This window comes from Ranitomeya imitator, chromosome 5 (genome assembly GCF_032444005.1).
Source record: "Ranitomeya imitator isolate aRanImi1 chromosome 5, aRanImi1.pri, whole genome shotgun sequence".
In the NCBI taxonomy this organism is placed as follows: domain Eukaryota; kingdom Metazoa; phylum Chordata; class Amphibia; order Anura; family Dendrobatidae; genus Ranitomeya; species Ranitomeya imitator.
The window spans coordinates 231,290,704-231,434,882 of record NC_091286.1 but is presented as its reverse complement, the minus strand read 5'-3'; the positions used below and the strand labels follow the sequence as shown (position 1 = coordinate 231,434,882).

Below are 144,179 nucleotides of genomic sequence, written 5' to 3'. Positions count from 1 at the left end.
TACCCTGGAAGGGGCGTGACTATAACAGCTGCCTGGGTTTTCACTGGAGCCTCTGATGGTGAGGACAGGCTTGTGCAGCAGGCAGCTGCCAGGTGCTACTCCAGGGTGGTGTCTGGCTGTGGCTGCTGATCCCACTTGGGAGACAGGAACACCAGGATTGGTGCGGGCATTAGGCAGGACTGGCAGAAGAGCACGGCTGGAACACAGACGAGTAGGCTGGCACGGCTGTTATGAAAGGTAATTCAGTACCACAATGGACATAGAGGTCAGCGCACATACAGTGACCTGGCAATAACCCAAAAAACAAGAACGAGCTCTGAGATGTGGGAACTCTGTTGACCGCAATTCCTAATCCTCTCCAACCACACTAAAGGCAGCCGTGGATTGCGCCTGACGCTCCCTATGCAACTCGGCACAGCCTGAGAAACTAGCTAGCCTGAAGATAGAAAATAAGCCTACCTTGCCTCAGAGAAATACCCCAAAGGAAAAGGCAGCCCCCACATATAATGACTGTGAGTTAAGATGAAAAGACAAACGTAGAGATGAAATAGATTTAGCAAAGTGAGGCCTAACTTTCTGAACAGAGCGAGGATAGGAAAGTAACTTTGCGGTCAACAAAACCCTACAAAGACCACGCAAAGGGGGCAAAAAGACCCTCCGTACCGAACTAACGGCACGGAGGTACACCCTCTGCGTCCCAGAGCTTCCAGCAAGCAGAAAAAAAACAAATTGACAAGCTGGACAGAAAAAAAACAGCAAACAAATAGCAAAGAGGAACTTAGCTATGCAGAGCAGCAGGCCACAGGAACGATCCAGGAGGAAACAGGTCCAATACTAGAATATTGACTGGAGGCCAGGATCAAAGCACTAGGTGGAGTTAAATAGAGCAGCACCTAACGACTTCACCACTCACCTGAGGAAGGAAACTCAGAAGCCGCAGTACCACTTTCCTCCACCAACGGAAGCTCACAGAGAGAACCAGCCGAAGTACCACTTGTGACCACAGGAGGGAGCTCTGCCACAGAATTCACAACACACGGCTGAGACAGGGCTGGCAGAGACACGGCAGAGAACACAGGGCTGGCAGAGACACGGCAGGGAACAGGACTGGCTAGGACAGCAGGAACACAGGACTGGAAGGCAGGGCAGGAACAGCAGGACTGGCAGGAACACAGGATTGGGAGGCACGGCAGAGAACACAGGACTGGTTGATGTGGTATATGAAGGAACAGGTAAGGGCCTGTTCACACTGGATGTGCAGGTACAGATATGTAGTTTGGAACACAGGGCTGGCAGAGACACGGCAGAGAACACAGGGCTTGCTAGGACGGCAGGAGACACAGGACTGACTTAGGACGGCAGGAGACAGGACTGGCTAGGACGGCAGGAAACACAGGACTAGCTGATGAGATATTAGACTCAGGCTGCACTCAGATGACACCCGAGTGCAGTCCAATTGTGAGTGAGATGAAGGAACAGGTAGGGATATATAGTTTGGAGGAACACGTAGGGACCTGTTCACACACGAGAGGAGTGAAAGACTGCAGATAGGAATGGAAAAGCAGCAAGCGGTAGCGTAGCGACAAAAGCTGAGCAGAGCCACAAAGAATGTGGAGAGAAGCTGCAGCAAGAGATACTGCAGAAGCTAAGCAAAGTGGAACCGCAAGGATTGCGGAGAGGAACTGCAGCAAGAGGTTTCTGCAGCAACGGGAGCGGAGCAGAGTAAGACGGAGCAGAACCGCAGAAGTGCGGAGCAGCGGTAAAGCCACCAAGATGCAGAGCAGGCAGAGCCGCAAGAGTGCGGAGTGTAAGCAGACTGAGAACACAAGGAAAGACACAGCAGGGAAGGAAGCCACAGACAAGGAGACCGAGATAAGACTAAGTATAGTCAAGGCAATGGAACAAGACACAAGGACAAAGACACAGGGACAAAGACACAGGGACCAGGATATTCTGCCTCCTGGAGGGCAGACAAAGAACAAGGCAAAAGCACAGAGAAAAGCCTCCAGAGAGGGAGTAACATAGAGCTAGACCTGGCAAACTCAGAAGCAAAACACTAACTGAGCAAACACATTGCACAGGCCCAGACCACAGGGTGGAGCTGCCCTATATACAGGAGGCCTCTTGGCAATTGGCCAGAAGCACCTTAGGGAGGTGCACATAGTCTCAATAAGAATCCGGAGTGGCTGGCGCCGCCCCCCGATGCACACGGCCAGGAAGTGTACACAGAGCAGGCCGCCATGAAGCACATGGCATGGAACCAGCAGCAGACAGATCTTACAGCATGGCACTGGGTGAGTGAGTAGATGTAGCAGGCAGGTGGGGAATGGAAGGCCATGCAGTGATGCTGACAGGGTTGTTACAGTACCCCCTCCTTTACGCCCCCTCTTCTTCAAACCCGCTAAAGTGATCCATAGAAGAAGAAAGAAACCACTCACAGTCCAAGTCATAACATCTTTAGAGTAGGATAAGGCAAACGGGTCACCAGGAATCTCAGAAGACAAAGACTCTTTGTGCCCAACAGGGTTAGCTTCATCAAAGGACTGGACCATTTCCTCTGGGTAGACAAGAAGCAGGGACTTGGATGCTACTGGATTGATATCTTCACCAGCCGGCCAATTAGAAGCCGAAGGAACACACACAGGATACATCTTCTGCCCGATATCCAGAGACTAGAGTTGAGCGACCTTGACCTTTTTAGAGTCGAGCCGGGTTTCGCGAAACCCGACTATCTCAAAAGTCGGGTCGAGTGAAATCGGCCGATTATGACGTAAAGTCGGGATCGACCGAAACACGAAACCCAATGCAAGTCAATGGGGCAGCATAGTCGGCAGTGAGTGGGGGCCAGGAAAACACCTAGAGTGCCCATTTTAATGTCAAAACCATCCATTCTTCTTAATGAAGCTTGTCAAGCGTAATTTACCTTATAATAATTGGAAGGCATTTGAAATTGGGGTTCATTTGGCTAAAGTTGTGGTGGGTAGGGCTGGTTCAAGTAATTAGTGGGCCCAGGAAATCTGGACCACGTCACGGCAGTGGAGCAGGGAGAGGTAAGTATTTCAACTTTGCAAGTGCTGTGAACCTGAGCAAGCAGGGGGGGCCCACTCGTTGGCATTGGCACTGGCACAGGGCCCCTCAAAGTACAGCGGTGTGTTTGCACGGCGGGGGCGCCTCCCACCGGCAGCAACACTTTTGCGTACTATGAGAGGCCCTGTGCCAGTGACGTCGCCAACTAGTATTCCTCCCCCCACCTGATGAAGGAACCTGCACTTTCATCTGCACCTTCCTGTTTGTCCCCGTGTAAGGTGGTATGGTATGCGGGAAGGGGGACCTGACTTTCAGCAGGGTCACAATCTTGCAGTGTAGCGTGCACGGGAAATGTTGCGTTATGGGTCAATGTACCAGCAGACTCATCTATCACTGGCTGGGCAATGGGCAGGATGAGGAGGAAACACAGATATAGGCCCAAAGAATAAAGTGGGCTAAATGCAGTTCAAAATTGGTAACACAGGACTAACCAGGGGGCATTCCAGTGGAGGACAACTGGAATAAGAGGCTGACACAGAGAGTAGGCCCAAATCAGTAAGTAGTCGAAATGCAGTTCAAAATTGGCAACAGTAGTAAACAAGCGGCACAGCTTTGTTCAGTGGAGGAGAACAGCAAGGAGTGGCAGACACCGATAGTAGGCCCCAACCCATCTAGTAGGCCAAATGCAGTCTAACATTAACAACTACTTAACGAGCGCCTGAAAACGGAATTTCAGGACAGGAAACCAGCAGAACAGCAAGGAGTGGCAGACACCGATAGTAGGCCCCAAACCAACTAGTACGCCAAATGCAGTTGTTCCGTTTAACCACAATTTAATGAGAGCCTGAAGATAGAAGTTCAGGAAAGGCAACCTGGAGAACACCTTGGAGTGGAACACACCATCTCTCTACACCCCATACCCAATTTTTAGGTCTAATGCAGCGTAGTTTCCAACAACTACTAAACGAGAGCATGATGATCGAAGCATTGGTGAGGAAACCTGGGGAACACCTTGGAGTGGAACACACCATCTCTCTACACCCCATACCCAATTTGTAGGCCTAATGCAGCGTAGTTTCCAACAACTACTAAACGAGAGCCGGAAGATCGAAGCTCAGGAAAGGCAACCTGGGGAACACCTTGGAGTGGAACACACCATCTCTCTACACCCCATACCCAATTTGTAGGCCCAATGCAGCGTAGTTTCCAACAACTACTAAACGAGAGCATGATGATCGAAGCATTGGCGAGGAAACCTGGGGAACACCTTGGAGTGGAACACACCATCTCTCTACACCCCATACCCAATTTGTAGGCCTAATGCAGCGTAGTTTCCAACAACTACTAAACGAGAGCATGATGATCGAAGCATTGGCGAGGAAACCTGGGGAACACCTTGGAGTGGAACACACCATCTCTCTACACCCCATACCCAATTTGTAGGCCTAATGCAGCGTAGTTTCCAACAACTACTAAACGAGAGCATGATGATCGAAGCATTGGCGAGGAAACCTGGGGAACACCTTGGAGTGGAACACACCATCTCTCTACAGTGGAACACACCATCTCTCTACACCCCATACCCAATTTGTAGGCCTAATGCAGCGTAGTTTCCAACAACTACTAAACGAGAGCCGGAAGATCGAAGCTCAGGAAAGGCAACCTGGAGAACACCTTGGAGTGGAACACACCATCTCTCTACACCCCATACCCAATTTGTAGGCCTAATGCAGCGTAGTTTCCAACAACTACTAAACGAGAGCCGGAAGATCGAAGCTCAGGAAAGGCAACCTGGGGAACACCTTGGAGTGGAACACACCATCTCTCTACACCCCATACCCAATTTGTAGGCCCAATGCAGCGTAGTTTCCAACAACTACTAAACGAGAGCATGATGATCGAAGCATTGGCGAGGAAACCTGGGGAACACCTTGGAGTGGAACACACCATCTCTCTACACCCCATACCCAATTTGTAGGCCTAATGCAGCGTAGTTTCCAACAACTACTAAACGATAGCATGATGATCGAAGCATTGACGAGGAAACCTGGGGAACACCTTGGAGTGGAACACACCATCTCTCTACACCCCATACCCAATTTGTAGGCCTAATGCAGCGTAGTTTCCAACAACTACTAAACGAGAGCATGATGATCGAAGCATTGGCGAGGAAACCTGGAGAACACCTTGGAGTGGAACACACCATCTCTCTACAGTGGAACACACCATCTCTCTACACCCCATACCCAATTTGTAGGCCTAATGCAGCGTAGTTTCCAACAACTACTAAACGAGAGCCGGAAGATCGAAGCTCAGGAAAGGCAACCTGGAGAACACCTTGGAGTGGAACACACCATCTCTCTACACCCCATACCCAATTTGTAGGCCTAATGCAGCGTAGTTTCCAACAACTACTAAACGAGAGCCGGAAGATCGAAGCTCAGGAAAGGCAACCTGGGGAACACCTTGGAGTGGAACACACCATCTCTCTACACCCCATACCCAATTTGTAGGCCCAATGCAGCGTAGTTTCCAACAACTACTAAACGAGAGCATGATGATCGAAGCTCAGGAAAGGCAACCTGGGGAACACCTTGGAGTGTAACAAACCCTCTCTCTACACCACGGAAGGGCTGATTCTTAGGAAGGAAGGCTGTCGGAAAGAAGCAGGGCGCGTCCGAGGGTGATTATATTCTTATTAGGTATATACTCACCCTCGGACGCGCCCTGCTTCTTTATTTGTAATGAATGTTTATTTGCAATGTGGTTTTGACTTACTCTATTTTTTTGGTAAATAATGATTTTATTATTTTCATTGTTTTGCATCTTCTTGGCAATAATATAAAGAAGACGCGACAGGACAACACTCGGTGGATGCCATATCTGTGTTTAAAATTGAAAAAACCTTTCAGTTAACTACTTGCAGGAGAAAGTTATTGTAGCTGGTGGCCAATTTTAGTACTGTACCAGATTTTTGTTGTATGTGTTTGTTTTTAATGTTAAAATGTCTGCATTTGATATCTCTCCAGTATTTTCTTTTTTATAAGCAAAATACTTATTTTTATATTTTCTGATGTTGGTTCCAGGGGTACACGGGCAGCAGTGGTGTGGTCAGTGGAGGCCTAGTGGAAGGAGTGACCGCAGACAGGCATCGAAGGCCTAAAATAATAACACATGGCTGTAGGCAATTTTAAATTGGTTCCAGGGGTACACGGGCAGCAGTGGTGTGGTCAGTGGAGGCCTAGTGGAAGGAGTGACCGCAGACAGGCATCGAAGGCCTAAAATAATAACACATGGCTGTAGGCAATTTTAAATTGGTTCCAGGGGTACACGGGCAGCAGTGGTGTGGTCAGTGGAGGCCTAGTGGAAGGAGTGACCGCAGACAGGCATCGAAGGCCTAAAATAATAACACATGGCTGTAGGCAATTTTAAATTGGTTCCAGGGGTACACGGGCAGCAGTGGTGTGGTCAGTGGAGGCCTAGTGGAAGGAGTGACCGCAGACAGGCATCGAAGGCCTAAAATAATAACACATGGCTGTAGGCAATTTTAAATTGGTTACAGGGGTACACGGGCAGCAGTGGTGTGGTCAGTGGAGGCCTAGTGGAAGGAGTGACCACAGACAGGCATCGAAGGCCTAACATAACAAAAATGTCAATACAATGGTATTGTCAGTGGCAGGCATTGAAGGATGTCAGCGCATAGACTAAACATTGGTGGAGCTGTGAGATAATTTTGCAAGTGGTAGAGCACTGTTTGAGCTGGGAGGGGGGGGAACTGTCTTGTGGCCGGCGGTACAGGCCCAGGGCCCCTCATATTACAACGGTGTGTCTGACGTTGGGTGCGCACCACCACCGCCAGAGACACTTTATTGTACTAGGAGGGACCCAGTGGCAGTGCCGTCGACCAAAAGCGGGCACACCCACCTCTTCAGACAAACTGCACTCTCACGGGTGCTGTCGCCAAGTGTCGATACCACGGCCCCGTGTGGGGAGTTTGGCCATTTAGTGAGGTGTAAACATGTCGTATGCTGGACAATCAGGTGCAGAAAATTACGAGATTGGAAAAGGCATTCAGAATAGTCCACAGGCAAGACCTTTTCATAGGAAAGCTAGGTGTCAGCCGGGCAAGGTGGGGCAAAAGATTTCGAAATCCAGTTGTGGTTCATTTTAATGAAGGTTAGATCATCTACATTTTGGGTAGCCAGACGAGTCCTTTTTTCTGTTAGTATTGAACCTGCAGCACTGAATATTCTTTCTGATAGGACACTAGCTGCCGGGCAAGCAAGCTCCTGCAATGCATATTCTGCCAATTCTGGCCAGGTGTCTAATTTTGATGACCAGTAATCAAATGGGAATGACGGTTGAGGGAGAACATCGATAAGGGATGAAAAATAGTTTGTAACCATACTGGACAAATGTTGTCTCCTGTCACTTTGAATTGATGCTGCAGTACCTGTCCTGTCTGCGGTCATAGCAAAATCACTCCACAACCTGGTCAGAAAACCCCTCTGGCCAACGCCACTTCTGATTTCTCCCCCTCTAACTCCTCTGGTCTGCTGGCCCCTGCAGCTCGTGTGAGAACGATCACGGGCGCTGTGTGCAGGGAATGCCAGAAGCAAACGGTCAACAAGAGTTGATTGTTTGGTTGCTAATATTAGTTCCAAGTTCTCATGTGGCATTATATTTTGCAATTTGCCTTTATAGCGAGGATCAAGGAGGCAGGCCAACCAGTAATCGTCATCATTCATCATTTTAGTTATGCGTGTGTCCCTTTTGAGGATACGTAAGGCATAATCCGCCATGTGGGCCAAAGTTCCAGTTCTCAAATTTGCGGTTGTGCTTGGTTGAGGGGCAGCTTCAGGCAAATCCACGTCACTTGTGTCCCTCCAAAAACCAGAACCCGGCCTTGCCGCGCCACCAATTTCCAGTGGCCCCGGAAAAGCTTCCTCATTAAAAATATAATCATCCCCATCATCCTCCTCGTCCTCCTCTTCGCCCGCTAACTCGTCCTGTACACTGCCCTGGCCAGACAATGGCTGACTGTCATCAAGGCTTTCCTCTTCCTCAGCTGCAGACGCCTGATCCTTTATGTGCGTCAAACTTTGCATCAGCAGACGCATTAGGGGGATGCTCATGCTTATTATGGCGTTGTCTGCACTAACCAGCCGTGTGCATTCCTCAAAACACTGAAGGACTTGACACATGTCTTGAATCTTCGACCACTGCACACCTGACAACTCCATGTCTGCCATCCTACTGCCTGCCCGTGGATGTGTATCTTCCCACAAAAACATAACAGCCCGCCTCTGTTCGCACAGTCTCTGAAGCATGTGCAGTGTTGAGTTCCACCTTGTTGCAACGTCTATGATTAGGCGATGCTGGGGAAGGTTCAAAGAACGCTGATAGGTCTGCATACGGCTGGAGTGTACGGGCGAACGGCGGATATGTGAGCAAAGTCCACGCACTTTGAGGAGCAGGTCGGATAACCCCGGATAACTTTTCAGGAAGCACTGCGCCACCAGGTTTAAGGTGTGAGCCAGGCAAGGAATGTGTTTCAGTTGGGAAAGGGAGATGGCAGCCATGAAATTCCTTCCGTTATCACTCACTACCTTGCCTGCCTCAAGATCTACAGTGCCCAGCCACGACTGCGTTTCTTTCTGCAAGAACTCGGACAGAACTTCCGCGGTGTGTCTGTTGTCGCCCAAACACTTCATAGCCAATACAGCCTGCTGACGTTTGCCAGTAGCTGCCCCATAATGGGAGACCTGGTGTGCAACAGTGGCAGCTGCGGATGGAGTGGTTGTGCGACTGCGGTCTGTGGACGAGCTCTCGCTTCTGCAGGAGGACGAAGAGGAGGAGGAGGGGGTGCGAACGGCTACAGCCAATTGTTTCCTAGACCGTGGGCTAGGCAGAACTGTCCCAAACTTGCTGTCCCCTGTGGACCCTGCATCCACCACATTTACCCAGTGTGCCGTGATGGACACGTAACGTCCCTGGCCATGCCTACTGGTCCATGCATCTGTTGTCAGGTGCACCTTTGTGCTCACAGATTGCCTGAGTGCATGGACGATGCGCTCTTTAACATGCTGGTGGAGGGCTGGGATGGCTTTTCTGGAAAAAAAGTGTCGACTGGGTAGCTCGTAGCGTGGTACAGCGTAGTCCATCAGGGCTTTGAAAGCTTCGCTTTCAACTAACCGGTAGGGCATCATCTCTAACGAGATTAGTCTAGCTATGTGTGCGTTCAAACCCTGTGTACGCGGATGCGAGGCTAAGTACTTCCTTTTTCTAACCATAGTCTCATGTAGGGTGAGCTGGACTGGAGAGCTGGAGATCGTGGAACTAGCGGGGGTGCCGGTGGACATGGCAGACTGAGAGACGGTGGGAGATGGTATTGTTGCCGCCGGTGCCCTAGATGCAGTGTTTCCTACTACGAAACTGGTGATTCCCTGACCCTGACTGCTTTGGCCTGGCAAAGAAACCTGCACAGATACTGCAGGTGGTGCGGAAAATGGTGGCCCTACACTGCCGGAAGGGATGTTGCGTTGCTGACTAGCTTCATTGGCCGAGGGTGCTACAACCTTAAGGGACGTTTGGTAGTTAGTCCAGGCTTGCAAATGCATGGTGGTTAAATGTCTATGCATGCAACTTGTATTGAGACTTTTCAGATTCTGTCCTCTGCTTAAGGTAGTTGAACATTTTTGACAGATGACTTTGCGCTGATCAATTGGATGTTGTTTAAAAAAATGCCAGACTGCACTCTTTCTAGCATCGGATACCTTTTCAGGCATTGCAGACTGAGCTTTAACCGGATGGCCACGCTGTCCTCCAACAGGTTTTGGCTTTGCCACGCGTTTTGGGCAAGATACGGGCCCGGCAGATGGAACCTGTTGCGATGTTGATGCCTGCTGCGGCCCCTCCTCCTCCGCTTCAGAACTGCTGCCGCCTGCACCCTGTTCCCCCAATGGCTGCCAATCGGGGTCAAGAACTGGGTCATCTATTACCTCTTCTTGTAGCTCGTGTGCAAGTTCGTCTGTGTCACCGTGTCGGTCGGTGGTATAGCGTTCGTGATGGGGCAACATAGTCTCATCAGGGTCTGATTCTTGATCATTACCCTGCGAGGGCAATGTTGTGGTCTGAGTCAAAGGACCAGCATAGTAGTCTGGCTGTGGCTGTGCATCAGTGCACTCCATGTCAGATTCAACTTGTAATGGGCATGGACTGTTAACTGCTTCACTTTCTAAGCCAGGGACGGTATGTGTAAAGAGCTCCATGGAGTAACCCGTTGTGTCGCCTGCTGCATTCTTCTCTGTTGTTGTTTTTGCTGAAGAGGACAAGGAAGCGACTTGTCCCTGACCGTGAACATCCACTAACGACGCGCTGCTTTGACATTTACCAGTTTCACGAGAGGAGGCAAAAGAGCTAGAGGCTGAGTCAGCAAGATAAGCCAAAACTTGCTCTTGCTGCTCCGGCTTTAAAAGCGGTTTTAGTACTCCCAGAAAAGGGAGCGTTCGAGGCCTTGTGTAGCCTGACGACGAACCTGGCTCCACAGCTCCAGACTTAGGTGCAATATTTTTTTTCCCACGACCAGCTGATGCTCCACCACTACCACTACCCTCATTACCAGCTGACAATGAACGCCCCCGGCCACGACCTCTTCCACCATACTTCCTCATTGTTTTAAAAACGTAAACAAACTAACGGTATTTGTTGCTGTCACACAAATTACACGGTGAGCTATAACTTCAGTATGATTTAGCTACCCCTTTACAGGTGAGTGAGACCACAACGAAAATCAGGCACAATGTTACACACTCTGTTGTTGGTGGCAACAAATGAGAGAGATGCCACACACGCAGGACTGTCACTGAAGCACAAATGTAAATATTAATCTCCCACTGATTTGATTTTTTTTTTTTTGTCAGGGAGACTTTAGGAAAAAAAAATAATAGAATAAAATGATTTTTTCAGGAAGAATTTAGAAACCAAATAAAATAAAATGATTTTTTCAGGGAGAATTTAGAAAACAAAGAAAACAAAAAAAGGCTTTCTATGGCCCACTGAGTGAGAGATGACGCACACAGGAGTCAGGAGTGGCACACAAGCCCAGAGGCCAATATTTATCTCCCACCGATTGATGTAGTGATTTTTTCAGGTAGATTTTGGAACCCAAATCAAGCTAAAAAAATAATAGGCTTTCTATGGCCCACAATTGGAGAGAGAGAGAGAGATGGCACACCCAGGAGTCAAGACTGGCACACAAGCAGAAAGGGCAATATTAATCTCCCACTGATTTGATTTTTTTTTTTTTGTCAGGGAGACTTTAGGAAAAAAAAATAATAGAATAAAATGATTTTTTCAGGAAGAATTTAGAAGCCAAATAAAATAAAATGATTTTTTCAGGAAGAATTTAGAAACCAAATAAAATAAAATGATTTTTTCAGGGAGAATTTAGAAAACAAAGAAAACAAAAAAAGGCTTTCTATGGCCCACTGAGTGAGAGATGACGCACACAGGAGTCAGGAGTGGCACACAAGCCCAGAGGCCAATATTTATCTCCCACTGATTGATGTAGTGATTTTTTCAGGTAGATTTTGGAACCCAAATCAAGCTAAAAAAATAATAGGCTTTCTATGGCCCACTATCTGAGAGACAGAGAGAGATGGCACGCTTAGGACTGGCACACAAGCCCAAAGCCAATATTAATCTCCCTTTTTTTTTTAAGGGAGAATTTATAAAACCAAAAAAAAAAAAATAAATAGGCTTTCTATGGCCCACTATTTGTGAGAGAGATGGCACGCTCAGGACTGGCACACAAGCCCAGAGGCCAATATTAATCTCCCACTTTTTTTTTTTTGGTTCCAGGGAAAATTTATAAACCCAATAAAAAAATAAATAAATAGGCTTTCTATGGCCCACTATCAGAGAGAGAGATGGCACGCTTAGGACTGGCACACAAGCCCAAAGGCCAATATTAATCTCCCACTGATTGATTTATTGATTTTTTCAGGTAGAATTTAGAACCCAAATAAAGCAAAAAAATAAATAGGCTTTCTATGGCCCACTGACTGAGAGATGATGCACACAGGAGTCAGGAGTGGCACACAAGCCCTGAGGCCAATATTTTTCTCCCACTGATTGATGTAGTGATTTTTTCAGGTAGATTTTAGAACCCAAATCAAGCAAAAAATGGGTATTATTACCTACCGATAATTCGGTTTCCAGGAGTCCATCCTGACAGCACATTGGAGGACGTCCTCCTCCTCCTTGCAGGGACAGGAAACACAACACGAGAGGTTAAAAGGTCCCACTCCACCCCCTTTTCCTCAGTGTTTTGACAAGTACCACACCATGGATAGATATACTTTTGAAAACTTTATTTGACCAAACATATTACAGCATATGAACTGGCATGCATAGGGGGGGAAATAACGGTGCTGTCAGGATGGACTCCTGGAAACCGAATTATCGGTAGGTAATAATACCCATTTTCCAGGACGTCCCCCTGACAGCACATTGGAGAATACCAAAGAAAACTACGTTTAGGGTGGGACAACTGCTTGGAGAACTTTCCTCCCATAAGACGTCTGCTGAGCTGCTACTACGTCTAGCTTATAGTGCTTACAGAACGTGTTTACTCTGGCCCAAGTTGCTGCCTTGCAAATCTGATCTAGTGACGCTCCTGCTCGCTCAGCCCATGATGCTAAAACAGCCCTAGTAGAGTGAGCTTTAATCCCTGTTGGGCACGCTATCCCTTCTGATGCGTAGGCTTTTGAAATTATAGTAGTAATCCATCTAGCTATAGACGCCTTGGAAGCTTTTTTACCTTTATTCTTACCTCCAAATAGGATAAAAAGATTAGAATCCTTCCTCCAGGAGCTAGTGGCCTCTAGATAGTTTAATACTGCCTGCCTAACATCCAGGGAGTGTAAAGCCTGTTCTTTTTCATTAGAAGGGTTCTCACAAAAGGAAGGTAAAATTATTTCCTGATCTCGATTTTTTGCTGAAGCTATTTTTGGGATAAAAGCTGGGTCTAATTTTAGGATTATATGATCCTCTCTGACTTGAAGATATGGATCCTTAATTGATAGAGCCTGAATTTCCCCTACGCGTTTAGCTGTTGTAATCGCTACTAGGAAGGCCGTCTTCCAGGTACGAACTGAAATAGGCATGTCCTCCTCTAGAGAATAGGGATCTTTACATAGAGCCCTAAGGACTAAATTTAAGTCCCATGTGGGAGCTAGCTGTCTCAAGGTAGGCCGTAATCTTTGGATAGCCCTCACAAATCTGATTATCCAGGGGTGGGAAGCTAATGGATAATCCAGAAAAGTACTAAGGGCCGAGATCTGGACTTTAATTGTACCTGGCCTGAGCCCCAAGTCAAAGCCTGCCTGTAAGAATTTTAAGACTCTAGGAACATCTAAGACCCCCGGAATCACAGCTGACCCGCCACTTCCCATACAAAATTTTTTCCAGATTTTGTGGTAGATGGCTGAGGTGACAGGCTTCCTACTAGCCTGGATGGTTGTAATTACTTCATCTGAAAGACCTCTGGATTTCAAGATGTCCCTCTCAGGATCCATGCTGATAGATGCAGTCTCTCCGAGTTTTGGTGTAAAACAGGCCCTTGATGAATTATATCCTTCCATAACGGGAGTATGATAGGGTCTTCCGTTGCCATGGCCCCCAACAATGGGAACCAACTTCTCTTTGGCCAGAATGGTACAATCGTCAGCACTGTTGCCTGGTCTTCCTGAATCTTCCTGAGCACTACTGGAATTAGTGCTATTGGTGGAAATGCGTAAGACAGAGGTTCGCTCCATGCTTGACTTAAGGCGTCGACTGCTTCCGGCATGTCTAGAGGGTTGAGGGAATAAAATCTGGGAACCTTTGAATTTTTCCTTGTGGCGAATAAATCTATCCTGGGCGTTCCCCAACGGTGGCAAAGAATTTGGAACATTTCTTGACTTAGTTCCCATTCGGTTGGAGAAACTTTCTTTCTGCTTAGATAGTCGGCTAGTATGTTCTGTGACCCTTCTAGATGCACTGCTGTTATAGATAAGACAACGTCTTCTGCCCAGGCAAATATTCTCTGCGCTAGACCTTGAAGCGCTTTGTGTTTGGAACCTCCCTGATGCCTCAAAAAGGATACCGCTGTTACATTGTCGGATAGGATTTTTACATGTTTGTCCTTTAGCCGTGAACGGTTTCTTCTGAGAGCTTCCCAGACTGCGTATAATTCTCTGTAATTTGACGACATCTGACTGATCTCCTCGGGCCACTTGTCCTGAAAGAATTTTCCTTCCAGGTGCGCTCCCCATCCCCACTGACTTGCATCTGAGGTGATTATCACACAAGGGGTTGATATCCAAGGGATGCCCTTTTTTAGATTGTAGTCCTGGATCCACCATCGTAGTGATCTTCTTGTCTTCATTGATAGCTCTAGCCTCTTGTCTAATGTGGAACGACGTCGATCCCATACCATGAGTATCTGTTCTTGTAAAGGCCTTGAGTGAGCCTGAGCCCATCTGACACACGGAATGCATGCTGTCATCTTCCCCAAGACTTTCATAGCTGCTCTTATCGTCACTGGACTTCTTTGGAATTCTAAGATCATCTTTTTTAAAGAGGTTCGTTTGTCCCTTGGTAAGAAGGACTGCCTGGTTGTAGAATCCAAGAGTACTCCTAGAAATATCTTCTGGGATTCTGGCTTTAAATGTGACTTTTTCCTGTTGACCACCCATCCTATTTCCTCTAATACTGCTATGACCCGATCTCTGTGTTGTAGCAGAATGGCCCTTGATCGTGCCACAACCAGAAAATCGTCCAAGTATGGAATTATTGTTATTCCTTGGTTTCTTAAGAAAGCCACCACCTCTGCTACCAATTTGGTGAAAATTCTTGGGGCGGATGCTAGACCGAAAGGGAGGCATTGAAATTGGAAGTGGCAGGTCATGTCCGAGAGACTTACTGAGAATCTCAGAAGCTCCTGAGAAGAGAGATGTATCGGGACCTGATAATACGCACTCTTCAGATCGAGAGTGCACATTACCGAATCTTTGTTTATAAGATGAATGATGGACCTGATCGACTCCATTCTGAACCGTTTGTATTTGACGAAAACGTTCAGAGGTTTTAAATTTATTATTGTACGGGATTCCCCTGACGGTTTTGGAATAGAAAAAAGAGAGGAATAGTGACCTGCACCTATTTCTGGAGTAGGAACCCGAACTATAACCCCGGAGTCGAACAGATTTTGTAGGTCTAGAAACATAGGGGAATCTTTGGCTAACATTGTTGGTAAGATACACCTTTGAGGTACGCGGGATGTTAACTCTATTCTGTAACCTTCTGAGATTATCTTGAGGACATAATCGTTGTCTGAGATCTGACTCCATTGTTTGAGGAAGAAACTTAATCTCCCGCCTATCCCTATGGCGTCATTGTTTCCTTGGTCTATAGCCAGAACCGAACAAGGAATTCCTACCCTTTCTATTCTGAGCGTAGGAACTCCTAAAAGATCCTCTACCTGATCTCCATTGTTCTCTATACTCTGGAAATCTGCGGGGGGGAGGGGGAGGGGGAAGAGGCCTCCTCCGAAAAGGCTGAAACTTCTTGGGTTTATCCTCGGGAAACCCTCTTTTACTATCAGCTGCTGACTCTATGATGTCATCTAAAGCCTGACCAAATATTCTGGAACCTGAAAATGGAATGGCGCATAATTTATTTTTGGATGCATTATCCCCCGACCAAGATCTAAGCCAAATAGCCCTTCGTGTTGCATTGGACAAGGAGCTATTCCTAGCCGCAAATCTCACAGATTCAGCTGATGTATCTGCCATAAAGGCCGTGGCTGATTTAATGATAGGCAGAGAAGCAATTATATCCGCCCGTGAAGTCTTATTAATTAAATGTTCTTCCAGCTGTTCCATCCACAGGAACATGGATCTCGCTACAGAAGTAGCTGCGATGTTGGTTTTTATTAAAGCTGCTGAAGTCTCCCAGGCTCGACGTAAAAGGATATCCGCCTTGCGATCCATTGCATCCTTAAGACTAGATGAATCTTCGAAAGGTATGGATGTTTTCTTTGCCACCTTGGCTAAAGGGACATCTACCTTCGGAATCTCTTCCCATGTCTTGATCTCTTCTGAATCAAACGGAAGACGGTTTTTAAACTCTCTGGACATCACCAATCTTCGTTCCGCATCTTTCCATTCTTGCGAGATCATCTTACGTATGTGTTCACTCACCGGGAACACCGTCCGTTCCTGATATGTGAGCCCTCCGAACATCTGATCTTGTCTAGATCTCGGCTGTGGATCTTCTTTCACCTGCATAGTACGTCTGACCGCCTGGACCAGTTCTTCTGTTTCTTCAACTGGAAAGTAGTACCTCTTCCCTTCTTGTTCTTCTACTGGCAGTTCTCCTTCTTCTTGATCAGAACCTCTATATTCTGATTCCGCCTCCGACGAACCATCCTGAACCTCCTGTTCTGGATCTTTCCTTGGTCTTTTACGAGCCGGGCCCGGACTGTACACTTCCCGTTGTGACATTGAAGCTAAGGAATTCTGGACCTCCTCCCGGATTATATTCCTCATTTCGGACAACATTGATGGTTGTTCTTCTCTGACAATTTTCTTAATACAAGAGCTGCACAGATCCTTCTTGTATGTTTCTGACAGTTTTGTGTTACAAAGAGAGCACCTCTTAGATTTAGTCAATACCTTGCCAGACTTTTTAGACTGAGGGAGGGGAGCTTGACTGGCCTCTTTATCCTAAATGTAAGAATAAGGACAAGAACGGCTCAGTGTGTGCAGGCGTATATTTGAGTACTCTGCGCATTGCGCACTTACCCCTATCTCCTCATTCCTGTTCTCCATATCTTCTGTGGAGAAATACTACTATAAGTACATGATCTCATATGATCCCATATGTATAAAAGGGATATAGCAGCGTCTGCTGCACTCACCCTTGGTCTCCGGCATGTCTGCAGCAGACTGCTCGCACGTCTGTCCTGCAGCAAATATTCTCCAGGGATTCACTCCGGCGCTCTCCTACCACCAGAGGAAGCGCTGGATAACCATCTGCGAGTGCCCTGAGCCTTGCGCCCTTAAAGCTGCATACTTCCGCGTTCCACCAGGTGGAACGCACGCCGAGATGGCCCCGTCCCCGGATGTGACGTCACCTTACCTGCGCCTGACACCGGACGTACTGCACTCGGCCTAACAATCCTACTTCCGCGTTCCACTCAGTGGAACGCACGCTGCTGCCGCTGGCGCCGGACCTCTTGCGGCGCCTCTTCTCCTGACGCCCGAACCGAGAGCCCCCCACCGGGAGGAAGCGGTTCGACCCAGGAGCTCGTCCGCTCGACTGGTCTTTTGGCAGAGGGACTCCCCACCGGGAAGTTTCTGCCTGGGGCTTAATGATGCGGGGAAAGGATATTGGCGTTAGCCGCACGATCCCCCGAGCCCTCCGGACTGGTGAGTCTTCCCGCTTGTATAGCGCTGTATCCTCTCGTGTGTCCCTCCATGCAGGGACAGGAAAAACACTGAGGAAAAGGGGGTGGAGTGGGACCTTTTAACCTCTCGTGTTGTGTTTCCTGTCCCTGCAAGGAGGAGGAGGACGTCCTCCAATGTGCTGTCAGGGGGACGTCCTGGAAAAATAAATAGGCTTTCTATGGCCCACTGAGTGAGAGATGACACAGACAGGGATGGCACTCTAGCAGAAATGTCAATCTTAATCTCCCACAAAAAAACAAAAAAAAAACAGGGAGTGTCCTTCAATTACTATCTCCCTGCAGTAATCTCAGCCAGGTATGGCAGGCAGCAATAAGGAGTGGACTGATGCACAAATTAAATAAAAAGTGTGTACAAACAAAAAAGATAGCTGTGCAGAAAGGAAGGAACAAGAGGATTTGTGCTTTGAAAAAAGCAGTTGGTTTGCACAGCGGCGTACACACAGCAATGCAGCTATCAGGGAGCCTTCTAGGGCAGCCCAATGAGCTACAGCGCTGAGGGGAAAAAAAAAAAAATGTAGCTTCCACTGTCCCTGCACACTGAAGGTGGTGTTGGGCAGTGGAAATCGCTACAGCACAAGCGGTTTGGTGGTTAATGGACCCTGCCTAACGCTATCCCTGCTTCTGACGAAGCGGCAGCAACCTCTCCCTAAGCTCAGATCAGCAGCAGTAACATGGCGGTCGGCGGGAACTCCCCTTTATAGCCCCTGTGACGCCGCAGACAGCAAGCCAATCACTGCAATGCCCTTCTCTAAGATGGTGGGGACCAGGACCTATGTCATCACGCTGCCCACACTCTGCGTTTACCTTCATTGGCTGAGAAATGGCGCTTTTCGCGTCATTGAAACGCGACTTTGGCGCGAAAGTCGCGTACCGCATGGCCGACCCCGCACAGGGGTCGGATCGGGTTTCATGAAACCCGACTTTGCCAAAAGTCGTCGACTTTTGAAAATGAACGACCAGTTTCGCTCAACCCTACCAGAGACAAATTTACAGGTAGCAGAGATGTCTTGAAATCTTCACCAGCCGGCCACATGGAAGCCGAGGGAACACTCACAGGATACACCTTCTGCCCGATATCCAGAGACGAACTTTCAGGTAGCTGAAATGTTCCAGAGTACTGAACACAGGAAAATTCACTGGAGCAGAGGGTGGAGAATAATAACTCCACCGGATCAGGAAAAAACTGAGAGGAGAAAACTTCTGTTTTGGAATCTTCACCAACCGGCCATATGGACGATGAAGGCACCCACATAGGAACCATTTTTTGCCGATTATGCAGAAAAAAACATCCAAGAGGCGGAGGAATTTCCACGAACAGGTTACAGGTATAGTCATTAGAGTAGTGAGGAGAGATTGACACCACTTTCCAATCTTTGGTAACATCAGCACTCCTTGACTCGATGACTAACGGGTTCTTGGTATAGTCACTGGAGACGTGTGGAGAGATAATCACCGCTTCCCCATCTTGGGTGACATCAACACACCTTGACTCGACGACTAGCAGATTACTGGTATAGTCACAAGAGACGTGTGGAGAAATAGTCACCGCTTCCTCATCTTGGGTGACATCAACACACCTTGACTCGACGACTAGCAGACCAGCTGAAGAAGAAGACAACACAGTTGACTGTCCTTGATGCATGGGAACCAGACACCTCTCATGACTGGGTAAATTCAAACGAAGTATTTTGCAGGAACTCTTGACCAGAGCGGGTGGTAGAGTTCCAGGCTCAGAATGACCCATGGGCATAACAGACAGCATACGGTAGATAAACTTCTTCGTGTATAAGGCTCCAACCTGGAGCTGTAGTTGTCCTTGCAGGACTAGACTGCTCTTGAGTAGGGCTTGACCAACTTCAGACAACGCCCTTACCGGGTTCTGGAGCTGTATGACAGAGACCACACACCGACTCCGAATGGTTGGCGACTTTACCGCACCAAAGCTCCCGGAAAACAGAGACACAGTCTTTGATTTTAACGGAGAGGAGGTACTCTCACCTAGGGCAGCCTCTCCTGCTGGCCCAGGGTTTTGGAGTTTTAGATCTACAGGGCAGAGACCGTCTGGATGTTCCTTGCAACCGCAGCGATACCGCATTCCCTTCTTGCGGCTGGATTTGGGCTGCTGCTTTGCCAGCCCACTTTTATCAGCCTTCTGGGGTTTTGCTTGGGTAGCTGCTGGAACAGGTAGAGGAACAGGTGGGTCTTGGACGAACTCGGTCTGACGTGACGATTTCTTTGGGGGATTCGCTCGTCTAGACCGCCTCTGGGATCTGGTGAGGGAAGACTTTGCAGGAGCAGCAGGACGAGGCTTGTCAAAGACCCTACGGAAGGCCACCAGGAAGGCCCCAAGACTCATGACGATAGGATCCCCTGCTTCCCAGAGGGGAAAAATCCATAATGACGCATCTCCTGCTAGGTAGGACATGATGTAGGCCACCTTAATCTGGTCAGAGGGAAAACAAGCTGCATTCTGCAGGATGTAGCGCAAGCACTGTTCCAGGAAGCTTTGGCATTCTTCTGGATTCCCATAGAACCTAGGTGGGTCAGCTGGGTCGTGCTCCTCCTCATAGGCCCGAAGTTGATCGTAGAGAGCGTTAGAAATTATGATTGGGCCCGAGGCCTCCTCAATTGGAACGACACAGCGCGGAACAAATTCTTCAGCTTGCTCACACTGGTAGAAAGAAAGTTCATCATGCTCTGCGAGCGGTAGGACATGGGATACAGCGGAGGCCATGGCCTGTGCAAACTGTTACGCTCACGCCCTGACTGGTGGGCGTGAGCCCCGGGTTTTGTGGCCCCACTGTGCCACAAACCAGACTACCCTGGAAGGGGCGTGACTATAACAGCTGCCTGGGTTTTCACTGGAGCCTCTGATGGTGAGGACAGGCTTGTGCAGCAGGCAGCTGCCAGGTGCTACTCCAGGGTGGTGTCTGGCTGTGGCTGCTGATCCCACTTGGGAGACAGGAACACCAGGATTGGTGCGGGCATTAGGCAGGACTGGCAGAAGAGCACGGCTGGAACACAGACGAGTAGGCTGGCACGGCTGAGACAGGGCTGGCAGAGACACGGCAGAGAACACAGGGCTGGCAGAGACACGGCAGGGAACAGGACTGGCTAGGACAGCAGGAACACAGGACTGGAAGGCAGGGCAGGAACGGCAGGACTGGCAGGAACACAGGATTGGGAGGCACGGCAGAGAACACAGGACTGGTTGATGTGGTATATGAAGGAACAGGTAAGGGCCTGTTCACACTGGATGTGCAGGTACAGATATGTAGTTTGGAACACAGGGCTGGCAGAGACACGGCAGAGAACACAGGGCTTGCTAGGACGGCAGGAGACACAGGACTGACTTAGGACGGCAGGAGACAGGACTGGCTAGGACGGCAGGAAACACGGGACTAGCTGATGAGATATTAGAATCAGGCTGCACTCAGATGACACCCGAGTGCAGTCCAATTGTGAGTGAGATGAAGGAACAGGTAGGGATATATAGTTTGGAGGAACACGTAGGGACCTGTTCACACAGGAGAGGAGTGAAAGACTGCAGATAGGAATGGAAAAGCAGCAAGCGGTAGCGTAGCGACAAAAGCTGAGCAGAGCCACAAAGAATGTGGAGAGAAGCTGCAGCAAGAGATACTGCAGAAGCTAAGCAAAGTGGAACCGCAAGGATTGCGGAGAGGAACTGCAGCAAGAGGTTTCTGCAGCAACGGGAGCGGAGCAGAGTAAGACGGAGCAGAACCGCAGAAGTGCGGAGCAGCGGTAAAGCCACCAAGATGCAGAGCAGGCAGAGCCGCAAGAGTGCGGAGTGTAAGCAGACTGAGAACACAAGGAAAGACACAGCAGGGAAGGAAGCCACAGACAAGGAGACCGAGATAAGACTAAGTACAGACAAGGCAATGGAACAAGACACAAGGACAAAGACACAGGGACAAAGACACAGGGACCAGGATATTCTGCCTCCTGGAGGGCAGACAAAGAGCAAGGCAAAAGCACAGAGAAAAGCCTCTAGAGAGGGAGTAACATAGAGCTAGACCTGGCAAACTCAGAAGCAAAACACTAACTGAGCAAACACATTGCACAGGCCCAGACCACAGGGTGGAGCTGCCCTATATACAGGAGGCCTCTTGGCAATTGGCCAGAAGCACCTTAGGGAGGTGCACATAGTCTCAATAAGAATCCAGAGTGGCTGGCGCCGCCCCTCTATGCACACGGCCAGGAAGTGTACACAGAGCAGGCCGCCATGAAGCACATGGCATGGAACCAGCAGCAGACAGATCTTACAGCATGGCACTGGGTGAGTGAGTAGATGTAGCAGGCAGGTGGGGAATGGAAGGCCATGCAGTGATGCCGACAGGGTTGTTACACACACCAGGACAGTCCGAAGGCTCAACCTGCCCTGAAGAGAAACGAGGATGGAAACCAGAATTACAGAAAAAAGGCGAAACCAAAGTAGCCGAGCTGGCCCGATTATTAAGGGCGAACTCAGCCAAAGGCAAGAAGGACACCCAATCATCCTGATCAGCAGAAACAAAGCATCTCAGATATGTTTCCAAAGTCTGATTAGTTCGTTCGGTTTGGCCATTTGTCTGAGGATGGAAAGCCGAAGAAAAAGATAAATCAATGCCCATCTTAGCACAAAAGGACCGCCAAAACCTCAAAACAAACTGGGAACCTCTGTCCGAGACGATGTTCTCCGGAATGCCATGCAAACGAACCACATGCTGGAAAAACAATGGCACCAAATCAGAGGAGGAAGGCAATTTAGACAAGGGTACCAAATGGACCATCCTCGAGAAGCGATCACAAACCACCCAAATGACCGACATCCTTTGAGAGACAGGGAGATCTGAAATAAAATCCATGGAAATATGCGTCGAGGGCCTCTTCGGGACCGGCAAGGACAAAAGCAACCCACTGGCACGAGAACAGCAGGGCTTAGCCCGAGCACAAGTCCCACAGGACTGCATAAAAGAACGCACATCCCGTGACAAAGAAGGCCACCAAAAGGATCTAGCCACCAAATCTCTGGTACCAAAGATTCCAGAATGACCAGCCAACACCGAACAATGAACCTCAGAGATAACTCTACTAGTCCATCTATCAGGGACAGTTTCTCCGTTGGACAACGGTCAGGTCTATCAGCCTGAAACTTCTGCAGCACCCGCCGCAAATCAGGGGAGATGGCAGACAAAATTACCCCCTCTTTGAGAATACCCGCCGGCTCAGGAACACCCGGAGAGTCAGGCACAAAACTCCTTGACAGGGCATCAGCCTTCACATTCTTAGAGCCTGGAAGGTACGAAACCACAAAATGAAAACGGGAGAAAAACAGCAACCATCGAGCCTGTCTAGGATTCAACCGTTTGGCAGACTCGAGAGAAGTCAAATTCTTGTGATCCGTCAAGACCACCACGCGATGCTTGGCTCCTTCAAGCCAATGTCGCCACTCCTCGAATGCCCACTTCATGGCCAACAACTCTCGATTGCCAACATCATAATTGCGCTCAGCAGGCAAGAATTTTCTAGAAAAGAAGGCACATGGTTTCATCACCGAGCCATCAGAACTTCTTTGCGACAAAACAGCCCCTGCTCCAATCTCAGAAGCATCAACCTCGACCTGAAACGGGAGAGAAACATCTGGCTGGCACAACACAGGGGCAGAAGAAAAACGACGCTTCAACTCCTGAAAAGCCTCTACAGCCGCAGAGGACCAATTGACCACATCAGCACCTTTCTTGGTAAAATCAGTCAACGGTTTAGCAACACTAGAAAAATTAGCGATGAAGCGACGGTAAAAATTAGCAAAGCCCAGGAACTACTGCAGGCTCTTCACAGATATCGGCTGAGTCCAATCATAAATGGCCTGAACTTTAACAGGGTCCATCTCGATAGTAGAAGGGGAAAAAATGAACCCCAATAATGAAACCTTCTGAACCCCAAAGAGACATTTCGACCCCTTCACAAACAAGGAATTCGCACGAAGGACCTGGAACACCATTCTGACCTGCTTCACATGAGACTCCCAATCATCTGAAAAGACCAAAATATCATCCAAATATACAATCATGAATCTATCCAGGTACTCTCGGAAGTTGTCATGCATAAAGGACTGAAACACAGATGGAGCATTAGAAAGCCCGAATGGCATAACTAGGTACTCAAAATGGCCCTCGGGCGTATTAAATGCTGTTTTCCATTCATCGCCCTGTTTAATTCGCACCAGATTATACGCCCCTCGAAGATCTATCTTGGTGAACCAACTAGCCCCCTTAATCCGAGCAAACAAATCAGACAGCAGCGGCAAAGGGTACTGAAATTTGACTGTGATCTTATTAAGAAGGCGGTAATCAATACAAGGTCTCAAAGAGCCATCCTTCTTGGCCACAAAAAAGAACCCTGCTCCCAACGGTGATGACGACGGGCGAATATGACCCTTCTTCAAGGATTCCTTTATATAACTCCGCATAGCGGCGTGCTCTGGCACAGATAAATTAAACAGACGGCCCTTAGGAAACTTACTACCAGGAATCAAATTAATAGCACAATCGCAATCCCTATGAGGAGGTAAGGCACCGGATTTGGGCTCTTCAAATACATACCGGTAATCTGACAAAAACTCAGGGACTTCAGAAGGGGTGGAAGGCAAAATTGACAGCAAAGGAACATCACCATGTACCCCCTGAAAACCCCAGCCGGACACAGACATAGATTTCCAATCCAATACTGGATTATGGACCTGTAGCCATGGCAACCCCAAAACGACCACATCATGCAGATTATGCAACACCAAAAAGCGAATATCCTCCTGATGTGCAGGAGCCATGCACATGGTCAATAGAGTCCAGTACTGAGGCTTATTCTTGGCCAAAGGCGTAGCATCAATTCCTCCCAATGGAATAGGATACTGCAAGGGCTCCAAGAAAAAACCACAGCGCCTGGCAAACTCCAAGTCCATCAAATTCAGGGCAGCGCCTGAATCCACAAATGCCATAACAGAATAGGACGACAGAGAGCAAATCAGAGTAACGGACAAAAGAAATTTAGACTGTACCGTACCAATGGTAGCAGACCTAGCGAACCGCTTAGTGCACTTAGGACAATCGGAGATAGCATGAGTGGAATCACCACAGTAAAAACACAGCCCATTCCGACGTCTGTGTTCTTGCCGTTCAGCTCTGGTCAAAGTCCTATCACATTGCATAGGCTCAGGCCTATGCTCAGAGAATACCGCCAAATGGTGCACAGCTTTGCGCTCACGCAAGCGCCGATCGATCTGAATGGCCAAGAACATAGACTCATTCAGACCAGCAGGCGTGGGAAATCCCACCATGACATCCTTAAGGGCTTCAGAGAGACCCTTTCTGAAAATTGCTGCCAGGGCACACTCATTCCACTGAGTAAGCACAGACCACTTTCTAAACTTCTGACAGTACACCTCCGCTTCATCCTGACCCTGACACAAAGCCAGCAAGATTTTCTTTGCCTGATCCACTGAATTTGGTTCATCATAAAGCAATCCAAGCGCCAGAAAAAACGCATCTACATCACGCAATGCAGGATCTCCTGGCGCAAGGGAAAATGCCCAGTCCTGAGGGTCACCACGCAACAAAGAAATAATGATTTTTACTTGTTGAACGGGGTCACCAGAGGTGCGGGGTTTCAAAGCTAGAAACAGTTTACAATTATTTTTGAAATTCAGGAACTTAGATCTATCCCCAGAAAACAAATCAGGAATTGGAATTCTAGGCTCTAACATCGGATTCTGAACCACAAAACCTTGAATGTTTTGTACCCTTGCAGAGAGATGATCCACACAAGAGGACAGACCTTGAATGTCCATATCTACAACTGTGTCCTGAACCACCCAGAGATTAAGGGGAAAAGAAAGACAAAACACACTGCAAAGAAAAAAAAAATGGTCTCAGAACTTCTCTTATCCCTCTATTGAGATGCATTAATACTTTTGGCCAGCTGTACTGTTATGGACCTGGTAGTTAGGAGCACCCGGAACGACCTGCTGGTTAAACTCACACAGGACAAGCTCTGGGAAGTGGGAGCTCTGCTGACCGCAACCCCTAATCCTATCACACAACTAGAAATAGCCGTGGAGCGTACCTAACTCGACCTAGACGCCTCTTCACAGCCTAAGAGCTAACTAGCCCTAAAGATAGAAAATAAAGCCTACCTTGTCTCAGAGAAATTCCCCAAAGGAAAATGCAGCCCCCCACATATAGCCCCCCACATATATTGACTGTGAGTTAAGATGAAAGTCACAAACACAGAAATGAAACAGGTTTCAGCAAAGGGAGGCCAGACTTACTAAACAGACTGAGGATAGGAAAGGTATCTTTGCGGTAAGCACAAAAAACTAAAAAAAGACCATGCAGAGTGTGCAAAAAGACCTCCGCACCGACTGACGGTGCGGAGGTCCCACTCTGCATCCCAGAGCTTCCAGCTAGCAAGGCAAAATCATGATAACCAGCTGGACAAGGAAATAATGAACAAATAGTTAACTAGCAGGGACTTAGCTTCTGCTGGAGTAGACAGGTCACCAGAAAGATCCAAGAGCGAACTGAACCAGTACAAGAACATTGACAGCTGGCATGGAGTAACGATCTGAGTGGAGTTAAATAGAGCAGCCAGCTACAGAATAAACTACGTCACCTGTGGAAGGAACCTCAGAAGCAGCAGCACCACTTACAACCACCAGAGGGAGTCCATGGACAGAACTCGCCGAAGTATCATTCATGACCACAGGAGGGAGTTCGATAACAGAATTCACAACAGTAGATGTCATAATGGTTGCCATGGCGACGATGATGTCATAAAGGTTGCCTCGACCAATCAGCGACGAGCACAGTCTGCCGCAAATTCTGGAATCATCATTGTCCATATACTACGGGGACATGCATATTCTAGGATACCCGATGCGTTAGAATCGGGCCACAATCTAGTACGGTATAATGGCCGCACATGATGCTCCATACGGTATAATGGCCGCACATGATGCTCCATACTGTATAATGGCCGCACATGATGCTCCACACTGTATAATGGCCACACATGATGCTCCATACTGTATATTGACCGCACATGATGCTCTATACTGTATAATGACCGCACATGATGCTCCATACTGTATAATGGCCGCACATGATGCTTCATACTGTATAATGACCGCACATGATGGTCCATACTGTATAATGACTGCACATGATGCTCCACACTGTATAATGACCGCACATGATGCTCTATAATGTATAATGGCCGCACATGATGCTCCATACTGTATAATGACCGCACATGATGCTCCATACTGTATATTGGCCGCACATGATACTTCGTACCATATAATGGCCACACATAGCTACTCGTACACACGCGGCTGTGCTCTGTACACTTTGCACACACGGCTCCGATCCGTACACACGTGCTCCGCTCCATACACCTCGTACACATTCAGCTTTGCTCCGTACACTGTTATGAATAGGTAATTCAGAACCACAATGGACCTTGAAGTTCAGAGCACACAAAGTGACCTGACAATAACCAAAAACATAGGACGAGCTCTGAGACGTGGGAACTCTGCTGACCGCAATCCCTAATCCTATCACACCACACTAGAGGTAGCCGTGGATTGCGCCTAACGCTCCCTATGCAACTCGGCACAGCCTGAGAAACTAGCTAGGCCTGAAGATAGAAAAATAAGCCTACCTTGCCTCAGAGAAATTCCCCAAAGGAAAAGGCAGCCCCCCACATATAATGACTGTGAGTTAAGATGAAAATACAAACACAGATGAAACAGATTTAGCAAAGTGAGGCCCGACTAACTGAATAGACCGAGGATAGGAAAGATAGCTTTGCGGTCAACACAAAAACCTACAAACAACCACACAGAGGGGCAAAAAGACCCTCCGCACCGACTAACGGTACGGAGGTGCTCCCTCTGCGTCTCAGAGCTTCCAGCAAGCAAGAAAAACCAATATCGCAAGCTGGACAGAAAATAAAGCAAACAAAAGTAACACCAGCAGAACTTAGCTAAAGCTGGGCAGACAGGCCACAGGAACGATCCAGGAGGATGCAAGACCAATACTAGACCATTGACTGGAGGCCAGGATCAAAGCACTAGGTGGAGTTAAATAAAGTAGCACCTAATGACTTCACCTCATCACCTGAGGAAGGAAACTCAGAAGCCGCAGTACCACTTGTGACCACAGGAGGGAGCTCGACCACAGAATTCACAACAGTACCCCCCCCTTGAGGAGGGGTCACCGAACCCTCACCAAAGCCCCCAAGCCGACCAGGATGAGCCATATGAAAGGCACGAACAAGATCGGCAGCATGGACATCAGAGGCAAAGACCCAGGAATTATCTTCCTGACCATAACCCTTCCACTTAACCAGATACTGGAGTTTCCGTCTCGAAACACGAGAATCCAAAATCTTCTCCACTATATACTCCAACTCCCCCTCCACCAAAACCGGGGCAGGAGGATCAACAGATGGAACCATAGGTGCCACACATCTCCGCAACAACGACCTATGGAATACGTTATGGATGGAAAAAGAGTCTGGAAGGGTCAAACGAAAAGACACAGGATTAAGAACCTCAGAAATCCTATACGGACCAATGAAACGAGGCTTAAACTTAGGAGAGGAAACCTTCATAGGAATATAACGAGATGACAACCAAACCAAATCCCCAACACGAAGTCGGGGACCCACACAGCGTCTGCGATTAGCGAAACGTTGAGCCTTCTCCTGGGACAAGGTCAAATTGTCCACTACATGAGTCCAAATCCGCTGCAACCTGTCCACCACAGTATCCACACCAGGACAGTCCGAAGACTCAACCTGCCCTGAAGAGAAACGAGGATGGAACCCAGAATTGCAGAAAAACGGCGAAACCAAGGTAGCCGAGCTGGCCCGATTATTAAGGGCGAACTCAGCCAACGGCAAAAAGGACACCCAATCATCCTGATCAGCAGAAACAAAACATCTCAGATATGTTTCCAAGGTCTGATTGGTTCGTTCAGTCTGGCCATTTGTCTGAGGATGGAAAGCCGAGGAAAAAGACAAGTCAATGCCCATCCTAGCACAAAAGGCCCGCCAAAACCTCGAAACAAACTGGGAACCTCTGTCAGAAACGATGTTCTCTGGAATGCCATGTAAACGAACCACATGCTGGAAGAACAATGGCACCAAATCAGAGGAGGAAGGTAATTTAGACAAGGGTACCAAATGGATCATCTTAGAGAAGCGATCACAAACTACCCAAATGACCGACATTTTTTGAGAGACAGGGAGATCCGAAATAAAATCCATAGAGATATGTGTCCAAAGCCTCTTCGGGACCGGCAAGGGCAAAAGCAACCCACTGGCACGAGAACAGCAGGGCTTAGCCCGAGCACAAATCCCACAGGACTGCACAAAAGAACGCACATCCCGCAACAGAGACGGACACCAAAAGGATCTAGCCACTAAATCTCTGGTACCAAAGATTCCAGGATGACCAGCCAACACCGAACAATGAACCTCAGAGATAACTTTATTCGTCCACCTATCAGGGACAAACAGTTTCTCCGCTGGGCAACAATCAGGTTTATTAGCCTGAAATTTTTGCAGCACCCGCCGCAAATCAGGGGAGATGGCAGACACAATTACTCCCTCTTTGAGAATACCCGCCGGCTCAGGCAAACCCGGAGAGTCGGGCACAAAACTCCTAGACAGGGCATCCGCCTTCACATTTTTAGAGCCCGGAAGGTACGAAACCACAAAGTCAAAACGGGAGAAAAACAGCGACCAACGAGCCTGTCTAGGATTCAACCGTTTGGCAGACTCGAGATAAGTCAAGTTCTTGTGATCAGTCAAGACCACCACGCGATGCTTAGCTCCTTCAAGCCAATGACGCCACTCCTCGAATGCCCACTTCATGGCCAGCAACTCTCGATTGCCAACATCATAATTTCGCTCAGCAGGTGAAACTTCCTGGAAAAGAAGGCGCATGGCTTCATCACCGAGCAATCAGAACCTCTTTGCGACAAAACAGACCCCGCTCCAATTTCAGAAGCATCAACCTCGACCTGGAACGGAAGCGAAACATCTCGTTCACACAACACAGGGGCAGAAGAAAAACGACGCTTCAACTCTTGAAAAGCTTCCACAGCAGCAGAAGACCAATTGACCACATCAGCACCCTTCTTGGTCAAATCGGTCAATGGTTTAGCAATACTAGAAAAATTACAAATGAAGCGACGATAAAAATTAGCAAAGCCAAGGAACTTTTGCAGACTCTTCAGAGATGTCGGCTGAGTCCAATCATAAATGGCCTGGACCTTAACAGGGTCCATCTCGATAGTAGAAGGGGAAAAAATGAACCCCAAAAATGAAACCTTCTGAACACCAAAGAGACACTTTGATCCCTTCACAAACAAAGAATTAGCACGCAGGACCTGGAACACCATTCTGACCTGCTTCACATGAGACTCCCAATCATCCGAGAAGACCAAAATATCATCCAAATATACAATCAGGAATTTATCCAGGTACTCTCGGAAGATGTCATGCATAAAGGACTGAAATACTGATGGAGCATTGGCAAGTCCGAATGGCATAACTAGGTACTCAAAATGGCCCTCGGGCGTATTAAATGCAGTTTTCCATTCATCGCCCCGTTTAATACGCACAAGATTATATGCACCACCAAGATCTATCTTGGTGAACCAACTAGCCCCCTTAATCCGAGCAAACAAATCAGATAGCAGCAGCAAGGGGTACTGAAATTTGACCGTGATTTTATTTAGAAGGCGGTAATCAATACAAGGTCTCAGCGAACCATCCTTCTTGGCCACAAAAAAAAACCCTGCTCCCAATGGCGATGACGACGGGCGAATATGACCCTTCTCCAAGGATTCTTTTACGTAACTCCGCATAGCGGCGTGCTCAGGTACAGATAAATTAAACAGTCGACCCTTAGGAAACTTACTACCAGGAATCAACTCGATAGCACAATCACAATCCCTATGCGGAGGTAGGGCATTGGACTTGGGCTCATCGAATACATCCCGGTAATCAGACAAGAACTCTGGGACCTCAGAAGGGGTGGATGATGAGATAGACAGAAATGGAACATCACCATGTACCCCCTGACAACCCCAGCTAGACACAGACATTGATTTCCAATCTAATACTGGGTTATGGACTTGTAGCCATGGCAACCCCAACACGACCACATCATGCAGATTATGCAACACCAGAAAGCGAATATCCTCCTGGTGCGCAGGAGCCATGCACATGGTCAGCTGGGTCCAATACTGAGGCTTATTCTTGGCCAAAGGCGTAGCATCAATTCCTCTCAATGGAATAAGACACTGCAAGGGCTCCAAGACAAACCCACAGCGCCTAGCAAACTCTAAGTCCATCAAATTCAGGGCAGCGCCTGAATCCACAAATGCCATGACAGAATAGGAAGACAAAAGAAATTTCGACTGTACCGTACCAATGGTGGCAGACCTAGCGAACCGCTTAGTGCGCTTAGGACAATCAGAGATAGCATGAGTGGAATCACCACAGTAGAAACACAACCCATTCTGACGTCTGTGTTCTTGTCTTTCAGCTCTGGTCAAAGTCCTATCGCACTGCATAGGCTCAGGTTTATGCTCAGATAATACCGCCAAATGGTGCACAGATTTACGCTCACGCAAGCATCGACCGATCTGAATAGCCAAAGACATAGACTCATTCAGACCAGCAGGCATAGGAAATCCCACCATGACATCCTTAAGGGCTTCAGAGAGACCATTTCTGAAAATAGCTGCCAGCGCACATTCATTCCATTGAGTGAGCACGGACCACTTTCTAAACTTCTGACAATAAATCTCTATCTCATCCTGACCCTGACACAGAGCCAGCAAATTTTTCTCTGCCTGATCCACTGAATTAGGTTCATCGTACTGTAATCCGAGCGCCAGAAAAAACGCATCAATATTACATAATGCAGGATCTCCTGGCGCAAGGGAAAATGCCCAGTCTTGAGGGTCGCCACGTAATAACGAAATAATGATCTTAACTTGTTGAACTGGGTCACCAGATGAGCGAGGTTTCAACGCCAGAAACAGTTTGCAATTATTTTTGAAACTCAGAAATTTAGCTCTATCTCCAGAAAACAAATCAGGAATAGGAATTCTTGGTTCCAACATAGAATTCTGAGCCACAAAGTCTTGAATATTTTGTACTCTTGCAGTGGGATGATCCACACATGAAGACAGACCTTTAATGTCCATCACTACACCTGTGTCCTGAACCACCCAAATGTCTAGGGGAAAAAAAAAGGCAAAACACAGTGCAAAGAAAAAAAAATGGTCTCAGAACTTCTTTTTTCCCCTCTATTGAGAAGCATTAGTACTTTTGGCCTCCAGTACTGTTATGAATAGGTAATTCAGAACCACAATGGACCTTGAAGTTCAGAGCACACAAAGTGACCTGACAATAACCAAAAACATAGGACGAGCTCTGAGACGTGGGAACTCTGCTGACCGCAATCCCTAATCCTATCACACCACACTAGAGGTAGCCGTGGATTGCGCCTAACGCTCCCTATGCAACTCGGCACAGCCTGAGAAACTAGCTAGGCCTGAAGATAGAAAAATAAGCCTACCTTGCCTCAGAGAAATTCCCCAAAGGAAAAGGCAGCCCCCCACATATAATGCCTGTGAGTTAAGATGAAAATACAAACACAGAGATGAAACAGATTTAGCAAAGTGAGGCCCGACTAACTGAATAGACCGAGGATAGGAAAGATAGCTTTGCGGTCAACACAAAACCCTACAAAAAAACCACGCAAAGGGGGCAAAAAGACCCTCCGTACCGAACTAACGGCACGGAGGTAAACCCTCTGCGTCCCAGAGCTTCCAGCAAGCAAGAAAAACCAATATCGCAAGCTGGACAGAAAATAAAGCAAACAAAAGTAACACCAGCAGAACTTAGCTAAAGCTGGGCAGACAGGCCACAGGAACGATCCAGGAGGAAGCAAGACCAATACTAGAACATTGACTGGAGGCCAGGATCAAAGCACTAGGTGGAGTTAAATAGAGCAGCACCTAACGACTTAACCTCATCACCTGAGGAAGGAAACTCAGAAGCCGCAGTACCACTTGTGACCACAGGAGGGAGCTCGACCACAGAATTCACAACAGTACACCTCATACATTCAGCTCTGCTCCATACCCCTCGTACACATTCAGCTCCACTCCATACACATTCAGCTCCGCTCCATACACCTCGTACACATTCAGCTCCGCTCCATACACCTTGTACACATTCAGCTCTGCTGCATACACCACTTACACATTCAGCTCTGCTCCATACACCTCATACACACACGGCTCCGCTCTGTACACACACGGCTCAGATCCATACACCTCATACACATTTAGCTCCGCTCCATACACCTCATACACACACGGCTCTGCTCCGTACACCTCATACACATTCAGCTCCACTGCATACACCACTTACACATTCAGCTCCGCTCCATACACACACGGCTTTGCTTCGTACACCTCGTACACATTTAGCTCGGCTCCATACACCTCATATACACTCGGCTCCGCTCTGTACACCTCGTACACATTCAGCTCCGCTCCATAAACCTCGTACACATGGCTCTGCTCCATACACCTCGTACACACATGGCTCTGCTACATCCACACTGTAAACACCTCCTGACCCCACACAAGGCAGCTTACTTACCTCATCCAGCAGCACTATGGCAAGATGGCAACCAGCACAGCCGAGTCCTGCAATCCACGGAGGTCCCGATCTTGTGACCCCTGCTCCTCCCCTCCTGTGACATCATCACAGGTCCTGTGCGTGCGGAGCAGTCAATATGTGGTGTGCTGTGCTCAGGATGCTCTGCAGGTGCAGGGATGAGGCTGACCACCTGATATTGCAGCACACCTCCCAACCACTACGGGACAACTAATGTCCCGCCCGGGATCGCGGGGCTGACTGTCAAAATCGGGACAGTCCCGCTGGATCCGGGACGGTTGGGAGGTATGCATAACCACTGCACCCAGTAAACTAAGTGATACACACTGGAATTAGGTTCTCTGTCCCTAGATCATTCTGCTGTCAGATTGCATAGCAAGAAAGTGCTGACAGATTCCCTTTAAAAGGAACCTGTCGTGTCCCCAAACGCTACTAACCTGCAGATATGGGGATAATAGGGCTCTAAAGCTGCCTGACTACAGCATTAAAAACCCGGATAACTTTATTCCTCCTAACAACCTCTGGCTTTCAGTCATATGGGCGCGCTGGCACATTAGTCACTGCTCAGTATACAATGAGCGGCAACTGTAAGCATGCCCTGGCACATTGATTGACAGCTGTCAATACACTGATAAGGTCAGTGTAGACTGGGACAATATCCTCAGAAATAAGAATACAGATAATAAATGGAAAATGTTTAAGAACATCCTAAATAGGCACTGTAAGCGGTTTATACCTTGTGGGAATAAAAGGACTAGAAATAGGAAAAACCCAATGTGGCTAAACAAAGAAGTAAGACAGGCAATTAACAGTAAAAAGAAAGCATTTGCACTACTAAAGCAGGATGGCACCATTGAAGCTCTAAAAAACTATAGGGAGAAAAATACTTTATCTAAAAAACTAATTAAAGCTGCCAAAAAGGAAACAGAGAAGCACATTGCTAAGGAGAGTAAAACTAATCCCAAACTGTTCTTCAACTATATCAATAGTAAAAGAATAAAAACTGAAAATGTAGGCCCCTTAAAAAATAGTGAGGAAAGAATGGTTGTAGATGACGAGGAAAAAGCTAACATATTAAACACCTTCTTCTCCACGGTATTCACGGTGGAAAATGAAATGCTAGGTGAAATCTCAAGAAACAATGAAAACCCTATATTAAGGGTCACCAATCTAACCCAAGAAGAGGTAGAAACCGGCTAAATAAGATTAAAATAGATAAATCTCCGGGTCCGGATGGCATACACCCACGAGTACTAAGAGAACTAAGTAATGTAATAGATAAACCGTTATTTCTTATTTTTAGGGACTCTATAGCGACGGGGTCTGTTCCGCAGGACTGGCGCATAGCAAATGTGGTGCCAATATTCAAAAAGGGCTCTAAAAGTGAACCTGGAAATTATAGGCCAGTAAGTCTAACCTCTATTGTTGGTAAAATATTTGAAGGGTTTCTGAAGGATGTTATTCTGGATTATCTCAATGAGAATAACTGTTTAACTCCATATCAGCATGGGTTTATGAGAAATCGCTCCTGTCAAACCAATCTAATCAGTTTTTATGAAGAGGTAAGCTATAGGCTGGACCACGGTGAGTCATTGGACGTGGTATATCTCGATTTTTCCAAAGCGTTTGATACCGTGCCGCACAAGAGGTTGGTACACAAAATGAGAATGCTTGGTCTGGGGGAAAATGTGTGTAAATGGGTTAGTAACTGGCTTAGTGATAGAAAGCAGAGGGTGGTTATAAATGGTATAGTCTCTAACTGGGTCGCTGTGACCAGTGGGGTACCGCAGGGGTCAGTATTGGGACCTGTTCTCTTCAACATATTCATTAATGATCTGGTAGAAGGTTTACACAGTAAAATATCGATATTTGCAGATGATACAAAACTATGTAAAGCAGTTAATACAAGAGAAGATAGTATTCTGCTACAGATGGATCTGGATAAGTTGGAAACTTGGGCTGAAAGGTGGCAGATGAGGTTTAACAATGATAAATGTAAGGTTATACACATGGGAAGAAGGAATCAATATCACCATTACACACTGAATGGGAAACCACTGGGTAAATCTGACAGGGAGAAGGACTTGGGGATCCTAGTTAATGATAAACTTACCTGGAGCAGCCAGTGCCAGGCAGCAGCTGCCAAGGCAAACAGGATCATGGGGTGCATTAAAAGAGGTCTGGATACACATGATGAGAGCATTATACTGCCTCTGTACAAATCCCTAGTTAGACCGCACATGGAGTACTGTGTCCAGTTTTGGGCACCGGTGCTCAGGAAGGATATAATGGAACTAGAGAGAGTACAAAGGAGGGCAACAAAATTATTAAAGGGGATGGGAGAACTACAATACCCAGATAGATTAGCGAAATTAGGATTATTTAGTCTAGAAAAAAGACGACTGAGGGGCGATCTAATAACCATGTATAAGCATATAAGGGGACAATACAAATATCTCGCTGAGGATCTGTTTATACCAAGGAAGGTGACGGGCACAAGGGGGCATTCTTTGCGTCTAGAGGAGAGAAGGTTTTTCCACCAACATAGAAGAGGATTCTTTACTGTTAGGGCAGTGAGAATCTGGAATTGCTTGCCTGAGGAGGTGGTGATGGCAAACTCAGTCGAGGGGTTCAAGAGAGGCCTGGATGTCTTCCTGGAGCAGAGCAATATTGTATCATACAATTATTAGGTTCTGTAGAAGGACGTAGATCTGGGGATTTATTATGATGGAATATAGGCTGAACTGGATGGACAAATGTCTTTTTTCGGCCTTACTATGTTACTATGTTATGTCACATCACTCACTGTATACTGAGTGGTAACTGAAGCTGCGCGGCCCATGCCTGTATGATCGAAAGGTAAAGGCTCTCAGGAGAAATATTGTCCATTTCCTCCCAGTAAAAATTCTTTCAGTGCATGGAGGAGCTAATCAAACACCTGGTCCAAGTCCAGCAACAGTAAGCCCAATAGCAGCAGCTAGCACAACAGGATACAAATAAGCTGTTGGTGCAGCAGCTCCCACAACAGCAACAGGAGGTGCTTACGCAGCAGATGGAACTACTCGCAGAGGCTGTTCATGGGTAAGATGTGCCATACAAAAGATGACCTGGTCCCTGGATGATATTGCGATGTTTTTAATCGTATTAGAAAAGGTAGCAGTGTTAGAGAAGCTCGCGTCCAAACTGGTGAGCCTCAAAAGCTTATTATGACCTGGCTTTACAGGATCCACAGGAGTATGCCAAAATGAAAAACGAAATATTGGCACACTCAGCAGTGACTATGTCGGTCAGAGCACAAAGGGTCCACCACTGGGTGTTTTGGGGTGACAAACCCCCTCGCTCACAAATGTTCAATTTACAACTACTACAACCCATAAGACTGACATTTCCGAGTTGGGGATTTCTGGAGGGAAGTTTGAGACTGCTCAAATGAAGGACCTTACATTAAAAAAGGCAATTGATAATGTTACTGTCACAGGGTTACTGTAAGGCCGGGATCACACATGCGACCGTGTCTCGCATGTGAAATCCAAGCTCTGGCGCCGGCACTTCAGAGCGGAGCGTGCGGCTCCATGTATTGCTATGCGGCCGCACGCTCCGCTCCACAGTGGCGGCGCCAGAGCTTGGATTTCACATGCGAGACACGGACGTGTTTCTCGCATGTGTGATCCCAGCCTAACAGAGAGGAGCCAGAAGACCTCAGTGTCTGATTGCTCCTACTCATGCACTGAAAAGAAGCACTTGTTCTTTTGTGGTTTGGCAGAACAAGGATTGGAAACTCTGGGAGTATGAGCTCTCAGCTGAGCTCGGTTAGCCGATCCCATCCCCTTTATAATCTGGGCCCTAATTCAAGCCCATGTCAGAGCTAGCTTTTGCAGCATGGCAGAGTGGAGAGGTGTTTATATGAGGAGTTTTGGAGGAGTTATTTGTGACTGTTGCATCGTTTTTGAGTGTGATAATTCCCTTCACTCTTCCTACTTTAGTTATTCCCTTGTTCTCCACTTCCCAGTGCAGTCCTCTGTTATATGTGAGTGAATATTTGTATGCTTGGTATTTTAGTTTACCCTTGTGTTGCCTTGTTCCTTGGGTTGGTGTACTGCGGTGCTCAGTAACGTCCCTATTCCCTGTGTAGGGGAAGTGAACAGAGGGCTGATTCAGGAGATAAGACAAGGGTGGAAGCCAGGGCATCTTTACCTTCAGAAGTATCCCGGGGAATAGGGTGAGCAATGGTAAGGACAAAGAAGGAGTCCCTGGTCCAGGGTCACCCGACAACTGAGTCATGTCAGTTACTGTTCTAAATGGGGTTGTTCAAGAGCCTGGGGCTGACACAATGTCTCCATACTTTGCGGTAAATGAGGACTTGCTATATCGAGTTACTAAATTGAGGGGGAAGGTAATAGACTGTTAGCACCAGGGAACTATAGGCATAGGGTGTTAGACCTGGCCAATTCTCATGTCTTGGGTGGGCATCTGAGCGTAGACAAACCCAAGAGGGGAGACTTCAGAGGTTCTACTGGCCTGGATGTCACCGAGAGATTGTTACCTATTACCGGTCCTGTCCCACTTGCCAGATAACTGCTTCAGACTCTCACTTCTGTAGTCCCTTACCCATAATAGAGTGCCATTACCCATAATAGAGGTTCCATTTGACCACAATGCTATGGTTCTTGTAGAACCCCTGATTAAGTATGCCAGAGGGCACCGATATATCCTGGCGATCATGGAATACGCAACACGGTCGGAAGCAGTACCACTGAGAAAGTCCTCCGCCAAGAGTATAGCCTGAGAGCTAGTCCATATTTTTTCCTGGACGGGCCTGCCAAAGGAATATCCTGACACCAAAGAACTCCTTTTATGTCTAAAGTGATGTAGGAGTTGTGAAAGGTCCTCCAGATTATGCAACTCCATGATTAGTGTACTATCTGCAGTTGGACAGCCTGGTGGACAAGTTCAATAAAACCATTAAAGCTATTCTCAAGAAGGTCATGGAGGAGGATCGCCTTGACTGGAATTGCCTACGCCCGTATCTGCTGTTTTCCATTAGGGAATTTCCACAGGCCTCTATGGGGTTTTCACCATTCGAGTTGTATGGCTTGCACCCTCAGGGTCTTATAGATATTGCAAAGGAGACCTGGGAAGCGGAGGACACATCCCACCGGAGTGTCATTGAGCATGTAAGTCTAACCTCTATTGTTAGTAAAATATTTGAAGGGTTTCTGAGGGATGTTATTCTGGATTATCTCAATGAGAATAACTGTTTAACTCCAAATCAGCATGGGTTTATGAGAAATCGCTCCTGTCAAACCAATCTAAATCAGTTTTTATGAAGAGGTAAGCTATAGGCTGGACCACGGTGAGTCATTGGACGTGGTATATCTCGATTTTTCCAAAGCGTTTGATACTGTGCCGCACAAGAGGTTGGTACACAAAATGAGAATGCTTGGTCTGGGGGAAAATGTGTGTAAATGGGTTAGTAACTGGCTTAGTGATAGAAAGCAGAGGGTGGTTATAAATGGTATAGTCTCTGACTGGGTCGCTGTGACCAGTGGGGTACCGCAGGGGTCGGTATTGGGACCTGTTCTCTTCAACATATTCATTAAAGATCTGGTAGAAGGTTTACACAGTAAAATATCGATATTTGCAGATGATACAAAACTATGTAAAGCAGTTAATACAAGAGAAGATAGTATTCTGCTACAGATGGATCTGGATAAGTTGGAAACTTGGGCTGAAAGGTGGCAGATGAGGTTTAACAATGATAAATGTAAGGTTATACACATGGGAAGAAGGAATCAATATCACCATTACACACTGAATGGGAAACCACTGGGTAAATCTGACAGGGAGAAGGACTTGGTGATCCTAGTTAATGATAAACTTACCTGGAGCAGCCAGTGCCAGGCAGCAGCTGCCAAGGCAAACAGGATCATGGGGTGCTTTAAAAGAGGTCTGGATACACATGATGAGAGCATTATACTGCCTCTGTACAAATCCCTAGTTAGACAGCACATGGAGTACTGTGTCCAGTTTTGGCCACCGGTGCTCAGGAAGGATATAATGGAACTAGAGAGAGTACAAAGGAGGGCAACAAAATTAATAAAGGGGATGGGAGAACTACAATACCCAGATAGATTTGCGAAATTAGGATTATTTAGTCTAGAAAAAAGACGACTGAGGGGCGATCTAATAACCATATATAAGTATATAAGGGGACAATACAAATATTTCGCTGAGGATCCGTTTATACCAAGGAAGGTGACGGGCACAAGGGGGCATTCTTTGCGTCTGGAGGAGAGAAGGTTTTTCCACCAACATAGAAGAGGATTCTTTACTGTTAGGGCAGTGAGAATCTGGAATTGCTTGCCTGAGGAGGTGGTGATGGCAAACTCAGTCGAGGGGTTCAAGAGAGGCCTGGATGTCTTCCTGGAGCAGAACAACATTGTATCATACAATTATTAGGTTCTGTAGAAGGACGTAGATCTGGGGATTTATTATGATGGAATATAGGCTGAACTGGATGGACAAATGTCTTTTTTCGGCCTTACTAACTATGTTACTATGTGGCCTAGATTCAGGAAAGCATTGCAGAGGTGATTCTTCTTGTGAGAGTGAGCCTCCTTCAGACACAAGAGGCCAAGGCAAGACTGAGACAGTATAGCCCTGGAGTATAGTCAAGTGGCAGGGGCTATACAAAGTGGTCGAAAAGCTGGGTGACAACTACAAGGTCTACCAGCCAAGGACAAGAAAATAGAGACAAAACACACTGCAAAGAAGAAAAAAAAATGGTCTCAGAACTTCTCTTATCCCTCTATCGAGATGCATTAGTACTTTGGGCCACCTGTACTGTTATGACCTGGTGGTCAGGACAATAATGGACCTGGTGGTTAAGAGCACACGGAATGACCTGATAGTTACTGATAATAAGGACGAGCTCTGGGACGTGGGAACTCTGCTGACCGCAATCCCTAAACCTATCAAACACACTAGAAATAGCCGTGGATTGCGCCTAACGCTCCCTATGCAACTCGGCACAGCCTAAGAAACTAGCTAGCCCTGAAGAGAGAAAAATAAAGCCTACCTTGCCTCAGAGAAATTCCCCAAAGGAAAAGGCAGCCCCCCACATATAATGACGGTGAGTAAAGATGAAAATACAAACACAGAGATGAAATAGATTTAGCAAAGTGAGGCCCGACTTACTGAACAGACCGAGGATAGAAAAGGTTACTTTGCGGTCAGCACAAAAACCTACAAAAAGACCACGCAGAGGGCACAAAAAGACCCTCCGCACCGACTCACGGTGTGGAGGCACTCCCTCTGCGTCCCAGAGCTTCCAGCAAGCAAGACAACAAATAAATAGCAAGCTGGACAGAAAAATAGCAAACCCAAGAAATACAAGCTGGAACTTAGCTTCTGATGGGAAGACAGGTCACAAGAACGATCCAGGAGTGAACTAGACCAATACTGGAACATTGACAGGTGGCATGGAGCAAAGATCTAAGTGGAGTTAAATAGAGCAGCAGCTAACGAATTAACCTCGTCACCTGTGAAACTCAGAAACACCCACCAGAGGAAGTCCATGGACAGAACCAGCTGAAGTACCATTCATGACCACAGGAGGGAGCCCGACAACAGAATTCACAACAGGGCCAATCCCGAAGCCAAGGTCGAGGATGTCACGGTGGTAGAGACAGTATCACCAGCCCAGAAACAACAGTGCCGAGAACTGCTTCAGTGGAATCGAGACCTGTTTTCAAAATTGCCAGGATGTACGCAGATTGTCAAGCACAAAATTTTGAGGGAACTGCATGTGCAGATAGACCTAAAGCCTTATCGAATCCTCAAAGCCGGCCGTGAGATGATTTAGAAGGAAGTGAGGAGAATGTTAAACCTGGGCATCATTCAGAAGTTAAAGATTGGCTGGCCAGTCCCACTGTAATTGTGCCGAAGCCCGATAGAGAATGGCGGTTTTGTAACGATTAAAGAAAGCTGACTGAAGTGTCCGAATTCAATGCGTATCTGATGCAAGTGTCGATAAACTCATTGAGCGGATAGGGTCAGCCAGATACTTGACTACCTTTGACCTAACGAAAGGATATTGGCAAATTCCCATGTCCCAAAGTACCAAGGAAAAGAAGGCCTTCTCTACACCTGACAGTTGCTTCCAATACACTACAATGCTATTCGGGCTACAGGGAGCCCCAGCCACTTTCCACAGTGTCATGGGCCAGATCCCAGTCCTTCATAAGAATGCTGCAGGTTACCTGGACGATATTGTGATCTTCAGCCCGGATTGGGGAAGTTATCTGCAGAAGGTCTAGGCAGTACTGGATGTGCTGAGGAAGGTGGGGTTAACCATAAACCCAAAGAAGTATGTCATGGAAAAGGAAGAGGCAAAACACTTACTTAGGCTATATGGTTGGAAGGGGCAAAATAAAGCCACAAATGAACAAAGTGGAGTCAATCCAATATTGGCCTCACCCAGTCTCCAAGAAACATGTTAGGGCATTTCTGGGAAGTGTGGGATATTATAGCAGTTTATCCTGAATTTCACCATGATAGCTGCACCCCTGATCGACCTTCTCAAGGGCACAAAAACATCAATCGCCAAGAGGTCTTCTGAAGTGGAGATGGTGTTCCAAGAGTTGAAGCTCACACAGTGTAAATAGCTGGTCTTGGTCGCACCTGACTTCAATAAGGAATTTGTGGTTCAGACTAACGCTTCAGAAGTTTGGATTAGGAGCCATGCTGTTCCAGGAAATTAATGGCGAGGAACGTCCAATCCTATATCTAAGTAGGACACTCTCCTCCTGTGAAAGGAATTGTGCTATCGTTGAAAAAGAATGCTTGTCCATCAAATGGGCAATTGACAAAGTGAGGTACTTCCTGCTAGGCCGAAAGTTTAGGCTAGTGTCAGACCATGTGCCACTGAAGTTAATGAGGGAAAGGAAAGGGACGAATGCCCAGGTAACTAGGTGGTTTCTAGCGCTCCAGGACTTCAGCTTCCATGTGGAGCACATGCTCGGATAACATAGATGCCCTCTTTAGGCTTCCTTGTTTAGTGACTGAAGGTGCAAAAACCCCTAGCTTTGTGCAGAGGAGGGATCTGTGAGAAGATCACAGGTGAAATACCGGAGGGGAGATATGTGTCACTAAGGATGTTAGCCTCAGTGACATGAACCTAGAAAAATGCTATAGAACACTATGTGCGGAGAGGGGTTAATTATTGATTTTAAGGACGGGGTTTTTGTGGACAGTTGAAAAGTGGGTGGGAGGATGTTCACCAGATCTCCACCCCCAGGTTGTGGTCCAGAAGGTAAATGTGGAGCCTTTGGACTCATTCAGTATTTGTTGTCTGGAGATGAGATCGCCATAGCTGTGCTCATATTAAAGAGCGCTGAAGCTTGTTTTTTTCCTGAGCAAACGGATCCCCACAGCCAACCAGACTGTATTGTTTGCCATTTTGTTTTTCCTGATATGCCAGAAGGGCCGTGCTTACTACTGATGGGTGAGCATTAAAATGCTTGGGTGCTCGTTGCTCGAGTCGAGCAAATTGGAATACTCGGGTACTCAGCCAGAACAACGAGCCCAAGGTAAGTCTAAGGGAGACCCGAGTATTTTTACTGCAATTTCCCCCAAGGGTCCTTTTAAGGTCTAAAAACGTCTGAAAATGATGGAAACACTGCTCAAATGACACGGAAATCATGGGGATCGCCCCTGGAAGCATTCCTGACTCCTAGTTCACAGCTTTAATCAATTTTTTCCGAGATTTATGCCATTTTTCCCGGTGCCACAAAAAACACATTAAAACGAAACCAAAACGGATTTTGCTGGGAAATATATCAAGGTACATCCTTTGCAGGTTAATGACTTGCCTGTAAGGCCAAATATTTAACCCCAGACCAAAAATGTCCTCACCCACTAAGGCTTAGTTCAGACGCGTTTTTGAAGCGTTTATCAACTTTAACATTGCTTTCAACCACTACAAATGGGTTCACTGGTAAATGTCATTGTAACATTTAACAACCCTAGCTGGCCATGTGGTGTGTTTCACATAAGCAGACCCATCTTGTTTCATTTATGAAGGAGGGACTCTTAAAGTCACAGAGCCTATTTTTACTGGTGCATTAGGTGGCATTAATCTTCTTAAAAGGGCCATTATTAAACTTACCGTCTATAGCGCATGAAAGTAGCTCCTGTTCTTCCTCATCCTCCTCATTGCCTACCAATCCACATTGAGAAGACATGAGGCTGGGCTGAGTGTAATCCCCTGTATGTTTCCTTGCTCCATGTCCTCGTGCTTCGCCTGCAATGCATCCTCTTTGATTGTGAGCAGAAAGGTTTTCAGAATGCGGAGAAGCGGGATGGTGACGCTAATTATGGCATCATTGCCACTCACCATCTTGGTGCAGTCCTCAAAGTTTTGGAGGATGATACATATGTCTGACATCCATGTCCACTCCTAAGGTCTTATGTGTGGAGTCTGACCTGAAATTCAATGGCCTTGTTGATGTTGGTAGTCAGCAACAGTCCTCTTCTGCTCACAAATCCTTTCCAACATATGCAGCTTAGAGTTCCAACGCATGGGGACATCACACAACAGTCGGTGAGCTGGAAGCTGAAAATGCTGCTGAAGCACGGTAAGGGCGGCTGAAGCTGTAGCTGACTTTCTAAAATGGGCAGACAGATGGCGTACTTTCACTAGCAGATCAGCCAGCTCCGGGTAACTTTTCAGAAAGGTTACGAGGTTAAGCACATGGGCCAAGCAAGGTACGTGTGTGAGCTCACCTTGCCTCAGAGCCGCCACCAGGTTACGGCCATTGTCACACACGACCATGCCTGGCTGTAGGTTCAGCTGTGTCATCCAAACATCTGACTGCTCTTTCAGCACTGTCCACAACTTTTCTGCATTGTGCGGTTTGTCACCTATGCAGATTAGCTTTAGCACAGCCTGTTGACGCTTGGCTGAGGCAGTGCTTCCAGCTTCTGACTGATGTGTTGATTTCAGAGATGGAGGATGAAGAGGAGGAGGTGGTGCAGGAGCTGTATACTGTGGGGGCAACCCTGATTGACGTAGGGCCAGCAGTCCTCGGAGTGGGGGAGGATGTGTTCCATCCCTAAGTCCGACTGGGTCCCAGCTTCCACTATGTTAACCCAGTGTGCCGTCATTAAGATGTACCGTCCCTGCCCACAAGCACTTGTCCACGTGTCCATGGTTAGGTGGACTTTCCCTGTAACAGCATTGTTGAGGGCACGGGTAATGTTGTGGGACACATGCTGGTGTAATGCCGGCACGGCACACCGGGAGAAATAGTGGCGACTGGAGACCGAGTACCTTGGGACAGCCGCCGCAATCAGGTTGTGGAAAGCTTCCGTCTCAACAAGCCTAAAAGGCAGCATTTCTAGCGGCGCAAGCAGAAGAGAAATATTAGAATTGAGGACTGTGGCCTGTGGGGCGTTGGCTGGGTTCCAAAGACTGGGTTATAGACAACTGAACTCTGTGCTGGGACAAGGACATGGACGGGCTCGCTGATGGTGCTGCTTGACTGTGGGCCAAAACAGGTGCAGAGCTAGAGGCATCTTCACATGCACGGTGTACTGGGGATTGGCTTCTACGCAAAACAGTAGAAGCTGTGGTGTGACCAGTAGGCAGTGGTCCTGGAGACTGGGGTTCGGCCCACAAAGTCGAGTGCTTTGCTTGCATGTGCCTGATCATGCTGGTGGTGTTCAGGCTGGTTGTTTTGCTACCCCTGCTGTTGCGGGCATGGCAGGTGCTGCAAAAGGCCTGCTTGGGGTTATCGGTAGAGTCTTTAAAAAATAACCAGACTCGGGAAGATCTAACAGTTGAATGGCAACTTGCCTCATGTTGGTGTTACTGGGAACGGATGCACGCCTTCTGTCTGTGGCCACTACACTTCTTCCTGCCTGTTGGTGGGATATGCCTCCTTCCCCATTGGTGCTGCTGTCCTCTCTATGCATGTCCTCCTGCCAGGTTGGGTCAGTCACTATGTCATCCACCACCTCATCTTCCACATCCCCACCCTGCTCCTCCTCCTGACTTTCTGGCAATTGTGTCTCATCATCGTCCACCTCTTGTGTCACTTTCCCACCATCGCCTTCGTGTGACCTGGGCTGGTCAAAGCTTTGGGCAGCTCTACATGCGATCTCATCTTTCCCCACTTCAAGTTGACCGGCAGAGATTTCTAAATCTTGAAATGGAAAACTGAACAGCTCTTCAGAGTTTCTAAGTGTGGGATCAGTTGTCTCAGGGCACTCAGCATGGTGGGAGGAAGGAGGATCAAGGTCAGGAATATCCTGGTCACACTCACGGCTACTCAGACTTGACCGTGTGGAAGATAAGGTGGTGGTGGTGGCTAAGTGACTGGAAGCATTATCCGCTATCCAACCAACAACTGTTTCACACTGCTCTGGCTTCAATAGAGGTGTGCTACCTGTTATGATAAGGTAATTCAGTACCACAATGGACATAGAAGTCAGAGCACATACAGTGACCTGACTATAACCCAAAAACATAGAACGAGCTCTGAGACGTGGGAACTCTGCTGACCGCAATCCCTAATCCTCTCCAACCACACTAGAGGCAGCCGTGGATTGCGCCTAACGCTCCCTATGCAACTCGGCACAGCCTGAGAAACTAGCTAGCCTGAAGATAGAAAATAAGCCTACCTTGCCTCAGAGAAATACCCCAAAGGAAAAGGCAGCCCCCACATATAATGACTGTGAGTTAAGATGAAAAGACAAACGTAGAGATGAAATAGATTTAGCAAAGTGAGGCCCGACTTTCTGAACAGAGCGAGGATAGGAAAGGTAACTTTGCGGTCAACACAAAACCCTACAAACAACCACGCAAAGGGGGCAAAAAGACCCTCCGTACCGAACTAACGGCACGGAGGTACACCCTCTGCGTCCCAGAGCTTCCAGCAAGCAAAAAACAACAAATAAGCAAGCTGGACAGAAAAAAACAGCAAACAAAATAGCAAAGCAGAACTTAGCTATGCAGAGCAGCAGGCCACAGGAACGATCCAGGAGGAAACAGGTCCAATACTAGAACATTGACTGGAGGCCAGGATCAAAGCACTAGGTGGAGTTAAATAGAGCAGCACCTAACGACTTCACCACATCACCTGAGGAAGGAAACTCAGAAGCCGCAGTACCACTCTCCTCCACCAACGGAAGCTCACAGAGAGAATCAGCCGAAGTACCACTTGTGACCACAGGAGGGAGCTCTGCCACAGAATTCACAACAGTACCCCCCCTTGAGGAGGGGTCACCGAACCCTCACCAGAGCCCCCAGGACGACCAGGATGAGCCATATGAAAGGCACGAACAAGATCGGGAGCATGGACATCAGAGGCAAAGACCCAGGAATTATCTTCCTGAGCATAACCCTTCCACTTAACCAGATACTGAAGTTTCCGTCTTGAAACACGAGAATCCAAAATCTTCTCCACAATATACTCTAACTCCCCCTCCACCAAAACCGGGGCAGGAGGATCAACAGATGGAACCATAGGTGCCACGTATCTCCGCAACAATGACCTATGGAATACGTTATGTATGGAAAAAGAATCTGGAAGGGTCAGACGAAAAGACACAGGATTAAGAACCTCAGAAATCTTATACGGACCAATGAAACGAGGTTTAAACTTAGGAGAGGAAACCTTCATAGGAATATGACGAGAAGATAACCAAACTAAATCCCCAACACGAAGTCGGGGACCCACACAGCGTCTGCGATTAGCGAAACGTTGAGCCTTCTCCTGGGACAAGGTCAAATTGTCCACTACATGAGTCCAAATCTGCTGCAACCTGTCCACCACAGTATCCACACCAGGACAGTCCGAAGACTCAACCTGCCCTGAAGAGAAACGAGGATGGAACCCAGAGTTGCAGAAAAACGGCAAAACCAAGGTAGCCGAACTGGCCCGATTATTAAGGGCGAACTCAGCCAAAGGCAAAAAGGACACCCAGTCATCCTGATCAGCAGAAACAAAGCATCTCAGATATGTTTCCAAGGTCTGATTGGTTCGTTCGGTCTGGCCATTAGTCTGAGGATGGAAAGCCGAGGAAAAAGACAAGTCAATGCCCATCCTAGCACAAAAGGCTCGCCAAAACCTCGAAACAAACTGGGAACCTCTGTCAGAAATGATATTCTCCGGAATGCCATGTAAACGAACCACATGCTGGAAGAACAATGGCACCAAATCAGAGGAGGAAGGCAATTTAGACAAGGGTACCAAATGGACCATCTTAGAGAAGCGATCACAAACAACCCAAATGACTGACATTTTTTGAGAGACGGGAAGATCTGAAATAAAATCCATAGAGATATGTGTCCAAGGCCTCTTCGGGACCGGCAAGGGCAAAAGCAACCCACTGGCACGAGAACAGCAGGGCTTAGCCCGAGCACAAATCCCACAGGACTGCACAAAAGGACGCACATCCCGCGACAGAGATGGCCACCAAAAGGATCTAGCCACTAACTCTCTGGTACCAAAGATTCCAGGATGACCAGCCAACACCGAACAATGAACCTCAGAGATAACCTTATTCGTCCACCTATCAGGGACAAACAGTTTCTCCGCTGGGCAACGATCAGGTTTATTAGCCTGAAATGTTTGAAGCACCCGCCGCAAATCAGGGGAGATGGCAGACACAATTACTCCCTCTTTGAGAATACCCGCCGGCTCAGATAAACCCGGAGAGTCGGGCACAAAACTCCTAGACAGAGCATCCGCCTTCACATTTTTAGAGCCCGGAAGGTACGAAATCACAAAGTCAAAACGGGCAAAAAACAGCGACCAATGAGCCTCTCTAGGATTCAACCGCTTGGCAGACTCGAGATAAGTCAAGTTCTTATGGTCAGTCAAGACCACCACGCGATGCTTAGCTCCTTCAAGCCAATGACGCCACTCCTCGAATGCCCACTTCATGGCCAGCAACTCTCGATTGCCAACATCATAATTTCGCTCAGCAGGCGAAAACTTCCTGGAAAAGAAGGCGCATGGTTTCATCACCGAGCAATCAGAACTTCTCTGCGACAAAACAGCCCCTGCTCCAATCTCAGAAGCATCAACCTCGACCTGGAACGGAAGCGAAACATCTGGTTGACACAACACAGGGGCAGAAGAAAAACGACGCTTCAACTCTTGAAAAGCTTCCACAGCAGCAGAAGACCAATTGACCACATCAGCACCCTTCTTGGTCAAATCGGTCAATGGTTTAGCAATACTAGAAAAATTGCAGATGAAGCGACGATAAAAATTAGCAAAGCCCAGGAACTTTTGCAGACTTTTCAGAGATGTCGGCTGGGTCCAATCATGGATGGCTTGGACCTTAACAGGGTCCATCTCGATAGTAGAAGGGGAAAAGATGAACCCCAAAAATGAAACCTTCTGAACACCAAAGAGACACTTTGATCCCTTCACAAACAAAGAATTAGCACACAGGACCTGAAACACCGTTCTGACCTGCTTCACATGAGACTCCCAATCATCCGAGAAGATCAAAATGTCATCTAAGTACACAATCAGGAATTTATCCAGGTACTCTCGGAAGATGTCATGCATAAAGGACTGAAACACTGATGGAGCATTGGCAAGTCCGAATGGCATTACTAGATACTCAAAATGGCCCTCGGGCGTATTAGATGCAGTTTTCCATTCATCGCCTCGCTTAATACGCACAAGATTATATGCACCACGAAGATCTATCTTGGTGAACCAACTAGCCCCCTTAATCCGAGCAAACAAATCAGATAACAACGGCAAGGGGTACTGAAATTTAACCGTGATCTTATTTAGAAGGCGGTAATCTATACAAGGTCTCAGCGAACCATCCTTCTTGGCCACAAAAAAGAACCCTGCTCCTAATGGCGACGATGACGGGCGAATATGCCCCTTCTCCAAGGACTCCTTCACGTAACTCCGCATAGCGGCGTGCTCAGGCACAGATAAATTAAACAGTCGACCCTTTGGGAATTTACTACCAGGAATCAAATCGATAGCACAATCCCTATATGGAGGTAGGGTATCGGACTTGGGCTCATCAAATACATCCCGGTAATCAGACAAGAACTCTGGAACCTCAGAAGGGGTGGATGACGAAATAGACAGAAATGGGACATCACCATGTACCCCCTGACAACCCCAGCTGGACACCGACATGGATTTCCAATCTAATACTGGATTATGGACTTGTAGCCATGGCAACCCCAACACGACCACATCATGCAGATCATGCAACACCAGAAAGCGAATAACCTCCTGATGTGCAGGAGCCATGCACATGGTCAGCTGGGTCCAGTACTGAGGCTTATTCTTGGCCAAAGGCGTAGCATCAATTCCTCTCAATGGAATAGGACACTGCAAGGGCTCCAAGAAAAACCCACAACGCCTAGCATACTCCAAGTCCATCAAATTCAGGGCAGCGCCTGAATCCACAAATGCCATGACAGAATAAGATGACAAAGGGCAGATCAGGGTAACGGACAAAAGAAATTTTGACTGTACCGTACCAATGGTGGCAGACCTAGCGAACCGCTTAGTGCGCTTAGGACAATCAGAGATAGCATGAGTGGAATCACCACAGTAGAAACACAGCCCATTCAGACGTCTGTGTTCTTGCCGTTCAACTCTGGTCAAAGTCCTATCGCACTGCATAGGCTCAGGTTTATGCTCGGATAATACCGCCAAATGGTGCACAGATTTACGCTCACGCAAGCGTCGACCGATCTGAATGGCCAAAGACATAGACTCATTCAGACCAGCAGGCATAGGAAATCCCACCATGACATCCTTAAGGGCTTCAGAGAGACCCTTTCTGAAAATAGCTGCGAGCGCACCTTCATTCCATTGAGTACGGACCACTTTCTAAATTTCTGACAATATACCTCTATCTCATCCTGACCCTGACACAGAGCCAGCAAATTTTTCTCTGCCTGATCCACTGAATTAGGTTCATCGTACAGCAATCCGAGCGCCAGGAAAAACGCATCGATATTACTTAATGCAGGATCTCCTGACGCAAGAGAAAATGCCCAGTCCTGAGGGTCGCAACGTAAAAAAGAAATAATGATTCTAACTTGTTGAACTGGGTCACCAGAGGAGCGAGGTTTCAAAGCCAGAAATAGTTTACAATTATTTTTGAAACTCAGAAATTTAGTTCTATCTCCAAAAAACAAATCAGGAATAGGAATTCTTGGTTCTAACATAGAATTCTGAACCACAAAGTCTTGAATATTTTGTACTCTTGCCGTGAGCTGATCCACACATGAAGACAGACCTTTAATGTCCATCGCTACACCTGTGTCCTGAACCACCCAAATGTCTAGGGGAAAAAAAAGGCAAAACACAGTGCAGAGAAAAAAAATGGTCTCAGAACTTCTTTTTTCCCTCTATTGAGAATCATTAGTACTTCAGGCCTCCAGTACTGTTATGATAAGGTAATTCAGTACCACAATGGACATAGACGTCAGAGCACATACAGTGACCTGACTATAACCCAAAAACATAGAACGAGCTCTGAGACGTGGGAACTCTGCTGACCGCAATCCCTAATCCTCTCCAACCACACTAGAGGCAGCCGTGGATTGCGCCTAACGCTCCCTATGCAACTCGGCACAGCCTGAGAAACTAGCTAGCCTGAAGATAGAAAATAAGCCTACCTTGCCTCAGAGAAATACCCCAAAGGAAAAGGCAGCCCCCACATATAATGACTGTGAGTTAAGATGAAAAGACAAACGTAGAGATGAAATAGATTTAGCAAAGTGAGGCCCGACTTTCTGAACAGAGCGAGGATAGGAAAGGTAACTTTGCGGTCAACACAAAACCCTACAAAAAAACCACGCAAAGGGGGCAAAAAGACCCTCCGTACCGAACTAACGGCACGGAGGTAAACCCTCTGCGTCCCAGAGCTTCCAGCAAGCAAGAAAAACCAATATCGCAAGCTGGACAGAAAATAAAGCAAACAAAAGTAACACCAGCAGAACTTAGCTAAAGCTGGGCAGACAGGCCACAGGAACGATCCAGGAGGAAGCAAGACCAATACTAGAACATTGACTGGAGGCCAGGATCAAAGCACTAGGTGGAGTTAAATAGAGCAGCACCTAACGACTTCACCACTCACCTGAGGAAGGAAACTCAGAAGCCGCAGTACCACTCTCCTCCACCAACGGAAGCTCACAGAGAGAATCAGCCGAAGTACCACTTGTGACCACAGGAGGGAGCTCTGCCACAGAATTCACAACAGCTACCGTCCCCTAGAAACTGGGACAGGAAGGTCGAGCGAGAAGATGTGGGTCTTTGTTGTTGCCCACTTTCACCTTGGCCACGGCCTCGTCCTCTGGATGCACCATCAGCATCACGTCCACTTCCCAGTCCCTTGCCCTAGCCATTTTAAATGGACTACTGCACTATTTCAAATGCTCAACACAAATATCTTTATTAGTAGCAAAATAATATCTGATCAGTATGCCTGCAAATCTCCGATTTTTCAAACCCAAACAACAGGTAGGCCTCAGCCTGACCTAACAGACTGTATTCAAATTTTTTTTTTTGTGAAGTTAATTTATGCAAAATAGTGCTGTGTAGAATCTACTATATAATTGTCTAAGGGTCACTTCCGTCTGTCTGTCTGTCACAGATATTCATTGGTTGCGGCCTCTGTCTGTCATGGGATCCAAGTCGCTAATTGGTCTCGCCAGCTGCCTGTCATGGCTGCCGCGACCAATCAGCAATGGCCACAATCCGATTAGTCCCTCCCTACTCCCCTGCCGTCAGTGCCCGCTCCATACTCCCCGCAGTCACTGCTCACACAGGGTTAATGCCAGCGGTAACGGACCGCGTTATGCCACGGGTAACTCACTCCATTACCACCGCTATTAGCCCTGTGTGACCAAGTTTTTACTATTGATGCTGCCTATGCAGCGTCAATAGTAAAAAGATCCAATGTTAAAAATAATTTAAAAAAATAAAAAATCATCATATACTCACCCTCCGGCGCCTTTCCCGCTCCTCGCGACGCTCCGGTGCTAAAGATGGTATGCGACAAGGACCTTCCATGACGTCACGATTATGTGACCGCGACGTCATCACACGATGGGACTGGAAGCTGGCGAACAGGCGACAGAACTACAAGGGGCCCTCGGATCGGAAGGTGAGTATGTTTATTTTTTAACCTGTGACATACGTGGCTGGGCAATATACTACGTCACTGGGCAATATACTACGTGCCTGGGCAATATACTACGTGACTGGGCAATATACTACGTGACTGGGCAATATACTACGTCACTGGGCAATATACTACGTGGCTGGGCAATATACTACGTGACTGGGCAATATACTACGTGGCTGGGCAATATACTGCGTGGCTGGGAAATATACTACGTCACTGGGCAATATACTACGTGGCTGGGCAATATACTACGTGGCTGGGCAATATACTACGTGGCTGGGCAATATACTACATGGCTGGGCAATATACTGCGTGGCTGGGCAATATACTGCGTGGCTGGGAAATATACTACGTGGCTGGCAATATACTACGTGGCTGGGCAATATACTACGTGGCTGGGCAATATACTACGTGACTGGGCAATATACTACGTGGCTGGGCAATATACTACGTGGCTGGGCAATATACTACGTGGCTGGGCAATATACTGCGTGGCTGGGCAATATACTGCGTGGCTGGGAAATATACTACGTGGCTGGCAATATACTACGTGGCTGGGCAATATACTACGTGGCTGGGCAATATACTACGTGGCTGGGCAATATACTACGTGGCTGGCAATATACTACGTGGCTGGGCAATATACTACGTGGCTGGGCAATATACTACGTGGCTGGGCAATATACTACGTGGCTGGGCAATATACTACGTGGCTGGGCAATATACTACGTGGCTGGGCAATATACTACGTGGCTGGGCAATATACTACGTGACTGGGCAATATACTACGTGACTGGGCAATATACTACGTCACTGGGCAATATACTACGTGGCTGGGCAATATACTACATGGCTGGGCAATATACTACGTGGCTGGGCAATATACTGCGTGGCTGGGAAATATACTACGTGGCTGGCAATATACTACGTGGCTGGGCAATATACTACGTGGCTGGGCAATATACTACGTGGCTGGGCAATATACTACGTGGCTGGCAATATACTACGTGGCTGGGCAATATACTACGTGGCTGGGCAATATACTACGTGGCTGGGCAATATACTACGTGGCTGGGCAATATACTACGTGGCTGGGCAATATACTGCGTGGCTGGGAAATATAATACGTGGCTGGCAATATACTACGTGGCTGGGCAATATAATACGTGGCTGGGCAATATACTACGTGGCTGGGCAATATACTACGTGGCTGGCAATATACTACATGGCTGGGCAATATACTACGTGGCTGGGCAATATACTACGTGGCTGGGCAATATACTAAGTGGCTGGGCAATATACTACGTGGCTGGGCAATATACTACGTGGCTGGGCAATATACTACGTGGCTGGGCAATATACTACGTGGCTGGGCAATATACTACGTGGCTGGGCAATATACTGCGTGGCTGGGCAATATACTACGTGGCTGGGCAATATACTACGTGGCTGGGCAATATACTACGTGGCTGGGCAATATACTACGTGGCTGGGCAATATACTGCGTGGCTGGGCAATATACTGCGTGGCTGGGCAATATACTACGTGGCTGGGCAATATACTACGTGGCTGGGCAATATACTACGTGGCTGGGCAATATACTACGTGGCTGGGCAATATACTACGTGGCTGGGCAATATACTACGTGGCTGGGCAATATACTACGTGGCTGGGCAATATACTACGTGGCTGGGCAATATACTACGTGGCTGGGCAATATACTACGTGGCTGGGCAATATACTACGTGGCTGGGCAATATACTACGTGACTGGGCAATATACTACGTGGCTGGGCAATATACTAAGTGGCTGGGCAATATACTACGTGGCTGGGCAATATACTACGTGGCTGGGCAATATACTGCGTGGCTGGGAAATATACTACATGGCTGGGCAATATACTACGTCACTGGGCAATATACTACGTGGCTGGGCAATATACTACGTGGCTGGGCAATATACTACGTGGCTGGGCAATATACTACGTGGCTGGGCAATATACTACGTGGCTGGGCAATATACTACGTGGCTGGGCAATATACTACGTGGCTGGGCAATATACTACGTGGCTGGGCAATATACTACGTGGCTGGGCAATATACTACGTGGCTGGGCAATATACTACGTGGCTGGGCAATATACTACGTGGCTGGGCAATATACTACGTGGCTGGGCAATATACTACGTGGCTGGGCAATATACTACGTGGCTGGGCAATATACTACGTGGCTGGGCAATATACTACGTGGCTGGGCAATATACTGCGTGGCTGGGAAATATAATACGTGGCTGGCAATATACTACGTGGCTGGGCAATATAATACGTGGCTGGGCAATATACTACGTGGCTGGGCAATATACTACGTGGCTGGCAATATACTACATGGCTGGGCAATATACTACGTGGCTGGGCAATATACTACGTGGCTGGGCAATATACTAAGTGGCTGGGCAATATACTACGTGGCTGGGCAATATACTACGTGGCTGGGCAATATACTACGTGGCTGGGCAATATACTACGTGGCTGGGCAATATACTACGTGGCTGGGCAATATACTGCGTGGCTGGGCAATATACTACGTGGCTGGGCAATATACTACGTGGCTGGGCAATATACTACGTGGCTGGGCAATATACTACGTGGCTGGGCAATATACTGCGTGGCTGGGCAATATACTGCGTGGCTGGGCAATATACTACGTGGCTGGGCAATATACTACGTGGCTGGGCAATATACTACGTGGCTGGGCAATATACTACGTGGCTGGGCAATATACTACGTGGCTGGGCAATATACTACGTGGCTGGGCAATATACTACGTGGCTGGGCAATATACTACGTGGCTGGGCAATATACTACGTGGCTGGGCAATATACTACGTGGCTGGGCAATATACTACGTGGCTGGGCAATATACTACGTGACTGGGCAATATACTACGTGGCTGGGCAATATACTAAGTGGCTGGGCAATATACTACGTGGCTGGGCAATATACTACGTGGCTGGGCAATATACTGCGTGGCTGGGAAATATACTACGTGGCTGGGCAATATACTACGTCACTGGGCAATATACTACGTGGCTGGGCAATATACTACGTGGCTGGGCAATATACTACGTGGCTGGGCAATATACTACGTGGCTGGGCAATATACTACGTGGCTGGGCAATATACTACGTGGCTGGGCAATATACTACGTGGCTGGGCAATATACTACGTGGCTGGGCAATATACTACGTGGCTGGGCAATATACTACGTGGCTGGGCAATATACTACGTGGCTGGGCAATATACTACGTGGCTGGGCAATATACTACGTGGCTGGGCAATATACTACGTGGCTGGGCAATATACTACGTGGCTGGGCAATACACCATGTCACTGGGCAATGTACTACGGCTAAAGTCACTTCAAAAATACATCAAAAACATATTCTAATATGGTGGGGGCCATACAAGAAAGAAGAGATGAGAGATAAATACAATTAAAAAGTAATATTAATAAATAATTAAAATATGAATAGATATATGCAGACAACAAGGGGGGCACGGAACGTCCAAATACTGGGGGAGACTTACATTATATTAGAATATGTTTGTGAGTGCTGTATAACAGTGATCTACTGAGACATTTACCCATCATGCACCACCCAGCAGTGAGGCATCTGATTGGCTCAAAACTTATTCTGCAGCAGGAGAACCACCACAACTATACAGGCTGTTACACACATCTCCTCGCTCCAAGGACTGCGTGTTCTTCATCGCACTTGAGATAAAGGGGTTAAAGGGGTGGTCTACTGCTCGGACAAGCCCTTCTCAGTCTGTATGTTTGCCCCTAATAATAACGCTTATCTCCGCTGTTGCCATTGGTTTTCCCTGGGATTGCGTAACATTAGTATGTCACGCGATCCATGAGGCCAATCAGCGGCCACGTCCCTCTCCCAGCTTCGGACATATCACACACCTGGAGGAGGCAGGACAGCAGCGGTTCTCACTTCCTCCAGGTGTGTGATTTGTCTGAAAGTAGGGAGATGGAATTCAGCGCTGATTGGCCACAGAGATCAGGTGACGTAATAATGTTACAAGATCCTCAGGAAAGCTAACACCGACACCCCGGGAAGAGCAGGCGCCCCAGGATCTGCTACTTCCGGCCGCTGCAGCCACAGCTGTGCGTACAGTGCAAGCCCCACCCCTCATGCCGGTCACATGACACCCACTTGTGTACAGCGCTGCGGTTGCCATGGGGACGCTGTGTCCCTGGGAGACGTCTCACTACAGAACAGTGGATGAGTTGTCACCTACCTGAGGCCGAATCCGCCGAGCACAGGTGAGGCAGCCGGCGCCAGGGCACTAATCTGCTGAGGGAGAGGTCGGAGAGCGAGAAGTAGGGGCACTGCCAGGGCGAGACGGGCAGGGCGGTCTGTCACTCCATACAGGTGGCACTGCTTTATATATGCACGGCCGGCTCCAAATTAGCTGTATGCGACCTATGCACAGGCCACCCTATCTGTATGTACAGGCCTCCAGACAGCAGGGGGCGACAGCGAGTCTCCCTATCTGTATGTACAGGCCTCCAGACAGCAGGGGGCGACAGCGAGTCTACCTATCTGTATGTACAGGCCTCCAGACCGCAGGGGGCGACGGCGAGTCTCCCTATCTGTATGTACAGGCCTCCAGACCGCAGGGGGCGACAGCGAGTCTCCCTATCTGTATGTACAGGCCTCCAGACCGTAGGGGGCGACAGCGAGTCTCCCTATCTGTATGTACAGGCCTCCAGACCGTAGGGGGCGACAGCGAGTCTACTTATCTGTATGTACAGGCCTCCAGACCGCAGGGGGCGACAGCGAGTCTCCCTATCTGTAGGTACAGGCCTCCAGACAGCAGGGGGCGACAGCGAGTCTACTTATCTGTATGTACAGGCCTCCAGACCGCAGGGGGCGACAGCGAGTCTACTTATCTGTATGTACAGGCCTCCAGACCGCAGGGGGCGACAGCGAGTCTCCCTATCTGTATGTACAGGCCTCCAGACAGCAGGGGGCGACAGCGAGTCTCCCTATCTGTATGTACAGGCCTCCAGACCGCAGGGGGCGACAGCGAGTCTCCCTATCTGTATGTACAGGCCTCCAGACAGCAGGGGGCGACAGCGAGTCTCCCTATCTGTATGTACAGGCCTCCAGACAGCAGGGGGCGACAGCGAGTCTCCCTATCTGTATGTACAGGCCTCCAGACAGCAGGGGGCGACAGCGAGTCTCCCTATCTGTATGTACAGGCCTCCAGACCGCAGGGGGCGACAGCGAGTCTCCCTATCTGTATGTACAGGCCTCCAGACCGCAGGGGGCGACAGCGAGTCTACTTATCTGTATGTACAGGCCTCCAGACCGCAGGGGGCGACAGCGAGTCTCCCTATCTGTATGTACAGGGCTCCAGACCGCAGGGGGCGACAGCGAGTCTCCCTATATGTATGTACAGGCCACCAGACCGCAGGGGGCGACAGCGAGTCTCCCTATCTGTATGTACAGGCCTCCAGACAGCAGGGGGCGACAGCGAGTCTACTTATCTGTATGTACAGGCCTCCAGACCGCAGGGGGCGACAGCGAGTCTACTTATCTGTATGTACAGGCCTCCAGACCGCAGGGGGCGACAGCGAGTCTCCCTATCTGTATGTACAGGGCTCCAGACCGCAGGGGGCGACAGCGAGTCTCCCTATCTGTATGTACAGGCCTCCAGACCGCAGGGGGCGACAGCGAGTCTCCCTATCTGTATGTACAGGCCTCCAGACAGCAGGGGGCGACAGCGAGTCTCCCTATCTGTATGTACAGGCCTCCTGACCGCAGGGGGCGACAGCGAGTCTCCCTATCTGTATGTACAGGCCTCCAGACAGCAGGGGGCGACAGCGAGTCTCCCTATCTGTATGTACAGGCCTCCAGACCGCAGGGGGCGACAGCGAGTCTACTTATCTGTATGTACAGGTCACCAGACCGCAGGGGGCGACAGCGAGTCTCCCTATCTGTATGTACAGGCCTCCAGACCGCAGGGGGCGACAGCGAGTCTCCCTATCTGTATGTACAGGCCTCCTGACCGCAGGGGGCGACAGCGAGTCTCCCTATCTGTATGTACAGGCCTCCAGACAGCAGGGGGCGACAGCGAGTCTCCCTATCTGTATGTACAGGCCTCCAGACCGCAGGGGGCGACAGCGAGTCTACTTATCTGTATGTACAGGCCTCCAGACCGCAGGGGGCGACAGCGAGTCTCCCTATCTGTATGTACAGGCCTCCAGACCGCAGGGGGCGACAGCGAGTCTACTTATCTGTATGTACAGGCCTCCAGACCGCAGGGGGCGACAGCGAGTCTCCCTATCTGTATGTACAGGCCTCCAGACAGCAGGGGGCGACAGCGAGTCTCCCTATCTGTATGTACAGGCCTCCAGACCGCAGGGGGCGACAGCGAGTCTACTTATCTGTATGTACAGGCCTCCAGACCGCAGGGGGCGACAGCGAGTCTCCCTATCTGTATGTACAGGCCTCCAGACCGCAGGGGGCGACAGCGAGTCTACTTATCTGTATGTACAGGCCTCCAGACCGCAGGGGGCGACAGCGAGTCTCCCTATCTGTATGTACAGGCCTCCAGACAGCAGGGGGCGACAGCGAGTCTCCCTCTCTGTATGTACAGGCCTCCAGACCGCAGGGGGCGACAGCGAGTCTACCTATCTGTATGTACAGGCCTCCAGACAGCAGGGGGCGACAGCGAGTCTCCCTATCTGTATGTACAGGCCTCCAGACAGCAGGGGGCGACAGCGAGTCTCCCTATCTGTATGTACAGGCCTCCAGACCGCAGGGGGCGACAGCGAGTCTACCTATCTGTATGTACAGGCCTCCAGACAGCAGGGGGCGACAGCGAGTCTCCCTATCTGTATGTACAGGCCTCCAGACTGCAGGGGGCGACAGCGAGTCTCCCTATCTGTATGTACAGGCCTCCAGACAGCAGGGGGCGACAGCGAGTCTACCTATCTGTATGTACAGGCCTCCAGACTGCAGGGGGCGACAGCGAGTCTCCCTATCTGTATGTACAGGCCTCCAGACAGCAGGGGGCGACAGCGAGTCTCCCTATCTGTATGTACAGGCCTCCAGACCGCAGGGGGCGACAGCGAGTCTACCTATCTGTATGTACAGGCCTCCAGACAGCAGGGGGCGACAGCGAGTCTCCCTATCTGTATGTACAGGCCTCCAGACCGCAGGGGGCGACAGCGAGTCTCCCTATCTGTATGTACAGGCCTCCAGACCGCAGGGGGCGACAGCGAGTCTACTTATCTGTATGTACAGGCCTCCAGACCGCAGGGGGCGACAGCGAGTCTCCCTATCTGTATGTACAGGCCTCCAGACCGTAGGGGGCGACAGCGAGTCTACTTATCTGTATGTACAGGCCTCCAGACCGCAGGGGGCGACAGCGAGTCTCCCTATCTGTAGGTACAGGCCTCCAGACAGCAGGGGGCGACAGCGAGTCTACTTATCTGTATGTACAGGCCTCCAGACCGCAGGGGGCGACAGCGAGTCTACTTATCTGTATGTACAGGCCTCCAGACCGCAGGGGGCGACAGCGAGTCTCCCTATCTGTATGTACAGGCCTCCAGACAGCAGGGGGCGACAGCGAGTCTCCCTATCTGTATGTACAGGCCTCCAGACAGCAGGGGGCGACAGCGAGTCTCCCTATCTGTATGTACAGGCCTCCAGACCGCAGGGGGCGACAGCGAGTCTCCCTATCTGTATGTACAGGCCTCCAGACCGCAGGGGGCGACAGCGAGTCTACTTATCTGTATGTACAGGCCTCCAGACAGCAGGGGGCGACAGCGAGTCTACCTATCTGTATGTACAGGCCTCCAGACCGCAGGGGGCGACAGCGAGTCTACCTATCTGTATGTACAGGCCTCCAGACAGCAGGGGGCGACAGCAAGTCTCCCTATCTGTATGTACAGGCTTCCAGACAGCAGGGGGCGACAGCGAGTCTCCCTATCTGTATGTACAGGCCTCCAGACCGCAGGGGGCGACAGCGAGTCTACTTATCTGTATGTACAGGCCTCCAGACCGCAGGGGGCGACAGCGAGTCTACTTATCTGTATGTACAGGCCTCCAGACCGCAGGGGGCGACAGCGAGTCTCCCTATCTGTATGTACAGGCCTCCAGACCGTAGGGGGCGACAGCGAGTCTCCCTATCTGTATGTACAGGCCTCCAGACCGTAGGGGGCGACAGCGAGTCTACTTATCTGTATGTACAGGCCTCCAGACCGCAGGGGGCGACAGCGAGTCTCCCTATCTGTAGGTACAGGCCTCCAGACAGCAGGGGGCGACAGCGAGTCTACTTATCTGTATGTACAGGCCTCCAGACCGCAGGGGGCGACAGCGAGTCTACTTATCTGTATGTACAGGCCTCCAGACCGCAGGGGGCGACAGCGAGTCTCCCTATCTGTATGTACAGGCCTCCAGACAGCAGGGGGCGACAGCGAGTCTCCCTATCTGTATGTACAGGCCTCCAGACAGCAGGGGGCGACAGCGAGTCTCCCTATCTGTATGTACAGGCCTCCAGACAGCAGGGGGCGACAGCGAGTCTCCCTATCTGTATGTACAGGCCTCCAGACCGCAGGGGGCGACAGCGAGTCTCCCTATCTGTATGTACAGGCCTCCAGACCGCAGGGGGCGACAGCGAGTCTACTTATCTGTATGTACAGGCCTCCAGACCGCAGGGGGCGACAGCGAGTCTCCCTATCTGTATGTACAGGGCTCCAGACCGCAGGGGGCGACAGCGAGTCTCCCTATATGTATGTACAGGCCACCAGACCGCAGGGGGCGACAGCGAGTCTCCCTATCTGTATGTACAGGCCTCCAGACAGCAGGGGGCGACAGCGAGTCTACTTATCTGTATGTACAGGCCTCCAGACCGCAGGGGGCGACAGCGAGTCTACTTATCTGTATGTACAGGCCTCCAGACCGCAGGGGGCGACAGCGAGTCTCCCTATCTGTATGTACAGGGCTCCAGACCGCAGGGGGCGACAGCGAGTCTCCCTATCTGTATGTACAGGCCTCCAGACCGCAGGGGGCGACAGCGAGTCTCCCTATCTGTATGTACAGGCCTCCAGACAGCAGGGGGCGACAGCGAGTCTCCCTATCTGTATGTACAGGCCTCCTGACCGCAGGGGGCGACAGCGAGTCTCCCTATCTGTATGTACAGGCCTCCAGACAGCAGGGGGCGACAGCGAGTCTCCCTATCTGTATGTACAGGCCTCCAGACCGCAGGGGGCGACAGCGAGTCTACTTATCTGTATGTACAGGTCACCAGACCGCAGGGGGCGACAGCGAGTCTCCCTATCTGTATGTACAGGCCTCCAGACCGCAGGGGGCGACAGCGAGTCTCCCTATCTGTATGTACAGGCCTCCTGACCGCAGGGGGCGACAGCGAGTCTCCCTATCTGTATGTACAGGCCTCCAGACAGCAGGGGGCGACAGCGAGTCTCCCTATCTGTATGTACAGGCCTCCAGACCGCAGGGGGCGACAGCGAGTCTACTTATCTGTATGTACAGGCCTCCAGACCGCAGGGGGCGACAGCGAGTCTCCCTATCTGTATGTACAGGCCTCCAGACCGCAGGGGGCGACAGCGAGTCTACTTATCTGTATGTACAGGCCTCCAGACCGCAGGGGGCGACAGCGAGTCTCCCTATCTGTATGTACAGGCCTCCAGACAGCAGGGGGCGACAGCGAGTCTCCCTATCTGTATGTACAGGCCTCCAGACCGCAGGGGGCGACAGCGAGTCTACTTATCTGTATGTACAGGCCTCCAGACCGCAGGGGGCGACAGCGAGTCTCCCTATCTGTATGTACAGGCCTCCAGACCGCAGGGGGCGACAGCGAGTCTACTTATCTGTATGTACAGGCCTCCAGACCGCAGGGGGCGACAGCGAGTCTCCCTATCTGTATGTACAGGCCTCCAGACAGCAGGGGGCGACAGCGAGTCTCCCTCTCTGTATGTACAGGCCTCCAGACCGCAGGGGGCGACAGCGAGTCTACCTATCTGTATGTACAGGCCTCCAGACAGCAGGGGGCGACAGCGAGTCTCCCTATCTGTATGTACAGGCCTCCAGACAGCAGGGGGCGACAGCGAGTCTCCCTATCTGTATGTACAGGCCTCCAGACCGCAGGGGGCGACAGCGAGTCTACCTATCTGTATGTACAGGCCTCCAGACAGCAGGGGGCGACAGCGAGTCTCCCTATCTGTATGTACAGGCCTCCAGACTGCAGGGGGCGACAGCGAGTCTCCCTATCTGTATGTACAGGCCTCCAGACAGCAGGGGGCGACAGCGAGTCTACCTATCTGTATGTACAGGCCTCCAGACTGCAGGGGGCGACAGCGAGTCTCCCTATCTGTATGTACAGGCCTCCAGACAGCAGGGGGCGACAGCGAGTCTCCCTATCTGTATGTACAGGCCTCCAGACCGCAGGGGGCGACAGCGAGTCTACCTATCTGTATGTACAGGCCTCCAGACAGCAGGGGGCGACAGCGAGTCTCCCTATCTGTATGTACAGGCCTCCAGACCGCAGGGGGCGACAGCGAGTCTCCCTATCTGTATGTACAGGCCTCCAGACCGCAGGGGGCGACAGCGAGTCTACTTATCTGTATGTACAGGCCTCCAGACCGCAGGGGGCGACAGCGAGTCTCCCTATCTGTATGTACAGGCCTCCAGACCGTAGGGGGCGACAGCGAGTCTACTTATCTGTATGTACAGGCCTCCAGACCGCAGGGGGCGACAGCGAGTCTCCCTATCTGTAGGTACAGGCCTCCAGACAGCAGGGGGCGACAGCGAGTCTACTTATCTGTATGTACAGGCCTCCAGACCGCAGGGGGCGACAGCGAGTCTACTTATCTGTATGTACAGGCCTCCAGACCGCAGGGGGCGACAGCGAGTCTCCCTATCTGTATGTACAGGCCTCCAGACAGCAGGGGGCGACAGCGAGTCTCCCTATCTGTATGTACAGGCCTCCAGACAGCAGGGGGCGACAGCGAGTCTCCCTATCTGTATGTACAGGCCTCCAGACCGCAGGGGGCGACAGCGAGTCTCCCTATCTGTATGTACAGGCCTCCAGACCGCAGGGGGCGACAGCGAGTCTACTTATCTGTATGTACAGGCCTCCAGACAGCAGGGGGCGACAGCGAGTCTACCTATCTGTATGTACAGGCCTCCAGACCGCAGGGGGCGACAGCGAGTCTACCTATCTGTATGTACAGGCCTCCAGACAGCAGGGGGCGACAGCAAGTCTCCCTATCTGTATGTACAGGCTTCCAGACAGCAGGGGGCGACAGCGAGTCTCCCTATCTGTATGTACAGGCCTCCAGACCGCAGGGGGCGACAGCGAGTCTACTTATCTGTATGTACAGGCCTCCAGACCGCAGGGGGCGACAGCGAGTCTACTTATCTGTATGTACAGGCCTCCAGACCGCAGGGGGCGACAGCGAGTCTCCCTATCTGTATGTACAGGCCTCCAGACCGCAGGGGGCGACAGCGAGTCTCCCTATCTGTATGTACAGGCCTCCAGACCGCAGGGGGCGACAGCGAGTCTACTTATCTGTATGTACAGGCCTCCAGACCGCAGGGGGCGACAGCGAGTCTCCCTATCTGTATGTACAGGCCTCCAGACAGCAGGGGGCGACAGCGAGTCTCCCTCTCTGTATGTACAGGCCTCCAGACCGCAGGGGGCGACAGCGAGTCTACTTATCTGTATGTACAGGGCTCCAGACCGCAGGGGGCGACAGCGAGTCTACTTATCTGTATGTACAGGCCTCCAGACAGCAGGGGGCGACAGCGAGTCTACTTATCTGTATGTACAGGCCTCCAGACCGCAGGGGGCGACAGCGAGTCTCCCTCTCTGTATGTACAGGCCTCCAGACCGCAGGGGGCGACAGCGAGTCTACTTATCTGTATGTACAGGCCTCCAGACCGCAGGGGGCGACAGCGAGTCTCCCTATCTGTATGTACAGGCCTCCAGACAGCAGGGGGCGACAGCGAGTCTCCCTATCTGTATGTACAGGCCTCCAGACAGCAGGGGGCGACAGCGAGTCTCCATATCTGTATGTACAGGCCTCCAGACAGCAGGGGGCGACAGCGAGTCTCCCTATCTGTATGTACAGGCCTCCAGACAGCAGGGGGCGACAGCGAGTCTCCCTATCTGTATGTACAGGCCTCCAGACCGCAGGGGGCGACAGCGAGTCTCCCTATCTGTATGTACAGGCCTCCAGACCGCAGGGGGCGACAGCGAGTCTACTTATCTGTATGTACAGGCCTCCAGACCGCAGGGGGCGACAGCGAGTCTCCCTATCTGTATGTACAGGGCTCCAGACCGCAGGGGGCGACAGCGAGTCTCCCTATATGTATGTACAGGCCACCAGACCGCAGGGGGCGACAGCGAGTCTCCCTATCTGTATGTACAGGCCTCCAGACAGCAGGGGGCGACAGCGAGTCTACTTATCTGTATGTACAGGCCTCCAGACCGCAGGGGGCGACAGCGAGTCTACTTATCTGTATGTACAGGCCTCCAGACCGCAGGGGGCGACAGCGAGTCTCCCTATCTGTATGTACAGGGCTCCAGACCGCAGGGGGCGACAGCGAGTCTCCCTATCTGTATGTACAGGCCTCCAGACCGCAGGGGGCGACAGCGAGTCTCCCTATCTGTATGTACAGGCCTCCAGACAGCAGGGGGCGACAGCGAGTCTCCCTATCTGTATGTACAGGCCTCCTGACCGCAGGGGGCGACAGCGAGTCTCCCTATCTGTATGTACAGGCCTCCAGACAGCAGGGGGCGACAGCGAGTCTCCCTATCTGTATGTACAGGCCTCCAGACCGCAGGGGGCGACAGCGAGTCTACTTATCTGTATGTACAGGTCACCAGACCGCAGGGGGCGACAGCGAGTCTCCCTATCTGTATGTACAGGCCTCCAGACCGCAGGGGGCGACAGCGAGTCTCCCTATCTGTATGTACAGGCCTCCTGACCGCAGGGGGCGACAGCGAGTCTCCCTATCTGTATGTACAGGCCTCCAGACAGCAGGGGGCGACAGCGAGTCTCCCTATCTGTATGTACAGGCCTCCAGACCGCAGGGGGCGACAGCGAGTCTACTTATCTGTATGTACAGGCCTCCAGACCGCAGGGGGCGACAGCGAGTCTCCCTATCTGTATGTACAGGCCTCCAGACCGCAGGGGGCGACAGCGAGTCTACTTATCTGTATGTACAGGCCTCCAGACCGCAGGGGGCGACAGCGAGTCTCCCTATCTGTATGTACAGGCCTCCAGACAGCAGGGGGCGACAGCGAGTCTCCCTATCTGTATGTACAGGCCTCCAGACCGCAGGGGGCGACAGCGAGTCTACTTATCTGTATGTACAGGCCTCCAGACCGCAGGGGGCGACAGCGAGTCTCCCTATCTGTATGTACAGGCCTCCAGACCGCAGGGGGCGACAGCGAGTCTACTTATCTGTATGTACAGGCCTCCAGACCGCAGGGGGCGACAGCGAGTCTCCCTATCTGTATGTACAGGCCTCCAGACAGCAGGGGGCGACAGCGAGTCTCCCTCTCTGTATGTACAGGCCTCCAGACCGCAGGGGGCGACAGCGAGTCTACCTATCTGTATGTACAGGCCTCCAGACAGCAGGGGGCGACAGCGAGTCTCCCTATCTGTATGTACAGGCCTCCAGACAGCAGGGGGCGACAGCGAGTCTCCCTATCTGTATGTACAGGCCTCCAGACCGCAGGGGGCGACAGCGAGTCTACCTATCTGTATGTACAGGCCTCCAGACAGCAGGGGGCGACAGCGAGTCTCCCTATCTGTATGTACAGGCCTCCAGACTGCAGGGGGCGACAGCGAGTCTCCCTATCTGTATGTACAGGCCTCCAGACAGCAGGGGGCGACAGCGAGTCTACCTATCTGTATGTACAGGCCTCCAGACTGCAGGGGGCGACAGCGAGTCTCCCTATCTGTATGTACAGGCCTCCAGACAGCAGGGGGCGACAGCGAGTCTCCCTATCTGTATGTACAGGCCTCCAGACCGCAGGGGGCGACAGCGAGTCTACCTATCTGTATGTACAGGCCTCCAGACAGCAGGGGGCGACAGCGAGTCTCCCTATCTGTATGTACAGGCCTCCAGACCGCAGGGGGCGACAGCGAGTCTCCCTATCTGTATGTACAGGCCTCCAGACCGCAGGGGGCGACAGCGAGTCTACTTATCTGTATGTACAGGCCTCCAGACCGCAGGGGGCGACAGCGAGTCTCCCTATCTGTATGTACAGGCCTCCAGACCGTAGGGGGCGACAGCGAGTCTACTTATCTGTATGTACAGGCCTCCAGACCGCAGGGGGCGACAGCGAGTCTCCCTATCTGTAGGTACAGGCCTCCAGACAGCAGGGGGCGACAGCGAGTCTACTTATCTGTATGTACAGGCCTCCAGACCGCAGGGGGCGACAGCGAGTCTACTTATCTGTATGTACAGGCCTCCAGACCGCAGGGGGCGACAGCGAGTCTCCCTATCTGTATGTACAGGCCTCCAGACAGCAGGGGGCGACAGCGAGTCTCCCTATCTGTATGTACAGGCCTCCAGACAGCAGGGGGCGACAGCGAGTCTCCCTATCTGTATGTACAGGCCTCCAGACCGCAGGGGGCGACAGCGAGTCTCCCTATCTGTATGTACAGGCCTCCAGACCGCAGGGGGCGACAGCGAGTCTACTTATCTGTATGTACAGGCCTCCAGACAGCAGGGGGCGACAGCGAGTCTACCTATCTGTATGTACAGGCCTCCAGACCGCAGGGGGCGACAGCGAGTCTACCTATCTGTATGTACAGGCCTCCAGACAGCAGGGGGCGACAGCAAGTCTCCCTATCTGTATGTACAGGCTTCCAGACAGCAGGGGGCGACAGCGAGTCTCCCTATCTGTATGTACAGGCCTCCAGACCGCAGGGGGCGACAGCGAGTCTACTTATCTGTATGTACAGGCCTCCAGACCGCAGGGGGCGACAGCGAGTCTACTTATCTGTATGTACAGGCCTCCAGACCGCAGGGGGCGACAGCGAGTCTCCCTATCTGTATGTACAGGCCTCCAGACCGCAGGGGGCGACAGCGAGTCTCCCTATCTGTATGTACAGGCCTCCAGACCGCAGGGGGCGACAGCGAGTCTACTTATCTGTATGTACAGGCCTCCAGACCGCAGGGGGCGACAGCGAGTCTCCCTATCTGTATGTACAGGCCTCCAGACAGCAGGGGGCGACAGCGAGTCTCCCTCTCTGTATGTACAGGCCTCCAGACCGCAGGGGGCGACAGCGAGTCTACTTATCTGTATGTACAGGGCTCCAGACCGCAGGGGGCGACAGCGAGTCTACTTATCTGTATGTACAGGCCTCCAGACAGCAGGGGGCGACAGCGAGTCTACTTATCTGTATGTACAGGCCTCCAGACCGCAGGGGGCGACAGCGAGTCTCCCTCTCTGTATGTACAGGCCTCCAGACCGCAGGGGGCGACAGCGAGTCTACTTATCTGTATGTACAGGCCTCCAGACCGCAGGGGGCGACAGCGAGTCTCCCTATCTGTATGTACAGGCCTCCAGACAGCAGGGGGCGACAGCGAGTCTCCCTATCTGTATGTACAGGCCTCCAGAACGCAGGGGGCGACAGCGAGTCTCCCTATCTGTATGTACAGGCCTCCAGACAGCAGGGGGCGACAGCGAGTCTCCCTATATGTATGTACAGGCCTCCAGACAGCAGGGGGCGACAGCGAGTCTCCCTCTCTGTATGTACAGGCCTCCAGACCGCAGGGGGCGACAGCGAGTCTACTTATCTGTATGTACAGGCCTCCAGACCGCAGGGGGCGACAGCGAGTCTCCCTATCTGTATGTACAGGCCTCCAGACCGCAGGGGGCGACAGCGAGTCTACTTATCTGTATGTACAGGCCTCCAGACAGCAGGGGGCGACAGCGAGTCTCCCTCTCTGTATGTACAGGCCTCCAGACCGCAGGGGGCGACAGCGAGTCTACCTATCTGTATGTACAGGCCTCCAGACAGCAGGGGGCGACAGCGAGTCTCCCTATCTGTATGTACAGGCCTCCAGACAGCAGGGGGCGACAGCGAGTCTCCCTATCTGTATGTACAGGCCTCCAGACCGCAGGGGGCGACATCAAGTCTCCCTATCTGTATGTACAGGCCTCCAGACGGCAGGGGGAGACATCAAGTCTCCCTATCTGTATGTACAGGCCTCCAGACCGCAGGGGGCGGCATCAAGTCTCCCTATCTGTATGTACAGGCCTCCAGACCGCAGGGGGCGACAGCGAGTCTCCCTATCTGTATGTACAGGCCTCCAGACCGCAGGGGGCGGCATCAAGTCTCCCTATCTGTATGTACAGGCCTCCAGACCGCAGGGGGCGACATCAAGTCTCCCTATCTGTATGTACAGGCCTCCAGACCGCAGGGGGCGACATCAAGTCTCCCTATCTGTATGTACAGGCCTCCAGACCGCAGGGGGCGGCATCAAGTCTCCCTATCTGTATGTACAGGCCTCCAGACCGCAGGGGGCGACAGCGAGTCTCCCTATCTGTATGTACAGGCCTCCAGACCGCAGGGGGCGGCATCAAGTCTCCCTATCTGTATGTACAGGCCTCCAGACCGCAGGGGGCGACAGCGAGTCTACTTATCTGTATGTACAGGCCTCCAGACAGCAGGGGGCGACAGCGAGTCTCCCTATCTGTATGTACAGGCCTCCAGACCGCAGGGGGCGACAGCGAGTCTCCCTATCTGTATGTACAGGCCTCCAGACCGCAGGGGGCGACAGCGAGTCTCCCTATCTGTATGTACAGGCCTCCAGACCGCAGGGGGCGACAGCGAGTCTCCCTATCTGTATGTACAGGCCTCCAGACCGCAGGGGGCGACAGCGAGTCTACTTATCTGTATGTACAGGCCTCCAGACCGCAGGGGGCGACAGCGAGTCTCCCTATCTGTATGTACAGGCCTCCAGACAGCAGGGGGCGACAGCGAGTCTCCCTCTCTGTATGTACAGGCCTCCAGACCGCAGGGGGCGACAGCGAGTCTACTTATCTGTATGTACAGGGCTCCAGACCGCAGGGGGCGACAGCGAGTCTACTTATCTGTATGTACAGGCCTCCAGACAGCAGGGGGCGACAGCGAGTCTACTTATCTGTATGTACAGGCCTCCAGACCGCAGGGGGCGACAGCGAGTCTCCCTATCTGTATGTACAGGCCTCCAGACCGCAGGGGGCGACAGCGAGTCTACTTATCTGTATGTACAGGCCTCCAGACCGCAGGGGGCGACAGCGAGTCTCCCTATCTGTATGTACAGGCCTCCAGACAGCAGGGGGCGACAGCGAGTCTCCCTCTCTGTATGTACAGGCCTCCAGACCGCAGGGGGCGACAGCGAGTCTACTTATCTGTATGTACAGGCCTCCAGACCGCAGGGGGCGACAGCGAGTCTCCCTATCTGTATGTACAGGCCTCCAGACAGCAGGGGGCGACAGCGAGTCTCCCTATCTGTATGTACAGGCCTCCAGAACGCAGGGGGCGACAGCGAGTCTCCCTATCTGTATGTACAGGCCTCCAGACAGCAGGGGGCGACAGCGAGTCTCCCTATATGTATGTACAGGCCTCCAGACAGCAGGGGGCGACAGCGAGTCTCCCTCTCTGTATGTACAGGCCTCCAGACCGCAGGGGGCGACAGCGAGTCTACTTATCTGTATGTACAGGCCTCCAGACCGCAGGGGGCGACAGCGAGTCTCCCTATCTGTATGTACACGCCTCCAGACCGCAGGGGGCGACAGCGAGTCTACTTATCTGTATGTACAGGCCTCCAGACAGCAGGGGGCGACAGCGAGTCTCCCTCTCTGTATGTACAGGCCTCCAGACCGCAGGGGGCGACAGCGAGTCTACCTATCTGTATGTACAGGCCTCCAGACAGCAGGGGGCGACAGCGAGTCTCCCTATCTGTATGTACAGGCCTCCAGACAGCAGGGGGCGACAGCGAGTCTCCCTATCTGTATGTACAGGCCTCCAGACCGCAGGGGGCGACATCAAGTCTCCCTATCTGTATGTACAGGCCTCCAGACGGCAGGGGGAGACATCAAGTCTCCCTATCTGTATGTACAGGCCTCCAGACCGCAGGGGGCGGCATCAAGTCTCCCTATCTGTATGTACAGGCCTCCAGACCGCAGGGGGCGACAGCGAGTCTCCCTATCTGTATGTACAGGCCTCCAGACCGCAGGGGGCGGCATCAAGTCTCCCTATCTGTATGTACAGGCCTCCAGACCGCAGGGGGCGACATCAAGTCTCCCTATCTGTATGTACAGGCCTCCAGACCGCAGGGGGCGACATCAAGTCTCCCTATCTGTATGTACAGGCCTCCAGACCGCAGGGGGCGGCATCAAGTCTCCCTATCTGTATGTACAGGCCTCCAGACCGCAGGGGGCGACAGCGAGTCTCCCTATCTGTATGTACAGGCCTCCAGACCGCAGGGGGCGGCATCAAGTCTCCCTATCTGTATGTACAGGCCTCCAGACCGCAGGGGGCGACATCAAGTCTCCCTATCTGTATGTACAGGCCTCCAGACCGCAGGGGGCGACATCAAGTCTCCCTATCTGTATGTACAGGCCTCCAGACCGCAGGGGGCGGCATCAAGTCTCCCTATCTGTTTGTACAGGCCTCCAGACCGCAGGGGGCGACAGCGAGTCTCCCTATCTGTATGTACAGGCCTCCAGACCGCAGGGGGCGGCATCAAGTCTCCCTATCTGTATGTACAGGCCTCCAGACCGCAGGGGGCGACATCAAGTCTCCCTATCTGTATGTACAGGCCTCCAGACCGCAGGGGGCGACATCAAGTCTCCCTATCTGTATGTACAGGCCTCCAGACCGCAGGGGGAGACAGCGAGTCTCCCTATATGTATGTACAGGCCTCCAGACCGCAGGGGGAGACAGCGAGTCTCCCTATATGTATGTACAGGCCTCCAGACCGCAGGGGGCGACATCAAGTCTCCCTATCTGTATGTACAGGCCTCCAGACCGCAGGGGGCGACAGCGAGTCTCCCTATATGTATGTACAGGCCACCAGACCGCAGGGGGCGACAGCGAGTCTCCCTATCTGTATGTACAGGCCTCCAGACCGCAGGGGGCGACAGCGAGTCTCCCTATCTGTATGTACAGGCCTCCAGACCGCAGGGGGAGACAGCGAGTCTCCCTATATGTATGTACAGGCCTCCAGACCGCAGGGGGCGACATCAAGTCTCCCTATCTGTATGTACAGGCCTCCAGACCGCAGGGGGCGACAGCGAGTCTCCCTATATGTATGTACAGGCCACCAGACCGCAGGGGGCGACAGCGAGTCTCCCTATCTGTATGTACAGGCCTCCAGACCGCAGGGGGCGACAGCGAGTCTCCCTATATGTATGTACAGGGCTCCAGACCGCAGGGGGCGACAGCGAGTCTCCCTATCTGTATGTACAGGCCACCAGACCGCAGGGGGCGACAGCGAGTCTACTTATCTGTATGCACAGGTCACCAGACCGCAGGGGGCGACAGCGAGTCTCCCTATCTGTATGTACAGGCCTCCAGACCGCAGGGGGCGACAGCGAGTCTCCCTATATGTATGTACAGGGCTCCAGACCGCAGGGGGCGACAGCGAGTCTCCCTATCTGTATGTACAGGCCACCAGACCGCAGGGGGCGACAGCGAGTCTACTTATCTGTATGCACAGGTCACCAGACCGCAGGGGGCGACAGCGAGTCTCCCTATCTGTATGTACAGGCCTCCAGACCGGAGGGGGCGACAGCGAGTCTCCCTATCTGTATGTACAGGCCACCAGACCGCAGGGGGCGACAGCGAGTCTCCCTATCTGTATGTACAGGCCTCCAGACAGCAGGGGGCGACAGCGAGTCTACTTATCTGTATGCACAGGTCACCAGACGGCAGGGGGCGACAGCGAGTCTCCCTATATGTATGTACAGGGCTCCAGACCGCATGGGGCGACAGCGAGTCTCCCTATCTATATGTACAGGCCACCAGACCGCAGGGGGCGACAGCGAGTCTACTTATCTGTATGCACAGGTCACCAGACTGCAGGGGGCGACAGTGAGTCTCCCTATCTGTATGTACAGGCCTCCAGACAGCAGGGGGCGACAGCGAGTCTACTTATCTGTATGCACAGGTCACCAGACCGCAGGGGGCGACAGCGAGTCTCCCTATCTGTATGTACAGGCCTCCAGACAGCAGGGGGCGACAGCGAGTCTCCCGATCTGTATGTACAGGCCTCCAGACAGCAGGGGGCGACAGCGAGTCTACTTATCAGGTCACCAGACCGCAGGGGGCGACAGCGAGTCTCCCTATCTGTATGTACAGGCCTCCAGACCGCAGGGGGCGACAGCGAGTCTACCTATCTGTATGTACAGGCCTCCAGACCGCAGGGGGCGACAGCGAGTCTCCCTATATGTATGTACAGGCCTCCAGACAGCAGGGGGCGACATCAAGTCTCCCTATCTGTATGTACAGGCCTCCAGACAGCAGGGGGCGACAGCGAGTCTCCCTATCTGTATGTACAGGCCTCCAGACCGCAGGGGGCGACAGCGAGCTACCTATCTGTATGTACAGGCCTCCAGACCGCAGGGGGCGACAGCGAGTCTCCCTATATGTATGTACAGGCCTCCAGACAGCAGGGGGCGACATCAAGTCTCCCTATCTGTATGAACAGGCCTCCAGACCGCAGGGGGCGACATCAAGTCTCCCTATCTGTATGTACAGGCCTCCAGACAGCAGGGGGCGACATCAAGTCTCCCTATCTGTATGTACAGGCCTCCAGACAGCAGGGGGCGACAGCGAGTCTCCCTATCTGTATGTACAGGCCTCCAGACCGCAGGGGGCGACAGCGAGTCTCCCTATCTGTATGTACAGGCCTCCAGACCGCAGGGGGCGACATCAAGTCTCCCTATATGTATGTACAGGCCTCCAGACAGCAGGGGGCGACATCAAGTCTCCCTATCTGTATGTACAGGCCTCCAGACAGCAGGGGGCGACAGCGAGTCTCCCTATCTGTATGTACAGGCCTCCAGACCGCAGGGGGCGACAGCGAGTCTCCCTATCTGTATGTACAGGCCTCCAGACCGCAGGGGGCGACATCAAGTCTCCCTATCTGTATGTACAGGCCTCCAGACCGCAGGGGGCGACAGCGAGTCTACTTATCTGTATGTACAGGCCTCCAGACAGCAGGGGGCGACATCAAGTCTCTCTATCTGTATGTACAGGCCTCCAGACAGCAGGGGGCGACAGCGAGTCTCCCTATCTGTATGTACAGGCCTCCAGACCGCAGGGGGCGACATCAAGTCTCCCTATCTGTATGTACAGGCCTCCAGACCGCAGGGGGCGGCATCAAGTCTCCCTATCTGTATGTACAGGCCTCCAGACAGCAGGGGGCGACATCAAGTCTCCCTATCTGTATGTACAGGCCTCCAGACCGCAGGGGGCGACATCAAGTCTCCCTATCTGTATGTACAGGCCTCCAGACCGCAGGGGGCGACAGCGAGTCTCCCTATCTGTATGTACAGGCCTCCAGACCGCAGGGGGAGACAGCGAGTCTCCCTATATGTATGTACAGGCCTCCAGACCGCAGGGGGCGACAGCGAGTCTCCCTATCTGTATGTACAGGCCTCCAGACAGCAGGGGGCGACAGCGAGTCTCCCTATATGTATGTACAGGCCTCCAGACCGCAGGGGGCGACAGCGAGTCTCCCTATATGTATGTACAGGGCTCCAGACCGCAGGGGGCGACAGCGAGTCTCCCTATCTGTATGTACAGGCCACCAGACCGCAGGGGGCGACAGCGAGTCTACTTATCTGTATGCACAGGTCACCAGACCGCAGGGGGCGACAGCGAGTCTCCCTATCTGTATGTACAAGCCTCCAGACCGCAGGGGGCGACAGCGAGTCTCCCTATCTGTATGTACAGGCCTCCAGACCGCAGGGGGAGACAGCGAGTCTCCCTATATGTATGTACAGGCCTCCAGACCGCAGGGGGCGACAGCGAGTCTACCTATCTGTATGTACAGGCCTCCAGACAGCAGGGGGCGACATCAAGTCTCCCTATCTGTATGTACAGGCCTCCAGACAGCAGGGGGCGACATCAAGTCTCCCTATCTGTATGTACAGGCCTCCAGACCGCAGGGGGAGACAGCGAGTCTCCCTATAAGTATGTACAGGCCACCAGACCGCAGGGGGCGACAGCGAGTCTCCCTATCTGTATGTACAGGCCTCCAGACCGCAGGGGGCGACAGCGAGTCTACTTATCTGTATGCACAGGTCACCAGACCGCAGGGGGCGATAGCGAGTCTCCCTATCTGTATGTACAGGCCTCCAGACCGGAGGGGGCGACAGCGAGTCTCCCTATCTGTATGTACAGGCCACCAGACCGCAGGGGGCGACAGCGAGTCTCCCTATCTGTATGTACAGGCCTCCAGACAGCAGGGGGCGACAGCGAGTCTACTTATCTGTATGCACAGGTCACCAGACGGCAGGGGGCGACAGCGAGTCTCCCTATATGTATGTACAGGGCTCCAGACCGCAGGGGGCGACAGCGAGTCTCCCTATCTATATGTACAGGCCACCAGACCGCAGGGGGCGACAGCGAGTCTACTTATCTGTATGCACAGGTCACCAGACTGCAGGGGGCGACAGCGAGTCTCCCTATATGTATGTACAGGCCTCCAGACCGCAGGGGGCGACATCAAGTCTCCCTATCTGTATGTACAGGCCTCCAGACCGCAGGGGGCGACATCAAGTCTCCCTATCTGTATGTACAGGCCTCCAGACCGCAGGGGGAGACAGCGAGTCTCCCTATATGTATGTACAGGCCACCAGACCGCAGGGGGCGACAGCGAGTCTCCCTATCTGTATGTACAGGCCTCCAGACCGCAGGGGGCGACAGCGAGTCTCCCTATATGTATGTACAGGGCTCCAGACCGCAGGGGGCGACAGCGAGTCTCCCTATCTGTATGTACAGGCCACCAGACCGCAGGGGGCGACAGCGAGTCTACTTATCTGTATGCACAGGTCACCAGACCGCAGGGGGCGACAGCGAGTCTCCCTATCTGTATGTACAGGCCTCCAGACAGCAGGGGGCGACAGCGAGTCTACTTATCTGTATGCACAGGTCACCAGACGGCAGGGGGCGACAGCGAGTCTCCCTATATGTATGTACAGGGCTCCAGACCGCAGGGGGCGACAGCGAGTCTCCCTATCTATATGTACAGGCCACCAGACCGCAGGGGGCGACAGCGAGTCTACTTATCTGTATGCACAGGTCACCAGACTGCAGGGGGCGACAGCGAGTCTCCCTATCTGTATGTACAGGCCTCCAGACAGCAGGGGGCGACAGCGAGTCTACTTATCTGTATGCACAGGTCACCAGACCGCAGGGGGCGACAGCGAGTCTCCCTATCTGTATGTACAGGCCTCCAGACAGCAGGGGGCGACAGCGAGTCTCCCGATCTGTATGTACAGGCCTCCAGACAGCAGGGGGCGACAGCGAGTCTACCTATCTGTATGTACAGGCCTCCAGACCGCAGGGGGCGACATCAAGTCTCCCTATCTGTATGTACAGGCCTCCAGACCGCAGGGGGCGACATCAAGTCTCCCTATCTGTATGTACAGGCCTCCAGACAGCAGGGGGCGACATCAAGTCTCCCTATCTGTATGTACAGGCCTCCAGACGGCAGGGGGCGACATCAAGTCTCCCTATCTGTATGTACAGGCCTCCAGACCGCAGGGGGCGACATCAAGTCTCCCTATCTGTATGTACAGGCCTCCAGACCGCCGGGGGCGACATCAAGTCTCCCTATCTGTATGTACAGGCCTCCAGACCGCAGGGGGCGACATCAAGTCTACCTATCTGTATGTACAGGCCTCCAGACCGCAGGGGGAGACAGCGAGTCTCCCTATATGTATGTACAGGCCACCAGACCGCAGGGGGCGACAGCGAGTCTCCCTATATGTATGTACAGGGCTCCAGACCGCAGGGGGCGACAGCGAGTCTCCCTATCTGTATGTACAGGCCACCAGACCGCAGGGGGCGACAGCGAGTCTACTTATCTGTATGCACAGGTCACCAGACCGCAGGGGGCGACAGCGAGTCTCCCTATCTGTATGTACAGGCCTCCAGACAGCAGGGGGCGACAGCGAGTCTACTTATCTGTATGCACAGGTCACCAGACCGCAGGGGGCGACAGCGAGTTTCCCTATCTGTATGTACAGGCCTCCAGACAGCAGGGGGCGACATCAAGTCTCCCTATCTGTATGTACAGGCCTCCAGACCGCAGGGGGCGGCATCAAGTCTCCCTATCTGTATGTACAGGCCTCCAGACAGCAGGGGGCGACATCAAGTCTCCCTATCTGTATGTACAGGCCTCCAGACCGCAGGGGGCGACATCAAGTCTCCCTATCTGTATATACAGGCCTCCAGACCGCAGGGGGAGACAGAGAGTCTCCCTATATGTATGTACAGGCCTCCAGACCGCAGGGGGCGACATCAAGTCTCCCTATCTGTATGTACAGGCCTCCAGACCGCAGGGGGAGACAGCGAGTCTCCCTATATGTATGTACAGGCCACCAGACCGCAGGGGGCGACAGCGAGTCTCCCTATCTGTATGTACAGGCCTCCAGACCGCAGGGGGCGACAGCGAGTCTCCCTATATGTATGTACAGGGCTCCAGACCGCAGGGGGCGACAGCGAGTCTCCCTATCTGTATGTACAGGCCACCAGACCGCAGGGGGCGACAGCGAGTCTACTTATCTGTATGCACAGGTCACCAGACCGCAGGGGGCGACAGCGAGTCTCCCTATCTGTATGTACAGGCCTCCAGACAGCAGGGGGCGACAGCGAGTCTACTTATCTGTATGCACAGGTCACCAGACGGCAGGGGGCGACAGCGAGTCTCCCTATATGTATGTACAGGCCACCAGACCGCAGGGGGCGACAGCGAGTCTCCCTATCTGTATGTACAGGCCTCCAGACCGCAGGGGGCGACAGCGAGTCTCCCTATCTGTATGTACAGGCCACCAGACCGCAGGGGGCGACAGCGAGTCTACTTATCTGTATGTACAGGCCTCCAGACCGCAGGGGGCGACAGCGAGTCTCCCTATATGTATGTACAGGGCTCCAGACCGCAGGGGGAGACAGCGAGTCTCCCTATCTGTATGTACAGGCCTCCAGACAGCAGGGGGCGACAGCGAGTCTCCCTATATGTATGTACAGGCCACCAGACCGCAGGGGGCGACAGCGAGTCTACTTATCTGTATGCACAGGTCACCAGACCGCAGGGGGTGACAGCGAGTCTCCCTATCTGTATGTACAGGCCTCCAGACAGCAGGGGGCGACAGCGAGTCTACTTATCTGTATGCACAGGTCACCAGACCGCAGGGGGCGACAGCGAGTCTCCCTATATGTATGTACAGGGCTCCAGACCGCAGGGGGCGACAGCGAGTCTCCCTATCTATATGTACAGGCCACCAGACCGCAGGGGGCGACAGCGAGTCTACTTATCTGTATGCACAGGTCACCAGACTGCAGGGGGCGACAGCGAGTCTCCCTATCTGTATGTACAGGCCTCCAGACAGCAGGGGGCGACAGCGAGTCTACTTATCTGTATGCACAGGTCACCAGACCGCAGGGGGCGACAGCGAGTCTCCCTATCTGTATGTACAGGCCTCCAGACAGCAGGGGGCGACAGCGAGTCTACCTATCTGTATGTACAGGCCTCCAGACAGCAGGGGGCGACAGCGAGTCTCCCTATATGTATGTACAGGCCTCCAGACAGCAGGGGGCGACAGCGAGTCTACTTATCTGTATGTACAGGTCACCACACCGCAGGGGGCGACAGCGAGTCTACCTATCTGTATGTACAGGCCTCCAGACCGCAGGGGGCGACAGCGAGTCTACCTATCTGTATGTACAGGCCTCCAGACCGCAGGGGGCGACAGCGAGTCTACTTATCTGTATGCACAGGTCACCAGACCGCAGGGGGCGACAGCGAGTCTACCTATCTGTATGCACAGGTCACCAGACCGCAGGGGGTGACAGCGAGTCTCCCTATCTGTATGTACAGGCCTCCAGACAGCAGGGGGCGACAGCGAGTCTACTTATCTGTATGCACAGGTCACCAGACCGCAGGGGGCGACAGCGAGTCTCCCTATATGTATGTACAGGGCTCCAGACCGCAGGGGGCGACAGCGAGTCTCCCTATCTATATGTACAGGCCACCAGACCGCAGGGGGCGACAGCGAGTCTACTTATCTGTATGCACAGGTCACCAGACTGCAGGGGGCGACAGCGAGTCTCCCTATCTGTATGTACAGGCCTCCAGACAGCAGGGGGCGACAGCGAGTCTACTTATCTGTATGCACAGGTCACCAGACCGCAGGGGGCGACAGCGAGTCTCCCTATCTGTATGTACAGGCCTCCAGACAGCAGGGGGCGACAGCGAGTCTACCTATCTGTATGTACAGGCCTCCAGACAGCAGGGGGCGACAGCGAGTCTCCCTATATGTATGTACAGGCCTCCAGACAGCAGGGGGCGACAGCGAGTCTACTTATCTGTATGTACAGGTCACCACACCGCAGGGGGCGACAGCGAGTCTACCTATCTGTATGTACAGGCCTCCAGACCGCAGGGGGCGACAGCGAGTCTACCTATCTGTATGTACAGGCCTCCAGACCGCAGGGGGCGACAGCGAATCTCCCTATCTGTATGTACAGGCCTCCAGACCGCAGGGGGCGACATCAAGTCTCCCTATCTGTATGGACAGGGCTCCAGACCGCAGGGGGCGACATCGAGTCTCCCTATCTGTATGTACAGGTCACCAGACCGCAGGGGGCCCTTTTATGACCACCACCAAAGGGTGGTTATTAATGGAGCACACTCGGACTGGGTAGCGGTTAGCAGTGGGGTACCACAGGGGTCAGTATTGGGCCCTCTTCTTTTTAACATATTTATGTTATGACCTGGTGGTTAGGACAATAATGGACCTGGTGGTTAAGAGCACACGGAATGACCTGATAGTTACTAATAATTAAGGACGAGCTCTGGGACGTGGGAACTCTGCTGACCACAATCCCTAATCCTATCAAACACACTAGAAATAGCCGTGGATTGCGCCTAACGCTCCCTATGCAACTCGGCACAGCCTAAGGAACTAGCTAGCCCTGAAGATAGAAAAATAAAGCCTACCTTGCCTCAGAGAAATTCCCCAAAGGAAAAGGCAGCCCCCCACATATAATGACTGTGAGTAAAGATGAAAATACAAACACAGAGATGAAATAGATTTAGCAAAGTGAGGCCCGACTTACTGAACAGACCGAGGATAGGAAAGGTTACTTTGCGGTCAGCGCAAAAACCTACAAAAAGACCACGCAGAGGGCGCAAAAAATACCTTCCGCACCGACTCACGGTGCAGAGGCGCTCCCTCTGCGTCCCAGAGCTTCCAGCAAGCAAGACAACAATAAAAATAGCAAGCTGGACAGAAAAATAGCAAACCAAAGAAATACAAGCTGGAACTTAGCTTCTGCTGTGAAGACAGGTCACAAGAACGATCCAGGAGTGAACTAGACCAATACTGGAACATTGACAGGTGGCATGGAGCAAAGATCTAAGTGGAGTTAAATAGAGCAGCCAGCTAACGAATTAACCTCGTCACCTGTGGAAGGAAACTCAGAAACACCCACCAGAGGAAGTCCATGGACAGAACCAGCCGAAGTACCATTCATGACCACAGGAGGGAGCCCGACAACAGAAGTCACAACAGGCCCCCCTCTGCCCACCGCGCCCCATACGCCAGTCAGGGCAGTAATGCCCTGATGGCGGCTGAGGTCAATCTCAGTGGTAGCACAGGGCCCAGTGGTGTGGGCCCACATTGACCTCATTATAACTGCCTCCCGGGTAGTTCTGGGCTGATTCCTGACCTTTCTCAGAATCATTCTTACCCCACTAGGCGAGATCTTGCATGAAGCCCCAGACCGAGGAAGATTGACAGTCATCTTGTGTTTCTTCCATTTTCTAATAATTGTGCCAACAGTTGTGCCTTCTTACCAAGCTGCTTGCCTATTATCCAGTAGCCCAATCCAGCCTTGTGCAGATCTGTAATTTTGTTCCTGTTGTCCTTAGACAGCTCTTTGGTCTTGGCCATGGTGGAGATGTTGAAATGTGATTGGGTGGACAGGTGTCTTTTATACAGGAAATGAAGTGCAAAACAGCCTCATTGTGTCTAAAAGTGAATCTGTTCTATATTTTCTAAAGTTGTACGTCAGCATCTGGCCTCTTTCACACGTCCAGATAATTCCGGTACTGGAGAAATCGGTACCGGAGTTGTCCGTGTGCTCATGTAGCACATCAGTGTGGCACATGTGTGGCAGCCGTGTGCCGACTGAGGACCACACCGTGCAGGAGACAGCGCTTAACTGTGCGCCCGCCTGCTTGCCGATAAATACTCACCCAGCTCCTGCGATGTATGCTCTCAGCGCCGGCAATCTGTACTGTGTGAGCGATCACGTGGTACTGCTCATTACAGTGATGAATATGCGCATATTCATTACTGTAATGAGCGGTACCACGTGACCGCTCACAGAGGACCTGCTGCCGGCGCTGAGAGCATACATCGCAGGAGCTGGGTGCGTATTTCTCGGCAAGCGTGCGGGCGCACAGGGGATGGGAGGTGGGAGGTGACCCACAAACTTTATTTTTAAGAAAAAAAACAAAAAAAAACTTGATTTTTTTTTTTTCATTCCTTCTCTCCAGCGAACGCTGCTGGGGAGAAGGAATGAATGCCGGCTTCAGCACCAAAAGCAGGGGACAGCGCTTACTGTAGCGCTGTCTCTCCTGCGGGCGGTACGTGCACACGGTTCTCTGTGTGCACGTGTGCGGGACGAATTGCGGTACGTGCTGCCGGAGAAAAGCGGACATGTCTCCTTGTTTTGCACACGGACACATGGTCCGTGAAAACACGGAGACATGTGCATAGACCCATTCATTTGAATGGGTCTACGTGTGTCAGTGTCTCCGGTACGTGAGAAAACTGTCAGTACACGTACCGGAGACACTGACGTGTGAAAGAGGCCTCAGAGTGCGGGTGTGTGACAGCTAGAACCTGCCTTGTATAAAGCAGTCTCTGGTCCTGAGCCTGCTCCATAAAGAGCATGTTTCGGCTGTGTTGCACAGAGAAAATAACTTCTTTACCTTGATCTTCAGTGTGCTGATTTTTGACCACTTGAAAATTGATTTGAACTTTGATGAGGTCGTAAATCAGCTGATAGAAGCGCAAGAAAAAAAACAAATTAAATAGTTACAAACTCTTTGGTCAGAACAAGCTCACTGAAGATATACAAGGAAACAAAGACCCTGAAATAGGCAAAAGGTGCAAATGTTTTTAATAAAACCCAATTCTAAAAATTATTTGTAGCCCAAAATGCTTGCATTTAAATGGGTTTTCTATTTTTCAGGAAAGTGACCCCAAACGCTTGCAGACATACAAAAGAACAAAACAAGATAGTACTCACCCTCCTCCCACTCCGTTGTTGGTTCTCCTTCACCGCTCAGGTCTCAGTGTTTCGTCCCGTCATATCCCTCGTTACCTCTGTAGCCAATGACTAAGCTTTGTGGCTCTGCTGATGCTTTCTGGAGGAGTCTCTGAACTTTTCGTTTTGTTATTTTATATATCTGCTTGAGTCCTCTGTATAAAATAAGAGAAGAGATCCAATGTTCCTTTCATTGAGATATTTAGCATTTCCTGTAAGTAAGTAGAAGGTCCTTTAATTTCCTTTTAGCTTGTCTGTCTCTAAACCTGAAAGTCTAATACTGATCCAAACATGTAGGTGTTCACATACTTAAGAAGAATTATCCACATATAAGGAAAATGGTCAGAGACTGATGAATTGTTACTGTAGTGTGTTGATTATGCTGACATTGTCCTCTGCTTTTTTCTTCTTTTCGGCAGCGCCAGCATCGTATTCTCTCTAAACCAATAAAGGAAAAACGCAAACTGCAGCCATGACGTCCGTGTTACCCAGCCAGAAGGAAATGGGAAGCGGGACATATACTTTCTCCAGTCAACCCAGAGTTGTTCAGAACCGCAGGAAGTACAGAGGAACACAGCCGCTCATGTACGTAGAATATTGATTTATCTTTACAGTCTGCACATTTGTTGAAGGGAAGGAGGAATTCCAATTGTTGGAAATTTTCCATGAATATGCTGCTATTGGTTAGCACCTTGATGCAGGTTAAATGATTTTACTAATCTCTATAAATGGCGCGCATATCTGTAATTTTAGTAGGATTACTTTCCATATTTTTTGGACTATAACACGCATCGGACCATAAGACGCACCTAGCTTTTAAAGGTGGAAAACAAGAAAAAATTTAAGCAAAAAATGTGATGACGCACTGTTATGGGGGTTATCTGCTGCTGACACTGTTATAGGGGTAATGTCCCCCAATTCTCTACTAACATCCCCCATCCTGGTATATACAGTACAGCAGGGGTGTCAAACTGCATTCCTCAAGGGCTGCAAACAGGTCATGTTTTCAGGATTTCCTTGTACGGCACAGGTGATAATTTAATCACCTACAAACATAATGATTGCAGCACCTTGTGCAAAGCTAAGGAAATCTTGAAAACACGCATGGTTTGCGGCCCTCGAGGAATGAAGTTTGACACACCTTCTCATTTAAAGATTTTTCTGTATTTTCATGACTATGAAAATTGTAAATTCACACTGAAGGCATCAAAACTGAATTAACACATGTGGAATTATATACTTAACAAAAAAGTGTGAAACAACTGAAATTATGTCTTATATTCTAGGTTCTTCAAAGTAGCCACCTTTTGCTTTGATGCTTCTTTGCACACTCTTGGCATTCTCTTGATGAGCTTCAAGAGGTAGTCACCGCGAATGGTCTTCCAACAATCTTGAAGGAGTTCCCAGAGATGCTTAGCACTTGTTGGCCCTTTTGCCTTCAATCTGTTGTCCAGCTCACCCCAAACCATCTTGATTGGGTTCTGGTGACTGTGGAGGCCAGGTCATCTGGCGTAGTACCCCATCACTATCCTTCTTGGTCAAACAGCCCTTACACAGCCTGGAGATGTGTTTGGGGTCATTGTCCTGTTGAAAAATAAATGATAGTGCAACTAAACGCAAACCGGATGGAATAGCATGCCGCTGCAAGATGCTGTGGTAGCCATGCTGGTTCAGTATGCCTTCAATTTTGAATAAATCCCCATGGCATGTAGAGTCCATCCGTTCACCTTTTCTGCGTCACACAAAGACACAGTGGTTGGAACCAAAGATCTTAAATTTGGACTCATCAGACCAAAGCACAGATTTCCACAGGTCTAATGTCCATTCCTTGTGTTCTTTAGCCCAAACAAGTCTCTTCTGCTTGTTGCCTGTCCTTAGCAGTGATTTCCTAGCAGCTATTTTACCATGAAGGCCTGCTGCACAAAGTCTCCTCTTAACAGTTGTTGTAGAGATGTGTCTGCTGCTAGAACTCTGTGTGGCATTGACCTGGTCTCTAATCTGAGCTGCTGTTAACCTGCGATTTCTGAGGCTGGCGACTCGGATAAACTTATCCTCAGAAGCAGAGGTGACTCTTGGTCTTCTTTCCTGGGGCAGTCCTCATATGAGCCAGTTTCTTTGTAGTGCTTGATGGTTTTTGCCACTGCACTTTCAAAGTTTTCCCAATTTTTCAGACTGACTGACCTTCATTTCTTAAAGTAATGATGGCCACTCCTTTTTCTTTACTTAGCTGCTTTTTTCTTGCCATAATACAAATTCTAACAGTCTATTCAGTAGGACTATCAGCTGTGTATCCACCAGACTTCTGCACAACACAACTGATGGATCCAATCCCATTTATAAGGCTGCCGTCACACTAGCAGTATTTGGTCAGTATTTTACATCAGTATTTGTAAGCCAAAACCAGGAGAGGACCAAATAGAGGAAAAGTATAATAGAAACATATGCACCACTTCTGTATTTATCACCCACTCCTGGTTTTGGCTTACAGATACTGATGTAAAATACTGACCAAATACTGCTAGTGTGATGGCAGCCTAAGGCAAGAAATCCCACTTATTAAACCTGACAGGGTACACATGTGAAGTGAAAACCATTCCCGGTGACTACCTCTTGAAGCTCATCAAGAGAATGCCAAGAGTGTGCAAAGCAGTCAACAAAGCAAAGGTGGCTACTTTGAAGAACCCAGAATATAAGACATAATTTCAGTTGTTTCACATTTATTTGTTAAGTATATAATTCCACATGTGTTAATTCACAGTTTTGATGCCCTCAGTGTGAGTGTACAATTTTCATAATCAAGAAAATACAGAAAAATCTTTAAATGAGAAGGTGTGTCCAAACTTTTGGTCTGTACTGTATATATCCCCAAATCCTGGTATACATGCTCCCCGCATTCACATCCTGGTATAGATGGCCCCCTCATCACCATCCTGGTATACATGGCTCCCCCATACCCATCCTGGTATTCATGGCCCACCCATCCTAATCCTGGTATATATGACCCCCATCACGCTGCACACATAAAAATATAAACCATTCTACTTGCCATACCTTCCCTCCGCTCTCTCGCTGTGCCCTGTTCTGATGCCAGCATCTGATTTCAGCTTGTAAGCAGTGCATGGCAGTGATGTCATGCTCTGCTTACACGCTGAGGTCAGCTCTTGGAATACTCACTGCTACCAACACCTTGGACTATGGGAGTGGAGAGCTGTAAATATTATTTCTCTTTAATAGCGGGCACAGTAGCCGCAGCCGCCGGCTTCCTGTAGCTGGGCGATCACTTGTCCCTTCTGCTAAAGGGAATGAATATTCACTTCTCTCCACTCCCATGGGCGTGAAGAGCAGTGACTATTCATTTTCTTTAATAGCGGGCATACGTGATCCCCCAGCCGCTGCAGGAAGCCAGCAGCTGCGGCTAGCAGTGTGCCTGCTATTAAAGAGAAATGTAATATTCACTGCTCTCCACTCCCTTAATCCCTCCCACCTCAGTGCATAGAGGGGGGTGGGACTATTGGCAGTGAATATTCATTCTCTTTAATAGCAGGCAAACTGTTAGCAGCTATTAAAGAAAATGAATATTCACTGATCTTCACGCCCATGGGAGTTGAGAGCAGTGAATATTCATTCCCTTTAGCAGTGGGCACACGTGATCGCCCAGCCGCAGGAAGCTCCTGCCTCCTGTGACATGCTCATCTGCCGCTGCACATCTGGACTGTAAGGCGTACCCTCCATTTCCTTCAAAATTTTGGAGGAAAAAAGTGCATCTTATAGTCCGAAAAATACCTCCCTCTCCCCATCCTGTAGTACGGGACATTACATGCTTGTCCTCGTCTGTCCCTTCTGTCTCCCTCTTCACCAGCCTTTGATTTATTATACTGCATAGGAAACGGTAGCTGTAATTTATGAGACATTTTGGATTTTAACAGGACATGAAAAGGTGGGAGAATGCATCATGGAGGACAATAACGTGCACTTCTTCACCCAAACCCTGGTATTACACAAATTCTGATTAGTAATATATCTATTTTTTATAGGGCTGAAGAGACCTACAATTATGGAAATATTATGTATGACCCAAGGGTGGTACGCGGCAGTACTTATGCCCAACACATATTACCTTTGGTAAGTTGGACCCACAGGACTTTCTCTGTACTTGTGCAATGTGTTCTGCCTGATTATTACCACTTGCTTTAATAACCATAATTAGTAAAATCAAAGGAAAAATAAAATTAGGACTGAAGCAATTATGAGCTATAGCATTAGCATTATGAACCCTAGAGATTCCCTAATCTACTTTCAAATACAGACATACACCCACGTTTCAACAAGACTGGCATTGTTCGTGCTGGTCTTGATGAGGTTTCATATGCTTCTGATTTTTTGAGGCGCACACCTCTTAGTAAATCAGGTGCGTCTGAAAAGTGTTGTGTGTCTCCGTATGCTTCGCCACAAATCATACTCTAGTCATTGATGAGTTAGACGAGCTGTGGCGTCACTGGCCATTTTGGCGAAACTGGAGTGAAAACGCCAAAACTCAAAACATTTGAGTTGTGACCATCGGTTCAACTTGTGCAAATATTTTGCAACTTTTTAAAGCAATTTATGTCAGAATTCTAGGGTAATTAACTTTGATAAATAGAGGTCACAGTGCAAGAACAGTCTAACTCATTGCTAAAACTAGCTATTTTTATGATTAGAAGCAACCAAATACTATAAGTATGCTTAACCCCTTAGCGACCGCCGATATGCCTTTTAACGGCGGCCGCTAAGGGTACTTAAACCACAGTGCCGTTAATTAACGGCGCTGTGGAAAAAGTGAATAGCGGCCCCCAGAGTCGGATTTTCTCCGGGGTCTCGGCTGCCGGGGGTAGCAGAGACCCCAGAGAACATGATTCGGGTTTTTTTTAACCCACCCCGCATTTGCGATCGCCGGTAATTAACCGTTTACCGGCGATCGCAAAAAAAACGCGATCTCTTTTTAATTTCTCTGTCCTCCGATGTGATCGCACATCGGAGGACAGAGAAAAGGGGTCCCAGGTAGCCCCCCAATACTTACCTATCTCCCCCGATGCTCCTCGTGGCTCCCGGTGGGCGCCGCCATCTTCAAAATGGCGGGCGCATGCGCAGTGCGCCCGCCGGCCGGCCCCGCGAGAATCTTTGGGGTTTCGGCTGCCGGGGGTAGCCGAGACCCCAAAGAGCATGATCGGGGTCGGTTTTACCGACCCCTGTTTTGCGATCGCCGGTAATTAACTGTTTACCGGCGACCGCAAAAAAAAAAAAAAAAAAGTCAAAGTGTAATTCACTGTCCTTTGATGTGATCGCACATCAGAGGACAGAGAAATAGGGGGATTCGGGGACCCTGCTATACTCACCTGGGTCCTCCTGCTGCTCCTCCTGGCCGCCGGCAAAAGAAAATGGCGGGCGCATGCGCAGTGCGCCCGCCATCTGTCTCCATCTGCCGGCCGGCAGGAGAAGAGCAGTTGGGGCTAAAATTAGGGTTAGGGTTAGGGCTAGGGGTAGGGTTAGGGCTAGGGGTAGGGTTAGGGGTAGGGTTAGGGCTAGGATTAGGGTTAGGGCTAAATTTAGGGTTAGGGTTGGGGCTATATTTAGGGTTAGGGTTGGGGCTAAATTTAGAGTTAGGGTTGGGGCTAAATTTAGGGTTAGGCTTCTTTCACACTTACGTCGGTACGGGGCCGTCGCAATGCATCGGCCCGACATACCGACACACGTTGTGAAAATTGTGCACAACGTGGGCAGCGGATGTAGTATTTCAACGCATCCGCTGCCCAATCTATGTCCTGGGGAGGAAGGGGCGGAGTTACGGCCACGCATGCGCGGTCAGAAATGGCGGATGCGACGTACAAAAAACGTTACATTGAACGTTTTTTTGTGCTGACAGTCCGCCAAAACACTGATCCAGTGCACGACAGACGCGACGTGTGGCCATCCGTCACGATCCGTCGGCAATACAAGTCTATGGGCAAAAAACGCATCCTGCGGGCACATTTGCAGGATCCGTTTCTTGTCCAAAACGACGGATTGCGACGGATGCCAAACAACGCAAGTGTGAAAGTAGCCTTAGGGCTAGGGCTAGGGTTGGGGCTAAAGTTAGGGTTAGAGTTTGGATTAGGGTTAGGGTTTGGATTAGGGTTGGTATTAGGGTTAGGGTTGGCATTAGGGTTACGCTTGGGATTAGGGTTAGGTTTGGGATTAGGGTTAAGGTTAGGGTTGTGATTAGGGGTGTATTGCGATTAGGGTTAGGTTTGAGGTTAGGGTTGAGATTAGGATTAAGGGTGTGTTGGATTTAGGGTTTTGATTAGGGTTATGGTTAGGGTTGACATTAGGGTTGTTTTGGGGTAAGGGTTGTGATTATGGTTAGGGTTAGTGATTAGGATTATGGATCAGGTTGGGATTAGGGTTAGGGGTGTGTTGGGGTTAGGGTTGGAGCTAGAATTGGGGGGGTTTCCACTGTTTAGGTACATCAGGGTGTCTCCAAACACGATAGCCAATTTTGCGCTCAAAAAGTCAAATGGTGCTCCCTCCCTTCTGAGCTCTGCCGTGCGCCCAAACAGTGGGTTACCCCCACATATGGGGCATCAGCATACTCAGGATAAATTGGACAACAACTTCTGGGGTACAATTTCTCTTGTTACCCTTGTGAAAATAAAAACTTGGGGGCTACAAAATCCTTTTTGTGGAAAAAAAAAAATATTTTTTTTTTATGACTCTGCATTCTAAACTTCTGTGAAGCACTTGGGCATTCAAAGTTCTCACCACACATCTAGATAAGTTCCATGGGGGGTCTAGTTTCTAAAATGGGGTCACTTGTGGGGGATTTCCACTGTTTGGGCACATCAGGGGCTCTCCAAACGCGGCATGGCGTCCGATCTCAATTCCAGCCAATTCTACATTGAAAAAGTAAAACGGCACTCTTTCTCTTCCAAGCTCTGCGGTGCGCCAAAACAGTGGTTTACCCCCACATATTGGGTATCGACGTACTCATGAGAAATTGCACAACAACTTTAGTGGTCTAATTTCTCCTGTTACCCTTGTGAAAATAAGAATTTGTGGGCGAAAAGATCATTTTTGTGTAAACAAAAGCGATTTTTTTTATTTTCACGGCTCTACGTTATAAACTTCTGTGAAGCACTTGGGGGTTCAAAATGCTCACCACACATCTAGATAAGTTCCTTAAGGGGTCTAGTTTCCAAAATGGTGTCACTTGTGGGGAGTTTCCACTGTTTAGGCACATCAGGGGCTCTCTAAACGTGACATGGCGTCCGATCTCAATTTCAGCCAATTCTGCATTGAAAAAGTCAAACGGCGCTCCTTCACTTCTAAGTTCTGCGGTGCGCCCAAAAAGTGGTTTACCCCCACATATGGGGTATTGGCGTATTCAGGAGAAATTGCATAACATAATTTATGGTTACATTTCTGTTTTTACACTTGTGAAAATAAAAAAAATGGTTCTGAATTAAGATGTTTGCAAAAAAAAGTTAAATGTTCATTTTTTCCTTCCACATTGTTTCAGTTCCTGTGAAGCACGTAAAGGGTTAATAAACTTCTTGAATGTGGTTTTGAGAACCTTGAGGGGTGTAGTTTTTAGAATGGTGTCACACTTCATTATTTGCTATCATATAGACCCCTCAAAATGACTTCAAATGTGATGTGGTCCCTAAAAAAAATGGTGTTGTAAAAATGAGAAATTGCTGGTCAACTTTTAACCCTTATAACTCCCTAACAAAAAAAAATTTTGTTTTCAAAATTGTGCTGATGTAAAGTAGACATGTGGGAAATGTTATTTATTAACTATTTTTCATGACATATCTCTCTGATTTAAGGGCATAAAAATACAAAGTTTGAAAATTGCAAAATTTTAAAAGTTTTCGCCATATTTCCGTTTTTTTCATAAAAAATCGCAAGTAATATCGAAGAAATGTTACCACTAACATGAAGTACAATATGTCACGAAAAAACAATCTCAGAATCAGCGGGATCCGTTGAAGCGTTCCAGAGTTATAACCTCATAAAGTGACAGTGGTCAGAATTGCAAAAATTGGCTCGGTCATTAAGTACCAAATTGGCTCTGTCACTAAGGGGTTAATCACGGAGAAAATCGAGTACAAAAGCCAATAAAATAATACCAAAGTTTATTTATATAAATAATGTTAACACAATAAATCAAACAAAAAGGAAAAACATATATGATGGTACAATACATGGGTTTTTTAATATCACTAAGTGATTAAATCCAAGGTATGAAAGAGAGGCCGAAGTAAGGTCAGGACATATATATATATATATTATATAGTGCAGCTATAGGACAAATAATCTATCACTAAGGCTTGCAATATGGCTCACATATCCAGCTAAACTTTCTTCAGTCAGTTGCCATAACACTCAATGCAACAAACCCTGCTGCAGTATCAAAATCAATGTAAGATCATATTAAATGAAACCGGGATAATTACCCATGATGGTGACTGGTCCTGCTTTTGCTTCGGCCACGTACCCGACATGCGTTTCACGTTCAAAATGCCGCTTCTTCAGGGGGCGTGAAGAAGCAGCATTACGGTATGTATTAGCCAGTCCAGAAACAGGCCATTTTTTTCTCATTTTTGACCAGGCATATTTTAGTTTTTTCCTTTATACACTTTTAATAGCTCTAATAAATTTATAGTCTATAAATTTTGACTTTTTTTTGTGATACATGGGACTTAATGCCAGGGTGGATTTGATTTAAATCTAACTGATTTAAATCACGATTTAAATCACGATTTAAATCACTAGTCAGTAAGGCTTGATTTAAATCAGTGATTTAAATCAAAGTTTCTACCTAACTGAATTTGACTCCGCAGAGGTCCCAGCCTCTTCTTCACGGCAAAAATGTTACAACATGAACAGAGTTGAGAAAAAGACCTTAATCCTATTGTTCTGCAAACCTATGAATACAGAATCAACCCCTTCAGTGTCAAGTCCAAGAAGTTAGACAATATGTTTCTGATTGTTTGGAGTGGAATAGATCTGCACAACACAAGAAGAATGTGAATCTAAGTGTGAGGAGGAGGAAGGGCAAGCAGACAAGAAAATGAAAGTGAAACTTTGAGCACAATACTGCAGCATAGCCACAGACAGACAAGTCTGGATCTGTTTGTGTGTACGATCTGAGGTTTATTACATTCTTTCCTTATAATGGCAGCAGGCCGTAAAAGAGACCCAGTTTGGGAATATTTTAATGAAGCTCCTTCGCCTATCGGTAAGGCAGGCATGCGTGCAAAATGCAAACGATGCAACAAATGCCCTTCCTCCTCCTCACACTTAGATTCACATTCTTCTTGTGTTGTGCAGATCTATTCCACTCCAAACAATCAGAAACATATTGTCTAACTTCTTGGACTTGGCACTGAAGGGGTTGATTCTGTATTCATAGGTTTGTAGAACAATAGGATTAAGGTCTTTTTCTCAACTCTGTTCATGTTGTAACATTTTTGCCGTGAAGAAGAGGCTGGGACCTCTGCGGAGTCAAATTCAGTTTTGAGAACTGCGTAAGTAAAGCGAGCGTCTGTGATAATATAGGAGAGAAACTGCCCACTAATCCTACAGAAACCTCTGGAAGAGCATGGCATTGTGAATGTTACACATATACAGCCTTTATTCTACTGAGTTAAACAACTCAGCTTTATCTCATGATGGAAGAACCTTTGGATGGTAAAATATTTTCCTCAAAAAGCAGTTTATTGAAAAAAATCCGATTTAAATAAAAAAAATCCGATTTAAATAAAAAAAATCTGATTTAAATAAAAAAATCCGATTTAAATAAAAAAAATCTGATTTAAATAAAAAAAATCCGATTTAAATAAAAAAAATCTGATTTAAATAAAAAAAATCTGATTTAAATAAAAAAAATCTGATTTAAATAAAAAAATCCGATTTAAATAAAAAAAATCCCATTTTTTTTTTTTTTTTTTTTGAAACATTGATTTTTATCCACCCTGCTTAATGCTAATGTCATTTTTGTTTCTTTTTTGTTGTTGCTGATATTGAGGGAAAATGTAAAGAAAAATAGAAATTATTTGTCTAGTCATATTTTTTATGCATTTTTTTTAAGACCACAAAGGACTCCTGGAAAACACTATCAATTGCCTTCCTGATTTCGTAGAAATTATTTTTATATATTGGACATATTCTTTAGGGGGATTTGGGACATGCTAGAAAGAGTGAATGGTGTTGTCTTTTTTAAGTTTAGTTTATTTTTTCTTGCTTTTTTATTTACTGATTTTTTTTTTTTTTTTTTTTTATTTATTTCACTCCAGGTAGTCCTATAAAACCTTTCGCAAGGAGGGGCATTTTCATACATTAATATATTGTTATTATTGCTAATTTCCCCTGTAACTGAGGTTGGTATATTAGGTAGGGAAATTCAACCTCCTCTCTGCATAGCAGAACTGGCTGGGTCTCCTAGGACCCAATAGCTTCTGCTCTCTCTCCATGACCGCTGGGTCCAGAGGGAGAAGCACTGTCAGTGGTGGCCCGATTCTAACGCATCGGGTATTCTAGAATATGTATGTCCACGTAGTATATTGCCCAGTCACGTAGTATTTTGCCCAGTCACGTATTATAATGCTCCATGCAGTTATGGCCCCATAGAGGCCGGCTGGCCTCGACCAATCAGCAAGGTGGGATTTTCGAGACAGGCAGACAACTAGACCCTTAGACAACACAATGGCGGCACTTGACAGCTTTCAGCTTGACAGATTTCCAGGACAGACAGACAATTAAACCCTTAGACAATTATATACAGTGGGGCAAAAAAGTATTTAGTCAGTCAGCAATAGTGCAAGTTCCACCACTTAAAAAGATGAGAGGCGTCTGTAATTTACATCATAGGTAGACCTCAACTATGGGAGACAAACTGAGAAAAAAAAATCCAGAAAATCATATTGTCTGTTTTTTTTAACATTTTATTTGCATATTATGGTGGAAAATAAGTATTTGGTCAGAAACAAAATTTCATCTCAATACTTTGTAATATATCCTTTGTTGGCAATGACAGAGGTCAAACGTTTTCTGTAAGTCTTCACAAGGTTGCCACACACTGTTATTGGTATGTTGGCCCATTCCTCCATGCAGATCTCCTCTAGAGCAGTGATGTTTTTGGCTTTTCGCTTGGCAACACGGACTTTCAACTCCCTCCAAAGGTTTTCTATAGGGTTGAGATCTGGAGACTGGCTAGGCCACTCCAGGACCTTGAAATGCTTCTTACGAAGCCACTCCTTCGTTGCCCTGGCGGTGTGCTTTGGATCATTGTCATGTTGAAAGACCCAGCCACGTTTCATCCTCAATGCCCTTGCTGATGGAAGGAGGTTTGCACTCAAAATCTCACGATACATGGCCCCATTCATTCTTTCATGTACCCGGATCAGTCGTCCTGGCCCCTTTGCAGAGAAACAGCCCCAAAGCATGATGTTTCCACCACCATGCTTTACAGTAGGTATGGTGTTTGATGGATGTAACTCAGTATTCTTTTTCCTCCAAACACGACAAGTTGCGTTTCTACCAAACAGTTCCAGTTTGGTTTCATCAGACCATAGGACATTCTCCCAAAACTCCTCTGGATCATCCAAATGCTCTCTAGCAAACTTCAGACGGGCCCGGACATGTACTGGCTTAAGCAGTGGGACACGTCTGGCACTGCAGGATCTGAGTCCATGGTGGCGTAGTGTGTTACTTATGGTAGGCCTTGTTATATTGGTCCCAGCTCTCTGCAGTTCATTCACTAGGTCCCCCCGCGTGGTTCTGGGATTTTTGCTCACCGTTCTTGTGATCATTCTGACCCCACGGGGTGGGATTTTGCGTGGAGCCCCAGATCGAGGGAGATTATCAGTGGTCTTGTATGTCTTCCATTTTCTAATTATTGCTCCCACTGTTGATTTCTTCACTCCAAGCTGGTTGGCTATTGCAGATTCAGTCTTCCCAGCCTGGTGCAGGGCTACAATTTTTGTTTCTGGTGTCCTTTGACAGCTCTTTGGTCTTCACCATAGTGGAGTTTGGAGTCAGACTGTTTGAGGGTGTGCACAGGTGTCTTTTTATACTGATAACAAGTTTAAACAGGTGCCATTACTACAGGTAATGAGTGGAGGAAAGAGGAGACTCTTAAAGAAGAAGTTACAGGTCTGTGAGAGCCAGAAATCTTGATTGTTTGTTTCTGACCAAATACTTATTTTCCACCATAATATGCAAAAAAAATGTTAAAAAAACAGACAATGTGATTTTCTGGATTTTTCTTTCTCATTTTGTCTCCCATAGTTGAGGTCTACCTATGATGTAAATTACAGACGCCTCTCATCTTTTTAAGTGGTGGAACTTGCACTATTGCTGACTGACTAAATACTTTTTTGCCCCACTGTATGTATATACATATATATATATATATATATATATATATATATATATATATATATATATATATATATATATATATATATATATATATAGATAGATAGATGAACAGCACTTGTTCAGCACTGTGCTTACAGCAATTAGGAAGGCAGAGATGATAACAAGCCTTACCTTACCTATGGGAAATCTGACAGTCTCTGACAACCAGCCTCTCACTACAGCAGCTGCATGGATCTGGTGCAAGCAGAGTACTTTGCATTGTTGTTTTAGAATATCATTAAGTTGAGTGTGAACAGCCCAGAATTTTAGGCTGTGTGCACATTGAGTATTTGTTTGCAGAAATTTCTGCAAGGTTTCTGCATCTCTTGGCAGCAAAACGCTGTGGCAAAAACACGCATTTTTGGAAGTTTTTTGGTGTGTTTTTGCTGCGGATTTGTATACGTTTTTTGCATGTGTTTTTGTACAGCAATGAAGGTTTTTTTGAGCTAAAGAAATATATTTAAAAAAAGGTTTGTGATGTAATTTCTTGGTTCAACACCAACTTTTTCATTCTGATGCAGTGGCATCAGAGTAATGGGATTAGGGCTTGGTGTCAGCAGCTGTCATTGACAACAAGCCTTAGGTTTAGTAATGAAAAGGTGTCAGCCCGATAAGTAAACACAAACACACACAAAACTACACACACATTGTCACCAGCCTATGTAGGAGCATTAACATAATGAACCTACATAGGCTGTAACCAAACCGCAACTCTTAATTTAAAAAAAAAATGTAAAAAAATTGCATGGGCTCCCGTGTAATTTTAATAACGAGCAGAGGGAAAGCCAACGGCTGAGAGCTGATGTTAATATTCTGGAAAGGAGGCAATAGCCATGAAGGTTCCCAGGCTATTAATATTAGTTCACAACTGTTTGCTTAGCCTTTACTGGCTAGTTTACAGGGGGCCCCAGATAAAAAATGACATAGGGTTCTCCTATAAAATCTACCTAGCAAAGGCTAGGCAGAGAGCCTTGGAAAGGGCCATGGATATTGGTCCCCTCCAAGACTAAAAGTATCAACTCTCAGCCTCCCATAAAAGGTGCATCTATAAGATGCACCAAATCTGGTGCTTAGCCTCGCTCTTCCCACGTGCCCTGTGGCGGTGGCAAGTAGGGTAATGGTTGGGGGGGTTGATGTCACCTTTGTAATTGTCAGGTGACATCAAGCCCACAGGTTAGTAATGGAGAGGTGTCTTTAAAACGCCTACAATACTAACCCCATAGTGATATTATGAAAAACAGACACCCAAAATAAAGTCCTTTATTTGAAATAATGACAGATACTCCTTAATTGAATCTAAATTAAACCATACTCACCGAACGCCCAGTCCACTGAAGCCAACGTCTCCTGCAACAAAAATAAAATATTCTTCACCTGTCCGCAGAGAAGATAATCTACAATGTCCCACGACAGTCCTTATGACTTTGAGAGCAGTCACTGGTGTGACTGCTCTCAAAGACAGCTGGCGATACACTGCAGGAGCAATTACCTGCTGTCAGTGTATCACTGAGCTTTCATGATAGAGATTACCGGAGTTCATCAGCTGATCAGCTTTGGTGATCTCCCTTATGGCAGCACTGCTGCATGAGACAGTCCTCATGCAGCGGTGCTGTATGTGAGAGAACTCGAGCTGATCAGCTGATGAACTCCAGTGACCTCTCTCATGGCAGCTCAGTGATATACTGCGGGAGCAATTACCTCCTGTCAGTGTATCGCCTGCGGCCGGTTAGAGCAGTCACATTTCCCGATGTGACTGTTCAACACATGAGATTGCCGTGGAACACTCAGCATTACGTGGACTACGGCGGACAGGTAAGTATATGGTGGTTTATTATTTTTTATTATTTCTAGGAGACATGGGCATTGGGGATTGGACGTTAGGCCGGAGTCACACTACCGTAGAATACGGATGAGTGTTATGCGAGAAAACATTGCATAGCACTCTGACCAGTGTTAATCTATGGGGCCGCTCACATCACCATATTTTTTCTCAGGCGTATTCGACATGCTTGCTAAATCGCAGTGTCACGATTCCCCTGACCGCTGTCACCAATGGGTCAGGATTCACACCGTGACCGTCACCCCTACGTCACGGATTGAGGTGACTTTAGGCCAACAGACGGCTATCACATGTGCAGGGGGGCTTATCTTAGTTATCCCTCCACTCCACGATGTGATGAGAAAACACACACAAGGCTATTGACCTCTTAGTTTACAGCAGGGGCTTATTCTAGGTATCCCACTGCTTTCAATATACCACAAACTGCAGAGATTTATGTATATCCCGCTTACAGTTCCACTTAACACTTGCAGCTCTCTGGCGCCCCCCTTACTCTCAGGTCAGATTAGGTACTGCACCTTGGGTAATTAGTCGCCAGAAAGGCTGCCTGCTATGTACTGGCTATTGGGCACGCTGCAGCGACGCGATAAACTACTCCCACTCAGGCAGGAACAATAGTTAGCAACGCCGCAGTCGCTTCAGCATAACCCAAAAGTCTGCACGGTATCACTGCCACCAGCTTCGATTAAACGGGTCCGAAGCTAACCCAACACAGTAGCGTAATTCTCTTCCAGAGACAGGGTGTGTTTAGAGCATGGAGAATGAACTAACATATAATATTATATCCCATAAAAAATTAGGCAGTGCTTTATCAAAAATATTTTATAAAGATGTTATAAATGAGACAATTGCAAATATGTACAAGGGTAATCTAATATATAATTGCCTAGAATACTACTTCCTGCAATTTGTGCCAACTTCCGTGGCTTTGTCCGGAGCTAATGTCCGGAGCTAATGTCCGGAGCTAATGTCCGGAGCTAATGTCCAGAGATAAGTGACGTCAACAGTGTCCAGTGTCTGATTGGTTGCCGCCTGCTGCGAGCGACCAATCAGAAACGTGCCGTACTGTGACACACTCCGCCCGCCATTTTGGTGTGATTTTTGAATTTTTACCTCACAGCAAGTTTCTACTGCGTGGAGGCGGGCCCAGTGACGTTGCTCTTCAAGCTCCTGCCGAATTTCGTCAAAAAAATGATAATACCATTTACCAAAACTATATATATTTAGTTGTGAAGTGGTTCAGTGACATTTTCACACCAATTTTGAACTTTTGTTTGGTGTTTTCTCCATATACTGCCTATTATTTTTGTTCTTTCTTACTATTATTTATTAATTGTATTATTCTTACATTTGAATAAATAAAGTATATATGGATTCTAGACTCCCGATTCTGTAGAATCGGGCTGCCATCTAGTTATAACATAAAGGGAATAAATGAGAAAAAGCAACACTCACATGTTCAAAGCATGACAGGCAACCAGGCTAGGGCAGTTTTCCATACGTCCCAACTCATGGGATGTACTCAGCTCTTCCAGGAAAATAGGACAAGAAAGAAGCTGGGGATGTGTGCAGACAGTTATAGCTTAAGCCTGTAACATCTCAGAAAGGGGTTGGATCACCTCGTCCCTCCTACCTCTTCAGTTTACTGATTTTACCCTAACCTATATCTAATTTCTATAATTCTGCTACAAAACATCTCATAGTCCTAACAAATCCATCATTCATCTCGGATTAACGTGAGCATTCTAATGAGATCAAATATGTCCTATCTGGGATACATATTTACAGAGAAAACCCTACTTCTTTACCAGACGGAGTTAGAAGCCCGTGTTTCGGGGAATGGGTAGGTACACCGAGTGAGAATAAGAATATATATTTATTCAGTCGCCATGACAGCACAACGAGAGAGAGGGGATCCGCCCTTCAGGGACAGGAAACCTACAGACATAAAAAGGGCGGCACCTCTCTCCCACGTCAGTTTGGTTTCCTGTCCCTGACAGCGGAACCTCTTGCAGACAGGCCCTGACAAGAGGGTCGAAGTAAGAAGACTCCCCACTCCTGGCGGCCCGGTACAGGTAGCGGGGGTCCCCTACCTCGGCCCGTCCAGGGGGCAGGAAGCACCACACGGCAGGGGCACTGCGCGGTGTAGGTGACAGCAGGAGGAAGCAGCCTCTGATAGGCTAGCTTCTCAGGCAACCGCACATACCTATGGAGGTGCTTGGCTACTCAGGGTCCCGGGAGTCATGGCTGGTCCGGGCGGGGACGCGGCATTGGTCCGGGGGGTTTGCTGGCGTCCTGGTCCGCGTGTCGGCTTGGCGCCGCCGCCGCGTCCTGAAGGGGGCGTGTCCGGATGACGCGGCGGGCGGCGCGGCCGGATGACGCGGCTGGGCATGCGCAGTAGCGTCATCTCCGGCTAATGGCGGCGCCCAGCTGCGGGATCAGTCTGGGCTTCAGGGAGGGGTAGCGCAGCACAGCGGCAGACGGTTTAATGGCCACCTGGGATTCCCTGCTGGCCCCCATCCGGGGGCGGTACCTTGGGGGTATTTAATGCGGCAAGCTGGGATAATCAAAGTTCCTCACCCATTCCATAATGGAGTCGCCAGAAGGAACTACCAGCCAGCAGCAGCAGGAGCCGCAGCAGCTGTCAGATAAGCCTCGTAGAAGCTCCCAGCGTCGGTCTAGTGGCAGTAGCCGCGCTGGTGGAGCTAAGGAGGCACGGATCTCTATACCAAAATCCTCAGCCCGTAAAGATTTGCCGGCTTCGAAGGATCCCCCATCTACGGTACCACTCATTACTGGACGGGGTAAGTGAGCTTCGTGAAAGTCCACTTAGTGATGGTTGTGTTCCCCTTGTCTTTTTTCCTCTATCAGGGGAGGAAAAGTTTGTCCAAAGCCAAACATAGGCAGTGTGCCGAATGTGCAGAGCCGCTTCCAGATGGACATTTGAGGAAGTTATGTAAAATATGTATTCAACGTTTACTGGAGGAGGAGGCGCCTGATCTAACCTCTACAATAAGAGAGATGGTGAGACAGGAAATTAAAGGTGCCGAGAGATCCAAATCTCGGGGGGCAGAAGCTAAAAGGTCATCCCCTTTATCTGAGGTAGATTCGGATTCGGGTGAGCTGAGCTCAGGGTCTCTTCCGTCCACTTCCTCCTCTGAGGATCAGGAGTCTGCTCGAGCCTGTTTGTCCCTAGAAAGGGTTAACCATCTGGTCAAAGCAGTTAACAGCACAATGGGGATAGAAGATACCCAATCGGAATGTTCCATTCAGGATGTTATGTTCAGGGGTATTGAGCGAAAATCCCGAAGAGCCTTTCCAGTGATTGACAAGATCAAATCGTTAATCTCAAAAGAATGGAAGAAACCAGAAAGGAAGGGGTCGCTTCCGCCAGCCTTTAAAAGACGGTATCCCTTTGAAGAAGCGGCTTCGTCCTCATGGGATAAAGTCCCGAAGTTGGATGCGGCAGTCGCTAAGGCATGCAAAAAGTCGTCTCTCCCCTTCGACGACTTGGGAAATTTGAAAGACCCGTTAGATAGGAAAGCCGACATCTTCCTTAAGGGAGCTTGGGAGACTTCAGCAGGGTCTCTGAGGCCAGCCATTGCAGCCACTTGTACCGCTCGATCCTTGATGGTTTGGTTGGGTCACCTCGAAGATCAGCTCAGAGATAAAGTCCCTAGGTCGGAAATATTGTCCTCTATGTCCACAATCCAGGATGCCGCAGCCTTCCTCTCAGATGCTTCAGCAGATTCGGTCAGGTTGGCCGCCAGGTCCTCGGCATTATCCAATGCAGCCAGGAGAGCACTATGGATAAAATGCTGGCCAGGGGACTTACAAGCTAGAACAAAATTATGTAGCATTCCTTGTGAAGGGGCTCACTTGTTCGGACCAGTCCTAGACGAGCTATTGGAAAAAGCAGGGGATAGTAAAAAACGCTTTCCCTTCCTAGGAAGACCCTTCTACAGACGGGACTATAATAGAGGATGGTCCAACCGCAGAAGACCATATAGAGACTCCAACAGAGAATCTACTAGATATGACAACAGCAGAAGAAGGGGTAGAGGATTTATGTTTAATCCTTCACGAGAGGTTAAGAAACCACAATGACTAGCGGACCAGGTGGGGGGTAGGCTTTCGGCCTTCTACCCAGCCTGGGTGCAGATTACAAACAATCCATGGATTCTAGGCATTGTGGAGAAAGGCCTAACCTTAGACTTCCACCATACTCCTCGGGACAAATTTATGTTAACACCTGTTCGTTCCTCCTCTACAGAGCAGTTGGCACTAGAGTCTGAGGTCCGGGAGCTCCAACAGAAGAATGTTCTAGTCAGAGTCCCTGCAGGCGAGGAAGGTAGGGGGTTTTATTCCCCTCTGTTCCTGGTCAAAAAACCTGATGGTTCATATCGCACCATTATTAATTTAAAAGGCCTGAATAATTTTCTGTTCATACCCTCCTTCAAAATGGAGTCGGTCAAGACAGCAATAAAATTACTCTTTCACCACTGTTTTATGGTTGTCTTAGATCTCAAAGACGCCTATTACCATGTACCAATTCATATTGATCATCAGAGATTTCTTAGGGTGGCGGTCTCACTAGCTGGCACAGTAGAACACTTTCAATATCAGGCACTTCCGTTCGGAGTCGCAGTTGCACCCAGGGTGTTCACAAAAATCATGGTGGAGGTTATGGCGCACTTGCATGAACAGGATATAACAATAGTCCCGTACCTGGATGATTTGCTAATTGTGGGTCATTCTGAGTCGCATTGCTCACACCAACTACAGAAAGTTATGGATGCGTTACACAAATTGGGCTGGATGATCAATATAAAAAAATCGCGCCTTCAGCCCCTAAAAGTACAAGAATTCCTGGGATATGTTATAGACTCTAGTCAGCAGGAATGTCGCCTGCCGGACACAAAAGTTGCGAAGATTAAGCATTTGGTCACCAGGGCAATAAATAATCCCTTAGTATCAGTCAGGGGTGCGATGTCAATCTTGGGCTCTCTTACGTCCTGCATCCCGGCAGTTCTCTGGGCACAGTTCCACACGAGGGCTTTACAGTGGGACGTGTTACACAATTCCCGTCGCCTAAATGCTCACCTCGACAGTAAATTCACACTTTCTGCGGAGACTGTACATTCGCTTGGTTGGTGGACTCACACTTCGAATTTACACAGGGGGGTCCCTTGGATAAATCACATATCTAGGGTGCTGACTACGGACGCTAGCCCCAAAGGGTGGGGGGCTCACTTAGGGGAGGATTGGGTTCAGGGACTATGGTCTCTGTCTGAACAGGACTCTTCCTCCAACTTGAAAGAACTGTTGGCAGTAAAACATGCCTTAAATAGATTCCTTGTACCCCTACAGGGTCGACACGTCAGGCTTTTGTCAGACAATCGGGTAACTGTGGCCTACATTAATCGTCAAGGTGGCACGCGATCCAGTACATTGATGGAGGTCGCAAATCATATCTTTCAGGTGGCCGAAGTACATCTTCTCTCCCTGACGGCGCTTCATATAAAAGGAAGTATCAACACCAAAGCCGACTATCTAAGCCGCAACATGCTCAGACAGGGGGAGTGGTCGTTAAATCCAGCCATTTTCAGTCAGATCATCCAGTTATGGGGTTGTCCGGAGATAGACCTTTTTGCCAGCAGAGGGAACAAAAAATTACATCAATTCTGCTCCCTAAATCCAAAAGACAACCCATACGCTGTGGACGCTCTGCTGATATCTTGGCACTTCAGGCTCGCGTATGCTTTTCCCCCTCTAAATCTAATTCCCCTAGTCCTGAGGAAGATTCGGGAGGACAAGGCCCGGGTAATCTTGGTAGCTCCATTTTGGCCCAAGAGGGCTTGGTTTCCTTGGCTGAGAAAGATGTCTGTCTGCCAACCATGGATTCTTCCAGAGCTACCAGATCTGCTCTCCCAGGGACCAATCCTCCATCCTCAAGTAGCCAACTTACACCTAGCGGCATGGAACTTGAGAGGTCCTTACTGAGGGGGAAAGGATTCTCTCAGAATCTGGTTAATACTCTCCTTAAAAGTAGAAAACCATCTACAACGGGCATTTATGTGAGAGTATGGAGAAAATTTTTATCTTTTTCAGGGGCTCAAATTGACCAAGAACCATGTATTAACCAGGTTCTTGAATTTTTACAAAAAGGCCTGGAAATGGGCTTGGCCACAAGTACTCTTAGAGTTCAGGTGTCAGCGCTGGGAGCGTTATATAATCTTAATTTAGCCAGTAATCACTGGATTGCTAGATTCTTTAAAGCAGTCACCAGGTCTAGACCAATTATTAAACAAAGGTTAGTCCCATGGGACCTGAATTTGGTACTCTCAGCCCTGACGCAAGCCCCATTCGAGCCCATTGATACTATTCCTGTGAAGATCCTGTCAATCAAAACAGCCCTGTTAGTTGCTCTCACATCTGCTAGGAGGGTTAGTGATCTGCAGGCACTCTCCAGACATCCACCATACATGCAAGTTAGGGAGGATAGGGTCATATTAAAACCCGATCCCCTATATCTGCCTAAAGTTGCGTCTAAATTTCACAGGGTTCAGGAGGTAGTCCTTCCCTCCTTTTGCTCCAATCCTACTAACGATAAAGAACGTAAATTCCATTGCTTAGATGTGAGGAGATGCCTCCTTAGATATATTACAGTTTCAGATTCCTGGAAAAAAGATAACTCTTTATTTGTAGCCTATCAAGGGGTAAGGAAAGGTCTTAGAGTATCTAAAAACACTCTAGCCAGATGGATTAGGGAGGCAATCTCTCTCGCTTATACCGCAGGTGGCAACGAAGTTCCAGATGGTATAAAGGCACACTCCACGCGAGCCATGGCATCTTCCTGGGCGGAGAGGTCAGAAGTGTCAATCGAAGACATATGTAAGGCGGCCACATGGTCTTCCCCTTCTACCTTTCTTAGACAGTACAGATTAGATCTGGGTAGTTCCTCAGACCTTACGTTTGGGAGAAGAGTGCTAGAAGCTATTATCCCCCCCTAAATCTTTCGTCTCTGAAAGTCTCTCGTTGTGCTGTCATGGCGACTGAATAAATACGTACGCTACTCACCTGGTAGCAGTGTTTTTTCAGGAGCCATGACAGCACCCTTAGATTCCCTACCCTATATTTTTGGATGATGCAACACCCTGTTAATCTTGAGTTAAAGTTTATGTTCACTTGCATAATAAAAAGTATTCATGTATATACTGCATCTGTGTTATTAACCAAGGTGGTCCTCTCATGCTCTGGAAACAACTGACGTGGGAGAGAGGTGCCGCCCTTTTTATGTCTGTAGGTTTCCTGTCCCTGAAGGGCGGATCCCCTCTCTCTCGTTGTGCTGTCATGGCTCCTGAAAAAACACTGCTACCAGGTGAGTAGCGTACGTATTTTCGTATGTCTAGCTTAAATCGTTTGCCTAATATCTAACAAAAACTAAACAAAGACTCTTTCATGGATCCTCGAAGTTTCTACTTCACTTATAGCTGAACAAGAGCTTACACAGGAAATGCCGGTCGTAAATACTTTTGGCTCTCCTAACCCCCACACTCTCTGAGAAGGAAAGCCAGGAATTTGCAGTATCACTCCAAGAAGGGGGGCTTGGCCCACGCAGGCTAGCAAGAGAACTACTTATGATATTTCATACCATATCTTGACACGCAGCATGCTGCGATTGTACTCTTATATCATCCGAGACTTGCCAGTGCAAGCCTATGGGTGCGAGAAAAGCTCGAACGCTACACGGACCATCCGTCTAGTTTGCGACAAATATGCACACATTTTCCTCATTTCAGCCCATTGAGCAATTTAATTAATTAATAATGAAAATCAGTGAAAAATGTAAAGCCATATGCATGTCATATGAGTGCCATGTGGATACGTGGGTGGGAGAAAATCGCATCATCGTATTGCAAACGCATTACACACGGATTACCATACGGAGAACAGTCGTGCGACTCTCGGCAAGGAGACTTGGACCGATTTTCCATACGTTTAGTGTGACACCGGCCTTAGGTGAGTATATGTTGTTTATTTTATTTTATATTTTTTCTTGGAGACGAGGGCATCAGGGATTTGGTGTTAGGTGAGTATAATGTGCTTTTTATTTTTAGTTGAATATATATTCAATTACTTTACATGTTGTGTGTTTGTTTGTTTTTTTTAAGTGTGAGCACAGGCGCTGGCTGACGAGAGACTACTTTTCCCATCAGCCTGTCCTGTCATCACTGTTATCAATTACAGCAAACATAGCCTGATGGGAGGAGTAGTCTCATCAGCCCATGCCTGCTGACTTGCGGTAAGCTTTTTACCGCTAGTCACCTCTCCGTGTCCCAGTCACAGCTGCGGGGTCACACTGACATCTGACAGCATGACCCTGCAGCGCTCTGACTGACTGTCTTACTGGCGGTAGCATTATAGCCGATAAGAACCACCGGCGCCAGTGTTTCCCACACTTTCACAAAGATGACAGTGTGGGAAACACCATATGAAGTCGGTAAAAACGCAAACAAAAACTCAGCAAATTCGCAAATATTTTTATACCTGCATTTGTTCTGCAGATTTGACTGACTCAATTGAAGTCAATGGGTGAAAAACAATGCAGAAACGCAAAAAGAACTGACATGCTGCAGAAAAAAACGCACTGCAAATACGCACGGAAATTTACTGATCATGTGCACAACACATCAGGATTGTCATTGAATTAGCTTGCATAAGGATTCTCTAACGTTTTTGGCCCATTTCCGCCAAAAAACGTTATGGGCTGTCTGGGAAAGGGATTATCGAACTTTGGAGGCTTTCTTTTTTCTTTAGCTTATATGCATGTATTTTGAGCTAAAAAATATTTTTGCAATTGGATTTCATTAAAAAGTTTGCATCGCTTTGCCTTATAGCCTCTGGATTGCACTGTCTATTGTTGGATGCAGAATTAATTAACTGAGAAACCTTCAGTGCGTACATTATGATGGTCTAACGGGAGAGTTTGTCATACTTTTGCATCTCTTATTTTCCGAGTCCTCTCAGCTGATTTATGACCACAGACCACATGAAAGATGAATGATTGATGAAACAAAGAGCCTGGAAAGACCAGTGGTCCAACATTTTTAATTAAACCCATTTGAAAAATGATTTTTATTCCCAAATACATGCATTTGAGTAAAATAAATATGTTCCCAAATGTGGATAATCCCTTTATCGATGCAGGGGTTTTCAAAGCAAGGACGGTGAGACAGTGTTCTGTGTTCTGAGTTGTCTGCATAGCATTCTGCTCTGATTGTAGACATTAATCCATACACACTTTTTATTGCAAAAAGTGCATCTTATGGTCTGAAAATTACTAACTACTGCTTTTTTCATTTAGTCGGCACAGCTAGATCCAGTAGAGATTCAGAGAAATCAGGAAGCTTGCAGGAGAGCACTTGCAAAAAGACGTGCAAAAGAAATCCTAAGGTCTAGGTCACCAGAACCTGTGGAAGGCCGGAAACACATTGATGTGCAGACTGGTGAGAAGGACAATGTGACTTGTACTATAAAATGCTATCATGGCTATCCTTATTTGCAATTTTCCTTGTGACTGATATGAATTGAGTCATTGTGGCATTGCGGCATGTCTTAAGTATCATACATGAAGATCCATGACTAGAACAGCCTACACTGGTTAGAATCAAATGGTCCTTTTCCATTCTTGAGGATAGGCTTAGTGGGAGAGTTGTCCACAGAAGCCACTGGTGTCATTTTCTAACATGTCTGTGACATAGTTTGAGGGACATTTCATAAATCTACCTGGTGATACAAGGCGGGATGAATCTAAGGATTTACAATAGTGCTGAAGAGTTTGTGATCCCTTCACAATTTTCCAGATGTCTGAATTCTAAAAGTAGATGATAAAGAGAACCAAATCTAACAAATGAGTCAAAATAAAGAACAGTCGCTTCTTGCAATCCTGCCATGCACAACATTGTTGATCTATCTCCTCCTGATGATGATCTCATTAATCTCGTTAACAGATCTCATTAGCATTAACATTAGCTATTACAAGAGAGGCCTTTAGTTGCTTAGACGTTACATTGGGATCCTTTGTGATGTTGGGGACTGTTTTATGCTTTGCACTTGGAGTGATCTTTTGTTGATGGACACCTCCAAGGGAGGGTTTTAATGGTCTTGAATTTCCTCCTTTTATAAAATGTCAATCTTTGCTGTGGATCGGTGGAGTCCAGTCTCCCTAGATGTTTTTTTTTAACCTTCTCTAGCCTTATGAGCATCAATAAATCTTTTACTGAGGTCCTCAAAAATCTCCTTTATTTGTGTTAGGATATACTTCCACAAACATGTACTGTGAATTTCAGACTTTGATAGATCCCGGTTCTTTAAATAAAACAGGATGCCCACTCACACCCAATTGTCAACCCATTGATTGAAAACACCATACTTTAATATATTGTCAAATTATCTTCTAATACTAGTGGTTCATACTTGTACCACTCACAGATGAGATATTGAATAATTTTCTTCAAAAAAACGACAATGTTAAATAAGTTTAACTTATTTGTTTGATTTTAATTATCATTAGAATTTGAAAATCTGATGTAGTTTTAGATCAAATTGATGGAGAAATCTAAATCTAATGAAGGGTTCCCAAATTGTCACACACCACTCTTTGTGAGTTAATGTGTTTAACCCTCTTAACGACCAGAGGTATTTTTGAATTTGCATTTTCATTTTTGCTCCCCTTCTTCCCAGAGCCATAACATTTTTATTTTATTTATTTATTTACGTTTATGATTCTCCAGGTCATTACGAGTTCATAGACACCAAACATGTCTACAATTTTTTTTTTATTCAAGTGGTGAAAAAAAATTCCAAAGTTTGTTAAAAATAAAAAAAAGCGCCATTTCCGATACCCGTAGTGTCTACATTTCGGGTTCGGTGAGGGCTTATTTTTTTGTGTGCCAAGCTGACATTTTTAATGATACCATTTTGTTGCAGATACGATCTTTTGATCGCCAGTTATTGCATTTTAATGATTGGGTTAATTTTTTTTTTAATGATGACTTTCATAGAGAAAAGTAGAACGGCACTAGGTTACACCTGCAGTTTTTTTTGTGGCTGCAACAGCAAAAGTTCCCTGTACACTATCAGGTGATGTCTTGCACTGGCTTTGTGGTGCTCAACATTGATTAGCAGTCCAAGAGCAACATATACAAAGAAAGAAGAAAATGTGGCACTCACCAGCTTGTGCTGCGATAAAAAAGTCCTTTGCGCCATAGCGTCTACTGAGGACATCATAATAACAGCTGCAGGCATATGCGAGGGTGCAAGGTGACCGAGGACACCCTAAATAGACTATTACACCCTAACTCAAAAGGGGTTAAAAGTTGGGTTGGGTAAAGCAGACATGGCAGATTGATGATGGTTATCCCTGTATCATATTCATTGTAAAGTGCTGTGGAATATGTTGGTGCTACAGAACTAAAAATTATTATTCTTATATGGTCTTTGTTTCAGAGCTTTACTTAGAAGAGCTCAGTGACCGCGTCGAGGAAAAGGACATGGAATGCCAGACAGATGCGTTCCTGGACAGACCTCCGACACCCCTCTTCATCCCAGCTAAGACTGGTACTGATGTTGCAACTCAGATCCTGGAAGGAGAAGTACATATCTATAAGTCCTAAACAAATGATGTATTCTAAACCAGTAGAGACCCTGGACACAACACTGCTAGCTTTTTACTATTCTTTCAGATAGTGTAACACTATTATTTCAATTGCAAATAATTTAACAGGTTAAACCTTAGCTCCCTCTTTGTTATTTCAGCATCCCAGTCCTAAGCCCCCCATTGCCCACAACCCCAGTGTATAAACAGTATATAGCAGCTGCTGAAACGTCCGTAGCATTGAAGATGATGGTGGCCATGTGATGTCCCTTAAAGCGTTTAGCGTATTCACATGGATTTACGAAAGCAGCCAATGTCTTTTTGTACATTTTTATCATTTCTGTTGATTTTTGGTGACAATTGACAGACTGCTTTGTACTGGAAAAGGCATATTCTCCTGTTCCCAATGTAGACGTCTACAGCATTTCAACAGGTCATCTGATCAGTGGAGATCCTGTCCGTTATCATCTGTGATGAGATACGAAATGAAGAGTTGAATGCGCGTTATTTTAAAGCGTATAAAAGTTATGAGAACAACCAAGTCTACTCATTAACCTGATTTCTCCGCTCAATTTTTTTTGTCATATCTCTACCAATATGACATAGACTTCCGAAGTGAGATTATGCAATCTTATATGCTAAGCGTAAATCATGACCATTGATGACTAATTACTGTGAGAAGATAAACTACAAATGTTATCAAACAGTTAAAACATTCCCAGACTACGCAACAGGAGAAATTATGTCTTTTTTTACTATGTACAATACTGAAACTGGGTTTACAGCAGTCAACTAGCAGCGTAAACGACCATGATTAGCAACTCCCTTTCCAGTGTTTTAACAGCCTGTTTAGACAAGCAGTCAAAGCTTCAGATGTGCACAGAACAATCGGTAATAGATCTTTCAGTGCAGCACATGTACTGTTTACACGTGACATTACGCTGCCGAGAACAATTTTTTTTAAAAGCCAGACATTACGCTGCCGAGAACGATGTTTTTTTTTAAGCCAGCTAAAAGAAAATTTCACCTGACGAACAAACGTTTTGCTCATTCACTGGGTAATTTGCATCCTGTTTACACTGGCTGGGAATGCTTGTTTCTGATAGTCGTGCAGTGTAAAGACAATGTAGAGCAGGGGTGTCAAACTGCATTCCTCAAGGGCCGCCTCGGACCATGCGTGTTTTCAAGATTTCCTTTGCATTACACAAGGAGCTGGAATCATTCTGTGCAGGTGATTAAATTATCATCTGTGCAATACAAGGAAATCCTGAAAACATGACCTGTTTGCGGCCCTCGAGGAATGCAGTTTGACACCCCTGATGTAGAGCATCCTGAAGACAATTAATGACAGTCAGCATCTAAGAGCTGCCCATACTCTTTATTGTTCTGGATAAGGATGTTTCCGATCTTATGTTTACATTATTTTTTTTCAGCTTTTTGACTTTGATCTGGAAGTAAAGCCGATATTGGAGGTGTTGATTGGAAAGACAATTGAGCAGGCTCTTCTGGAAGTGATGGAAGAAGAAGAGCTGGCAAACTTAAGGGCACAGCAGCGTACTTTTGAGGAACTGCGGAATGCTGAGCTTGCTGAAGCACAGCGGCTTGAAGAACAAGAAAGACGGCATCGAGAGGAAAAGGTAACCACCTAGAAGTTAATTTAAAGCTCAATGTCTGCCACTCAAGAAGTCTCCAAGTATTGGAAATCTACAGTGTCATCCCTTTTCTTTTCAGGAACGGAGAAAACGGCAGCAGAGAGAAATGCTACTGAAAGAAAAGGAGACGGCAGAGAAAGTAGCAGCTAGAGCCTTTGCCCAGCAATACCTGGCGGATCTTATTCCTTCTGTATTCAGCAGCTTAAGGGACAACGGATATTTCTATGACCCGGTGGAAAGAGGTTAGTCAGTGTCAAACAATGCATGGCATTTTTATTATATTGTAGCAGTTGCTTGATAGGTTATATCCACACAACATCTCTTTCAGGCGCGTCCGCTCCTTAACCCACCTGAAAAAGCACTAAATAAACACTAAAAAGATTGAACATATGCACTGCAATGTGAGAACGACTTGCTGTACATATGTTGAGTCTTTTCAGCTTTACTGCGCCTGACTTCCAGAGCCGTAAAGTGGTTAAAATAAGCAACTTGACCATTCTTGAAACCCACTCACAGTTTTATACCTACACGTTACATAATCATCAATAAAAGCCCTTACAAAAAATGACTAAAAAGACACCAAAAAAATAACTTCAGGAAAAAACACAACCAGCATTTTCCTTGAAGTGTCTTATCCTTGAAAAAAATCGACAGGTATGCAGGTGTCTAGAAGATGTCATATTCTCATACCCTTAAGATGATCTGGCTTTCCTTACAGAAGACTTTTTTGTTAAAAAAAAAAACAAAAACAAAAAAAAACAACAAACCTAATAAACCGCAATATAAAAATGACATGTGCACGTTCAATCTTTTGAAACTTCTCTTGACCTAAAAAGGTTTTTAAAGAAGTATCAGTCGTACTCGTAACAACTATGGTAAAAGTGGCATAGATACTTCAGATAAAAGACCGCCATCTTTTTCCTGAACGGTTTTGCCTAGGAAAACCTTGGCACATTTGCCGGTGACATAAACACATCATAAGCACATATCCTTATTGTGCATTTTTCTAAAGCTTTCCACTTACCAAAGTATTTATATGTTTAACAGATGTTGAGACGGGATTCATGCCATGGCTAATGGGTGAGGTGACGAAGGCACTAGAGAGGAATGAACTGGGCAGGACGGTGCTTGACAGTAAGTCATGTCTTACATATTTCAGGACAAATGTTATATAAAAGTATCCTTAAATGCTTCTTCAGACGTCTGTACAATCTGTCCGATTATGGCCCACAATGCCCAGACCGGCCGTCTCCTGACCCGAGCATCACATCCTCATTGAGATATACCAGACTGTGACGTTCGGGTCGGGTGACCTGCGGTCAGTCCATGCATTGCGGTACGTGTTGGGACCGATTTTCACCGATTAAAAAGTAGAAGGGAATGTGGATGTAATATAGCGTGAAGTTCTTTGCTCAGCACCCCTTGAACAAAGTGTTATCAATAATAACCCTATTGGTACTGAAATCTGATAAATAGTTTAGTATCTTTTCGTCTGCACCCACTTTTCTGCGCGCACAGTAAAGATCTTGTATGACACATTGAATTTCAATACCGTTATATATTTTCTAAAAATCTACTTTATTAGTTGAGTTTAGCTATCAAGAAGTACAAAATGTGGCATTTTAACATCTTTTTAGTTGTGTCTGCTCCAATGATAATCTCTTATTAAAGTAAAATCCCAATTCATGGAAAATGTAGTATTTTTATTTTTGTTTTTAATCCTTTTCATTACTTTTAGTATTAATTCGTGAAGTAGTGGAAAAGCGGATTGATGATTACAGCAAGTTGGAGGAGAGTGATCTGATATGACACCTAAAGGTAAACATGTGCTGAGACGTGACATAGAAGACATATATCACCCTTAACCAAGTTCATATTTTTACATATACTGCATATATTTAATCCATTGCATTAAATCGATAATAAATATTAATGCAGTATGCTTATTCATGCACAAAGATAGGAAATATTCAATGACCCCATCCCTCATAAACCAAGTGCTTTTTGGGCCTTCTGGATGAAACTACGTATATGGCCTCGTAATGCCCTTATGGTTTTTAGGAGAAATTGTATTTTTTGTGGTCAAAAAAGGCTCTGGTGGTGAGGCGGCTCTGGCGATGGCGAGGCGGCAGAATGGTTATTGCAGGCTGTAGGCTTTCTTGAAGAGATGGGTTTTCAGGTTCCGTCTGAAGGAGCCGAGGGTGGTGGATAGTCAGACGTGTTGAGGCGTGGAACTCCAGAGGATGGGGGACATTAGGTTAATAGCCTTATTACCCTACCCAGCGCCTGTACTTAGCCAACCTCCGGCGTCATTTGGGTTTCAGTCACCTCTCTGAGAATACAGGCTTACCCTAGAGTGGTGTAACCACCCCCGCACTGACTGACATCCGATCCCAATAAAGAGCCAGTGTCAGTCAGGGCCGGGGGCACGGTTACAACAGCTGCTCTGTGTACTCAGAGTGGTGACTGAACCGGTGCCGCCCCTGTGACTGAAATCTGAACGCGTCCTGGGGGACTAAAGTAAATTTTCTCCCTGCAGTGTTCTGCTAATGCAGGCGCCAGGCAGGTAAATAACGCTATTAACCTGCAGATTAATCCTATATCTGCAAGTTAATAGCATTTTTTTGATGACCAGTTCCCTTTTAGACCAGGAATGTCAAACTCAAATTCACACAGGGTCAAAATTAAAAGCTTGGATGAAGTCACGGGCCAACCTTGATATTTATTTAACCCCCGAGCCATTTTCCATTTTTGCGTTTTCTTTTTTTGCTCCCCTTCTTCCCAGAGCCATAACTTTTTTATTTTTTGGTCAATATGGCCATTTGAGGGCTTGTTGTTTGTGGGACAAGTTGTACTTTTGAACGACATAATTGGTTTTAACATATCCTGTACTGAAAAAACGGGAAAAATATTCCAAGTTCGGTGAAATTGCCAAAAAAGTGCAATTCCACAGTATGTGGTTTTTTTTTTTTTTACAATGTCCCCTAAATGCTAAAACTGACCTACCATTATGATTCTTCAGGTCATTAGGAGTTCATAGACTCCAAACATGCCTAGGTTCTTTTTTATTTAAGTGGTTAAAAAAAGTCCAAACTTTGGTAAAAGAAAAAAAAAATGGCGCCATTTTCCAAGACCTGTAGCGTCTCCATTTTTGTGACTTGGGGCTGTGTGAGGGCTTATTTTTTGCGCGCCAAGCTGATTTTTTTTACTGATACCATTTTGGTGTAGATACAATCTTTTGATCGTTCGTTATTGCATTTTATTGCAATGTAGCAACGACCAAAAAAAACATAATTCTGGCGTTTTGACTTTTATAGTTATGCCGTTTAGCGATCAGGTTATTTTTTTTCATATGAATAAATCGGGTGATTCCTGAACGTGGCGATACCAAATATGTGTATGTTTGATTTTTTTTATTGTTTTATTTTGAATGGTGCGAAAGGGGGGTGATTTGAACTTTTATATATATTTTTTTTCTTTTTTTAAAAACATTTTTTTTTTACTTTTTGCATGCTTCAATCGTTTCCATGGGAGACTAGAAGCTGCAGTAGTCTGATCAGTTCTGCTTCATACAGGCGATGATCAAATCGCCTGTATGCAGCAGAAATGCTCAAATGCTATTAGCGCCGACCACCGGGCGTCGCTCATAGCAATCTGGCCGTGACAACCATAGAGGTCTGCTGGAGTCCTCTGGTTGTCATGCCAACTCATCGGTGACCTGCGAATAAGTGACGAGGTCACCGATGACGGGATTTCCGATGCGCTTCTTGGAAGCATGAGCTAAATGCTGCTGTCAGAGATTGACAGTGGCATTTAATGGGTTAACAGCTACGGGTGGATCGCGATTCTATGCGCGGATGTTAGAGACACATGTCAGCTATTCAAAACAGCTGACAAGTGCTGGGAAAGATGTGGGCTCAGCGCCGGAACCCACATCAAAGGGAAGGAGTCTGACGTGGGCGTATTATTACGCCCAACATTGGAAAGAGGATAAAAAATGTCTACAATTGAGGACATTTTTCCTTATCAACAAATTTAGCAATTAACTTTTTCATATGGAAGCAAAGTTAAAGGGGTTGTCCCACAAAGAAAATACATTTTGACTAATAGATTTTGAATAAAATATTGGAATAATATATGTTATATAAGAGCAATAAAAAGCATATGGCCCAATAGCCTAATTTAAATAATTTTAACACACTAAGATACCTCCACAGTGAATTCTTCCACAATATTCTTCACGCTCACGGTATGATGACCCTACAATATTCCCCCACCCTCAATCCCCCCAACAAAGAATGGTTACCACATCAGAGTATGATTCTCCAGCTGTAATCTACACACAGGCCTCCATACAGTATAATGGCCGCAAAAAGTTCTCCAGATAGTCATCCATACGGTATAATAGCCTCACATAGTGCTTCATACAGTATTATGGCCTCACATAGCGCTCCATAGAATATGAAGGGCCCCACATAACTCTCCATACATTATAATGGATCCGCATAGTGCTCCATACAGTATAATAGGCCACACATTAAAAATAAATGCTCACCTCTGCCCGTTCCCCTGCTGCTCTAGTCTCTTCAGATGCTCTGCATATCTCTGTACAGTGGGCACGTTGTAATTACGTAATCACGCCCGCTGCACTGAGATGTGAGATGCAGAGGGAAATGTTGGGAGAGGGAGTGTCAGCTGACCCTCCTTCCTCCATCATTGCTTTCAACTGTACCCACGGAGGTCGGAGTTGGAATGATACTCAAAATCAAAGTGGAAAATGAAGTTACGGGCTGATCCAACTTCAGTGGAAACGCCTCAAGACAAGGACATGATGCTCGGTAGTGTGTGTGGCCTCCACGTGCCTGTATGATCTCCTGGGCATGCTCCTGATGAGGCGGTGGATGGTCTCCTGAGGGATCGCCTCCCAGACCTGGAATAAAGCATCCGCCAACTCCTAGACAGTCTGTGGTGCAACGTGACATTTGTGGATGGTGCAATGACATGATGTCCCAGATGTGTTCAATCAGATTCAGGTCTGGGGAACGGGTGGGCCAGTCCATAGCTTCAATGCCTTCATCTTGCAGGAACTGCTGACACACTCCAGCCTCATGGAGTTGGTTTCTAAAGGTTTTTGCAGACACATGTACATTTGTGGCCTGCTGGAGGTCATTTTGCAGGGCTCTGGCAGTGCTCCTCCATGCACAAAGGCTGAGGTAGCGGTCCTGCTGCTGGGTTGTTGCCCTCCTACGGCCCCCTCCACGACTCCTGGTGTATTGGCCTGTCTCCTGGTAGCGCCTCCAGCCTCTGGACACTACGCTGACAGACACAGCAAACCTTGCCACAGCTCGCATTGATGTGCCATCCTGGATGAGCTGCACTTCCTGAGCCACTTGTGTGGGTTGTAGAGTCCGTCTCATGCTACTACGAGTGTGAAAGCAGAACCAACATTCAAAAGTGACCAAAATATCAGCCAGAAAGCATTGGTACTGAGATATGGTCTGTGGTCCCCACCTGCAGAACCACTCCTTTATTATGTCTTGATAATTGCCAATAATTTCCATCTGTTGTCTATTCCATTTGCACAACAGCATGTGAAATTGATTGTCAAACAGTGTTGCTTTCACAGAAGTTTGATTTACTTGGAGTTATATTCTGTTGTTTTAAGTGTTCCCTTTATTTTTTTGAGCAGTGTAGTTAACAACTTGAACATGAATAATCCATATACACCCACTTTACGGCAACACTGGCTGATCAGCCCAACCCTGGGTTTCGCCCACAATTTCAGCTTCTTCCAGGGCATCACATGAGAAAATTAGTGAGTTGAATGGTTTTTATCTGCAGGTTAAAGATTCCAGCAGATTATTTGGAGAAGATAGGTTGACAAGCACCCCAGATGGGACTCAAACTCCCAATTCCTGGTTTAGGAGTTTATTGCCTTAACCATTAGGCTACTAATTAGGAAGTTCATAAAAAAATGTATTGTCTTGAATTATTTGCATCTTCAGTCCGTGTAGAAGATTATTTGCTACTACCTTCATAACATCTTCAAGTTTGGTTATAGTGTTGGTGGTTGCAGGCTTATTATATTTGACTAGTGGTGCCTATTGCCTTAACCATTGGGCTGCTGGTGCTGGAAGATTTAAAAGGAGATAGGGAAGTTTATTCCAAAATATATTGTCTGGCATGATTTATATCTACAGTCCATGTAGTAGATTATTCACAACTATCTTCGTAACATTATCAATTTCAGTTGTAGTGCTGGCAGTTGCAGGCTTATGCTACTTGGCTAGTGGTTCTCTGTATAAAAAGTTCATAGACAAGTAGATATCCAAGGAAAAACATTGATAGATATGGCAATCGCCATATATGTCTTTAAATGTTAAAATCACTTTATTCAATGCGTATGGATATAGGTGATAGGAAATACAAAGCAGATAGCCTATGGCCATATCACGCAGTCAGCTATTTCTCAAGACATATATTTTTCTGCTGGGAGTCCACAAAATTGAGTTTAAAGGGAACCTGTCGTTCTAAAAAAAAAACGATCTTTACCTGCAGGTATAGTGTTAAAATCAGAAGAGTTAATAAAGAATTGGAGCATTCACCCGATCCTTGCTGATGTCTTACTTTATTCCATGGTTAGGATAACATCAAAACAAGAAGTGAGGTTTGCAGGTGGCAGGGGAGATTTACAGGTTAAAGAGTCTGACGGACTACGTTTTTTTTTGCGCCATCTTGGCACTTCTACGGGTCCAGAAGCACTTAGAAGGCGCAAAACGGCAGTAGTCCTAGTGAGTAGGGTGGCACTGATGAAGCTTGTGGGTTTCCGCTGTGACACATTGTAATCTCCTTACGTTGACTGATCACACTTCAGAGAAGGCTATCAATCAATGTGTGTGGAAGAAGAGACTCGAGTAGCCTGGAAAGCTTGTTGTTTGTTACCATCTTCTCAGTTAGCCATTGAAAGATACCAACCAGGACTCTCAAATGTTAATATTTTCTATCAGCCTTTTAATGAGGTACAAAGATAAGTTTTTCCTGTAGCAAAACTGTAGCCCTTAATGTTATGTCATTTGTGTTACGATTGATAAAATAATTTTATGAATACAGTTTTAACACGGTTTGCTTCTTCTCAGGGGACGCATCAGCTACATGTATGAAACATCAGGCAAGCTACACTGTATACAGACAAGAAGTGCGAAGACTAAATATTTTCACCAGTTCGGCAATAAATAAAATTATATTATTTTACAAATTTTATATATTTTGTTGTTATTCACCTGCAGTCTAATATTTCCACCACTTGACAGGTGACATGGTCACAAGATGTTCACTTTCATTGGATTTAATATTACGGTTGATCAGTATGTAAACTAAAAGCCAAGTACGTACAGCACAACCCAAACTCCTTTTACATTTTTGGTAAAGCCCGCCGCACACATGTTCACTTATGGACAGGGCTGAACAGCATATTAACTATCCTCTTGGATCCTGCTGTCATTGACAGCAACATTTAGGCGGTTGGTAATTGTACTGTACAAGCGACTGTAAGATCAATTTTCCTGTGGGGGCCAATAAAAAAATGTAAAAATATTTGTAAAAAATATTAGAAAAATATAAAAAGTCAAATCAACCAACTTTTCCTAAACTACTAAAAATCGTAAAATCTAAAAAAATAAAGAAAACATAACATATTTGGTTTTGCGTGCAGCTGTCTGAACAAAAATATAAAAAAAAGAGAAAATATATTAAAATGGCAGAATCACTGGCTTTTGATCACTTTGTCTTCCAAATGAATGGAATAAAACAATATCAGAACTATAGCTTGTACTGGAAAAAAAAAGCCCAACTACAACTCTACCAAACAGAAAATAAAAAAAGTTATGGGTCTCAGAATATGGCAACACAAAATGATTTTTAAATGATAATATTTTTTTAAATCGTAAAAATAAAAAAACTAAATGTATTTAGTATCACAGAAACTAAAAATCAATGGCGATGTTGCTTCTTTTTTCTTTCAATTCCACACAATTATTTTCCTATTTTTAGCACTGTTTTGAGATCGGCAATCTTCCAATTTTTGAGTTACCATGGATGACACCCAATTGTGTGGTAGGGTCTTTATTTTTTCAAATAATTTTTATATTTAGGTTTTCTGTTTAGTTGGCCCCAGTAGAGAGGAATGTTTAATGGACAAGTAATTAAAAACATTTTTGTATCAGTAAAACACATTTTACCCCATTTCACAATTAATTCCAGGCCACAATAATCAGGTACCAAACTATTATTCAGACAAATTCTCATCCACATGCCCATGTCTGCATACTCCAGATTGTGGACTCCACAAAAATTCTTGAAAAGTCAGGTCATCTGACAATTCCTTGTCATGATCATCACATATGAAACACAGAGACAAATTCTCATCTTTATGCTCCAGAATCTGGACCCCACAAATGTTCTTAAAAAAAGACAGGTCATCTGATAATTCCAGGACTTCATTATCATATACCAAACTATTATTCAGGCAAATTCTCATCCACATGCCCAAGTCTGAATACTCTAGAATGTGGACCTCACAAATGTTCTTGAAAATTCAGGCCAGGTTTGGCTATATGTGTGCTATCGCTGCATTCAGAAGAAAGTGAGTAGCAGACTGTGGGGTCCACGTTTTGGTGTTACCTCTTGCAAAAGTGAGAAATTTGGTACTAAAGCAACATTTTAGTGAAAAAATAAAAAATGTTCAATATGACAACCTAAAGTAATCAAACTATATGTAGTACCTGTAGATTCAAAATGATCACTATACACCTGGATAAAATCCTTGAGGGCTGTAATTTCCAAAGTGGGGCCACTTGTAGGGGGATTTTGCTCTTTAGTCACCTTAATGGTCCTGCAAATGCAATATGGTGCCTGCCATCTTTCAGCCAAGTTTGTATTCCAAAATTCAAATGTTGCTCCTTCTCTTCTGACCCTTGCTGTTTGTCCGGAGACATCTGACCACATGTGGGGTATTGTCACACTTAGAAAAAACTGGGTAACAAATTTTGAAGTCCATTTTATCATGCTAGTCCTTGTATATGTGAAAAATTGGGGCTAAAGCAACATTTTAAAGGTAAAGTTAATTTTTTTTTCATTCCACTTTGCATTAACTCCTGTGTAGCACTTAAAGGGTTAAAAAAAAATCCTGACAGCAGTTTTGAAGTATTTGAGGTGTGTGGTTTTTAAAATGACCTCACTTTTGGGGAGTTTCTAATACATAGACCCCTCAAGGTCCATTTAAATGTGAATAGGTCCTGTGACAGGGTCACTGGCACGGTATATGAGGGGAGATATGTGTCACGAAGATTGCTTTCTTCTGTGATCTAGAAGTCCATAAGTTTCTCCTCAGCATGGTAGGTGCTGAAGGAGGTAATTGGCCATGTTATGGGCGGGTTTGTAGGTGAGTAGGTAAGAGATGGATGGGACGCCAACTCACCAAATCTCCACCTCAAGGGTGTGGCTGGGATGTTAATGTCCAGCCAGTTTTTTTTTTTTTTGTCTGTGTTGTTTGGAGAGAAGAGGCCTCCAGACTATAGCTCCTGCAAGAGCTGCCACATGTGTTTGTCCCAGAAGGCAGGAACCATACTAGGAAGGACTTTATATGGACTTTGTTTTCATTTGAGCCAGAAAGGCTTTTTTTTCCTGTTACTATTTTGAGCACATTGGTTTATGAAGCAATAAACCACCCTAAGGCTACTTTCACACTAGCGTTAGTACGGGCCCGTCGCAGTGCGTCGGGCCGACGTACCGACGCATGCTGTGAAGTAAAAGCACAACGGGGGCAGTGGATGCAGTTTTTCAACGCATCCGCTGCCCCATTGTAAGGTCCGGGGAGGAGGGGGCGGAGTTCCGGCCGTGCATTCACGGTCGGAAATGGCGAACACGACGTACAAAAAAATGTTACTTACATGTAGCTTTTTTTGTGCCAACGGTCCGCCAAAACACGACGCATCCATTGCACGACGGATGCGACGTGCGGCAATCTGTCGCAATGCGTCGCTAATGAAAGTCTATGGAGAAAAAACGCATCCTATGGGCAACTTTGCACGATGCGTTTTTTGTGCCAAAACGACGCATTGCGATGAAGGCCAAAGGACGCTAGTGTGAAAGTAGCCTAAGACTTCAACCAAACCTGTTCCTGTGTCTACATCTCGGGGAACAGCTAAGTGAGCTGACTTTCCACAGTTCCTAAAGTAACAGGTTTTGTAAATTTCTTGAAAAAATGAGAAATTGCTGCTAAACTTTAACCCTTCTAACATCCTAACAAAATTAAATGACATTGAAAAATTATGCAGATGTAAAGTAGAGATATGGGAAATGTTATTTATTTTGTACAGTAAGACTAACTGGTTTATGGATATAAAAATTGAAAGTTTGAAAATTGAGATTTTTTTTTTCCCCAAGATTTTGCCATAATTTCCATATTTTTACAAATAAGCGCAAAATATACCAAAATTTACCAATGACAAAGTACAATGTGTCACAAAAAACAATCTCAGAATAACTGGGATATAGTGGGTACGAAAAGTATTCAGACCCTTTTACATTTTTCTCTTTGTTTCATTGTAGCCAAGTACAGGGTCCTCTCCCCTCTGTACTAGTCTGTAATTGTAAATTTTCTTTACTGTAAACGTTATCTATAACCCTGTATGGAACCCCTTTTCTCATGTACTGTTCTGTCCCCACATGAGGCGAATGGAGGTGTGGTTGATTTAATAAGCGATGTGAGAGAGAGAATTGTACCTTCAGTATTTTCCTCGATGTGAGGCAGACAGGACCAATACTGCTCAGCGTCTGAAGAGATGATGCACACCAGGAATTCTGCAGTCCAGACTTGTTTATTTGGAAATCTGGACATACAGCGTATAACTGGTAATACAGTACTTTTTCCAGAAATGCAGGTGTAGACAAGGTACAGTAAGATGTAGCACCAAGTATGACTGAAAGTGTGAGCAGCAAGAGAGGTCGAAAGACTGATGCCTTCCTAAGCCCGGTTAAAGCGTGTCCTCTCACAACAGAAAGTAAACTGAAAATGAAATGGCTGCCAGAGGAAGAAAAGACTTGACCCCTGAACCGGAAGTAAAGACATGCCCACAAGAATAAATGAATAACAAACTGCCATATGGAAAAAGGCCATTGGGTGGCAGCAGAGCAAAATACAGAGTAAAATATAACAGCATACATGGAACAGCACACTCCCCGTCTGAAATTCTGTAAGGGATTTCACTATATTAATGTCCTAGAAATAAAGTCAACAACCTAGAAAATGAAACCAAACATGCATGCAATGCAATAACTTTAAACGAGATAAGACGTTAATTTAAGTCAGTTCCTGAGATAATCCAAAGGAAAACCCATCTTCGGATCAGAGAAGCCGCACTAAGCCAAACTATCTCCGACCCAACTGTAATCCAATGCGCAAAGTACTATTGCAGTGTTCTGTTCATAGTTTATCCTACCTGAATGTCCTTGATCGGTAGTACCAATACGAGCTCGTGGATTGGCCTCTGAAATATCTTAGGTTCACCTTTCCTAAGGACTTTCAGCTCCACCTTACGGACCTTACCGTCTTCACTAGGGAAAGTCTTTGTAATGATTCCCATAGGCCAGTCAATCCTTTGAACTTGTTGTTCCATCATTAATACGATATCTCATTTCAAGTTCGGTTTACTCTGTCGCCATTTTCTTCTTCCTTGCAGAACCACAAGATACTCCTTTCTCCACCGGTTCCAGAAGTAATTGGCGAGGTACTGTATGCGTTTCCACTGCTTCTGGTAGGAGTTTGCGTGAGTAAACTCTCCACTGACTGTTAGCGGGTTCCCGATCTTTTGGGTAAGAAGAGTAGCCGGCGTAAGAATAGTTGGCATTTCAGGATCCATTGACAGTGGGACAAGGGGTCTTGAGTTGATGTATGGCAGAAACTTCAGCCAGAAGAGTAACCAAGGTCTCATGCGTAAGTCTTGAAGAGTTTATGTCCTTAAGCATAGAGTTCAAGATGTTGCGTGAGATCCCGATCATCCTTTCCCAGGAACCTCCCATGTGAGAACTATGCGGAGGATTAAAGATCCAGGTGCAACCTCTCTCTGCCAGTTGATCCTGAATTGGCTTGATGTCAATATCCAGCTCTCGACATGCACCAATGAAGTTGCTTCTGCGGTCGGACCTTAATTGTTTCACTGGTCCTCTGATCGCTAGAAACTTCAGAAGAGCGTTAATCAGGCTGGATGAGTCCATAGATTCTATCGCTTCTATGTGAACGGCACGGACACTCATGCAAGTGAATAGTGTATGGCCCAACGTTTACTGTTGGCATGACCTCCACAAGTCCTGCGTGCAGATACCATCCATGGCCCAAAGACGTCTAGGCCAACGTAGGTGAAAGGCGGTTCGGCACTCAGTCTGTCAAAGGGTAGGTCGGCCATTTATTGATGCACCTGTTTTCCTCCAGTTTTGCGACATTGCACACAGCGATGTATTGATCCCGCTACACATCTTTTCATGCCTATTATCCAAAGTCCTGCAGACCATAACTTGCCCTCTGATCTGCCTGCCTTGGTGTTCGTTTTTTTCATGAAAGTGCCAAATCAGTAGATCGATGATGTGATGTCTACTGGGAATGATGCAAGGATGTTGCTCTAAAACCTCTAGCTTGGCTCGATTTAATCGACCACCGACTCTCAGCAAACCGAAGCCGTCCATTAGTGGATTCAAATGGGGAATGGGGCTTTTTAGAGGGATCTGCTGTTTGTGGTATAAGCATTCCCATTCAGTACTGAATACACTCTGCTGGACATAAAGCATTACACGTGACTCGCAGTGAGAAATGTCCTCAGCAGAGAGTGTTTTTTGGCAGACGTGCCAACCATGACAGTCTTTGTCTCCATGTGAATTGTGATAAGATCTCGCAATATGGACTAACCTTGCGATAGTCTTGACGAGTTTCATCCAATTGGAGAAGCGTTCGAAGCGCTGACAACCGAGGGTGGAGGCTGGTTTAGCGTTCGTGGCCAGAGCACTGACCTCGGAGCAGACTTCTGGATCATCCGGATCCTGGATGCTGAAGACTTCCTGGAAACATTCACTTCCCTTCTGTTCCAGCAGAAACTTTGGAGCTGAAAGCCAAGAAGAGTTAGCAAAGGAATTTATAGACATAGGTCTAGTGGCATGGTCGGCTGGATTAAGTTCAGATGGGGTATAGTGCCACTGTTCAGGTTTGGAAGACCTTCTTATTCTCTCAATGTGCTTACTGACGTACACGTAGAAGCGCCTTGTTTGGTTGTAGATGTAACCTAAGACAACTTTACTGTCACTGTAGTATTGTACGTCATCTATGTGAGTGTCCAGCTCATGCTGAGTAAAGTCTGCAAGTTCTACTGCAAGCACAGCCCCACAGAGTTCCAGCCTGGGAATAGTGTGGTCCGGCTTGGGAGCCAACTTAGCCTTGCCGAAAACAAAACCAACGTGATCTTGATTGTAGGATCCCGTTACCTTCAGATAGGCAACAGCTGCAATGGCCTCCGTGGATGCATCAGAGAACACATGGAGTTCCGTCTTAGTGCTAGCAGCAAGTGAGATTCCGGCGTAACATGGATTTCATCCAAAGCACACAAAGACTGCTTCAAGGTTTCCCATTTCGATTCCTTATCAGGAGGGAGCGGGGCATCCCAGTCCTTGATGGTTTCGGAGAGCTGTCTCAGGAGGTATTTACCTTGTATGGTAATTGGTGCTACGAATCCCAGTGGGTCATATAGGCTATTTACCACTGACAGGACACCACGTTTAGTGAATGGTTTGTCTGCACAGTTGATTTGGAAACCGAAGGCGTCAGCTGACAAGTTCCACCTCAGGCCTAAGCTTCTCTGCACAGGCGGACGGTCTGGTCCCAGGTCTATGTCCTTGAGTCCAGGTGCGTGGTCACTTGACTCAAAGGCTCTCATGACAGCCAGGCTGTTTGAGGCAATTTTGTGCAGTCTAAGCTTCGCTCGGTACAGAATATGTTGGGTCCTTTTAAGTAGGTCGATTGCCGCTTCTTCTGTGGGTAGAGATTTTAGTCCATCATCTACATAGAAGTCTTTCCCTACAAAGTCTCTGGCATCTGTTCCATACTCGGACTCTCTTTCTTGTGCGGTTCTCCGCAGGCCAATTGTTGCCACTGCGAGTGAAGGGCTGTTCCCGAATACGTGTACCCGCATGCGATACTCCACCATCTCTTTTCTGGGGTCATTGTCCTTGTACCACAGGAACCTGAGGAAATTCCTCTGGTCCTCTCTGACTATGAAACAGTGGAACATCTGTTCAATGTTGGCGGTCATGGCAATGGGCTCTTTCCTGCACCTCATCAACACTCCTACTAGGTTGTTTGTCAGATTAGGACCTGTGAGGCGGACATCATTGAGAGATATGGCTTGATGTTTGGCGCTTGAATCAAAGACAACTCTAATTTGTCTAGGTTTCTTCGGGTGATATACTCCAAACGAGGGTAGGTACCAGCACTCCTCATTTTCCTTTAAAGGAGGCGCTGGCTCCGTATGGTTGGTATGGAATATTTTGCCCATAAAGGTGACGATGTGTACTTTCATCTCTGGTTTATTGTTTAGTGTGCGCTGGAGAGAGTTGAATCTGGACAAGGCTTGTTCACGATTGCTCGGGAGCCTTACGTAGCTCGGAAGGGTAAGAGAAAAAGCCAGTGATTTGTCTCGTCCTTAAGGAACTCATTGTCCATTATCCTGACAAATTCTTTGTCTTCCATAGACGGGGCTACTTTGTTGTCATCCTTAGTTGTACGAAACACCGATCTTCCCAAGTCGTCTGCATAGGGAGAAGGGATAACATCAGGCAGCTGTACAGGATCTAGAAGCCTTTCCTTCACCTCATAGTGAAGAGGACATGGTTTGCAGAAAGTAGTGCGCCTGTCTTGGCGTACGTAGGTCTTAAAGGAATGGACTCCTGTTCGGTCCAAGCATACATTTTCTATGACTACCCACCCCAAGTCAAGTCTCTGGGCGTAGGGGGCATAGCCAGGACCATTACACTATTGGCGGACTTTATGTATCCTTAAATTCTCTGCCGGGCAGAAGTAGGATTTCAGCATCTGTGTCCAAAGGAGGGATAACGCTGGCTAGTTGCCTTAAGTGTGGTTAGTGGAAAGCAGCTTCCGGGGTAGGGATCTCATCCCTTTGGTCTGGTGTTTGATCGCATTCGATTAGCGTAGGTAGGGGTATTTCTATATCTCCATTGACGGGAGAAGCAATAAAACCTTGTGCTCTTCTGCCGCTAGTCTCTATGCGCCCCGAGTAAGTATTCAGAGTGTAGGGCATTCCTGGTCCCCTGATTCTAAAGGCTTCAAAGAACTTAGGTCCAGCTAGGGATCGATTGCTCTGATCATCAATGATGGCATACATTTTTACTGCCTTCTCTGGTTGCCATTTCCTATATGTCTACTTTACATCAGCACCATTTTGGAAGCAACATTTTTTGTGTTAGGAAGCTATAAGGATTAAAAGCTGACCAGTGATTTCTCATTTTTACAACAGATTTTACAAAACCATTTTTTTAGGAACCACGCAAATTGTCTCTTCAGAGAGGAAGAGGACTAGACCTCTAGTGACACCTATTGGAAGTAGCAATCCTAACAGTCAATGTCGAGCCTTGTCACGTGTCTTAGGATAATAGCCAAACCAGATCTCAATTTGCAGACACTGTTTTGAGGTACTACCCCTCGTCAGTGCAAACCAACTCACATTTAAAGTCAGGGGAGTACATGACAGAAAATACCCAAAAGTGACACCATTCTAAAAACTGCACTCCTCAAGGTGCTCAAAACCACATTCAAGAAGTTTTTAACCCTTTACGTGCTTCACAGGAACTGAAGCAACGTGGAAGGAAAAAATGAACATTTAACTTTTTTTCACAAACATTTTATTTCAGAGCCAGTTTTTTTTATTTTCACAAATGTAAAAAGAGAAAATGAACCTCAAAATTTGTTGTGCAATTTGTCCGGAATACGCCAAAACCCCATATGTGGGGGTAAATCACTGTTTGGGTGCATGGCAGAGCTCGAAAGGGAAGGAGCGACGTTTGACTTTTCAATGTAGAATCGGCTGGAATTGAGATCAGATGCCATGTCGCATTTGGAGAGCCTCTGATGTGCTTAAACAGTGGAAACCCCCCACAATTGACCCCATTTTGGAAACTAGACCACCCAAAGAACTTAGCTAGATGTGTGTTGAGAACTTTGAACCTCTACTTGTTCACTAAAGTTTATAATGTAGAGCCGTGAAAATAAAAAATTATTTTTTTTCCACAAAAATGATCTTTTAGCCTGCAATTTTTTATTTTCCCAAGGATATCCGGAGAAATTGGACCCCAAAAGTTGTTGTGAAATTTGTCCCGAGTACGCTGACAACCCAATTGAGGGGGGAACCACTGTTTAGGCACATGGCAGAGCTCGGAAAGAAGGAGCGCCGTTTTGGAATGCCAACTTTGATGGAATGGTCTGCGAGCGTCATGTTGCATTTGCAAAACCCCTGATGTGCCTAAACAGTAGAAACACCGCACAATTGACCCCATTTTGGAAACTAGACCCTCAAGGAACTTATCTAGATGTGTTGTGAGAACTTTGAACATCTAAGTGTTTCACTAAAGTTTATAACGCAGTCGTGAAAATAAAAAATCATTTTTTTCCACAAAAATGATTTTTTTAGCCCCAATTTTTTCACAAGGGTAACAAGAGAAATTGGACTGCAAAAGTTGTTGTCCAATTTGTCCTGAGTATGTCGATACCCCATATGTGGGGTAAATCACTGTTTGGGCGCACAGCAGAGCTCGGAAGGGAAGGAGCACCATTTGACTTTTTCAATGTGGAATTGGCTGGAATTAAGATCGGAAGCCATGTTTGGAGAGCCCCTGATGTGCATAAACAGGGGAAACCCCCCAATTCTAACTCCAACCCTAACCCCAACATACCCCTAACCATAATCCCAAACCTAACAACACCCCTAACCCTAATTCCAACCCTAATCCCAACATACCTTTAACCATAACCCTAAATATCAAACCTAATCCTAACCGTAAATGTAATCCCAACCATAACCCTAACCCCAATCCTAACTTTAGCCCCAACCTTAACCCTAACTTTAGCTCCAACCCTAACTTTAGCTCCAACCCTAACTTTAGCCCCAACCCTAATGGAAAAAATACATTTTTTAAATTTATTATTTTTACCTAACTAAGGGCGTGATAAAGGGGGTTTGATTTACTATTTTTTTTATTTTGATCACTGTGTTAGGGTCACAGTGATCAAAATGAACCAATAGAAAAAATCTATTGTTGGCGGGTGCTGGCCGGCAGATCTTCTTACCGGAAGAAGACGCTGGTGGCCGTGGGAGGGAGCAGGAGGACCCAGGGACATCAGGAGGTACCGGGGGATCGGGGACCCTATTGTGCGATCACATCTGAGAAGAGCGAAATTAAATGGCAAATCGTACTTTTTTTTTGCGATCGCTGTTATACCGTTAATAACTGCGATCGCAACCCTGGGGTCAGTAAAAACCAACCCGAAACATGTTCTTCTGGGTCTCGGCTACCCTCAGCAGCCGAGACCCTGGAGAAATTCCGACTCTGGGGGGCGCTATACACTTTCTCCTCAGCGCCGTTGATTACCGGTGCTGTGGTTTAAGTACCCTTAACTACCACCGTTAAAAGGCATATTGACGGTCGTTAAGGGGTTAAAAAATAGGAAAACAATTTATTTTAGGAATTTCCACATTTTTTTCCCCACTTAATAATAAAAAAAAGTAATTTTGGTATCATACTCTTACTGGCACCGAGAATTAGATTTCCAGGCTTTTTCGGACTATAAGACGCACCCAGGATTTAGAGGTGGAAAATAGGGAAAAAAATATTTGAAGCAAAAAAGGTGGTAAAATATTTAATAACATAAACATACTATTATGTGTGTTGTTATTACATATAATAGTATGTTATTATGTTGTAAGCTGTGGGTAGAAGATGGTGCTGCGGGACCAGTGTGGTGTCTGTAAAGTACTGTATGAAGATGCTGGAGGGTGAGTATAAGAATGGGAGCACAAGGCTTACATTTAAAGCACCACTCCAGCACTGAAAAATAACACTGGAGTGCTGCTTTGAGATCCCATTGGGAGAACTATAACTCCCAGCATGTCCTGCAGAACCCATGCATGCTGGGAGTTATAGTTCACCACAGAAGTGGCAGAGTGCTTTATTGTGTGTTGTAAAGACTAACCTTTTAATTGTGGCAGCCAGCCACTGTAGTGAGGTAAAATGCTGGAGCATCCCATCCCATGACACCACAGAGTGCTCCCTCTTGTTGCTTCTCCACAGCACAGGAGTAAGCTTGCAGATTGTAGTGTGGTGTCTGCAGGACCTGTGATGACATCAGAAGAGGGAGGGCTCTGTGCTGCCATGTGATGCTCCAGCCTGCCCTCTTCATGACATTACACAGGTCCTTGTGCTGGAGCACTCAGCATCCAGCACAGCTCCGGCAGGCAGGTATGCAGCAATCTTGTCCCCTCTGGCCCCTGCTGCTGCCTCCTCCACCAGACACACAGATCTCCCCAGCTGCTGCAGGAATCCAGGGCTAGGGAAACCGTGTGTGTCCCTGTGAAGGAGTATTCATTTGCTGCTCCCACGTTACATCCCTACCATAAGACGCACCCACACTTTCCTCTCAAATTTGGAGGAAAAAAAGTGCATCTTAAAAAATACAGTAATTTTTACTAAGCAGTGAACGCCATAAAAACAAAACCCAGAAAACAAATCGCATTTTATTTGCAATTTCACCTTACTTGGAACTTCTTAACCCGTTTTCCAGTACATTATATTGTAAAATGAATTGTGTCATTCAATCGTAAAGTGAAAATGAAAAATTGCCCAGTCCTTAACCCCTTCACGACATGCGCAGTACATGTACTGTTATAGATGACCTCGTCAGTCCCCACTATAACTAAAGACAGAGAGGGTAGATGAACGAGGGCATCACTTAGGTTGAAAAGACACGGAGATGTCACGCCAGCAATCCTCCAAGAGTTTTTTGAGATGGTACAAACCGACTATTACTACTTACAACTAGACAGAGACAAGTAAGAGCTAACACCAGCAACATGCTGCAGGCACGGAATAAATATAAACCTTCAGCAAAGGTGTCTAATTAGCAACAGAAGATGGACGTAACCATTGGGTCCTAAAGGATGTCACCGCACAACAGATACAAAAATCAAGAAGGTGTTTGAGCTAATCGCAAGGACCTTCTGCAGCCGGATCCAGGATGAGTGTCTGTCACCCCTCACAGGTGGTGCTATAGAGTTTAAGTCCTCTTTTTCTCAGAAGAGGCAATTTGCATGTCACCCCTCACACACCTGTGACAAAATCCCAGTGTCAAGATATGGAAAGCTTGTAGAGACTCATCCAAAGCGACTTTAAGATCTATTTGATGGAAAAGGAGGCTCTACAAAGTACTGACTTTAGGGGGTGAATAGTTATGCACTCTGAAGTTTTCAGTTATTTTGTCCTATTTGTTGTTTGCTTCATAGTAAAAAGAAAATCAAATGTTCACCGTTGTAGGCAGGGCTGTGGAGTCGGTAAGCCAAACGTCCGACTCCTCAATTTACATGGCTCCGACTCCACCACTCCGACTCTGACTCCACAGCCCTGGTTGTAGGCAGCATGCTCTTTACATGAACTGATGCAAACCCTAAAAAATAATATGAATAAAGTGAAATTGCAGGTTATGAGACAGCAAAACACAAAAAATGCCAGGGGGGTCAATACGTTTGCAAATGACTGTACATACTGGAGGCCGCAGCTGCATTGTAATCGCATCCGAGTGCGGTCCAATTTTCACAGACTGAGGCCGGCGTCACACACAGCGTAAAACAATACGGTCCGTATATTACGGCCGTAATACGCTGAAAAGTCCCCAAAAAAATGGTCCGTTGCTCCTCCGTAGGCAGGCTGTGTCAGCGTTTTTTGCGCATGGCATCCTCCGTATGTAATCCGTATGGCATCCGTACTGCGTGGTTTTCTCGCAGGCTTGCAAAACCAACATACCGCTATAGAAGTGATCCATGTGTCCCAAAAAGAAAAGAATATATATATATATATATATATATATATATATATATATATATATATATATATATATATATATGTCAGTAGACACATATATGTATATATATTAATACTTATTCCAGCGCTATACAGCTTGAAAGCCGGTAATTCAATTACCGGCTTTTTCTTTCTCCTTCATAAAACCCGACATGATTTGAGACATGGTTTACATACAGTAAACCATGTCTTCTCTCCATTTTTTTTGCAGATTCCACACTACTAATGTCAGTAGTGTGTATCTGCAAAATTTGGCCGTTCTAGCTCTTAAAATAAAGGGTTAACTGGCGGAAAAAATTGGCGTGGGCTCCCGCGCAATTTTCTCCACCAGAGTAGTAAAGCCAGTGACTGAGGGCAGATATTAATAGCCTGGAGAGGGTCCACGGTTATTGGCCCCCCCCTGGCTAAAAATATCTGCCCCCAGCCACCCCAGAACAGGCACATCTGGAAGATGCGCCTATTCTGGCACTTGGCCACTCTCTTCCCATTCCCGTGTAGCGGTGGGATATGGGGTAATGAAGGGTTAATGCCACCTTGCTATTGTAAGGTGACATTAAGCCTAATTAATAATGGAGAGGCGTCAATTATGACACCTATCCATTATTAATCCAATTGTAGTGAAGGGTTAAATAAAACACAAACACATTCTTTAAAATTATTTTAATGAAATAAAAACAATGGTTGTTGTAGTATTTTATTCAACGCCCAATCCAGTCACTGAAGACCCTCGTTCTGTGAGTAAAGAAACATAATAAACCAACAATATACTTACCCTCCGCAGATCTGTAACGTCCAACGATGTAAATCCTTCTGAAGGGGTTAAAACATTTTGCAGCAAGGAGCTGTGCTAATGCAGGCTGCTCCTCGCTGCAAAACCCCAGGGAATGAGGCTAAAAATAGATCAATGATCTATATTTAGCATCATTTGCGGTGAGGCGCCCTCTGCTGGCTGTTCATAGATCGTGGGAAATTACCTAGAAAGCCAGGGAGCCAGGGAGCTTTCTAGGTAATTTCCCACGATCTATGAACAGCCAGCAGAGGGCGCCTCACCGCAAATGATGCTAAATATAGATCATTGATCTATTTTTAGCCTCATTCCCTGGGGTTTTGCAGCGAGGAGCAGCCTGCATTAGCACAGCTCCTTGCTGCAAAATGTTTTAACCCCTTCAGAAGGATTTACATCGTTGGACGTTACAGATCTGCGGAGGGTAAGTATATTGTTGGTTTATTATGTTTCTTTACTCACAGAACGAGGGTCTTCAGTGACTGGATTGGGCGTTGAATAAAATACTACAACAACCATTGTTTTTATTTCATTAAAATAATTTTAAAGAATGTGTTTGTGTTTTATTTAACCCTTCACTACAATTGGATTAATAATGGATAGGTGTCATAATTGACGCCTCTCCATTATTAATTAGGCTTAATGTCACCTTACAATAGCAAGGTGGCATTAACCCTTCATTACCCCATATCCCACCGCTACACGGGAATGGGAAGAGAGTGGCCAAGTGCCAGAATAGGCGCATCTTCCAGATGTGCCTGTTCTGGGGTGGCTGGGGGCAGATATTTTTAGCCAGGGGGGGCCAATAACCGTGGACCCTCTCCAGGCTATTAATATCTGCCCTCAGTCACTGGCTTTACTACTCTGGCGGAGAAAATTGCGCGGGAGCCCACGCCAATTTTTTCCGCCAGTTAACCCTTTATTTTAAGAGCTAGAACGGCCAAATTTTGCAGATACACACTACTGACATTAGTAGTGTGGAATCTGCAAAAAAAATGGAGAGAAGACATGGTTTACTGTATGTAAACCATGTCTCAAATCATGTCGGGTTTTATGAAGGAGAAAGAAAAAGCCGGTAATTGAATTACCGGCTTTCAAGCTGTATAGCGCTGGAATAAATATTAATATATATACATATATGTGTCTCACTGACATATATATATATATATATACCTATTCTATGTGTACACATTTATTATATCTATTGGACTGGAAGCTGTCAGTGTGATTTTACTGTACACCGCACTGAATTACCGGCTTTTCTCTCTAACAGCGCTGCGTATTTCTCGCAAGTCACACTGCTTGTCCGTGTGTAATCCGTATTTTTCACGCTTCCATAGACTTTCATTGGCGTATTTCTTGCGCAGTACGGTGACAAACGCAGCATGCTGCGATTTTGTACGGCCGTAGAAAGCCGTATAATACTGATCAGTAAAATACGGCAAATAGGAGCAGGGGCATAGAGAATAATTGTGCCGTATTTTTTGCGAGTTTTACGGACGTAGATTCTGCGCTCTTACGTCCGTAAAACTCGCATGTGTGACGCCGGCCTGACACTATAGAGAAGGAGGTAGAGAAACTTTTTTTTCCTCCACCTATGAGAAAATCACACGCTGCTGAAACTGAACAGAGTCTCGCCTGCCCTTTTTTGCAATATTTTTACATATACATTTTTTATACTACATTTATAACTATTGAGATTGGATCTCATCTTGTAAAAAACAAATATTTATACTGATATGTCGACAGAATAGTAAAGTGATGGCATGGATGAAAAAATGAAAGAGAAGCAAAATAATTTCTGTGTTTCCAGGGGGTAAAAGGCTATTTGTGTACATTTTTCTAAGCTATTATCCAAAGAGGCGATGTATTAAAGGGAACCTGTCAACTGAATTTGGCGGGACCGGTTTGCGGTCATATGGGCGGGGTTTTCGGGTGTTTGATTAACCCTTTCCTTACCCGCTGGCTGCATGCTGGCCGCAATATTGGGTTGAAGTTCATGCTGTGTCCTCCATAGTACACGCCTGCGCAAAGTAAGATTGCCTTGCGCAGGCGTGTACTACGGAGGACACAGCATGAGTGATGCATCGCTGGAATCAGGTTCCTTGCCTCTACCTCATTCTGCTCTCAGATGAAGTGTAAAAAATCTGGTGATAGATTCCCTCTAAGGCTTGAATTATATGATTGGAAGCGTAGAAGACTTGTGTTGCATATGTTAATGTTAACATGAAGCCCAATTTGGTTAAATCTTCATACAGTATATACTGAACATACATTCCCTTAATTACTTTAACATTATATATCTTTTGCTTTCAAAAATGGCTGCACATTCACTTTATGCTTTATCTCAGCAGGCTGAGAAAATCATAGCTCCACTGTGGAAGTAGAATATAAATTAGTGAAATGATGGTAAATGAATATGATGGTTTTTATCTGCGGGAAATGCAGAGCAAATAAGACTTTTAGTAGATCAGAATTGTAAATTGCAATGATATAAGGCATTCACTTATAATGCAAACTGATAAAACGCAATGCTGTAAGCACTACTTAAACCACAATTTTCCTGCAAGAAAGCCTAATTTTCTTAGAAATGTGTGATATTGGTTTCATCCACTAGATGGTGCTCCAGCATTAATCTGGGCAAGTTTTTGTGTTTACATGCAGGTACCTACTTCAAAATCCACGGCCATCGTTGAGAAAGGAATATTGGAAATTAACTTATTTTTTCAAAGCTATTAATATTTCTTACCTATATGGTGTCATAACACTGTATCTCATTTATTAAAGACATTGAATGAATAGGGCTACAAATGCTTAGGTGGGACAAGCTTTTAGGGAGCTAAAGCATACCAAGTAAAATAATGTCCCCACAATTTGCCCACGCTGCCAACCACAATTACCCTGTAAGAAATTCTTCCAGCCTGATTATATGTAGGCCCTCTTCTGCCAAAACAGCTAAGACCCATGAAGGCAGGGACAAAAGATCTCTAAAGTTCTCCTAAGCCCGGCGTCACACTCAGCGTATGAAAATACGGTCCGTTTTTTACGGCCGTAATACGCAGTAATTGTCCCAAAACACTGTTCCATATTCAATGCGAGGATGCGATTTTTCCGCACAAATTTATCCGTGTGTCATCCATATGTCATCCGTATGGCTTCCGTACAGCAATTTTTTCTCACAGGCTTGCAAAATAAGCATATCATGGATCCATCGGCTCAAATATCCTTAAAAACATATATACAGTCTATATATATATATATATATATATATATATATATATATATATATATATATAATGTCAGTGAGACATATATAGTCACTGGCTTTCCCACTCTGGAGGAGAAAATTGTGCGGGAGCCCATGCCAATTTTTTCCGGGATTTAACCCTTTAATTTAATAGCTAGAGACCCCAAATTTTACACAGAGACACTTGTTACATTAGTAAAGAGGAATATGTAATAAAATAAGGGATATGAGATGGTTTACTGTATGTAAACCATGTCTCATATCCTGTCGGGTTTGGGAAGGAGAAAGCAAAAGCCGGTAATTGAATTACCGGCTTTTCTTCCATCTAGCACTGAATTAAATATAAATATACATATATGTGTCTCACTGACATATATATATATATATACCTATTCTATGTGTACACATTTATTTTACCTATTCTGTCAGTGTGATTTTACTGTACACCGCACTGAATTGCCGGCTTTTCTCTCTAACACCGCTGCGTATTTCTCGCAAGTCACACTGCTGGTCCGTGTGTAATCCGTATTTTTCTCACCCCCATAGACTTTCATTGTCGTATTTTTTGCGCAATACGGTGACAAACGCAGCATGCTATGATTTTCTACGGCTGTACAAGACCGCATAATACGGATCCGTAAAATACGGCAGATAGGAGCTGCCCCATAGAGAATCATTGGGCCATGTGCAATGCGTATTTTCTGGACGTATTTTCTGCGCTCATACGTCCGTAAAACTCGCTAGTGTGATGCTGGCCTAATTGTGCCAAAGTTCTCACTTTAGAATGTCAGCCATAGTGTCATATATAAGAAATGGTGCGTGCATATCCATAATATGCCATGATTCTTAAAGGGAATCTGTCACCACATTTGACCTATCTAAACTATTAATATGGGCATACAGGTTATAGAATGCTGAGAAATCTTACCTGTATGTCTCATATCTGATGTGTTGTGGCTGAGAAATAATCTTTTATCACTTTATATAAATTACCTCTTCCAGGCTATGAGGAGGATGGTGCCTGGAAGCTAACTCTGTCTCCAGAGATTATTTTGCATGTGGGGGGAGTTACCAGTGTGAGACAAGGAATTAACACCGAACGGGAGGAATTAAATTTATCTTCTTGCAGACACATTTTTTGCAGCTTTTTGAGCTCTGCTGTATTGCAGCAACATTACAACCCTAACAACCTATAAAATCCTCATGTGATAAATAATCTCTCCAATTGCATCCTATGGAATAATATTATAACCAAAAATAGAAAGATCCATCTCACAATAAGGGTATTATGTGGAATAATAGCCACAGAAAATGTAGCCCAAAATGTAGATCAGAAAAGAAGATATATTTTTTGTGGTATACAAATAGTTTATTCAAAATGTAAACATATAAAGTGTGTACATAATGAACAGTCTGCTAAAAAGGTATATTGAGACGTTAGATCGCCTCAATGTGTTCTCTCTCCTGTAATTTACAATTCAATTACAAATACCGTATGTATCTGGCAACAATAATTCTATATCAGACCCTGCTCTCAGCAGCTCATTCACCAGTGGTTTTCAGCCGGAACGGTTGCATCTTGGCACCGTCCTGGTTGAAAACTGTATATCCCCCAGATATGGATTACTGCATGGGACACAGCGATGAACAGGTATAGTTATATTGTTGGTTTATTATTTTACTTTTATTATAGGAGATCGAGGGCGTCGGGGAATTAGGTGTGGAAGTAAGTATGGCTTAATTTAGAACATTAAAGGAGTCTGTGTCTTATTTCAATTAAAAGGATTTTTTACTGGGTGTCTATGTTTTCTTAACAATTTGACTATGGGGTTAGTAATGGGGGCATCTTATTGACGCCTGTCTATTACTAACCTCAGGGCTTGATGTCACAAAGGTGACATCAACCCCACCAACTATTACCCCACTTGCCACCGCTACAGAGCAAGTGGGAAGAGCGAGATTAAGTGCTAGAATTGGCACATCTTAGAGATACGCCTTTGCTAGGGCGGCTGAGTGCTGATGTTTTTAGCCAAGGGGGACCAATATCCATACCCCTTCCTAGGCTATTAATATCAGACTGCAGCTGTCTGCATAGCCTTTGCTGGTTATTAATTCTAGGGGGACCCAATGTCATTTTTTGGGGGGTTCCCTTATTTTAATAGCCAGTCAACTCCACTGTCATGTCAACTATGTAATTCCTTTATGATTTTTATGATTTAAGTTGTGCTGCTGTGATACCATAATTTCCCACGGGATCAATAAAGTGTATCGTATCGTATCGTATCGTAAAGGCTAAGTATACAGCTGTGAGCAGATATTAATAGCCTGGGAAGGTGCATGGGTATTACCCCCTTCCCAGGCTATAAACATCTGCCCCCAGTCACTGGCTTTCCCTCTGCTGGTTTTGAAAATTGTGCAGGAGCCCATGCCATTTTATTCCCAAAAATAATCTTTTATTAACCCCTTTCTGACCTCGGACAGGATAGTACGTCCGAGGTCAGAAGCCCCGCTTTGATGCGGGCTCCGGCGGTGAGCCCGCATCAAAGCCAGGACATGTCAGCTGTTTTGAACAGCTGACATGTGCCCGTAATAGGCGCGGGCAGAATCGCGATCTGCCCGCACCTATTAACTAGTTAAATGCCGCTGTCTAACGCAGACAGCGGCATTTAACTACCGCATCCGGCTGGGTGGCCGGAAATGACGGCATCACCGACCCCGTCACATGATCGGAGGTCGGCGATGCTTGTACATTGTAACCATAGAGGTCCTTGAGACCTCTATGGTTACTGATCGCCGGTAGCTGTGAGCGCCACCCTGTGGTCGGCGCTCACAGCACAACTGATTTTCTGCTACATAGCAGCGAACAGCAGATCGCTGCTATGTAGCAGAGCCGATCGTGCTGTGCCTGCTTCTAGCCTCCCATGGAGGCTATTGAAGCATGGCAAAAGTAAAAAAAAAGTAAAAAAAATGTGAAAAAAATAAAAAATATATAAAAGTTTAAATCACCCCCCCTTTCGCCCCAATCAAATAAATCAATAAAAAAAATCTAATCTACACATGTTTGGTATCGCCGCGCTCAAAATCGCCCGATCTATCAATTAAAAAAAAGCATTAACCTGATCGCTAAACGGCGTAGCGAGAAAAAAATTCGAAATGCCAGAATTACGTTTTTTTGGTCGCCGCAACATTGCATTAAAATGCAATAACGGGCGATCAAAAGAACGTATCTGCACCAAAATGCTATCATTAAAAACGTCATCTCGGCACGCAAAAAATAAGCCCTCAACCGACCCCAGATCATGAAAAATGGAGACGCTATGAGTAGTGTTGAGCATTCCGATACCGCAAGTATCGGGTATCGGCCGATACTTGCGGTATCGGAATACCGATACCGAGATCCGATACTTTTGTGGTATCGGGTATCGGTATCGGATCAATAGGGATGTGTAAAATAAAGAATTAAAATAAAAAATATTGATATGCTCACCTCTCCGGCGGCCCCTGGACATCACGCTGGTAACCGGCTGGCTTCTTTGTTTAAAATGAGCGCCTTCAGGACCTGCGAATGACGTCGCGGCTTCTGATTGGTCGTGTGCCGCCCATGTGACCGCCACGCGACCAATCAGAAGCCGCAACGTCATTCTCATTCACAAAACTCCTAATTCTAGGAATTAATGACCTGCGAATGATGTCGCGGCTTCTGATTGGTCGCGTGCCGGTCACATGGGCGGCACGCGACCAATCAGAAGCCGTGATGTCATTCGCAGGTCCTGAAGGCGCTCATTTTAAACAAAGAAGCCTGCCGGTTACCAGCGTGAAGTCCAGGGGCCGCCGGAGAGGTGAGCATATCAATATTTTTTATTTTAATTCTTTATTTTACACATCCCTATGGATCCCAGGGCCTGAAGGAGAGTTTCCTCTCCTTCAGACCCTGGGAACCATCAGAATACCTTCTGATACTTGATGTCCCATTGACTTGTAGTGGTATCGGATATCGGTATCGGCGATATCCGATATTTTTCGGGTATCGGCCGATACTATCTGATACCGATACTTTCAAGTATCGGACGGTATCGCTCAACACTAGCTATGAGTATCGGAAAATGGCACAATTATTTTTTTTTTTTTTTAGCAAAGTTTGGAATTTTTTATCACCACTTAGGTAAAAAATAACCTAATCATGTTAGGTGTCTATGAACTTGTACTGACCTGGAGAATCATATTGTCAGGTCAGTTTTAGCATTTAGTGAACCTAGCAAAAAAGCCAAACAAAAAACAAGTGTGGGATTGCACTTTTTTTGCAATTTCACCGCACTTGCAATTTTTTTCCCGTTTACTAGTACATGACATGCTAAAACCAATGATGTCATTCAAAAGTACAACTCGTCCCGCAAAAAATAAGCCCTCACATGGCCAAATTGATGGAAAAATAAAAAAGTTATGGCTCTGGAAAGGAAGGGAGTGAAAAACGAACACGGAAAAACGAAAAATCCCAAGGTCATGAAGGGGTTAATTAAATACATGTCCAATAATTTGCACACACACACTGTACTAATTGTATTTGTCACTAACATCTATATATCTACCTCTTCTGTTTGTATTTACTGTATGTAATCCGCCTCTTCTATCCTGTCGGCTTCTTGCATACGGATGTCATACGGATGCATAGATGTGAAGAAATTGCATCATCGCATTGCAAATGGATTACACATGGATGACCATATGGAGAACACTCGTGCGACTCACGGCCGAGAGAATCAGTCTGATTTTTAATACGTTACACATACATACATAGGCCGGAGTCACACTAGCGCATAATACGAACGAGTGCTATGTGAGAAAACATCGCATAGCACTCGGACCATTGATAATCTATGGGGATGCTCACGTTTTTTTTCTCCGCCATATTCTACGTGCGAGTGAAATCGCAGCATGCTGCGATTGTACGCTTATATCGGCTGAGTCTCGCCAATACAAGTCTATGGATGTGAGAAAAAATCAGACACCACACGGACTATCAGTGTGACTTGCGAGAAATGTGCAAGCTTGTTCCAGTTGACAGGAAATTGCCTCATCCATTATCAGGAAGCTTTGGCATGCAAATTTTTCTGGCAACCTCTACAAAAAACCCGGAATATGCCTCGACGGAGTCCAGCAACATAGCCAGACACATTAAAGTGGATATGTTGATAGTTCTGGTGCAGGAGAGGCCAGAACTTTGGGACCAATGTGACGCACATTATTCTGACCGCGCACGAAAAGATGCAGCATGGAAGCAAATATGCAGCCAAATGTTCACCAATTATGAGGAAAGACCATGTGAGGTGCAGCAGGAAGTTAGTGAGTACAATCATAAAAAACCACACCCAAAAAAATAATTTAAAAAATGAACATATCATCATATGTGATGTTGTTTGTAGCATCCTGCCTATTTTCCACTTTACAGTTGCCAAGTAGCATGCCACATTACACTGTAACCTATATTTGCCAATACAAACACTGTGATCAAAATTTAAATCATTTATTGTGTTACTTTGCAATGTCTGATGTAACTAGACAATGGCACAGCTGCCGTGACCAGTACCGCTGTGAGCGCCAGCAGTGGGCCAGGAGTGGTGCTGAGGGCACGCATAAACGAAAATACATCTATTATGACCGATTAAATTTTCTGGCTCCTGTTCTGGATCTACATCCGTAAGTGCATGCCTGACCCAACATTTTTCTAATGGCCTTACCGGCCAATCTTATTTAATTTTTATCTTTGTGCTACAAAACAGAACAGTCTCAAACCTAATTGAATGGGAAACTGCTTTGGACTCCTAGGTCAACGTTGACCCTGTTGGGAAAGCTGAAGAAGTGGCTGGACCATCTTCAGCACCATCATCAAGAAACCAACCACCACCACCAGCATGGCCTTCTGCAGGATGGGAGGCCAATCATGAAGACGAGGACCGAGGCCACAGTAGTAGTCCAACACTACCCCTGGATATTTCACCCCAGGCTGCAGCCATCCCACACCATGGCCAGCGCAGGAGGGAGCTTGCCACAACCGGTACCAGGGGCCAAGTGGACACTGAAGTTTTGGAATATCTTTCACACACTGTGAATGATGACGGAGAGGAGGCATATTCACGGAGTCTTGCACGCTATCTGCCCCCAATTCCCCGTGAGGTGTGGCTGCGGGCCAGAGGTGCCATGCAAATATTAATTGATGCATGCACCCCACCAAATAATTTAAACCCGGTATTTTCATACCTAGAAAGATGGCAATTGTCCAGTGCCAACCAACTTCAAATGCCTGGAATCCAGGATGAGCAGGCACTATCAGTTGCTGAACCACCTCCCACATGGATGCCATCACCACAGCCACATCAAGTCCCAAACCAACACCACCCACAACATGTGCAATTCCCAGCTCAAGCTGCACCTTCTCAATAAGGCCACTTGAACATACCCACTGTAGGAGAGTGGTCACAACATGCATATGGTTGACATGGCCATTTTGGGGGGTATCCACAAATGGGCCATGGCAATACACAGGATTATGTAAATCCTTACCAAAGTGCCCAGTACCATGCTACACAACAGGTCCCTTCCCTGGCCCGTAACTCACCCTCAGCCACCTCTCAGGGTCACAATCAGTTTGGCCCACAAAGTACCCAAAGCAGTCATGCTGTCCTCCCACCATCACCTCCACCTACATACCATAATTTGTGAACCAAAGTTTCATCATGATGACTAAACATTTTGCTTTGTTTTAAAGTTGTTGTTGGCCCTGTAATAGTGGCTCAATATGCCATATGCTTCAAGTATGGTATTTTTGTGTTCAACAAACATGTTTACATTAAAAAAGTTAAGTCAATGTGCGTGTTTTCTGTTGTAACAACTAGATAGATGATGTGTTTAATATCACTATTAGAACATTTTTAGGCCTAAACATCACACAATTCAAACATTATCATAATTTTATTGTTAACAAATATAAAATAAATTATAACATAGACACAGCATTGTCTTGCCATGGAGTATATCCCTTTGGTGAAACAAAATAATTAGTATACACATCCCGCACTTTAAGTCCAGAGGGCTGACGATGTGGATGATGTACATGTGTAGTAGCCATGCCATTATTTCCATCCGCACCATTATCGCCATCATTTGATGTACCATCATGGATTCTTCTGAAGTTGTGAAGCATCATACACGCTTTAATAACGACATTCACATTTCCTTCACTAAGTTGAATGGCTGACTGCAGGACCTGCCATTTGGTACAGAGAATGCCAAAGTCCACCAATCATGCGTGGGATAGGCGAAAATTAAACACTGCGCCGGTGGTCCAGGGCTCTACGTGGATAGGGCCTCATGACGTTACGGTTCAATTGAAAGGCCTTATCAGCAACATAAGGCACTGCTTCCGTAGTAGACCCTGGTAGCTAACGTGGGGGTGGGATGTACAAGTCATTACTGCCCAGCCTCCAATTCATTATGGAAGAATTGAAGACTGTGAAGTCTCCAGTTCTTCCATAGGCCCCAATATCTACAATTATAAACCTGTATGCGCTGACGACCAGGGCCAACAGCACTACAGAAAAAAATTGTTTATAATTGTAATATTGGGACCCTGAGTTCTGTGGCTTACGTAACACAGATGTTCTTCCCATCCAGGGATCCAATGCAGTTTGGAAACTGGCACGTTTCCTCAAAGCTATGGGCTATCCGCAGCCAGTCTTCTTTTTTGGGCTCAGGCATTACTGATTGATGCAGTTGGGACCATATTTCAGAGCAAGTAGAACGGACAATGCCTGAGATGGTGGATTTCCCAATTAAGAACTTAAGATGTAGAGCCGCATAGGAGAGTCCAGTGGATAGGAATCTGATACACAAAAAAAATTTAAGGACATATCCATGCATCATGTTATCAGTTTAGGACATCATATAAGGTAGGGACAGTGCAAACTAAGCCCTGGCTCAACAAGTGTCAACAGTCTTAAATGGCTACAGAACACATCTAAACTACAAACAACAGGGAATGTGAACTGCAAAATGTACTGAACAAATTAAATTTGAAAAAAGGAAACAAACCATTAAAACAAAATGAAGTGAACAGTGTATTTAGGTACAATGGCAAAGAAACATAAGCAATATAGAGGATGAATACATACCGTAATGTAAGTAGAAGGTGCTCCACTGCGGAAATACACTTGTGCATCTTGGTGTCCTTGAAGGTGAACCCAGGGGGCACAGTCTCAAGAAGAAGGTCAAATGTGGGCACGCTCATCCAACAATACTGGTAGAACTTGTCTAGATGGCTGCGTAAAGAAGCATACAGATGGTGGAAATGTCCTTTAGTCAGACATCGCCTCAGAATCGGATGGACTCACGTTCTTCTCCACCTCCTCGGATCCACAATCACTGGGTAAAGCTCCCCAAAATGATGGAACAAAACCCAGTTGAAAAGAACCCACTCAGTAGTGTTGAAGGTAACCATGTCAGACATGTTTGACGCAAAGCAGCAATACCAAAACACCAGGAAAGACTCAAATGCAAAGATGGGAGGAGGGAACTTTTAATGAGCCAATAAATAGGGTTCCTGATTAGGTTTTAATTCATTTCAGGCCATTGATCCATTTTATGTCCATTTTGCAAATCTGCCAGAAAAACCTGGCATGCGCATGTCATAGGGATTGCATACGGATCACATATGGAAACATAGGTGTGAGAAAAACCATCATCGCATTGCAAACGGTTTCCACATGGAGGACCATATGGATAACACTCATGCGACTCTAGGCCGAGAGAATCGGACCGATTTTTAATATGTTAAGTGTGACGCTGGCCATACACACACATACACACGCACAAAAAGAGTAGATGCTGAGAATTACACTATGTATACAGACAGGAGAAGTATACCCAGCTCCACAATCTAAGCTAGAGTCAATTATATCCACACATACAACTCCAAACTATATACTTGTCCTGTTTAGTCAGTAAAGCTGTATGTCATGGAGTATAGCCAATCATCCAGCACTTAGTGTTGTTCTCCCTGAGCATACTGAAACTTCAGTGCCTGCTGTCTCCAAATCTTGCCGCAGGTCTCTTGCAGTCACTCGTGGGTTTTTGACTACCTACCTTTTTAGCAATCTTCTAGGCCGCTTCCTCTTTCTGACACATCCAGGTAGTATAACCAGTGTTTCTTTAACTTTGAACATGTGAACTATACTTAACTGTATCTAGGAAAATTCAATGCTTTTGCAATCTTTTCTTATTACCATATTTTTCGCTAAGATGCTTCGGATTATAAGACGCACCCCAAATTTTGAGGAGAAAAATAGAAATTATTTTTTTAATAAAATGGTGGTGCTTCTTATAATCCATGCATCTTATTGCTTACTGAGGGTGGTGGCTGCGGTGAATCAGGCACCCAGGGTCGCTGCTGGAAGAGGCAGGAGTGGGGTGATGCTGCAGGCTGGGATGAAGGGGTGTCCGGCAGTGCTGCTCGTGTCTGGTGCTGCTGCCCGGTGCTCTTCAGGTGTCTCCGGTGCCCGGTGGCCCTGCGGGGGTGACAACGATCCTGCTGCAGGTGTTCGGCGCTGCTGCTAGGTGCTCTATTGGTGTCTCCGGTGCTGCAGGTGCCCGGACGGCACTGCATGGTGCTGCTGTGGTGGTCTCCAGTGCTGCCAGGGCTCTGCAAACATTTTGTGAAAGGCCAGAGCCCCAGCAGTCCCATGATTTCCTGTGCAAGGACTCTGAGAAAACGGCCACAGGGGGAGCAGTGCATGTGCAGATGGAGATCTCGGCACCGAGATCTCAGGAGATGAGATTTCAGCACTGAAATCTCATCTCCTGAGATCTCGGCGCTAAGATCTCCATCTGCTCATGCGCCTCCCCGCCCGGTGGCCATTTTCTCGAAGTCCACTGCACAGGAAACCATGGGACTGCTGGGGACTGCACCAGCAGAGAACCGGAGACACCAGTAGAGCACCATGCAGCAGCGCCGGACACCTGCAGTAGCACCGCCAGACACCCCTGTAGTGCCACCGGGCATCAGAGACACCCACAGAGCACTGGGTAGCAGTGCCGGACACCCCTTCGTTCTAGCCTGCGGCCTGCAGCAATGGTACCGGTACATTTGCATTATAAGACGCACCCCCATTTTCCCAAAAAACTTTAGGGAAAAAAAGTGCATCTTATAATCCAAAAAATATGATATTTTCCTTTTTTTTGTGCGAAATAATGATCT

The 144,179-nt window shown here is 47.3% G+C and overlaps 2 protein-coding genes across 2 annotated transcripts; both read left to right on the top strand.

Moving 5' to 3' along the window:
• The first annotated feature begins 56,700 nt into the window (after positions 1 to 56,700).
• RSPH3 (radial spoke head 3) lies at positions 56,701 to 116,981 on the top strand. Its single transcript, XM_069725959.1, has 10 exons — positions 56,701 to 56,839; positions 82,552 to 82,717; positions 86,167 to 86,254; positions 105,778 to 105,919; positions 107,922 to 108,067; positions 109,503 to 109,706; positions 109,801 to 109,963; positions 110,769 to 110,855; positions 111,460 to 111,539; positions 116,858 to 116,981. Exons 2-9 carry the CDS (start codon positions 82,605 to 82,607, stop codon positions 111,528 to 111,530), a joined length of 1,014 nt encoding a protein of 337 aa, XP_069582060.1. The 5' UTR covers positions 56,701 to 56,839; positions 82,552 to 82,604; the 3' UTR covers positions 111,531 to 111,539; positions 116,858 to 116,981.
• Positions 98,977 to 101,114, top strand: LOC138637361 (lamina-associated polypeptide 2, isoforms alpha/zeta-like). The gene is made up of 2 exons (XM_069725958.1): positions 98,977 to 99,192; positions 99,282 to 101,114. Exons 1-2 carry the CDS (start codon positions 99,001 to 99,003, stop codon positions 100,515 to 100,517), a joined length of 1,428 nt encoding a protein of 475 aa, XP_069582059.1. The 5' UTR covers positions 98,977 to 99,000; the 3' UTR covers positions 100,518 to 101,114.
• Positions 116,982 to 144,179: the final 27,198 nt, after the last annotated feature.

What these genes read in the sequence shown, in the direction of transcription:
- LOC138637361 (XM_069725958.1), top strand. Translation starts at nt 99,001, where the DNA reads ATGGAGTCGCCAGAAGGAACTACCAGCCAGCAGCAGCAGGAGCCGCAG. An exon ending in CGAAGGATCCCCCATCTACG is followed by an intron (nt 99,193 to 99,281) that starts GTACCACTCATT and finishes TTCCTCTATCAG; the next exon opens with GGGAGGAAAAGTTTGTCCAA.
- RSPH3 (XM_069725959.1), top strand. Translation starts at nt 82,605, where the DNA reads ATGACGTCCGTGTTACCCAGCCAGAAGGAAATGGGAAGCGGGACATAT. An exon ending in ACACATTGATGTGCAGACTG is followed by an intron (nt 105,920 to 107,921) that starts GTGAGAAGGACA and finishes TCTTTGTTTCAG; the next exon opens with AGCTTTACTTAGAAGAGCTC. An exon ending in CTCAGATCCTGGAAGGAGAA is followed by an intron (nt 108,068 to 109,502) that starts GTACATATCTAT and finishes ATTTTTTTTCAG; the next exon opens with CTTTTTGACTTTGATCTGGA.